The 144,179-nt window shown below is 48.6% G+C and overlaps 2 protein-coding genes across 3 annotated transcripts; one reads left to right on the top strand and one right to left on the bottom strand.

Annotated features, from left to right (window-relative positions):
- Nucleotides 1-36,255: 36,255 nt before the first annotated feature.
- On the bottom strand, nt 36,256-37,574 carry CAPZA3 (capping actin protein of muscle Z-line subunit alpha 3). Its single transcript, XM_029047398.2, has one exon. The coding sequence runs from the start codon at nt 37,247-37,249 to the stop codon at nt 36,296-36,298; it is 954 nt and encodes a 317-aa protein (XP_028903231.1). The 5' UTR covers nt 37,250-37,574; the 3' UTR covers nt 36,256-36,295.
- Nucleotides 37,365-125,840, top strand: PLCZ1 (phospholipase C zeta 1). 2 transcript variants are annotated; one of them, XM_029048663.2, is made up of 14 exons: nt 37,365-37,444; nt 39,284-39,460; nt 43,084-43,207; nt 47,909-48,140; nt 57,546-57,747; nt 67,702-67,846; nt 72,996-73,145; nt 76,927-77,193; nt 87,914-88,070; nt 89,483-89,599; nt 93,421-93,593; nt 115,282-115,414; nt 118,579-118,728; nt 125,666-125,840. In XM_029048663.2, exons 2-14 carry the CDS (start codon nt 39,450-39,452, stop codon nt 125,746-125,748), a joined length of 1,944 nt encoding a protein of 647 aa, XP_028904496.1. In that variant the 5' UTR covers nt 37,365-37,444; nt 39,284-39,449; the 3' UTR covers nt 125,749-125,840. The 2 variants fall into 2 exon arrangements, with proteins under 2 accessions (XP_028904496.1, XP_028904504.1); XM_029048671.2 differs by lacking the exons at nt 37,365-37,444; nt 39,284-39,460 and having other exon boundaries at nt 43,119-43,207; nt 47,906-48,140.
- The last annotated feature ends 18,339 nt before the right edge of the window (nt 125,841-144,179 follow it).

Genomic DNA, 144,179 nt, shown 5'->3' with positions numbered 1-144,179 from the left:
ACATAGGAAACGTGCCCGGAGGGGCTTTAATGACCCTGGCACTGGGTGGCTTTAGTCCACAGGCATAAGTGCTGTGGATGAAAGAGAGGGAGGTGACCCGAACCTGCAAATCAAACAAATACCTCTCCATCTCGCAGATGTTCCCTTTTTGACGGCCACCGTTTTGGCTTGCAATTAGCTTTAATTGGCACCAAATCCGAGATGAATTTCAAATATCCGGGGTCAGCCTGGTACCAACCAGCTGGGGCCCGAGGCTTCGGAAACAGCAGCGATCCACCAAACATCGCGGAGCTGGGGAGACACATCTCTTCTGAGTCCTGAGTTCCTAAAGTAAGGTCTCAAGGTGGCGGAGAAATGACCAGTGTATCAGCGGCGATGGGAAAAATGAGTTCACCCTTCAACACAGGAGTTTTTCCGTTTTTTGTCTTGCACGTGCTCACACTTGAACACAGGACATTTTCATTTTTGTTTTGCACATACCCTTCAACACAGGACTTTTTCATTTTTAATCTGGCATATACTCGCTCTTCAACATAGGACTTCTTCCTTTTTCACCTCACATGGGCTCATTCTTTAATAGTAATTGATAATAATTATGGCATTGGTTAAGTGCTTACTATGTGCCGGACGCTGGATTAAGCACTGGGATGGATACGAGAAAATCGGGTTGGACACAGTCCCTGTCCCATGTGGGGCTCACAATCTCAACCCCCATTTTCCAGATGAGGGAACTGAGGCCCAGAGTAGTGAAGCGACTTGCCCAGGATCACACATCAGACAGGTGGCGGAGCCGGGATTAGAAGTCATGACCTTCTGACCCCTAGGCATGTGCTATATCCACTAAGCCATACTGCAGCGTGGCTAGCAGAGAAGCAGCGTTGCTCAGTGGAAAGAGCACGGACTTGGGAGTCAGAGGTCATGGGTTCAAATCCCTACTCAGCCGCTTGTCAGCTGTGTGACTTCGGGCAAATCATTTAACCTCTCTGTGCCTCAGTTACCTCAACTATAAAATGGGGATTAAGACTGTGAGCCCCACATGGGACAAGTTGATCACCTTGTATCCTCTCCAGTGCTTAGAACAGTGCTCTGCACATAGTAAGCGCTTAACAAATGCCATCATTATTATAAGGATAATTCTTTATAGGCTTCCACACGCTCACTCTTCGACAGGGGATATTCCTTTGGAGTCTTGCACGTGCTAACTCCTGAACAAGGGCTATTCCTTCCTTAGCAGGGGACATTCCTATGGGATCTTGCACAGGTTCACTCTTCAACCCGGAAGGCTCCTTTAGCCTTTCAGGAAGTTGGACCGAGAAAACCCAAGAAAACAACAAACCTGATTAGTGAGGGATGAAAGGCCTCAGTGTTTTTAAGCTTTTACTATGTGGCAGGCACTGTACTGAGCACTGGGGTAGATGCAAACTAATCAGGTTGGACACAGTCCCCGTCCCACATGGGGCTCACAGTCTTCATCCCCATTTTACAGATGAGGGAACTGAGGACCAGAGAAGCTAAGCGTCTTGCCAAAGGTCGCACAATAGACAAGTGGGGGAAGCGGAATTAGAACCCAGGTCCTTCTTACTTCCAGGCCTCTGCTCTATCCACTAGACCTCACTGCTTCCCTGTGATAGGGTTGTCTATCAGGAGCCCATTTTTCCACTCTGGTACCTTGCGGCAGACTGGATCCAGCGTGGCTGAGTGGAAAGAGCCCAGGCTTGGGAGTCAGAGGTTGTGGGTTCTAATTCCGACTCTGCCACTTGTCAGCTGTGTGACCTTGGGCAAGTCACTTCACCTCTCTGGGATTCAGTGACCTTATCTGTAAAATGGGGATGAAGCCTGGGAGCCCGACGTGGGACAACCTGATGAGCTTGTATCTACCCCTGTGCTTAGAACAGTGCTTGGCATATAGTAAGCACTTAACAAATACCATCATTTGCTTTGTTTTGCTCTGTTGTTTGTCTCCTCCCTTCTATGCTGTGAGCCCGTAATGGAAGGATTGTCTCTGTTGCCGAATTGTAAATAATAATAATAATATTGGTATTTGTTAAGCGCTTACTATGTGCAGAGCACTGTTCTAAGCGCTGGGGTAGATACAGCGTAATCAGGTTGTCCCACGTGAGGCTCACAGTTAATCCCCATTTTACAGATGAGGTAACTGAGGCTCAGAGAAGTCAAGTGACTTGCCCACGGTCACACAACTGACAAGTGGCAGAGCTGGGAGTCGAACCCATGACCCCTGACTCCGAAGCCCGGACTCTTTCCACTGAGCCACGCTGCTTCCCCAATTGGAACTGTACTTTCCAAACGCTTAGAACAGTGCTCTGCATGCAGTAAGTGCTCAATAAATACACGATTGAATGAATGAATGAAAAATTCCAGTTGATCACAATCTTGTCCTCATGTACTGTACTAAGCACTAGGATAGATAGAAGCTAATCAGGCTGGACACAGTCCCCATGACACCCGGGCCCAGGCTTTTTCCACTAGGCCAATAAACATGGACCCTGGCTCAAAGTCTAAATGGACGGGAGAAGCAGATATCTTATTCCCGTTATCTTCCCCTTTCCTGACCCATAATCAGAGTTCACAGTTTGAATCCCCATTTTTACAGATGAGGAAACTGAGGCACAGAAAAATTAGATGACTGCCCAAGGTCACATAGCAGGCAAGAAGAATGCAGGTTCTTCTGACTCCCAGGGCTCTGTCACTATGCCACGTTATTTCTCTGATTATGGGTCAGGAAAGGGGAAGATAACGGGAATAAGATACCCGCTTCTCCCGTCCTTTTAGACTTTGAGCCAGGGTCCATGTTTATTGGCCTAGTGGAAAAAGCCTGGGCCCGGGTGTCATGGGGCCTGGGTTCTAATCCCAGGTTCTCCACCTGTCTGCTGGGTGACCTTGGGCATGCTGCTTAGCTTCTCTGTGCTTTAGTGTCCTTAGCTACAAAATGGGGATTAAATTCTTGTTCCCCTTCCTATTTAGGCTGTGAGCTAAAATGGGTCTCGGGGACCCTGCTCAAACTGATGATCTTCTACCTACTCCGGAGCTTAGTTCAGTGCTTGGCACAAAGTAAGCACTTAACGAATGCTATCAAAAATGATCTTGTATCAATTCCAGTGCTTTCACTCACTAAAATTGGAGAAGCAGTGTGGCTCAGTGAAAAGAGCGTGGGCTTCGGAATCAGAGGTCATGGGTTCGACTCCCAGCTCTGCCGTCAGCTGTGTGACTGTGGGCAAGTCACTTAACTTCTCTGTGCCCCAGTTACCTCATCTGTAAAATGGGAATTATCTGTGAGCCTCACGTGGGACAAACTGATTCCCCTGTATCTGCCCCAGCGCTTAGAACAGTGCTCTGCACATAGTAAGCGCTTAACAAACACCAACATTATTAAAATCTTCCCTTTTAGAATGTTGGAAAGGCTGAGGCTGGGGATCTAATTGTAGCTGAGGCCGGGACTGAGGTTGTATTTGAAACTGAGGCTGAGGCTGTGGTTGAGGCTGAGCTAGAGGCTGAAGCTGTGGTGGAAGTCGTGGTTGAGAATGAGGCTGCGGTTGAGGCTGAACTAGAAGCTGAGGCTGTGATAATAATAATAAAAATGTTGGTATTTTTTAAGTGCTTACTATGTACAGAGCACTGTTCTGAGCACTGGGGTAGATACAGGGTAATCAGGTTGTCCCACATGAGGCTCATAGCCTTCATCCCCATTTTCCAGATGAGGGAACTGAAGCACAGATAAGTGAAGTGACTTGCCAACGGTCACACAGCTGCCAAGTGGCAGAGCGGGGATTCGAACCCATGACCTCTGACTCCCAAGCCCGGGCTCTTTCCACTGAGCCAGGCTGAGAATGAGGCTGTGGTTGAGGCTGAGGCAGAGGTCGAGGCAGAAACTGAGGTTGAGGCAGAGGATGAGGTTGGGGCTGAGGCTGAAGCTGTGAATATTTCGACTGTTTTCCTCTGAGCCATGACATGTCTGAATCTTGGCTCCTTTAGCCACATACCCCGCAGCTAACATATTCATCAGTCTCCTCATTTTCCGTGTTCTTTTAGCTTTTTTCCTGTTTAAGCTTTCCGCATAGGCCTATCCTCAACTCTTCCCAATACCCTCATTCGCCGGGGCTAAAGACCGTGTCGAACTCTTACCCAGCTCCACCACCTATGATAATAATAATAGTGGTATCTGTTAAGCTTTAATAATAATAATAATAATAAAAATAATTGTGGTATTTGTTAAGGGCTTACTATGATGTGCCAGGCAATGCGCTAAGCAGTGGGGTGGACAGAGTCCCTGTCCCACATGGGGCTCGCAATCTCTATCCCCATTTTACAGATGAGGTCGCTGAGGCCCAGAGAAATGAAGTCACTTGCCCAAGGTCACACAGCAGAAAAACGTGGAGCCGGGCTTAGAACCCATGACCTTCTGATTCCCAGGCCCGTGCTCTATCCATTATTCCTGCTGCTCCTCTACCGGTCTGCTGTGTGACCCTGGTCAAGTCACTTCATTCTCTGTGCCTCAATTACCTCATCTGCAAAATGGGGATTAAGACTATGAGCCCAATGTGGGACAGGGACTGTGTCCAACACGATTTGTTTGTATTCCCCTCAGCGCTTAATACAGTCCCCGGCACATAGTACGTGCCTAACAAATATCATCATTATTATTATTACCCCTGTTTTTTCCCCAGGGCTCAGTGCATTGTTTTGCACTTAGTACAGTCTCAATAACACTCTAACTACTCTTAAATGAATGCCCTAGCTAGTTCGGCTCTAGAGAAAGGGGAAATTGAAGAGTTTAATTTCTTTTTAAAGTTACGGAGCACATAATGGCTTTCCAAGCCCCTGTAGCGCTGAGATGCTCAGAAATCCACCTGTCCATTATTCCGTGCTCAAAACCGTAAAAAGTCAATTAAAGGTTTAGCATCTCGCTGGATACTCACTCAGCCCTACAGATTTCTTTAATCCCTGGTGCATAAATGAGTGCTTCCTCCTTCCAGCAAACTAGAGCACTCAGGCACTTTTTCACACTCTCCTCAGTACTCATGAATATGTGTCCGCTCAACTGATTTATTCTGACCATTCTCGTTGTAAATGTTTTATGCTTCCCTCCCCCTTCAGAGTTCAAGCTTCCTTCTCGTGGTCAGGGAACGGGGTTCTGGTTTATTCTGTACACTCTGAGCTTCTGTGGTATTTATTAAATGCTTACAATGAGCCAGGCACTATTCTAAGTGCCCTGGTAGTTATGAGCTAATCAGGTTGGACACAGTCCACGTCCCAGATGAGGCTCACGATCTCAATCCCCATTTTACAGATGAGGGAACTGAGGGACAGGGAAGTGAAGGGACTTGGCCAAAGTCACACAGCAAAGTGGCGGAGCTGGAATTAGACCCAGGTCCTTCTAACTCCCAGGGCCGTGCTCTATACTGTTTCTTGTTGAGGGGGAAAGATGCCTGCCAATTATGTTGTACTGTAATAATAATAATAATAATAATGATGGCATTTGTTAAATTCTTAGTATGTGTCAAGCACTGTTCTAAGCACTGGGGCAGATGCAATTGAATCAGGCTGGACACAGTTCCTTGTACCACATGGGGCTCACATTTTTAATACATTCATTCATTCAATTGCATTTATTGAGTGCTTACTGTGTGCAGAGCACTGTACTAAGCCCTTAGAAAGTACAATTCAGCACTAAAAAGAGACTATCCCTGTCCACAATGGACTTACACTCTAGACTACTAAGGTGGATACGAGCAACTCGAGTTGGACATAGTCCCTTTCCCATGTAGGGTTCACAGTCTCCATCCCCATTTTACAGATGAGGTCACTGAGCCCCAGAAAAGTGAAGTGATTTGCCCAATGCCACACAGCAGGCAAGTGGCAGAGCCGGGATTAGAAACCGTGGCCTTATGCCTCCCAGGCCGGTGCTCTAGTCACTGTGCCTGGAAAATAGTAAGTGCTTAAGAAATACCACAGTTCTTCTAATTATCATCACGACTATTATTAGCCGAGAGTTCACGGTACAGTGCTCTGCACACAGTAAGCACTCCATAAAGAACTATAGCTGGATTCAGCCTTCTCTTCCTCCCCAGAGTCGCTACCGCGGCCCTTGGGGGATGAGAAGATCGGTGAAGAAGATTCTCCCATTGAGAACAGGTATTGGACAGATACCATGCTTGGAGGGGCTGGTTCTAATCTGGCTGCAACCCGAGGAGTAGATTTCAATGGATTTTTCCGTTTTCGTCTGTCTCTGATATTACTGCCCAGCAAAATCTCTCCATATTTGGGCAGCCCAAATCAGCATCCCCGGAATTCTTCCAACGATGGTCTCTGGCCTTCTGTCAAAAACACCGCACCAAGGATGCTCTCCGACATCAGAGAGAACCGTCCTTTTCTTCATCTTCCCCAGTGTGGCATTATTACATTTTTAATGCTCTGTTGAAGGTCTCTCCTACTGGCTTCTCTTCTCCTGAAAACCTACTGTGAAACTCTCCTCTCCCTGAAATTTCTATTGCTCTGAAGAAAATGCGAAGGAATCGCTCGACATGAGAACGAACCCCGCTGTTCTAGAAAATGGCTTTTTCTCTAAAGAGACGGGCCTCTGGGTTCTAATGTGGCACGCACCCGGCTAGAAGTGTCCAAGGGGTTAAAATGGTCTGCCGGCATGAATGTACTAAATGATTTAAAACCCTGGGCCTTGGTGCAGCTCTCTTTGCTAAGTTCTCCCCTTAATGTTGGGTGATTCCTTTAAAAGCAAGTTGAGTCAATCTATGAATCGCTGAGTCCCTTTCCTCAAGGATCCCCCGAGGGCTAGGCCTCGGAAGAATCGCCCCGAAGCAAAAGCCTCCAAGGACTTTACAGACAACAGGAATACTGAGGAATCAACGGTATTTATCGAGCTCTTCCGGTGTTCAGAGCACTGTATTAAACGTTCGGGAGAGTGAAATGCGAGACTTGGTAGACATGATCCACTCCATAGGGGAGACAGAACAGACCAAACTTAACAAACAATGGGAGAAGGAACAATCAATCAGTGGCATTTTTTGAGTGTCTACTGGGTTCTGAGCCCTGTACTAAGCACCTGGGGGAGTTCAATACAAAAGTGTTGGTTTGAATATTCCCTGGCTACAAGATAGAACAGGAAATAATACAAATTCCTTAGGCTGAGAAAGGTGAATGAACAATGGAATGATTCAAGGCCTGTAAATACAGATATTCAAATACAGAGGAGAGAGAACAAAAATTGAATAGAGGATTTAGTCATAACTAGGAGGGATTTCACATGAGCTTAGATGAGGGATCACATTAGGGATGAAGAGAATATTATCATCACCATCAGTGGCATTGATTTACTTATTTATTGTGCTATTTATTATTATTATTATTATTTATGTTAAGCAGTTACTATGTGTCAAGCACTGTTCTAAGCACTGGGGTAGATACAAGTTAATCAGGTTGATTAACTTGGTTGGTTGGTTGGTTGGTTGGGGCTCACAGTCTTAGAGGAGGGTGTACGATTTAATCCCCTTTTTAACAGATGGAGTAACTGAGGCACAGAAAAGCAAAGTGACTTGCCCAAGGTCACACAACGGACACTTGGCGGAGGCAGAATTAGAACCCAAGCCCTCGGATTCCCAGGCTCATGCATCTTTCCACTAGGCCCTTCTGTAGTTTAAAAGTGACTCAGGTAATAATAATGACTTGTTTAGCCCTTACTGTGTGTCATACACTCTGCTGAGCGCTGGGATACAAACAATCAGATCAAACACAGTCCCTGTCCCACATGGGGCTCACTGCACAGGAGGGTGGAAGAATGGATATTTAATCCCCTTTATACAGATCAGGAAACTGAGGAGGAACAGAGAAGTTAGGAAACTTGCCCAAAGTCAACCAACAGGCCAGTGACGGCATCAGAATTTATTCTCATTATTCATCTGCTGCTTTATCTGGGTTCGATGGTGCCACCCTATCAGTGAATCAATCTATGGTATTTATTGAGCACTTACTATGTGCATAGCACTGTACTGAGCATTTTGTTTTGTTACCAGTCTTCCCCTTCTAGATTGTGAGCCTGTTAGTGGATAAGGATTGCCTCTATCTATTGCCGAATTGTACTCTCCAAGCGTTTAGTACAGTGCTCAGCACAGAGTAAACACTCAATAAATACGACTGAATGAATGAATGAACGAATGAACGTATTGAGCGTTTGGGGCAGAGAATAGGTAAACATATCAGTGAAGTTGTCTTTTGTACTTGAGGAAGACACCATTAAAGGGAAATCATCACCATCATCATCATCATTGGTATTTATTGAGAATTTACTGGGGGCAGAGCAGTGTACTGAATGCTCTGAAGAGAACAGTACAACAGAAGAGACATTCCCTGCCCTCAACAAGCTTGTAGAGGGGAAATCAAGACGAGGTGAAAGAGCAAATAAGATGGGGCATTTCAAACATTGGAAAGAACTTGGTTGGGAGTCATAGGAACTGGGTTCTAATTCTGGCTCTGCCACTTGCCTCTGTGGGACCTGGGGCAAATCCAATCATTCATTCATTTATTCAATTGTGTTTATTGAGGACCTGCTGTGTGCAGAGCACTGTACTAAGCTCTTGTGAGAGGACAACATAACCACATACAGACACATTCCCTGTCCACAGTGAACTTACAGTCCAGAGGAGGGGAGACAGTCAACGATACAGATAAATAAATTACAGATATGGGCATAAGTAGTGTGGGGCTGGGAGGGGACAAGAGAAAAGCTCTGTATATAGTAAGCGCTCAATAAATACTATTGAACGAATGAATGAAAAGGGAGCAAGTCAGGGTAATGCAGAAGGGAGTGGGAGATGAGGAAAGGTTTAGTCTGGGAAGGCTTCTTGGAGGAGATGGGCCTTCAATAAGGCTTCAAAGCAGAGGAGAGTCATTTCCTGTTGGATTTTAGGAGGGAGGGTGTTCCAGGCCAGAGGTAAGGATGTGGGCCAGGGCTCGACGGCGAGCCAGGTGAGATGGAGGCCCAGGGAGAAGGTTAACACTAGAAGAGTGAAGTTTGTGTGCTGCGTTTAAAGCCAATGGGGAGGAATTGCTGTTTGAAGCGGAAGTGGATGGGCAACCACTGGAGTTCTCTGAGGAGCAGGGTGACATGTCCTAAACATTTGTTTAAGTGCTTACCATATTAACCAGCCCTGTTCTCTCTCCCTCTCTGCAGTCTCGCGGATCCTCCTGCCTTCAAGACATCACTACTTGGATGTCCTCTCATCACCTCAAGCTTAACGTGTTCAAAATAGAGCTCCTCATCTTCCCACCCAAACCCTGTCCTCTGTACTGTAGACGGGGTCACCATCCTTCCCACCTCACAAGCCCGTATCCTTAGCATTACCCTTGACTTCTCTCTCTCATTCAACCCACATATTCAGTCAGTCACCAAATCCTGTCAGTCCCACCTTCACAACATCGCTAAAATCCACCCTTTCCCTTCCATCTAAACTGTTACCATGTTAATACACTCTCTCATCTTATCTCACCTGGTTGACTTCACCGGTCTCCTTGCTCACCTCCCAGCCTCCTCTCTCCCCCCACCCCAGTCCACACTTTACTTTGCTGACCCGATCATTTTTTCTACAAAAAACTTTCAGGACATGTCACCCCGCTTCTCAAAAGCTCCAGTGGTTGCCCACCCACCTTTGTGTCCAAAAAAACCACCTCTCCATTGGCTTTAAATGATGTCACCACCTTGCCCCCTCCTACCTAACCTCACTTTTCTCCTACCACCCAGCTGGCACACTTCACTCCTGTAGCACTAATAATAATGTTGGTATTTGTTAAGCGCTTACTATGTGCAGAGCACTGTTCTACGCGCTGGGGTAAACACAGGGGAATCAGGTTGTCCCACGTGGGGCTCACAGTCTTAATCCCCATTTTACAGATGAGGGAACTGAGGCACAGAGAAGTTAAGTGACTTGCCCACAGTCACACAGCTGACAAGTGGCAGAGCTGGGAAACCTCCTCACTGGGCCTCATTCTTGCCCATCCCGCCGCCGACCCTTTGCCCACGTCCTGCCTCTGGCCTAGAACACCTTCCCTCTTCATATCCCACAGACAGCAACTCTCCTCACTTTCAAAGCCTCACTGAAGGCCCATCTCCTCCAAGAGGCCTTCCCAGACTAAGCCCCACCTTTCCTCATCTCCCACTTCCTTCTGTGTTTCCCTGATTTGCTCCCTTTACTCTTCCCCCCTCCCAGCCCCAAAGCACTTTCATTCATTCATTCAATCATATTTACTGAGTGCTTACTGTGTGCAGAACACTGTACTAAGCACTTGTTATGTACATATCCTTCGTTTCATTTATTTGTACTGATGTCTGTCTCTCCCTCCCAGACTGTGAGCTTGTTGTGGGCAGGGAATGTCACTGTTTATTATTGAGTTGTACTTTCCCGGCACTCAGTACAGTTCGCTACAGATAGTAAGTGCTCAATAAATATGACTGAACGAGTGAACGAATGCCACAATTGTTATTATCGTCATTATTACCTGACTCATTTTCCAAATGCTGTTTCCAGCTCGTTTCTTTCGAGGTTGCCTTTTTCTGTTCATTCCCACCTTCAGGATGGCAAACAGGAATCAATTTTATGATGAAGCCCGCGACTGGACATGTCACAACCGTGCAGTTGTAACCCCAGGGGGCAATGGAAGAATCCAGGCCCCACAGGAGAGAGAGGGAGGGAGGGAGGGACGAGGACTTGCCAGCCGCTTTGAGGAGACTCAGTTGGTGGTGCCGATTATGCCAAGAAAACAATCCTTGTTTCAGCAGGGCATGCTGACACAATAGACGGCAGTAACTACAAATGAGGCCTATTCAACCTCTCTTACAAAACCCAGGGTTTACAAGGCACGTGAATCAGTATATGCATTTTGTGGAAGTAAAGTATATTTTAAGAAGCAGTATGGCCTAGTGGAAAGAACCCAGACTTGAGAGAGAGGGTACCTGGGTTCTAATCCCGGCTCCTCATACAATAACTACTGTGGTATTTTATTAAGTGCTTACTATGTGCCAGGAGCTTTCCTAAGCGCTGGTGTGGACCCAAGTAAAAGGGGTTGGATCCAGTCCCTGAGCCACCTGGGGCTCACAGTTTCAACTCCCATTTTCCAGATGAGGGAACTGAGGTCCAGAGAAGTGAAGTGACTTGCCCAAGGTCACACAGCAGGCAAGTGGCAGAGCCAGAATTACAGCCCATGACCTTCTGACTCCCAGGCCTCTACTCTAGTCATTACCCCATCTGCTCCTCTATTATACCATATATCATAGTATATTTGATATATGATGCTGCTCTATCATATCAGACAATTGCTCTCCCCTACCTTAAAGTCTTATTGAAGTCCCATCTCCTCCAAGAAGCCTTCCCTGATTAAGCCCTCCTCTTTTTCTCCCACTCCCTTCTGTGTCCCTCTGACTTGCTCCCTTCATTCAACCTCCCTCCCATCCCCTCATCACATATGTATACATCTGTCATTTATTTATTTAGTTATGTCAATGTCTGTCTCCCCCATTAGACTGTGAACTCACTTTGGGTAGGTAATATGTCAGTTTGTTGTTATATTTTCCTCTCCCAAGCACATAGTAAAGTGTTCTGCACATAGTAAGTGCTCAATAAATATTACTGAATGAATGAATGAATGGCTCCACTTGTCACGTGAGCTTGAGTGAGCCACTTTCCTTCTCAATACCTCAGTTCCCTCACTGTAAAATAGGGATTAAGACCGGGAATCCCACATGGGACAGGGACTGTATCCAACCTGATTAACTTTCATCTACCCCCCGGCACAGAGTAAGCATTTAAAAATGCCATTTGAAAATGGGAAAAGGCCCTGAGGTGCCAAGATAAAACCTCAGCAAGCTCTGGAACGCCCCTGATTCCCCGTGTCCCACAAAACAGTGGAAAAAGGAAGCGGAGGAGGCAGGGGAAGAAAGAGGGGCTCCTTTCCGCTGCTTTAGTCAAGGAATCCCACTGCACACAGAGCACACGCAGGAGTTGGGAAGCCAGTGCGGGTGGGGCACCCGGGGGTAGTCGAGAAGCCAGTGGTGGTGGGGAATCCGGTGGAGGTCAAGAAGCCAGTGGTGCCAGGACTGATGGGGAAGCTAGTGGAGGTCGAGAAGCCAGGGGTGGAGGTGGGAGGGATCAACAAGTGATGGGGAAACCCCTGATATCAGAGCTCAACGTCCTCCACAGCAACAATAATGGACCTTGGGTCTCTCACAGACTTGATGGATCTGGCAGCATGGCCTAGTGGCAAGAGCCCGGGCTTGGGAGTCAGAGGATGTGGGTTCTAATCTCGGCTCCGCCACTTGTCCGCTGTGTGACCTTGGGCAAGCCACTTCACTTCTCTGGGCCTCAGTGACCTCATCTGGAAAATGGGGATGAAGACTGTGAGCCCCACTTGGGACAAGCTGAGTACCTTGTATCTACCCCAGCACTTTACAAACACCATTATTATAATTACTATTATTCTCTGGCCCTCAGTTACCTCATCTGTAAAACAGAGATGAAGATTGTGAGCCCCACATGGGACAACCTGATTACCTTGAATGTCCCCCAGCGCTTAGAACAGTGCTTGGCACGTAGTAAGCACTTAACAAATACCAGAACTAATTAATTGTTTAAGTGCTCGGTACAATGCTTTGCACACTGAAAGCGCTCAGTAAATACTACTGAATGAATGGATCCATCGACCAAGTATCCAGAGGGCTTTAGTATATAAAGAACACTGTACTAAGCACTGGGGGGGGCTCAATAGAATGCGTAGACATGGTCTGTGCCTTCAAGGAGCCTGCAGTCTACCCTGTGCAGAGCACTGGACTAAGCACTTGGGAGAGGACATTAGATAGTAGACATAATGCCTGCCCTCTACTATGTGCAGAGCACTGTGATGAGCACTTAGGAACAACCAATAGAGTTAGTAGGCATGTTCCCTACCCTCAAAGAGTTTATAGTGTACTGTACTTTAGAGTGCTGTGCTAAGCCCTGGGGAGAGTACAATAGAGTTAGTAGACCCCCTCCCTGCCCACAAACAGCTTACAGTTTGCTGTGCTAAGCCCTGGGGAGAGGCTAATAGATTTAGCAGCGTGGCTCAGTGGAAAGAGCACGGGCTTGGGAGTCGGAGGTCATGAGTTCGAATCCCGGCTCGGCCACTTGTCAGCTGTGTGACTGTGGGCAAGTCACTTAACTTCTCTGTGCCTCAGTGCTTCATCTGTAAAATGGGGATTAACTGTGAGCCTCACGTGGGACAACCTGACTACCCCGTATCCACCCCAGTGCTTAGAACAGTGCTCTGCACATAGTAAGCGCTTAACAAATACCAACATTATTATTATGATCATTTCTGCCCTCAAGGCTCTTACAATCCAGCAAGAAAGACACCAACAAAATGTGTTTCAGAGAGGAGGAAGTCATAATAGCAGCAGTTTAAAAAAATTGCACTTATTAAGCACTTATTGTGGACAAAGCTCTCTCCTAAATGCTGAGAATAAATAGACAAATTATAAATAGATACAGTTCCCCCTGTAAAATTGTAATTTTTACAATTTAAATAGCAGAATGGGGGAAGGTTGGCCACACACAAGAAAGGTGAGAAAATAAAAAACTGAAAAACAACACAGACCAAGAGAAGCAGCATGAATTGGAGGACAGAGCACAGGCCTGGGAGTCAGAAGGAGCTGGGTTCGAATAACGGCTGCACCACTTCTCCACTGTGTGACCATGGGCAGGTCCCTATGTACTCTGTGCCTCAGTTACCTCATCTATAAAATGGGGATGGAGACTAACAGCCCTACCTGATTACCTTGTATCTACCCCAGCACTTAAAACAGTGCCTGGTACAGAGTAAGCGCTTAACAAGAAACATTATTTTACTAATAAAGACGAGCATTAATACCCCACCAGACCACCCCGACAGGGCTCATCGGAATCCAGAAGTCATCAGACCCAAAAGAACCTCAGTCGATCAATCAATCAATCAACTCTACTTATAAGGCACTTGCTTAGAACGGAGCACTGTTTACCGAGCGCTTGGGAGAGTACGATGCAACAGAACTGGTATATTAGTTCCCTGCTCAGAGAGAGATTACGGTCTAGTCAGAAGTCACTGAACCTCTCCACGCCTCAGTTTCCTTATCTGTAAAATGGGGATCTACCTATTTCCGCTTCTCTCTAAGTCTGAGAGTGGGTAGATACTTTCCCTGTCCGTGAACTTACAGTCTAGAGGGGGAGATAGATGTTAATATAAATAAATATAGAGAAGTAGTGTTGCTCAGTAGAAAGAGTATGGGCTTCGGAGTCAGAGATAATGGGTTCGAATGCCGACTCTGCCACTTGTCAGCTGTGTGACTGTGGGCAAGTCACTTAACTTCCCTGTGCCTCAGTTCCCTCATTTGTAAAATGGGGATGAAGACTGTGAGCCTCATGTGGGACAAGCTGATTACCCTGTATCTCCCCCAGCGCTTAGAACAGTGCTCTGCACATAGTAAGTGCTTAACAAATACCAACATTATTATTATTATTATAAATGAATTATGGCTGGGTATTGAAGTGATGTGGGTCTAGGGGCTAAGGGAAGGGTGAATAAAGAGTTCAAATCCAAGGGGAAGGAGGGCTTAGTCTGGGAAGGCCTCTTGGAGGAGATGGGCCCTTAATAAGGCTTTGAAGGAGGGGAAAGTCATCATCTGTTGGAGATAAAGAGAGAGAGGGCGTTTCAGGCCAGAGGCAAGATGCAGGTGAGAGGTTGGAGACGAGACGGAAGCTCAGGGAGTAGTTTGGCATTAGAGGAGTGGATTGTGCGGGCTGGGTTGGAGTAAGAGAGCAGGGAGGTGAGGTAGGGGGCCAGAGGGCATTGAGGGCTTCAAAGCCGATGGTGAGGAGGCACCTCCTGGAGAATCTTAAGGAGCCGAGAAACAGGGACTGAATGGTTTTCATTCATTCGATTTCATTCAATCGTATTTATTGAGGACTTGCTGTGTGCAATCACTGTACTAAGCACTTGGGAGAGTACAATTCTTCCCCCCTCCCAGCCCCACAGCATTTTAATACAAATAATTGATTTGTATTGATGCAAGTCTCCCCCACCAGACTGTAAATCACTGTGGGTAGGGGATATCACTGTTTATTGTTGTATTATACTTTCCCAAGTGCTTAGCTCACAGAAAGTGCTCAATAAATAGGACTGAATGAATGAATACAATAGAACAATGAATGGAAACGTTCCCTGAAAAGCTTAGAGTCTAGAAGGGGAGACAGACATTCTCTCAGCCCATTCTCTTTTCGCAGGGCCACACTGTCTCGCATCGGTCAATGTCTAACTTGGGAACATAAAAATAATGATGAAGGTACTTATTAAGCACTTACTATGTGCCAAGCACTATTCTAAGCGCTAGGGTATTGCAAGTTAATCAGGTTGGACACAGTCCCCGTCCCACATGAGGCTCATAGTCTTAATCCCCATTTTTTACTTTTGAGGTAACTGAGGCATAGAGAAGTAAAGTGACTTGCCCAAGGTCACACAGCTGGCAAGTGGCGGAGCCGAGATTAGAACCCATGACCTCTGACTCCCAGGCCCGTGCGCAATCCACTACGCCACTCTGCTTCAGCCCCAATGCTCATATGCCGTGAGCACAGATTCCTTGATCCAGTTCTGAATCTGCTCATCCTGCATCACTAAGAAGCAGTGTGGTTTAGTGGAAAGAGCCCGGGCTTGGGAGTCAGAGGTCGTGGGTTCAAATTCCGGCTCCACCACTTATCAGCCGTGTGTCCTTGGGCAAGTCACTTCTCTGTGCCTCAGTTCCCTCATCTGTAAAATGGGGATGAAGACTGTGAGCCCTATGAGGGACATCCTGATTACCTTCTATCTACCCCAGCACTTAGAACAGTGCTTGGCACATAGTAAGCGCTTAACAAATACCATCATCATTATTATTATTATCCTGTCTCCCAGATGCTGGTGCTCAGAGAGATTCCTAGGGTTTCTCACCATTTGTCCTTAGGGATTTAAAAGCAATTACATTTAAGGGCTCACTCAAGCAAGAATGATCTTTTAAAGAAATTAAACAAAGGCCCTAATTACGAACTCTCCCAATTTCCAGAACGGGGGGATTAACCTTTGTTTTTCAGGGGGTGTCACGGTAATCTTCATTTTAATAATACGAACAAAGTGTTTCTCCCAAGGGCCAGGTTGGATGGCTGAGTGATTCGTTCATTTCTCTTTGCCATTTGCTCCATGTCCAGCAGTGTTCTAGATACAAGATAATCCGAAAGGGCAAGGTCCCGGGCCAAAGCCTATTCTTAGAGGGAGAGAGGACGGGTTTTTTATTTCCATTATTTTACTTCCATTTTACGATGAGGAAATGGAGGCTCAGAGAGGTTAAGTGACTTAACCAAGATCACGCAGCAAGAAAGGTCTGGGGGTAGGATCGAGGTCTCTGACCCATTATTAGATGCTCTTTCTGGGAGACCATGCCATGTCCTAGTGAGTGCTAGGTATCAATTTTAGGCAAGTCACTTGACTTCTCTGTGCTTTGGTTACCTCATCTGTAAAATGGGGATGAAGACTGGAACCCCATGTGGGACAGCGACTGCATTCAACCTGATTAGCTTGTATCTCCCCAGCACTTAGTACAGTGCTTGGCACATAGTAAGTGCTAACAAATACCGCTATATTTTCACTATTATTATTCTTATCAATAATTGTCCTTTTGCCTTATGAATAAAGCCCAGGCTTGGGAGTCAGAAGGACCTGGATTCTAATCCTGGCTCTGCCATTTTTCTGCTGTGTGAGCTTGGGCAAATCACTTCACTTCTCTGGGCCTCAGTTACCTGATCTGTAAAATGGGGATGAAGACTGTGAGCCCCATGTAGGACAGGGACTGTGTCCAATCTGATTAGCTTGTATCAACCCCAGTGCTTAGTACAGTGCCTGGCACCTAGTAAACGCTTCACAAATGCCACTGAAACAAACAATGAATACCATAGATCGATTGAAGCTGTATCGAAGAGTGGGAATATCTTGCACAGGGAATCATTAGCACCCTGAGCACATGACTTGCCCGCGGTGAAGTTTAAATTGTCCTTGGCCAGTTGGATGAGCATTGCAATTAATGCAACGGGCCAAGCTTGTCTTTGTCTTCAATGGTTGGAAGCCCAAGAATTTGGAGCAGCTTCTGACTGAGAATAGACTGAAAGGGGAGAAATGTATGTGAAGAAATGGGATGGGGGGTGAGGGGGGAGGGCTGATCCTCTACCTAAATTCTGAGAAGCAGCATGGTCTAGTGGCTAGAGCCCAGGCCTGGAAGTCAGAAGATCATGGGTTCTAATCCCGGCCCTGCCACTTGTCTGCTGTGTGACCCAGGGCAAGTCACTTCACTTCTCTGGGCTTCTTTACCTCATCTGGAAAATGGAGATTGAGACTGTGAGCCCCACGTGGGACAGGGACTGTGTCCAACCCGATTTGCTTGTATCCACCCCAATGCTTAGTACAGTGCCTGGCACATAGTAAGCACTTAATAAATACCATCATTATTATCATTATTATTGATTGGGGTTCCTTACTCAAGCTCACCAAGGATGCAGTAAAGAGGGAATACAGTCCAATGTGATTAACTTGTATCTATCCTAGTGCTTAGAACAGGGCTTGACACATAGTAGGTGCTTAACAAGTACCATTCTTATTATTATTATTATTATGGTGGAAGTAGAATTAGACTGTGAAATCCCGGTCAATCAATCATTTGTATTCAATTATGATGAAGAAAAACCCAGGTGTGAATGGTTGTTGGGTGGCACCGAGGGATAGATGGAGTGGAGAGATGGAGACGCTAATCAGGAAAGGTATCTTGCAAGAGAAGATTTCCCTTCCCTTCCTTCCCTTCCTTCCCTTCCTTCCCTTCCTTCCCTTCCTTTCCTTCCTTTCTTTCATATTTATTTAGCTCTTACTGGGTGCACTGTACTAAGAACTTGGAAAGCACAATTCAGCAACAAATAGAGACAATCCCTACCCAACAATGGGCTACAATTCTCTACAGTTCCCCTGCCTGCCCTGTTTGAAAGGACGGCACCCTCATTTTCTCTTCTCCCTCTCTCTTCTGCGTCAGTCCTGCATTTGAATTTGCATCCTTTATTCCCCCCTCCCTCAGCCCCACAGCACTTACGTCCACCTCCTTCATTTATTTATATTAATGTCTGTCTCCCCCTCTAGATTGTAAGCTCATTTTGGGCAGGGAATGTGTACACTTATTGTATTGTGCTCTCCCAAGCCCTTAGTTCAGTTCTCTGCACACAGTGACAATAATAATAATGATAGTATTTGTTAAGTGCTTACTATGTGTCAAGCACTGTTCTAAGCCCTGGGGTAGTTACAACCTAGTCGGGTTGGACACAGTCCCTGTCCCACCTGGGGCTCACAATATTCATCCCCATTTTACAGATGAGGGAACTGAGGCCCAGAGGAGTGAAGTGACTTGCTCAAGGTCACAGAGCAGATAAGTGCGGAACCGGAATTAGAAGCCATGACCTTCTGACTCCCAGGCCCGGGCTCTATCGGCTATTCCATGCTGGTGCTCAATAAATACAATTGATTGATTGACCGGGATTTCACAGTCTAATTCTACTTCCACGAGGCCTGATGATGATAAAGAAAAACCCAGGTGTGAATGGTTGTTGGGTGGCACCGAGGGAGAGAGAAATATAACGACGTTGCTTATGCAACCTGATTGGGATCCAGTCATAGGGAGTTAAAGATTCTCCCTCCCTTATTTGAACTTTCTCTGCTCAATGTTGGAGCCGCCACCATGGAGCTGGCTTCCAACAATAATAATAATAATGATGATGATGATGGTATCTGTTAAGCGCTTAACTATGTGCCAGGCACTGGGTTTGATACGAGTAAATCCGGTTGGACACGGTCCCTGTCCCATGTGGGGCTCACAGTCTCAATCCCCATTTTACAGATGAAGGAACTGAGGCCCAGGGAAGTAAAGTGACTTGCCCAAGGTCACACAGCAGACAACTGGCCAAGCCGGGACTAGAACCCAGGATCTTCTGACTCCCAGGCCCGGGCTCTAAATGTTTCTGAGCAACGGTGGGCTGCGAAAACTTCCAGAACAGGTGGAAGAATATGCTTCTTTTCTGAAAAAAACTCCTCTCTGCACTTGAGAAAGAGTCAACCGTCAGTCAGTCGGTTGTATTTATTGAGCGCTTACTATAAGCAGAGCACTGTACTAAGCGCTTTGGAGAGTGCAATATAAAAATAAACAGACACATTTCCTGCCCACAGTGAGTTTATAGCTTAGAGGGGTAGATGGTATTTCCCCAAGATGATAATTACATTAAAGTCAGTCAGTCAGTCAATCTTATTTATTAAGCGCTTACTGTGGGCAGAACATTGTATTAAGCGCCTGGGAGAGCACAATCCAACAATGTAATAGACACATTCCCTTCCCACAATGAGTTTACAGTCTAAAGGTGGAGAAAGACATTAAAATAAATAAATAAAAATAGAGACAAGTCTGCAAGTGCTGTGGAGCTGGGAGGGAGGGATGAATAAAGGGAGCAAGTCAATAATAATAATAGTAATAACAATTATGACTTTTTTAAGTGTTTACTGTGTGTCATGCACTGTATTAAGCGCTGAGGTGGATACAAGCAAATAGGGTTGGTCAAGGTGATGCAGAAGGGAGTGGGAGAAGAGGAAAGGAGGGCACAGACAGGGAAAGCCTCTTGTCAAGTGCTGTACTAAGTGCTAAGGTCGATACAGTATAAGCTGATCTATTGCAGTTCTTATCCCCCGTGGGCCTCACAGTACTGGGAGGAAGAAAAAGTATTGAGTGAATCCCCATTTTACCGATGCGGAAACTGAGCCACAGAAAAGTTAAATGACTAGCCCAAGGTCTCACAGCAGGTATGTGGCAGAGCCACAATTAGAACCCATGTCCTCTGACTTCCAGGCCTGTGTTGTTTCCACTAGGCCACACTGTTTCTTGCTGTGGAACGGGAATGTGTCTGTTAGATTGTTACATGGCTCTCTCCCAAGCACTTACTACAGTGCTCTGCACAAAGTAAGCACTCAAAAAATTCGACCTATTGATTGATGAAGCGGAAGCCCTTAAGCCTATGGTGAATAGGGGACAGAGACAGAATGATGTCTTTTTTATTAACACCGTGTTTACTCTGAAATCCATCACTCCTAAGATTTTGGAACGTTTTGCAAAAATTAGTTCTCCGCCCAACACGCCTGCTAATTTACCATTGTGTAAACTGCCGCTCTCCAAACTCTTTGGCTCAATTTAGTTCGTCTCCGGCAATTTCGGCGTAAAGCCGAAGGACCGACACCAGGCCCCACAAAGATACTAAGCGCTTGGGAGAGTGCAATACAACAGCAAACGGATACGTTTCTTGCCCACGACGAGCTCACAGTCTAGAGGAATATACAAGCTTGCTGAAGGGTCAAGGAAACCTATTTATGTCTGTAGACTGTAGACTGTAAACTCGCTGTGGGCAGGGAAGATGTCTGTTATATTGTTGTATTGTTCTCTCCCAAGCGCTTCATCAGTGCTCTGCTCATAGTAAGCGCCCTATACATACGATTGAATGAATGAATTGTACTCTCCCAAGTGCTTAGTACTGTGCTCTGCACATAGAGAGCGTTCGATAAATACAGTTGTCTGACTGACGGGCTGGGGTAAAGTTTAAGAAAGGACTCCTTAAAAACTCCCAGGGATTACCCATCCATCCTCACATCTAACAGAAACCCCAGAAAATGCCGCGTGGCCTAGTGGAAAGAGCCGGGCCTGGGAGTCAGAGGTCGTGATTCTAATCCTGGCTCTGCCACTGATCAGCTGTGTGATTTTGGGCAAATCAATTCACTTCTCTGTGCCTCAGTTCCCTCTTCTGTAAAATGGGGATTAAGACCATGAGCCCCACGTGGGACAACCTGATTATCTTGTATCTCCCCCAGCGCTTAGAACTGTGCTTGGTGCATAGTAAGCGCTTAACAAATACCATTATTGTTATTGTTGTTATTACTTAGAGAAGCATGACAAAATGGATAGAGCATGGGTTCATTCATTCATTCATTCATTCATTCATTCATTCATTCATTCATTCATTCATTCATTCATTCATTCATTCAATCCTATTCATTGAGCGCTAACTGTGTGCAGAGCACTGTACTAAGCGCTTGCAAAGTACAATTTGTCAACAGATAGAGACAAGATCATGAGTTCTAATCCAGACTCTACTGCTTGTCTGCGGTGTGGCCTTGGGCAAGTCATTTTACTTATCTACGCTGAAGTTACTTCATCTGTAAAATGGGGATGAAGACTGTGAGCTCCATGCAGGACAGGGACTGTGTCAAACTCTATTTGCTTTTATCCACCCCAGTGCTTAGTACAGTGCCTGGCACATAGTAATTGCTTAACAAATATCATAATTACTATGACTATTATTTTTATTCTCTGAGCTTCACTTCTCTCATCTGTAAAATGGGGATGGAGACCGTGAGCCCCATGTGGGACAGGGACTGTATCCAACCCAATTTGCTTGTATCCACTCCAGTGCTTAGAATAGTGCCTGGAACCTAGTTAGTGCTTAACAAATACCACTGTTATTATTATTTACTTATTCTGTAAGTCCCAAGTGGGACCTGTGTGTCTTGTATCTTCCCGAAACTTAGTAAAATGCTTGGCATATAGTAAGAGCTAAAGACATACCACAATTATTATCAATACTGCATGCTTCCAAGGGCTTTGGTATAGTGTTCTGGACACAGTCAGCATCCAGTCTGTGCAACGGACAGAGTAGTCGTGGAACTCACAAGCAGGATGGAAAGACCTTGTTTTAGCCAAGACGTCGTAAGGGCAGTTGAACCGTAGAAAGGTGATGGTGGTTATTGCCGTCATTAATAATCGTGCCACTTTAAATCCAATTTAAAACTTCAATTAATCTAACCCAGCCACCTGGAAAGCTTGCACTGCTCTAATTGTCAATTGGCATTTTACGGTTTTATTCACAATATGTAGAACTGTGAAAAATCCATTAGGCAAACTAATTGGTTTCCCTGACACTGTCCCCTCCTGGTTCTCCTCCTATCTCTCTGGCCGCTCATTCTCACTCTCCTTCGCGGACTCCTCCTCTGATTCCCACCCCCTAACCGTGGGGGTCCCTCAAGGGTCAGTTCTGGGTCCCCTTCTCTTCTCCATCTCCACCCACTCCCTCGGAGAGCTCATTCGCTCCCATGGCTTCAACTCCCACCTCTATGCGGATGATTCCCAAATCTCCATCTCCAGCCCTGATTTCTCTCCTCAGCAGTTTCACGTTTCCTCCTGCCTTTGGGGTATCGCTACTTGGATGTTCCACCAACACCTTAAATTTAACATGTCCAAAACAGAGCTCTTTATCTTTCTACCAAAAGCTCGCCCTCCCTCTGACTTTTCCATTGCCGTGGACGGCACTACCATCCTCTCTGTCTCACAAGTCCCTAACCTTGATGTTATCCTCAATTTATTCAAACCACATATTCAATCCGTCGCCCAATCCTTTTGGTTGAACCTCCACAACCGCTAAAACCCACCTTCTTCTCTCCATTCAGACTGCTACTGCGTTAATCCAATCACTCCTCCTGTCCCACCTGGATTACTAATCTCCTCGCTGACCTCCCAGCCTCCCGTCTTTCCCCACTCCAGTCCATACTTCACTCTGCTGCCCGGATAATTTCTCTACAAAAACATTCAAGTCACATTTCCCCACTCCTCAAGAACCTCCAAGGGTTGCCCAACCAGAGTCACCCTCTGCCGGGACTATGGATCCCACATCAGCCTTTCCACCCCCATACACACTCTTAAATGAACCTCAATATCAGTGATATCATTTGCAAACAGAAATCATCTTCAAATGCAATCAATCCATCAATCAGTGGTATTGACTGAGCACTTTCTATGTTAAGAGCAGTATATTAAGCCCTTGGGAGAGTACAAGGAAAAGTACACCTACATAGAAGGGGAGATGCAGGTGGGCAGGGGGATGCGAGAGATTACGCGGGGAAGTCCTGGAGGAGATGTGACTTTAGAAGAGCCTTGAAGACGGGGAGAGGGGTGGCTTGCTGGATGTGAAGGGGAAAGAATTTAAGTCACGAAGGTGACTTCCCCATCTGGCTCTGCACATAAGGCCACACCGCTTCCCACGTTATGTACCCAAATCCAGGTACGAAGGCGATAGATTCCAGAAAAGGAATCGATGTTCAGCTCCTGCATCCCCTTTAAAAGTGCTTTGTTTGCCAATTTGTTTTCATTACTCCTCAAGAATGCCACTTCTGTGAGGTTTACAGATGAAACATTTCTGCTGTCACACATCCAATCTGGGGCTGGAAGGAATAAAGTGTCAGGAAGAAGCCTCTTAGTTCCCAGGGAGTATATTCCCTGAAAATCTAGCTCCAGTGACAGCGTCTACCATCTTGGGCAAGAGCCATAAATATGAACTGTTATTTATATTCATAACTTCCTCACTGCTTGACTAGAACAAATAATTTCAATGAGTCTTCAGACTGAATTTCATTATAAAAGATGACACTTTTATCCTGATAAGAACAGTTATGAAATTATGCTTCATATTTGAAATGAAAATAAATTTTTAAATGTAACAAAATTATCAAACGGGTTAGTACGGCGAATCTGGAGGAGGGGAACATCAATCGGATTTTCCCAGTTCCTGAGGTATTTGGGACGAGGCTGGGGACCTGATTTTCATTTTTCTTTTTGGTGGCCTCTGACCTCAAGGGTTGGATATCGAGCAACTGGGATGAAGAAATGACTCAAATCAGCTGGGGTTGATTTTGATAGTTTGGGGTTTGTTTAAGTCCATCACATTTTTTGGAAACTAAAGTCAAATTTGGTGAGGAGATGGGAGGCTCACAGACTAAATGAGTCGGTCAGTCAGTCAATCGTAATTATGGAGCACTTACTGTATGCAGAGCACTGTAGTAAGCACTCGGGAGAGTACAATATAACAATGTGAGACATGTTCACACCGTCTCGTGAATCCTCCCTTTCCTCTCCATCCAAACTGCCGAATCATAGATTGTGAGGTCCTCAGGCTCCATGTCTATCGCCCACTCACTGACTCGGTCACAGCCCCGATCTCGTCATCTCCTACTGCTGCACTATCTCCTCCCTCACTGACTCTGAAATCCCTCTCTCAGACCATAACCTTCTCACCTGCCTCCTCTCTCACACTCTCTCCCCCTGCAAATCTGTATTACTCTCCCACAGAGACCTCCACTCTCTTGCTCCCATCCATCTCTCCAAAAGCATCTCTCCCCACCTTGTCCCCCTTTCCTCTCTTCCCACTCTCGGTGGTCAGGTCACCGCTCTCAACTCCACCCTCTCTACTCATCTCAACTCTCTTGCCCCCCCCCCCCCCCGCCGCTCTCGCTCCTCTAACCTACAGCCCAGGGTCACTGCCTCTGTCCGTTTCCTCCGCTCCTATGCTCGAGCTGTCGAGCGCTGCTGGCGAAGGTCCAAGCACCAAGCCGACCTTATCCATTTTAATTTATCCTTTCCTGCCTTAACTCTGCCCTCTCCTCCGCCAGGCAAAACTTCTTTTCCTCCCTCATTGACACCCATGCCCGTCACCCCCGCCGATTGTTCTGGACCTTTGACTCTCTCCTCAGGCCCCCTGTTTCTCCCCCTCTCCCCTCCCTCACCCCCAACGATCTGGCTACTTACTTCATCACAAAAATTAACACAATCAGGCCTGAGATCCCCAAAGTCACCCCTCCCCCTCTTGCCTCCCCCCCCAATCCTCTCCCCTACTTTCCTATCCTTCCCTGCAATATCCTCAGAGGAGATCTCCTCCCTCCTCGCAAGTGCCACCCTATCCACCTGTGCCTTGGACCCCATTCCCACTCACCTTATATAAACCATGGTCCCTTCCCTCCTCCCCTCTTTAACTTCTATCTTTAACCGCTCACTCTCTAATGGCTTCTTCCCCTCTGCCTTCAAACACGCCCACGTCTCCCCCATCCTAAAAAAACCCTCTCTCGACCCCACTTCCCCTTCCAGCTATCGCCCTATCTCCCTACTACCCTTCCTTTCCAAGCTCCTAGAATGAGTCATCTACACTCGCTGCCTAGAATTCCTTAACTCCCATTCTCTCCCGGACCCCCTCCGATCTGGCTTCTGTCCCCTCCACTCTACCGAGACTGCTCTCTCTAAGGTCACCCACGACCTCCTTCTTGCCAAATCCAATGGCTCCTACTCTGTCCTAATCCTCCTCGACCTCTCAGCTGCCTTTGACACTGTCGACCATCCCCTTCTCCTCCACACCTTATCTCACCTTGGCTTCGCGGACTCCGTCCTCTCCTGGTTCACCTCTAATCTCTCTGGCCGTTCATTCTCGGTCTCCTTCGCAGGGTCCTCCTCCCCCTCCCATCCTCTAACTGTTGGGGTTCCTCAAGGGTCAGTTCTTGGCCCTTTTCTCTTCTCCATCTACACTCACTCCCTTGGTGAACTCATTCGCTCTCACGGCTTCAACTATCATCTCTATACAGATGACACACAGATCTACATCTCTGCCCCTGTCCTCTCCCCCTCCCTTCAGGTTCGTATCTCCTCCTGCCTCCAAGACGTCTCTACCTGGATGTCTGCCCGCCACCTAAAACTCACATGGCCAAAAGTGAGCTCCTCATCTTGCCTCCCAAGCCCTGTCCTCTTCCTGACTTCCCTATCTCCGTGGATGGCACGACCATTCTTCCTGTCTCTCTTGCCTGCAAGCTCGGTGTCATCTTTGACTCACCCTCTCATTCACCCCACACATCCAGTCGGTCACCAAAACCTGCCGGTCTCACCTTTATAATATCACCAAGATCCGCCCTTTCCTCTCCACCCAAACGGCTATCTTACTGTTACAGGCTCTCGTAATATCCCGGCTGGATTATCGTGTCAGCCTTCTCTCTGATCTCCCTTCCTCCTGTCTCTCCCCACTCCAGTCTATTCTTCATTTCGCTGCCTGGCTCATCTTCCTGCAGAAAAGCTCTGGGCCTGTCACTGTCCTTCTTAAAAACCTCCAGTGGTTGCCTATAGACCTTCGCACGAAACAAAAACTTCTCACTCTGGGCTTTGAGGCTCTCCATCCCCTTGCCCCTTCCTACCTCTCCTCCCTTCTCTCTTTCTACTGCCCACCCTGCACTCTCCGCTCCTCTGCCGCCCACCTCCTCACTGTCCCCCGTTCTCGCCTATCCCACCGTCGACCTCTGAGCCACATCCTCCCGCAGTCCCGGAACGTTCTCCCTCCTCACCTCCGCCAGACTAATTCTCTTCCCCTCTTCAAAACCCTGCTGAGAGCTCACCTCCTCCAAGAGACCTTCCCAGACTGAGCTTCCCCTTTTCCCTCTGCTTCTTCTGCTCCCCCTCTCTCCCCGCTTCACCTCCCCTCAGCTAAGCCCCCTTTCCCCTCCTTTCCCTCTGCTCCTTCCCCTCTCCCTTCCCCACCCCTCAGCACTGAGCTCGTTCGCTCAATTGTATATATTTTCATTACCCTATTAATTTTTTTAATGAGATGTACATCACCTTGATTCTATTTATTGCTATTGTTTTTGTCTGTCTGTCTGTCTCCCCCGATTAGACTGTAAGCCCGTCAATGGGCAGGGACTATGTCTATCTGTTGCCGATTTGTACATTCCAAGCGCTTAGTACAGTGCTCTGTACATAGTAAGCGCTCAATAAATACTATTGAATGAATGAATGAATGAATGTCTAAAACCTCCCCTTGGAATCTATCCCAGTTCTTAGTACAGTGCTCCACAGAGTTAGTGCTTAATAAAAGCTATTAATATTATTACTACCTCACTGGTTCCCAACTTGACTACTGCATCAGCCTCCACGCTGACCTCCCTGCCTTCTGTCCTTCTCTAACAGTCCATACTTCACTCTGATACCCAGATCATTTTTCTACAAAAATGTTCAGTCCACACCTCCCCACTCTTCAAGAACCTCCAGTCGTTGCCCATCCACCTCCACATCGGATGCCTTCCCATCAGCTTTAAACCACTAAATTAACTTCTCCTCTACTTTCTCTTCCTAAAGAAGCAGCCTGGTCTAGTGGAAAGAGCATTAGAACAGTGCTTGGCACATAGTAAGAGCTTAACAAACACCACAGTTATTTTTGGAGATAACCTGTAAATAATTATGGCTATGTTATTTGTTAAGCACATACTATGTGCCAGGCACTGTACTAAGCACTGGGATGTATACAAGCACATCGGGTTGGATGCAGGCCCTTGTCCCATGTGGGGTTCACGGTCTCGATCCTCATTTTACAGATGAGGGAACTGAGGCACAGAGAAGTGACTTGCTCAAGGTCACACGGAAGGTAAATTGTGGAGCCGGGATTAGAATCCATGACCTTCTGACTCCCAGGCCCATGCTCCGTCCGTTATGCCATGTTACTGCTCTGTAAAGGTCTTGGAAATAGCTGCTCTCCCCTCTGCAAAAAAGCAAACAAAACATTTTAATTCTGTAAATATGTTTATGGGTGTGGTGATCCCACAATAAGCTGCTTATGAATGACTGTTTGTGATCCCGTGAACAAAAAGAAAGAGATGGCAAAAGCACTGATAGGCTCATTCATTCATTCAATTGTATTTATTGGGTGCTTACTGTGTGCAGAGCACTGTGGCAACAGATAGAGACAATCCCTACCCCACAACAGGCTGAGACAGGTGATGGCTTTCTCTCCCTGCTGTAGTGGGCAACGGGCCTGGACCCATCAATATCTGCCACGGAGAGCTCCAGCTGTCGCATCTAAGGCGGATAAAAGGCGGTTGCTTTGAGGCCCGCAAAAGGGCACCTGGATGCAGCAGAGAGGAACAGAAGCACGCAGAGAAGCAAGAAGGAAGCCCGCTGAGAGCAGGACTGGAAAGCAGCAGAAGACGGTAGCACTTGGAAGCAGAAAGAAGAAGCATTGGCAGAATGGGCTCCATTGACCACAGACTGGTATTCATTCAATAGTATTTATTGAGAGCTTACTATGTGCAGAGCACTGTACTAAGCGCTTGGGATGAACAAGTCGGCAACAGATAGAGACAGTCCCTGCCGTTTGACGGGCTTACGGTCTAATTGGGGGAGACGGACAGACGAGAACAATGGCACTAAACAGCGTCAAGGGGAAGAACATCTCGTAAAAACAATGGCAACTAAATATTGAACCCTTGGTGGAGAAGAGTGAGTGAGTGTGTGTGTCTCTCCCTTGTAAACTGGTAAAACTAAGTAAAAAATCTTTCCACAGTAACCTTGGTGATCAGAGGTGTGGTTTGACTTCTACTCCGTGTCACCGAGGCTGCCCCGGTCCAGGAAGGTCCCGGTTGGTACCAACCGGGGACTCGCGACAATGGGTAGGAAGGAGAGTTGAACAAAAGGCGTCTGAGATTGTGGGATCTAGATCAATTTTATGGGATTATTAAGTTCGAGGGTGAGCTGAGACCCTGGGGTTTGCTTTGGAAGAACCTCATAATAACAATAATAATGGTATTTGTTAAGTGCTTACTATAGGCCAAGCACCATTCTAAGTGCTGGATTGAAAAAGAAACCAGTGACTCAGTGGGCATGAACAGATTCCAGGGAAGACTGTAGATGATGATGGTGTTTGTTAAGCGCTTACTATGTGCCAGGCACTGTACTAAGCACCGGGGTGGATACAAGCAAATCGGGTTGGACACAGTCCCTGTACTATGTGATGCTCACACTCTCGATCCCCATTTTACAGATGAGACAACTGAGGAGCAAAGAAGTGAAATGGTTTGCCCAAGGTCACACAGCAGACAAGTGGCGGAGCCGGAATTAGAACCCATGACCTTCTGACTCCCAGGCCACTAGACCACACTGCCCCTCCGGCCTCCTCCAGAAGCTTGATGACTGGAGATGGAGTGGGGTCTCCTCACTCGACAAACCAGGCTCCCTAATCAGGGCCAGAACCAGTGAAGGATGAAAGACAGCGAGTTAGTCATTCATTCATTCAATCGTATTTAATCGCATTTATTGAGCGCTTACGGTGTGCAGAGCACTGTACTAAACATTGCACTGTCCTAAGCACTTCCCTCCTGAGACACAAACCACTTTAATGGCAGGGCGGTTTAGTTTTTCCAGAAGTTTTCTCCCTGATGTAACAGCATCTCAGCTGGGTGGCTTTCTCTGTTTTTACTGCTTTTGCCCCTTTGAAGGGCGCATCGTCATGTCCGCATATAAATGTAATTTATTCATTTATTTAACCTATTTATTTATTTATTTTAATGTCTGTCTCCCCCTCTAGACCGTCAGCTCACTGCGGGCAGGAATGTGTCTCTTTGTCATTCTATTTGTTCATTCGTTCATTCAGTTGTGTTTATCAGGCACTTACTGTATGAAGAACACTGTCCTAAGCGCTTAGGAAAGTACAACAATAAAGAGTACTCACCCAAGTGCTTAGTACAGTGGTCTGCACACAGTAAGTGCTCAATAAATAATGACTGAATGAATGAATGAATTCAAACCTTGCGTATTCAAGCTCCTTAGGGGCAGGGAACTTTTCTGCTAATTCTGTGGTATCGTCCTCTCCCAAACGCTTAGTACAATGTTCTGCACATAGTAACCGCTCGATAAATAACATTGATTGATGGTGTCATTTGTTTCCTCCATTGCAGAAGAGGCCACCATGGGATTGAACTGTTTCTTGATGTTCGTTGATAATAGTCTTTATTAAGCTTTTCCTGTGTGCTAAACCCTGGAGTAGATACAAGGCCAGCTTGGTCATAGTCCCTGTACCACACAAGTTTTCCTGCCTAAGTAAACTGCCTAATTAATAATAATAATACTGATTGTATTTCTTAAGCATTTACTAGGTGCCAAGCACTGTTCTAAGTGCTGGGGGAGATACAAGGTTATCAGGTTGTCCCCGGTGGGGCTCATAGCCTTAATCCCCATTTTATTTCCCCATTTTATTCATTCAATAGAATTTATTGAGCGCTTACTATGTGCCGAGCACTATCCTACGTGCTTGGAATGTACAATTCGGGAACAGATAGAGACAATCCCTGCCCACTGATGGGCTTACAGTCTAATCAGGGGAGACAGACAGACAAAAACAATAACAATAAATAGAATCAAGGGGATGTACATCTCATTAACAAAATAAATAGGGTAATAAAAATATATACAAATGAGCATTTTACAGATGAGGTAACTGAGGCACAGAGAAGTGAAGTGACTTGACACTTGTCAGCTGTGTGACTGTGGGCAAGTCACTTCACTTCTCGGTGCCTCAGTTACCTCATCTGTCAAATGGGGATTAACTGTGAGCCTCACGTGGGACAACCTGATTACCCTGTATCTACCCCAGCGCTTAGAACAGTGCTCGGCACATAGTAAGCGCTTAATAAATACCAACATTATTATTAAAGTCACACAGTTGACAAGTGGCAGATCTGGAATTAGAACCCACGACCTATGACTCCCAAGCCCGAGCTCTTCCCACTGAGCCACGCTGCTTCCCCAGCTCTTAACAAATACCCCAATTATGATTGTAAATAGAAAACAGAAAGAATTAAAAATTGGTGAATGGGACTTGAGGCTATTAATTTTGTTTTACAAGCATGCACCCAATAAACAGTTTACAAAGACTTCAATATCCTGTAATCAGATTAGTCACAGTATCTAAATCAGTTTCTATAATGGAGAATTAATAAATCAATCCGACAGGGTGGGAAGAATATTTGATTATTACTGAGGCATTAATTGTCTATCAAAAGACAAGTTTGATTATGCAGAAGTCTTCACCAGGGGTTTACCTTAAATTACACTCTGCTGCTTAATACTTAGATATTTACTTTCAAATTATCCTTAAAACATCATTTTGCTGTAATTTAAGAGGATCATTTCTCCTAAATTTAAAGCAGCACGATCTAAATCTCCAGTCACAGAGGATTAGTTTCTGAAAATCTGCATTTGGCATTATCATCAGTGGTACTTTTGAAGAACTCACTCTGTACAGAACTCTGCACTTAGCAGTTGGGAGAATACAGTGCAGCTGATCTGTTAGTCATGTTTCCTGTCCACAGTGAAATTACAGTCTAGAGAGGGAGACGGACATTAATATACATAAATAATTGATGTATAATTGGGGCTGAGGATGGGTGAATATCAAATGCTCAGAGGACACAAATGGAAGCATGTAGAAGACACAGAAGGGAGAGGGAGATGGGGAAGAGAGGATCTAATTGCTGAAGGCCTCTTGGAGGAGACGTGACTTTAGTGATGCTTTGAAGGTGGAGAGTGCTGTGGTCTGGTTTCTTTAGAGGGGAAGGGAGTTCCAGGTCTGAGGGAGGAGTCTGAAGTAAAACCTGAGCAGGTTTGGGCTGATTCCAATTAATCTGATAAATTTCCTGTTGCAGGTTAGTTCCAATATTTCATTCGTTCGATGGGATTTATCGAGCGCTTACTGTGTGTGGACTAAGCATACTAAGTGCTTGGAAGAGTACGATACAGCAATAAGCAGACAGAAAGTCATAGTAGCCATATGAGAACATCTTGAGCGTCTACCTATGACCATGCCCAGGAAGTACAGAGTATAGTGGGGACAGATTTTCAGCCCACATGGAGCTTACTCTCAACGAGAGAGCCAGATGGATACATATTTATGACTAGAGTCATCAGAGCATTAAATGTACAATAGTAAAAACTTTTCAATCCATTCTCTGGGCCTCAGTTTCCTCATATGAGGAAAGATGGGCATGTATGAAAGTCATGGGGAAGAAGCCACTGGAGAGAGAACAGTTGAAGATGGAGTTTGAGGAGGGAAGAACAACCCAAACTTAATATGGCTAAAACTGAATTTTTTATCTTCCTACCCAAATGAGGTCCTCCTGCTCACTTTCCCATCACTGTTGACAACGCCAACATCCTTTCCGTCTCACAAACCCATAAGCTGTGTATTATCTTCGATTCCTCTCTCTCCCTCGTTCCACCAACATATTCAAGCGATCAGTAAATCCTTTCAGTTCTACTTTCACATGGCCCAAATCCCCTACTTCCTCTCCATCCAAACTGTGACCACATTAATAATAATGAATAATTATGGTATTTGTTAAGCACTATGTACCAAGCACTGTTCTAAGCACTGGAATAATGTTGGTTATGTGTTAAGCATTTACTATGTGCCAAACACTGTTCTAAGTGCTGGAGTAGATACAAGGTAATCAGGTTGTCCCGTGTAGGGCTCACAGTCTTCAACCCCATTTTACAGATGAGGCACAGAGAAGTTGAGTGACTTAGTTCCTCAGTTCTCTCATCTGTAAAATGGGGATGAAGACTGTGAGCCCCACATGGGACAAACTGATCATACTGTATCCCCGCAGCACTTAGAACAGTGCTTTGCACATAGTAAGCGCTTAACAAATACCATTATAATAATTATTATTATTTAAAGCACTTAACCACTTTGCCCCCTCCCACCTCACCTCGCTGCTCTCCTACTCCAACCTAAATCACACACTTGGTTCCTCTGGTGGTAACCTTCTCAGTGTACCTAGATCTCATCTATCTCACCCCGACCCCTCGCCCACGTCTTGCTTCTTGCCTGGGACGCCCTCCCGCCTCATATCAGACAGATAATTGCTCTCCCCTACTTCAAAGCCTTATTGAAGGTCCATCTTCTCCAGGCAAACTTCCCTAACTGAGTCCTCCTCTCCTCTTCTCCCACTCCCTTCTGCACTGCTCATACTTGCCCTTTCATTCATCCTCCCTCCCTTCCCCACAGCACATATGCATATATCTGTATATAGCTGTAAATTATTTACTTATTTATCTATTAATATTAATGTCCGTCTCCCCGTATAGACTGTAAGCTCACTGTGGGCAGGGAATGTGTTTGATCTCGTATTGTACTCTCCCAAGCATTTTGCACACAGTAAGTGCTCAATAAATGCAATTGAATGAAGAATTGTAACAATAATAATACTCATAATCATTATGGTGTTTGTTAAGCGCTTACTTTGTGTCAGACACTGTACTAACAATATACAGACACATTCCCTGCCCACAGGTGAAGACATTAATAGAAAAAAATAAATTACAGAAATGTAGGTAAGTACCGTGGGGCTGGGAGGGGGATGTGGAAGGGAGGGGGAGAGGAGGAAAAGAGGTCTTAGTCATCTCCTCTTGGAGGAGATGGGCCTTCAATAAGGCTTTGAAGGTTGGGGGAAGAGTAGTTATCTGTGGGATTTGAGGAGGGAGGGCGTTCCAGGCCAGAGGTAGGATGTGGGCCGGGGTGGGCAGCAAGACAGGAGAGATGGAGGCCCTGTGAGAAGGTTAGTGGCATCACAGGAGCAGAGTGTGCGGGCTGGGTTGGAGTACGAGGGTAGCGAGGTGAGGTAGGAGAGGGTAAGGGGATTGAGTGTTTTAAAGCCAATGAAGAAGAGTTTTTGTTTGAGGCAGAGGTGGATGGTCAATTACTGGAGTTTTTTGAAGAGTGGGGAAACATGGTCTGAAAGATTTTGTAGAAAAATGACCCATGCAGCAGAGTGAAATATGGACTGGGGTGGGAGTTGAGAGATCGAGGAAGATTAGGATGGAGTAGAGACCCTTGGTTTTGGCAAAGAGGAGATCACTGGTGACCTCTGAGAGGGCGGTTTTTGTGGAGTGAAGGGGACAGAAGCCAGATTGGAGGGGGTTGAGGAGAAAATTGGAGGAGAGGAATTTGAGACAGAGTGTGTAGACAACTCGCTCAAGAAGTTTGGAGAGGAATGATAGAAGGGAGATGGGGAGATAACTAGAGGAAGCAGTGAGGTCAAGGGAGGGTTTTTTTTAGGACAGGGGAGACATGGGCATGTTTGAAAGCAGTGAGGATGAAGCCACTGGAGAGCAAACAATTGAAGATGGCTTTTAGGGAGGGAATAAAGGAGGGGGCTAGTATTTTGTTAAGGTGCAAAGGAATGGGGTCCCAAGTGAAGCAGCATTGCGTAGTGGAAAGAGCACTGGTTTAGGGAATCAGAGGTCGTGGATTCTAATTCCAACTCTGCCACTTGGCAGTCACTTAACTCATCTGTGCCTCAGTTCTCTCATCTGTAAAAGGGGGATTAAGACTGTGAGCCCCACCTGGGACAACCTGATAGCCTTGTATCTCCCCAGTGCTTAGAACAGTGCTTGGCACATAGTAAGTGCTTAACAAATACCATCATTATTGTATGTGCAGGTGGAGGGGGTGGATTTTGAAAGAAAGCAGGAGATCTCTAAAGATACTGCTGGGAAAGGTGGGGGAATGGAAGAAATGCCAGGAGTGGGGAGGGATTAGGGAGTGACAGGGGAGATTTTATGGAGCTCACACCTGATAATGTCATTTTTCTAAATAAAGTAGATGGCCAGGTCTTTGGGGCAAGGGTTAAGGGAGGAGGGTGGACAGGGATTTGAGGAAAGAGTTAAATGTCAAACAACTGGTGAGGGTGATGGGCATGGGTGTCAGTAAGGGCAAAGAAATAATTTTGCTGAGCAAAGGAGAGAACAGGATAAAAGCACACAAGGATAAACTTGAAGTGGACAACGTCGGTATGATATTTTCATTTCCGCCAACAGCGCTCTGTAGCTCATGCACAAAAGCAAAGAAGGAGGACTGTGGAGTTGATCCAAGGCTGTGGGTTAGTGGTATGAGATCAACAAATAGGTTAGGGGAGATAGTGAGTTGACTTCAGTAAAGAGGGTAGTATTGAGAACATCAGTTTGGTCATCAAGGGAAGGTAGTTTAGCTATAGAGGCTAAGTGGGGCATGATGAGTTGAGAAAATTGGATGGGATCAAAAGATCGTAGGTCTCTGTGGGGGAACAGGACAGATTTACAGAGAGGAGGTGTGTGGGAGAGAAGACAAGTGAGGAGGCTGTGGTCAGTTGGAAGGATTTCAGAGTCGGTGAGGGTAGAGATGTGCAGTGGTTAGAGATGATGAGCTCGAGTCCGTGTCCAGGTTGTGAGTGGGGAAGATGTGGTGGAGCGGGAGGTCATTGGAGTTGAGAAGTGATAGTATGGGGGCAGCAGAGGGGTCATCAGGAACATCTATGTGGATATTCAAGTCCCCAAGTATCAAAGTGGACACGGAGAAAGAGAAAAGGAATGTGAGAAAGGGATCAAAATGGTTAAAATTGGAGTTGGGACCTGGGGGGCGGTAGATGAACTTTTTCAGAATCTGGAGGGGGTGATAGAGAAGGATTATAAGAGCTTCATAGGAAGGGAAGAAAAAGGGTGTGGGAAGTGGGATGGTGAGAGAAAGAAGCCAACACCTCTTCCTTTCCCAGTGAGTCTGAGGGAGTGGGAGAAGATGAGGCTCCCTCAGGAGAGAGCAGTAAGGAAGACTGTGTCATCTGGGGAGAGCCACGTTCCTTTGAAGGTGAGGAGGAGGAGAGAGCGGGACAGGAACAGGTCAAGGATGAAAGGAAACTTATCCACGATGGAGTCGGCGTCCACAGCTCTCAGTGGGGGGAAGCTGTGTCGGGGGTTCGGGAGGAGGGGATGGCATGAGGGTTGGGGTGGGGAGGGGTTGGATGGGAGTGAGTTGACGGGGGCCAAGGCGGAGGGAGGCAGATGAGGGGTGGTGCTGGAACAGGATGACAGGGATGGGAAGGGGAGTTGGGATGGTCTGACTGGAGAGCGGGGATTGAAGGGCCATGGTGCGGTCGGTGAAGTTTAAGCCTTGTAGCTGAGGTAAAAGTCAGCAATAACTACTTAATCTGGTGATACCCTGAGGAGATGGTTGAATTGCCCTTGGTTCCTCGAGGTTGAAGAGGCCAGTGTTTAGGAGAAACCTGAAACGATGGTTGAATTGTCCTTGGGTCCCTGAGAGTGAAGAGGCCCGCGATTAGGAGAAAACAGGCTGAGTTGGACTAAGCCCGGGCCCCGCTGAAGGACGTGGTGAGCGGGGCCACGGCCGATGTTGGACCACATTTACCTGACATTTTTCTGGATTCCTCTGGACCCGTTCAACTCGAGGGATGCCCCCGAGCGCTTCCTCCCTCAGAGACCTTCCCCGTCGATGGCCCTGGCCCTGCGGCCCCAGCTGGGCCCAGAACCCAGAACTCCCACTTTCTACAGCAGGACTCAGTCCATGCTACCGCCGTGGAGTTCCTCACCTCCCCCTCTTCAGCTCCCGGGACCATCGAACAGCAAGATAGCACTGCCCCCCGCCCATGGGCCCAACCTGTTGAGTGGGAAACAGACACCGTCCCTTCATAACATCTGGGAGGGCCCGCTCCAGGCAGGCCTCCTTTATTCCACGGCCATGGACCTCCAAACCTTCAGGGTCTTGGGTGGGGCGGGGGCGGGAGGGAGGAAGTCCCGGGGGGGCCGGAGGCGGGGGCCGGTGCTCCTCAGCCCGGCCACGAACCTGGGCCAGTCGAGGGTGGTGCGCGTGATCGGGAGTGCCCTCCGCAGTTCCTTCCGCAGCAACGTCTCTGCCAGGGCCCGCAGCTGGTCCAGCAGGGCCTCCTGGAACTCGCCCTCTTCCTCCTCCAACACCCTCATCACCTGGCTCACCAGCTGGCAGCAGTCCACCGCCCCCACAGTCCGGCCCACTTCCTTGTGGACCCCGAGGTGGACGTTGGCGTCCCGGAAGGCGTGGGCCCGGATGCGGAGGGTGCCCGTCAGCTGGGCCGCCAGGGGAGCCGGGGTCACCATCCACGTGGACGTCCAGGCGGCGTTCCAGGGCCCGGTCGACCGGTGGCTGTGGTTCTCCACGCAGGCCACCAGGACCGGGCGGCCCCCCACGGACTTCCGGAACACGGCCCAGCAACCGGAGGGGAAGTGGGCCCGGACGTAGGCGCCCAGGGCCTCGGAGAGGGCCGCCCTCAGCGCCTCTCCTTCGTCCTGCAGGAGGCCGTGGCCGTAGACCGCCCGCGTGCCGAGGCCCACCGGGTCCAGCACGAAGGACAGCCGGCTCTGGGGGTCCAGGAAGCCGTGGGGGCCGAGGTCATTGAAGCGGGTCAGCAGCAGCTGGTGGCCCTCGACCTGGACCGGCGTCAGGTGATCTTTGAGGTGGCGGGCCGCCAGCCGGGACCCCAGGGCCCGCAGCAGCTGCTCGTCCCGGAGCAGGACGCGGAGGTCGGCCAGGATGGCCAGGAATTCTCCCGGAGGGGCCTGCCCCAGCAGACGCTCGGCCGCCCGCTCTCTGGCCTCGGGGCTCAGCCCTTCGTCTCCCCCACCTTCGGGCATTTCGGGGCTCATGGCCCAGCTCGAGATGCCGGGCGAGAGGGGAGGGGAGGCCCGGCCCAGAGAGGCTCTGCCGTCTGTCCCTCTGCTGAGGTCACAGAGAGAAGTGGGCTGGTGGGGGGGGCACTGGAACTCCGGGAGATGTCACAATATACACTCCGCCAACTCTCAGTCCGACCATCGACCCCAGGCTCACGGGAGGGATCGGAGGTAGGTGTGTGGGGACAAGGTGTGAGAGTGGGTGGGAGGGAGCCGAGCATGCTGGGTGCCAACTTTTGTCCCGACAGGGTTCGGGACGAAGAGGGTGAAGGTCTTAGGGGGAGTCAGGGCCCTCTTTGCGTCAGACCCTCGGAGTCATGGGTAACTGATGGGGGCTACCATCAGTTAACTGGCAGTTAACTGACAATGATAACAGATTCATTCAATCATATTAATTGAGCGGTGACTGTGTGCAGGGCACTGTACTAAGCTCTTGGGTGGATGTTATGGGGGTAAACAGTAGCGGTAACCAATGGGGGTATAATGGGGGAACTAATGGGGGTAAAATGACTTTAACTATGAGAGTATAACAGGGGGATCAACGGAGTATAATGGAGGTACGAAATAGAGAATACTGGGGATACCAGTCGGGGTAAAATGGGGGTAAGAAATAGAGGTATGATAGGGTAACTAATGGGAAGCATAATGGAGATAACCAATGTGGGTATCGATAGGGGTAACTAATGGAGGTATAATGGAGGTCCGGAGGGGAAACGGGCCCAGACGTAAGCGCCCAGGGCCTCGGAGAGCAACCAATAAATAATGGAGGTGTAGTGGGTTCTGATCCCGGCTCTGCCACTTATCAGCTGTGTGACTTTGGGCAAGTCACTTAACTGCTCTGTGCCTCAGTGAGCTCATCTGTAAAATGGGGATTAAGACTGTGAGCCCCACGTGGGACAACCTATCTTGTATCTACCCCAGCGCTTAGAGTAGTGCTTGGCACACAGTAAATGCTTAACAAATATCATTATTATTCTTTTAGACTGTGAGCCCGTTGTTGGGATCGTCTCTATCTTTTGCCGAATTGTACTTTCCAAGCTCTTAGTACAGTGCTCCGCACACGATAAGTGCTCAATAAATACGACTGAACGAATGAATTAATAATGGAAGTAACCTAATGGGGCGGTCATAACTAATGAGCCATGGGGGGAAAAAGGGGGGGCTATTAGGGGTGAGGAGAATAAGAGATGGTGGTATTTAGGGTAGGGGCAGTGGTCACTGAGACACTCACCCCTGGATTGTCCTTCTAAGCTATCACCTTGGATGATAGTTTGACTGTCAAGGGGCTTGGAGATTGGGGGTCCAAAGGAGAGAAAGAGAGAGAGAAAGAGGTATAGAGGGAGAGTGAGATACAGGAGGAGAGAGCAAGAGACATGAAGAGAGGGAGAGCTAGAGACACAGCAAGAGAGTGCAAAGACAGGAAGAGGGAGGGTGAGAGAGTGACAGAGAGAGACAGCAAGAGACATAGAGAGAGGGTGAGTGAGAGAGAGCATGAGGCATAGAGGGAGAGCAAGAGACTGCAAGAGATCAAGAGATAGAGAGAGGCAAAGAGAGAGAGGCAGTGAGAGGGAGCAAGAGACACAGAGAAAGGGAGAGCGAGAGAGACAGCAAGAGAGGGCAAGAGACATGGTGATGCTGATGATGGTATTAAACCTTTACTATGTGCCAGGCACTATTTTAAGCACTGAGATAGGTACAAGCCAACAGGATTGGACACAGTTCCCGCCCCACATAGGGCTCGTAGTCTCAATCCCCATTTTACAGATGAGGGAACTGAGTCCCAGAGACAAGGTCACACAGCAGACAAATGGCAGAGCTGGGATTAGAACCCTAGGTCCTTCAGGTTCCTAGCCCATGCTGCTCCTGACGGAGAGCGAGAGAGACAGCGAGAGAGTGAAAGAGACAGAGAGAGAAGGGGGCCCGGCGTGGTTGGCGGTGGACGGGACGGGGTGGGGGAGGCCGGAGGGGAAGAGCCAACACCGATGATGTCATCTTCTCCCTTCCATCCAGCCCCGCCGGACACCTGAGGCGCCCGTGAGCGGAAGACCACCGGACGGACCATGAGCAGCAAGGAGAAGGACTGACCTCTCCCACCCCCCCCCACCCCCAAGCCCCATCCTCTCCACACACAGAGGAGGACGAAGAAGAGCAGAGCAACACAGCTGGGCTGGGAGAAATGGAAGCCAAATATCCACCCTGAAGCCTCTTTGCTCACCATGTCCCTCGCTTAGCCTTCCTCTCTGGGCTCCTCTCTTCCCCCGCCAACCCCCCAACCTTCCCCATTGTAGTGACTCGTCTCTTCCTCCTTTTTCCTCTTCTATTTTTTCCTCTCATCCTCCTTTTTCCTTTCCCTCCTCCTTTTTCCTCCTCCTCTTCCTCTTCTTTGTCCCAAGTCAGACCTGGAATACCCAAGGCCTATCTATAGTAATAATAATTGTGATATTTATTAAGCACTTACGGTCCACCAGGCACCGTACTATATTCTGGGGTGGATACAAGTAAATTGGGTTGGACACAGCCCCTGTCCCATATGGGGCTCACCGTTTCAATCTCAATTTTACAGAGGAGGTAACTCTTGTAAATTCTGTAAGCTCTGTAACTCTGAAGAGAAGTGAAGCAACTTGCCCAAGGAAATGGCGCAGCCGGGATTAGAACCCATGACCTTCTGACTTCCAGGCCTGTGTTCTATCCACTGCACCATGCAGCTTCTCTCTAGTAACAGGACTGGAACGTACTGAACACCCACTAGGAGCTATGGGCTGTACTGAGCCTTTGGGAAAGTACGATAGAAGCCGGAGATATATTGCTCACCCACAAGAAGCTTCCACTCTAACAGGGAAGGCAGATATTAAAAGATTTACAGATGCAAATTTTATGACCAGGATTGGGTTTTGGGGCCCTTCTAGAGATGGAGGGAGGGGCAGCTTGAGAAGTCAAGCAATAGGCAGTTCTTGGAGGAGGTGGGCCTTCAATAAGGCTTTGAAGGAAGGGAGAGTCAGTGTCTGTCGGATTTGAGGAGGGAGGGCGTTCCAGGTCAGAGGCAGGACGTGGGCGGGGGGGTCAGTGGAGAGACGGGAGAGATGGAGGCCCAGGGAGGAGGTTAGCGGCAGCAGAGGAGCGGAGTGTGCGGGCTGGGATGGAGAAGGAGAGAAGGGAGGTGAGGTAGGAGGGGGCGAGGGGATGGACAGCTTTGAAGCCAATACTGAGGAGTTTTTGCTTGATATGGGGGTTGATAGGCAACCACTGGAGATTTTTGAGGAGGGGGTGACGTACCCAGAACGATTCTGTAGAAAGATGACCCAGACAGCGGAGTGAAGTATGGACCAGAGTGGGGAAATACAGGAGGTTGGGAGGTCAGCTAAGAGGCTGATGCAGTCATCCAGATGGGATAGGATGAGTGATTGGATTAATATGGTAGCAATTTGGATGGAGAGGAAAGGGCAGATATTTTAGTGATGCTGTGAATGTGGGACCGACAGAATCTGGTGATAAGGTGAATGTGTGGGTTGAATGAGAGAGGAATCGAGCATGATGCCAAGATATTACGAACTTGTGAGACAGGAAGGATGGTGTTGCCGTCTACAGCGATGGGAAAGTCAGGGAGAGGAGAGGGTTTGGGTGGGAAGATACGGAACTCTGTTTAGGACACGTTAAGTTTGAGGTGACGGGAGGACAGCCAAGCAGAGGTGTCTTGATGGCGGGAAGAAATGCGAGACTGCAGAGAGGGAGGGCCATGTAGATTTGGGTATCATCTGCATAGGGATGATACCGTGCCTACCAACTCTATCGTCCTCTCCCAGCTGCTTAGTTCAGTGCTCTGCATACAGTTGACTCTTAGTTCCTTGCAGGCAAGGATCACGTCTGTTAACTCTATTGGACTCTCCCCAACACTCACTACACTGCAAATGGCAGAACGTCAGCTTCTTGGGGGCAGGGATCATGTCTACCAACTCTGTCATCTCCTCCCAAGCCCTTAGAGCGGTGTTCTGCAGGGACTGTGTCAACTATCGTCCTCTCCCAAATGCTTAGTGCTCTGCCAACAGTGGATGCTCAGTACAGTGTTCTGCACACTGTAGGCTCTCAGGTATTGATGTCTGACTTCCCCAGAGGCTCCTTTGCTCTGAATTGGCTTCCTCGCTCCTGTTTCTCCTGATGCTCATTCTACCAATCCTTTGCATCCCCATATGCTGAGCGCGGAGTCTGGGAGTCGGACGGTCATGGGTTCTAATCTTGGCTCCGACAGGTTCTAATCCCAGTTCCGACAGGTTCTAATCCCGGCTCCGAAACATAATAATAATAATAGTAATTATTATTCGTTCATTCAATAGTATTTATTGAGCGCTTACTATGTGCAGAGCACTGTACTAAGCGCTTGGAATGTATAATTAGGCAACAGATAGAGACAATCCCTGCCCAGCAACAGGCTCACAGATAAGCGCTTACTATGTGCAAAGCACTGTTCTAATCACTGGGGTTGATACAAGGTAATCAGGTTGTCCCATTTGGGACTCACAGTCTTCATTCCCATTTTACAGATGAGGTCACTGAGGGCCAGAGAAGTGAAGTGATGGGCCCAAAGTCACACAGCTGACAAGTGGCAGAGCCAGGATTAGAACCCTTGACCTCTGACTCCCAAGCCTGTGCTCTTTCCACTAAGCCACGCTATCTGAGAGACCTTGAGCAAGTCACCTCCCTTCTCTGGGTCTCACCTCACTTCTTTGGGTCTCAGTGACCGCATCTGTAAAATGGGGATTGAGACTGTGAGCCCCACATGGGACAAGGGACTGTGTCCAACGCCATTTGCTTGTATCCATCCCAGCACTTAGTACAATGCCTGGCACATAGTAAGCACTTAACAAATTCTATTATTATTATTATTATTGTTAGGCCAGAGCATTGGGACACAGTGGGTGATACTTTATGCCACCACTGCAGTCTTGGCACCGGGGCAGACGATGACTCTCGCCCCCTTCAAAGCCTCACTGAATCCTTGTCTCCTCCAGGAAGGCTTCCCCGACTAAACCCCCCCTTTCCCTTCTGTCTCTCCCTTCTGCGTTGCCCTGACTTGCTCCCTTTAATAATAATAATAATAATGTTGGTATTTGTTAAGCGCTTACTATGTGCCGAGCACTGTTCTAAGCGCTGGGGTAGACACAGGGGAATCAGGTTGTCCCACGTGGGGCTCACAGTCTTAATCCCCATTTTACAGATGAGGGAATTGAGGCACCGAGAAGTTAAGTGACTTGCCCAAAGACACACAGCTGGCAAATGGCAGAGCCGGGGTTCGAACCCATGACCTCTGACTCCAAAGCCCGTGCTCTTTCCAGTGAGCCACGCTGCTTCTCACAGCAGCGTCTCACCCTCTCAGCCCTTTCTGTCCATATCTGCAATTTTTTGTTTCTATTACTATCCGTCTCCCTCTCTAGACTCTAAGCTCATTGTGAGCAGAGAATGTGTCTATGTTGTACCCTCCCTAGCTCAAAATACGGTGTTCTGCCCTCAGTAAGCTCTCAAGAAATACAACTGATCCATAAATACGATTGATTTTGGCTGAGAGGGACTGAACTGAGCTAGGAGCAAGAATAAAGATCCCCAAACTTTCAGCTCTTCAAAGTCTGCCAGGCACCTCCAAGCCTCTCCTGATCTACCCTCTCCTGGAAACCCCTTCCCTTCTCTGCCCCCAAACTCCAAATCTAAAGTTGTCTTCCCAGGACCTGACTGCCACCCCCTTTGATTTCATTCTCTTCTTGCACGATTAGAATCCTTCTTTATCCCCGAATTTCTCATCTTCCTTAGCCGTCTCTCCTTACGTGGTTTTTATCCATCATTCAGGATGATTTTAGATCAGGCAGAATTAACCTCGACAGGACCATGAAACTGCTGGAGAAACTGAAAATCCCGTGTGACTATGCTCACGTGAAACACATCTTTAAGGTGAGAAAATACATTTTTTAAAACGAGCTTTTGAAGGGCTTATTCTGGTGGCTCTAGGCACTTGGCCTGCCCTGGGCTGAACTCAAGCAGAGTGAGAAGCAGCGTGGCCTAATGGAAAGTGTCCGGGCCTGGGATTGGGAGGACCTGGGTTCTAATCCCGGGGCCTCCACTTGTCTGCTGTGCAACCTTGCCCAAGTCACTTCGCTTCTCTGGGCCTCAGTTTCCTCATCTGCGATCTGGGTATTCAGTCCCTGTTCTCCCTCCTATTTAGATTCTAAGCCCCATGTGAGACCTAATAACCTTCTAACCTACCCCAGTGCTTAGTACAGTGCATAGCGCATAGTATTTAACAAATATCACAATTATCATTGTCACAATTATTAATAATAACCTGGAGATGAGCAAATGGGCGAGTGAGGCCGACGGAGTGACAAAGTCCATGGCCATGTTGACGGGTCTACCAACTGTCGTACTGTTCCAAGCGCTCAGTACAGAGCCCTGCGTAAGGTAAGCGCTCAATACGTAAGACTGATTGATTGACTGATGGTTGACATGGGGGCCTCTGATACCAGACCAATTCCAAAGAGGAAGTCAGGAGACACAGCGGCACTTAGGAAACTGGCTTCGGACAAAAGACCGAAACCTTTTATTTTTCTGAACAAGGCTGAAAATATTCATTTCCTCTTCTCCTCATAAAACACAAAAGAGTAGGAGTGCATCTCAATTAATATCATTTAATAATAAAAAAACCTCTTCTCCACCCATTCATTCAATGGTATTAGGCCATGCGCATCAGTGCTCCTTGCTGTTTGGGGAAGTTGACTTTTCTTCTCTACTGATTCTTTTTTCCCCATTTATCCTCCAGGGCATTATTCCAGTCAGCATCCACAGTGAAGGATTAGGACTCAGAAATGACTTATGCATCTTTCATAAGCTCTTTAATTCCACAGGAAGTTCTTATCTGATCTATTTTGGGAACACTAGAGCGTCTCGGCGCACTAATGCAAAACGCAGCTGATATTGGAGGCCGTAGAGCTAAAGGAACCCATTGGGTAGTTGGAATTGTTTTCTCTAGAGAAGAATGGATGCTTTATGAGCACTTGGTCCACCAACGGTATTTTGAAGAAAATTGTGTTTCGGTAAATAATGAGACAGCAAATGTTCAGAGTGATGGAAGACCCCTTCAGAAGCAATCCTTCATATCCTTGCCCGTTGAAAGATGTCAATCGGTTGTATTTATTGAGCGCTACGTGCAGAGAACAGTACTAAGCACTTGGGAGAGTACAATACAACAGAATTAGGGGTTACGTTCCCCGCCCACGACCGCTTACAGTTTAGAGGGGGAGAGAGACATCAATATGAACAAATCAGTGATTTACAACCTATAAAGACATGTACATAAGTGCTGTGGGGTTGGGGGTGGGGCGAATATCAAATGTCCAAAAGTCACGGATCCAAGTGCGTAGAAAACACGGAAGGGAGAAGGAGCCGGGAAAAAGAGGGCTTCATCTGGGAAGGCCTCTTGGAGGAGATGTGACCTTAGTAATGTTTTGAAAGTGGAGAGAGTGGTCGACTGGCCGATATGGAGGGGGAGGAATTTCCAGGCTTTGGGGAGGATGTAGATTTTAAACCCCCACTCTACAGATCGAAAAGTTTTCTCTGATTCGTTTGTAACACTTCAGTTGCCTCAACCCAATGCCCACTCCCTAGTCCTTATGGGTATTTTTTCCTGCCTTGGCTTGTATGAACATATATCTATTTTTATGTGTATATTTAAATGTTTATTCAGCTCGATGATCCTGCCATCTCCGCTACCTATTACAACCTTGCTCTTCTTTCATTCGATTGCATTTATTGAGCGCTTACTGTGTGCAGAGCACTGTACTAAGAGCTTGGAAAGTAATAATAATAATAATAATAATGTTGGTATTTGTTAAGCACTTACTATGTGCAGAGCACTGTTCTAAGCGCTGGGGTAGACATAGGGGAATCAGGTTGTCCCACGTGGGACTCACAGTTAATCCCCATTTTACAGATGAGGTAACTGAGGCACAGAGAAGTGAAGTGACTTGCCCACAGTCACACAGCTGACAAGTGGCAGAGCCTGGAGTCGAACTCATGACCTCTGACTCCCAAGCCTAGGCTCTTTTCCACTGAGCCACGCTGCTTCCCAGCCACGCTGCTTCAATTTGGAAACAGAGACAATCCCTGCCTACAGTGAGCTCACAATCTAAAAGGGGAGACAGACCATCAAAAAAAAATAAACAGGCATCAATAGCATAAGTATAAATACATAGGATTAATATACATATTAATATAAATGAATAGAATAAATACGTACAAATATACACAAGTGCTATGGGGGGGAGGGGGTAGAACAGAGGGAGGGAGTTGGGGCGATGGAGAGTGGAGGAGGAGCAGAGGAAAAGCGGGGCTTAGCCTGGGAAGGCCTCCTGGAGGAGGTGAGCCTTTAGTAGGGCTTTGAAGGGGGGAACGTGTGATTGTTTGGCGGATGTGAGGAGGGAGGGCGTTCCAGGCCGGAGGTAGGACGTGGTCCGGGGGCTGATGGCGGGACAGGAGAGAACGAGGCCCAGTGAGGAGGTCAGCGGCAGCAGAGGAGCGGAGTGTGCGGGCTGGGAGGGAGAAGGAGAGAAGGGAGGTGAGGTAGGAGGGGGCAAAGGGATGGATGGCTTTGAGGCCAATAGTGACAGGGTATTCCTTCTTTCTGTTCCTACCTGTGTTCATCTCTTCTATTAGAAATACAGGTCCTCTAAGGCAGAGGACAAGTGTCTTTTTCCTACTGCGCTCTCCCAAGTGCTTAATACAGTCACCGCTTTTGCAGGCGGCAGGGGATGCCTCTTTACTTGTTTTAATGTCTGTCTCCCCCCTTCTAGACTATAAGCCCATTGTGGGCAGCGTGGCTCAGTGGAAAGAGCCCGGGCTTGGGAGGCAGAGGTCATGGGTTCGAATCCCGGCTCGGCCACTTGTCAGCTGTGTGACTGTGGGCAAGTCACTTCACTTCTCTGGGGCTCAGTTACCTCATCTGTCAAATGGGGATTAACTGTGAGCCTCACGTGGGACAACCCGATTACCCTGTATCTACCCCAATGCTTAGAACAGTGCTATGCACATAGTAAGTGCTTAACAAATACCAACGTTATCATTATTATTGTTGTCAAATTGTACTTTCCAAGCGCACAATACAGTGCTCTGCACACGGTAAGTGCTCAATAAATATGACTGAAAGAATGAATGGATGAAATACCTCGGACAGAGTGACCCCGGAGAAGAGGCTCTATTGCTTGTCAAAGATCGTCGGGATCATCGCAGGCCCTGATTTAGTTCTTATATTGCTCGAAGCTTTGAGAAGAAGTGTGGTCTAGTGGATATTCAATCAGTCCGTGGTATTTATTAAGTGCAAAGCACTGTACTAAGTGCTTGGGAGTGTACGGTACATGCAGACACAATGCTGCCCATAACGAGCGCTCAATAAATATGATCTAATGAATGAATGAATACGATCGCTCGATTGATCAGTTGAACCCAAACGGGGCAGAAAGAGTAACTGACAGAGTTGGAGAAGGTCAATCAAGCCAAAAAAGGCAACTCCTGATGGATTTTGAGTCTGTCTACCAATCAATGAATAAATCAGTGGTGTTTTTTGAGCTCTTACTATTTGTAGAGCCCTGTACTTAGCACTTGGGATGACATAAGTCAGTCAGTCAGTTGTATTTATTGAGCACTCACTGTGTGCAGAGCACTACACAAATCACTTGGCAGAATACAATATAACAATCAGCTCCCTGCCCATAATGAGCTTTCAGTCTAGAGCTCCATGGCAAGAAGATCCTTTAATTTCAAATGTCCTTCATTTATCTGCATCTCACTTCTATGCATTATTATTTATGACTTTTCTACAGACGCTAAAACTCTGAGAAGCAGTGTGGCCTAGTGGATACAGCACAGGGCTCGGAGTCAGAAGGACATGGGTTCTAATCTCCGCCACTTGTCTGCTTTGCGACCCTGGACAAGTCGCTTCACTTCTCTGTGCCTCAGTTCCCTCATCTGTGAAATGGAGATTAAGACTGTGAGCCCCATGTGGGACATGGACTGTGTCCAACCTGATTACCTCAGTGATTAGGACAGTGCCTGACAGATAGTAAGCGCTCAAGTGTCTGAGAAGCAACGTTGCTCAGTGGAAGGAGCCCAGGATTGGGTGTCAGAGGTCATGGGTTCTAATCCTGCCTCTTTGGGCAAGTCGCTTAACTTCTCTGTGCTTCAGTTACCTCATCTGTAATATGGGGATTATTTAAGACTGTGAGCCCCACTTGGGACAACCTCATCACCTTGTATCCCCCCTCAGTGCTTAGAACAGTGCTTTGCACATAGTAAGCGCTAACAAATACCATAATTATTATTATTATTAACAGTGGTATTGGTTGAGCGCTTACTAGGTGCCAAGCATTGTATTAAGTGCTGGAGACGACATCAAAATTTCTGTGTGCAGAGATTGTGTCTACAAACTCTCTTGTATTCTAGTGTCCCAATTGTGTAGTTCAGTGCTCTGCACACCATCAGGTCGTTTGTACTCAATCGATGGTATTTATTGAGTACTTACTGTGTGCAGAGCACTTTACCAAGTGTTTAGGAGAGTAAAATATCACAGAATTGGCAGATTGCATCCGCCTCTCTTTTCAGTAGGCAAACGACAGGGAGAAGACTGGAAAAATCACCATTGAGGAATTTAGAGCCATTTACCGCACTCTCGCCCACAAAGAAGAAATCCTGGAGATTTTCAACGCTTACTCGGCAAACCGCAAAATCCTTCCGAAACCAAAGCTGATGGAGTTTCTCCAAAGGGAACAGTTCATCATGGACATGGTTTCTCAAGTGGCCTGCGCCATCATTGACCAATATGAACCCATCGAAGAAGGTACCCTGCCCTTCTCCCCCATGCTGTATTATCCTCCCCTAAGCTCTTAGTACAGTGCTCAGTACACAGTAGACTCCCAATAAATACCATTTAAAGCCTGAAAGCTCATTGTGGGCAGGAAATGTGTCTATCAATAAAACAAAAGAGTAGACGGGCACTGTCAAGTGCTTACTATGTGCCAAGCACTGTTCTAAGTACTGGGGTAGATACAAGGTAATCAGGTCATCCCACGTGAGGCTCCCAGGCTTAATCCCCGTTTTACTGATGAGGGAACTGAGGCACAGAGAAGGTAAGCGACTTGCGCAGAGTCACACAGCTGGTAAGTAGCGGAGCTGGTATTCGATCGAACAACGTCTGACTCCCAAGCCTGTGCTCTTTCCACTAAGCCACGCTGCTTCTCCACTTTCCTAAGCGCTTAGTACAGTGCTTAGGACATCGTCGGTGCTCAATATAGACCATTGACTGTCTCCCCCTCTAGACTGTAGATTGCACCTACCAACTTTCTTTTTATTTATTTGTAAGTATTTATTTACATTAATGTCGGTCTCCCCCTCTAGACTGTGAGCTCCTTGTGGGCAGGGAATGTGTCTGTTCTATTGTTCTAGTGTATTCTCTAAAACACTTAGTCCAGTGCTCAGCACACAGTAGGTGCTCAATAAATACGACTGATTGATTGGTTATTATTCTGTACTATCCTAAGTACTTACTACAGTACTCAGCACACAGCAGGCTCTCGTTAGATACCACTGACTGTCTCCGTCTCTAGAATGGAAGCTCCTTGTGCGTAAGGAATGCACGTATCGTACTCTCATAGGCACTGAGTACAGTGCTCTTCCCAGACTGAGCCCCCTTTTCCCTCTGCTCCTCCTCCCCTCCCCTCCCTCCACCCTCTGCTCTTCCCCCTTCCCCTCCCCTCAGCACTGTGCTCATTTGTATATATTATTTATTACCCTATTTATTTTGTTAATAAGGTGTACGTCTCCTTGATTCTATTTATCTTGATGATGTTGTCTTTTGTTTTGTTTTGGTCTGTTTTGCTCTGCCGTCTGTCTCCGCCGTTTAGACTGTGAGCCGATCATTAGGTAGGGATTGTCTCTATCTGTTGCCGAATTGTACCTTCCAAGCGCTTAGTACAGTGCCCTGCACATAATAAATGCTCAATAAATACTATTGAATGAATGAAAGTGTGCTCAATATGTACTTCATTCATTCATTCACAAGTATTGAGAGCTTACTGTGTGCTGAGCACTGTACTAAGCACTTGGAAAGTACAATTCGGAAACAAAGAGAGACAATCCCTGCCTACAATGAGCTCACAGACTAGAAGGGGGATTGATGGAGTGATCTTCAATAAGGGCTTGATTTAAGCTTCTCCTGGGAAAGCGGCAAATAACAGTAATAATAATGATGGGAGTAAGAGAAGCAGCGTGGCTCAGTGGACCCTGCCCAAGGTCACACAGCAAACAAGTGGCAGAGCCGGGATTAGAACCCACATCCCCTGACTCTCAAGCCCGGGGTCTTTCCACCAAGCCATGCTACAGGGAGGAACCATCTAAAAGAGACCGGTTGACAGAGTGGTAAAGAAGATGGAGTGGGAGGGGTTGGACACAAGTGCATGAGAAACAGCGTTGCCTAGTGCAAAGAGCCCGGGCCTAGGAGTCAGAGGACCTGGGTTCTAATCCTTAATCTGCCACTCACCTGCTGTGTAGCCTTGGGCAAGTCACTTAACTTCTCTTTGCTGCTCATTAAGGTTGTGAGACGTGAACTCTACACAGCCTGATTATCTTGTATCTACCTTAGAACAGTGCCTGGCGCACCCTGATTTCCCACCTCCAAAGTCTCATCGAAGGCCCATCTCGGAAAGAGCCTGGGCTTCGGAGTCAGAGGTCATGGGTTCGACTCCCGGCTCTGCCACTTGTCAGCTGTGTGACCGTGGGCAAGTCACTTCACTTCTCTGTGCCTCAGTTACCTCATCTGGAAAATGGGGATTAACTGTGAGCCCCATGTGGGACAACCTGATTACCCTGTATCTCCCCCAGCTCTTAGAACAGTGCTCTGCACATAGTAAGCGCTTAACAAATGCCAATATTATTATTCAGAGACCTTCCCTGACTGCACCCTCCTTTCCTCTTCTCCCACGCCTTTCTGCATCACCCTGACTTGTTCCCGTTAGTTACCCCTCGGCACATAGTAGGCGCTTAACAAATACCACCATTATTATTACCCCTCCTCATCCTTCCACTTATGTACATATCCATAATTTATTTATTCATATTACCACCTGTCTTCCCCTCTAGACTGTAAGCCTGTCGTGGGCAGGGACTGTGTCTGTTATATTGTTATTGTGTACTCTCTCAAGTGCTTAGTACAGTTCTCTGTACAGTGAGCGTTCAAAAAACACCTTCGATGGATTGACATAGTAAGTGCTTAGCAAGTACCGTTAGAAATAAAAAGGATAAATGAGAGGCAATGGGGTCAGAGATGCAGATGGAGAGGGGAGAGGCAGAGAGCAGCAACGATAATAAGAATTGTGAAATTTGTAAAGTGCTTACTATGGGCCAGACACTGTACTAAGCGCTGGATTGGATACAAGTAAATCAGATTAAGATGTAGTCCCTGTCCCAGGTGGGGTTCGCAATCTCAACCCCCCTTTTACAGAGGAGGTAACTGATGCCTAGAGAATAGAGGCGACTTGCCCAAGGTCACCCAGCAGACAAGTGGCAGAGCCGGGAATAGAATCCATGACCTTCCGATTCGCGGGCCCGGGCTCTAGCCACTAAGCCATGCTGCAGGGAGGAGGGCTTCTCTTCAGAGCAGCTGGGAAGAGGGAGAAAAGGGAAGAGTGAGGAAAACCGGAAGAGAGGAGGAGGATTGGTGAGAAGAGCTCGTCTCCTCCGGGAGGCCTTCCCAGACCGAGCCCCCCTTTCCCTTTGCTCCCCCACACCCTCTACTCTTCCCCCTTCCCCTCCCCTCAGCACTGTGCTCATTTGTACATATTTATTACCCTATTTATTTGGTTAATAAGGTGCACGTCCCCTTGATTCTATTTATCTTGATAATATCTGGTTTTTGTTTTGTTCTGATTTGCTTTGCTGTCTGTCTCCCCCGTTTAGACTGTGAGCCCCTCTTTGAACAGGGATTGTCTCTATCTGTTGCCCAACTGTATATTCCAAGTGCTTAGTACAGTGTCCTGCACATAGTAAGCGCTCAATAAATACTATTGAATGAATGAATGAAGAAGAGGAAGGGGGATTCTGTGAGAAATTCTTGCTCCATGGTTGCGGTTTAACCTAGACGGATGTTGGTAGGGTTGTCGGGGGTTAGGGGAGGGGATGGTAGCAATGAGGCCTAGAGGAAAAGCAGGAATTGTGACAATAATGGGAGCCAGTGGAGTAAGAGCAGTAGCAGTGGGAGGAGGAGGAGGAAAAGGAGGAGGAGGAGTAACAGAAGCAGTAATAATAATAATGATGGTATTTGTTAACCGCTAACTATGTGCCAAGCGCTGTTCTAAATGCTGGGGTAGATACAAGGTCATCAGGTTGCACCACGTGGGGCTCACAGTCTTCATCCCTATTTTGCAGATGAGGGGCAAAATAGGGTAGTTAAGTGACTTGCCCAAGGTCACCCAGCAGAGAAGTGGCAGAGCAGCGATTCGAACCCACGTCCTCTGACTCCCAAGGCCCGGCTCTTGCCACGAGGCCGAGTTGGAGTAGTAGCAATAAAAGTAGTGGAGTAGTGGTAGCGGAATAGTATCAGTAGTAGTAATAATAATAATAATAATGGTGGTATTTGTTAAGTGCTTACTTTGTGAAGCGCAATGTTCTAAGCGCTGGGGGGGGGATACAAGGTGATCAGGTTGTTCCACGGGCGGCTCACAGTTTTAATCCCCATTTGACAGATGAGGTAACTGAGGCACAGAGAAGTGAAGTGACTTGCCGAATAATAACATCACTAAAATCTGCCCTTTCCTCTCCATCCAAACTGCCGCCAAGTTAGTTCAGTGACTCATCCTATCGCACCTGATGAGTGCATCGGTCTCTTTTCTGATCTCCCTGCTTCGTGCCTCTCCCCACTCCAGTCCATACTTCACTCCGCTGCCCGGATTATCTCTCTAGCAAAACATTCAGGCCACGTCACCCCATTCTTCAAAAATATCCAGCGGCTGCCCAACCACCTCCGTATCAAACAAAAACTCGTCATCACCGGCTTTAAAACCGTCCATCCCCTCGCCCCCTCCTACCCCACCTCCCTTCTCTCCTTCCCCATCCCAGCCCGCACGCTCCGCTCCTCTGCTGCCGCTGACCTTCTCCTTGGGCCTCCATCTCGCCCGTCTCGCCGCCGACCCCTGACCCACACCCTACCTCTGGCCTGGATCCCCCTCCCTCCTCAAATCCCACAGACAGTGACCTTCTCCCCTGTCTTCAAAGCCTAATTCAAGGCCCATCTCCTCCAAGAGGCCTTCCCAGACTAAGCTCCGCTTTTCCTCATCTCCCACTCCCTTGAGCATCACCCTGACTCGCTCCCTTTGCTCTTCCCTCCACTTCCCATCCCACAGCATTTATGTATGTATCTGTCATTTTATTTATTTATATTGATGTCTGTCTCCCCTCCCCGGTGTGGGCAGAGAATGTCTCTCTTTATTCCCGTACTGTACTTTCCCAAGCGCTTAGTACAGTGCTCTGCACACGGGAAGTGCTCGATAAATACAACTGAATTGAATTAATGAAAATAATTCCAATAATAACAGTATTTGTTAAGCGCTCATATGTACCACGAGGAAGCAGCATGGCTCAGTGGAAAGAGCCTGGGCTTCGGAGTCAGAGGTCATGAGTTCGACTCCCGGCTCTGCCACTTGTCAGCTGTGTGACTGTGGGCGAGTCACTTCACTTCTCTGTGCCTCAGTTACCTCATCTGGAAAATGGGGATTAAGATTGTGAGCCTCACGTGGGACAACCTGATGACCCTGTATCTACCCCAGCGCTTAGAACAGTGCTCTGCACCTAGTAAGCGCTTAACAAATACCAACATTATTATTATTATTACCAGACAATACGCTTCGCACTGGATACAAGCCAATCGAGTCGGATGCAGTCCCTGTCCCATGTGGGGCTCGCTGTCTCACTCCCCATTTTACAGATAAGGCCACTGAGGCTCAGGGAAATGAAGTGAGTTGTCCGAGGTCACACAGCAAACAAGTGGCGGAGCCGGGTTTAGAACACAAGACCTTCTGACTCCCAGGCCTGGGCTCTAACCATTACGCCGTGCTGCTTCGTGGTGTAGAGGAGAGAGCAGCGGCTGAGGACGGGTAGCCGCAGAAGTCGTGATAATAGCAGTAGTAGGAAGAGAGAACGGCGGTAGTAATCATCTAGTGGTAGAGTAAGCAGCGTGGCCTAGTGGCTAGAGCCCGGACCTGGGAGTCAGAAGGTCCTGGGTTCTAATTCCCGCTCCATCACTTGTCTGCTGCATGACCTTGGATGAGTCATTTCACTTCTCTATGCCTCAGTTCCCTCATCTGGAAAATGGGGGCTGAGACTGTGAGCCCCACCTGGGACAGGGACTGCGTCCAACCCGGTTACCGTGTATCTACCCCAGTGCTTAAACAGTGCCTGACACATAGTAAGCGCTTAACCAGTACCATAATTATTATTATTAATTATAACTAGTAATAGGATCTATTAAGCATTTATGGTGTATAGTCTGAATCTCCCCACTTCTCCAGAATCTCCTGGGGTTGCCCGTCCACTTCTGCATGGAGGTTCAGTGGACAGGAGGGAAGTGAGAGTGGAAAGCCTAGAAAACCATGTCTAGAATTCGCTCCTGAGTGGGAAACACGAGACCTGGGTTCTAGTCCCTGCTCTGCCACTGACCTTGGGCAAGTCACTTAACCTCTCTGGGCCTCAGTTTCCTCATCTGTACAGTGGGGATAAGATCTGCGCTCTTCTTCGTTCTTAGGCCCAGGGTCCCGTACAGGACAGGGACAAGTGTCCAAACAGTTCATTTTCTATTTATCCCAATGCTTAGCACATTGCTCTGGCAACTAGTAAGCTTTTAATAAACACTGTTGTTGATATGAGATATCTCTTGTTGGTGAAGCAGTATGGCTCAGTGGAAAGAGCACGGGCTTGGGAGTCAGAGGTTGTGGGTTCTAATTATGGCTCTGCCTCTTGTCTGCTGTGTGACCTTGGGCAAGCCTATTAACTTCTCTGTGCCTCAGTTACCTCATCTGTAAAATGAGGATTAAGACTGTGAGCCCCAAGTGGGGCAACCTGATTACCTTGCATCTAACCTAGTGCTTAAAACAGTGCTTGGCACATAGTAAGAGCTTAACAAATATCATCATCATCATATGAAAACAAACTCTTTCACAGAACAGTGTTTAGTCAGAGACTGTCTCCTTCTGTGTCTCCATAGCATTTCCCTGCAATAGAAACTATTTCTATATCTACATAGTCTTCTGTAAGATCCCTGCCCTCAACTTGAGAAGTTCCTTTGCTTCACAAACACGGAAGATTTAGCACTTTCCCATACAGAGTAAAACATTTTAAAATGCCATTTACATCCAACTCCAGCTTTAATCATTTAGGTTTGAATTATTTTCAGGAAAACAAAGAATATAAAAGCCATAAATCAGATTATAGGTTGGAGTAAGATGATTAAAGGCTTATTAACTGACTTTAGGGCACTCGCTCTAATAGTAATTGTTTTTTTGGTCAATTTCCGTGACCAATTTCATCCACTGCAGTCTGACAAAGACATCCTTTTCAAAAAGAGTTAGATTCCAAAGTTCTTTAATGTTCTTGAACGTTGTTGCAACAATCATGCCAAAGGAAATTTGGTGTTTTACGTTCAAATCAGGAGTACTTATTTTACTGAATATAAGTTCAATTAAATAACGATCCCCTGATTTTCCATTTAAACATGAATCACACATTTCTTTCACTTTAAGGACAACATTTTGTAAACAATCAAAGTATACATCATTATGATCCTTTCAGGACTGACAAATAGTGATGGAGAAAACTCAGTTTTGCGCTTGTCCGTGGTGGGGGTTGGGAGGTATTTTTAGTAGTAGAAGAAACGGTATTTATTGAGCTCCTTCTTGATGTGGAGCACTGTTGATAGGTGGCTGATAAATCCCATGTAAAGGAAAAGAAGATATAGTCCACAACATTTGACCCATTCTTCCAGCATGATTCCAACATAGTGTGTTCTATCTGGCTAGACACTTTGTTAAATCAAGTTTCCCAATTCCCCAGTGACGATATTCTGTCCCCAAGCACATCCTAAAAACACACATTTTGGAAATGGTCTGTTTCTCCCCAAGCTGTAAAGATCTGAAATAGGACATGGCATAGGAGTGACAAACTCTTGGTCTTTAGACTATAAACTCATCGAGGGCAGGGAATGTGTCAGTTCTATCGTTATAGGATCCTCTCCCAAGTGCCTAGTACCATGCTCTGCGCACAGTAAATGCTCAATAAATATGATTGACTTAGCCATGATTACCGATGGTATTTGTTAAATGCTTACTATGTGCCAAGCACTGTTCTAAGCTCTGAGTAGATACAAAGTAAGCAGGTTGTCCCACGTGGGCCTCACAGTCTTAATCCCCATTTTACAGATGAGGGAACTGAGGCCCAGAGAAGTTAAGTGGCTTGCCCAAGGTCACACAGCAGACAAGTGGCAGACCCGGGATTAGAACTCATGACCTCTTACTCCCAAGCCTGTGTGAGAAGCAGCTGGATAGAGCCGGGGCCTGGAAATCAGAAGGACCTGGGTTCTAATCATAATTCCTCCCCTTGTCTGCTGTGTGACCTTGAGCCTATCACTTCACTTCTCTTTGCCTCAGTGACCTCATCTATGAAATGGGGATGAAGACTGTGAGGCCCATGTGGGACAGGGACTGTGTTCAACCTGATTATAGAGTACGTACCCCATTGCTTATTTAGTACCTGGCACATAGTTTGCCCTGAACCATTAAAAAGAATCAACCAATGGTATTTATTAAACACTTTACTGTCTACAGAGCACTGTAATAAGTGCTTGGGAGAGGACAAGACAACAGAGTGGGAAAACATCTGCCCTGCCCATAAGAAGCTTATAGTCTAGGGTTGATCTTATCCATCTTCTCCTGCTGTCCCCCTTATTCACAAATCATTGTGATCACTCCTATGAGACTGTAAAATTCTTGTGGACAGGTTAAATGTGAACCCAGTTCTGTCACACCCTCCCATCAGTCAATCAGAAAAATGTACTATTAATTAGAAGTAGAAGCAGCATGGCCTAGTGGAAAGAGCCCAGGGTCTGGGAGTCAGAAGGACCTGGGTTCTAATTCCGCCTCCGCCACTTGTCTGCTGGATGATCCCGGGGGAGTCACTTCAATCTCTGGGCCTCAATTCCCTCATCTGGAAAATGGAGATTAAGACTCTGAGCCCCGTCAGGGACAGGGCCTGTGTCCAACTCGATTAGTTTGTGTCTACCCCAGTGCTTAGTACAGTGAGTGGCACACAGTAAGAGCTTAACAAGTACCACAGTTAATATTGTTATTATTAGTAGTAGTAATAGGAGCAGCATTTATTCAAGTCATTCAATCGTATTTTATTGACTGCTTACTGTGTGCAGAGCACTGTACTGAGTGCTTGGGAGAGTACAATACAATAAACAGACACATTCCCTGCCCATAGTGAGCTGACCATCTAGAGGTGGAAGGAGACAGACATTAATATAAAAATAAATGACACGTATGTACATAAGTGCTGTGGGGCTGGGAGGGGGGAAGAACAGAGGGAGCAAGTCAAGGAGACGCAGAGGGGAGTGGGAGAAGAGGAAAGAGGGGCTTAGTCAGGGAGGGCCTCTTGGAGGAGATATGTTTTCAATAAGGTTTTGAAGGTGGGGAGAGTAACTGTCCGAATTGAGGAGGGAGGACATTCCAGGCCAGAGGCTGGACGTAGGCGAGCTGCTGAGCACCGTACTAGGTATTCGTGAACACGGAATAAAGAAGCGATCTGGCCGCTGCCCAGAAAACAGGCACACAGCACATAGTAACCGCTTAAGAAATGCTACAATTATTTTGACCACTTAGAAGACTTACAATCTGATTGGTGTCCCAGCCTACATTATTTCTTCAAAGCTTAGCTATTCGGTGTACCATACGAATTAGGTCACCGGGTTTAATTGATTAGGATGGTTTCCTCATCTCAATGCCATAGTGGAAGAATGTCTAAATAGCAGAACACAATTTGATTTTTATAGGTTGGTTTTTAAACTTGAAATCCTTCATCTGCATCTAACTGCATGTGGATGTTTTAGTGATGCTTTCTACTCCTGAAAAAATTAACAGATAAGATTCTGACTCTTTTTCACATGTGAGATGCGATTTCTGCTTCTTTGTCATTTTTTTTCCAGTCAGGGGTAAAAAAGAAATGACATTTGAAGGGTTCTCAAGATTCATGGACTCCCAAGATTGCTTGCTGTTTAAAAAGGACTATAGAAAAGTCTACCAAGATATGACTCGCCCATTACGGGACTACTTCATTTCAAGTTCACATAATACCTACTTGGTATCTGATCAACTAATAGGACGGAGTGACCTCTGGGGTTATATAAGGTATTTTCTTATGATTTTTACTTTAAATCGATAATTTTTGGAGAGGGAGCCTCTCAGCTACCGTTGACATTGTCGACCATCCCCTCCTCCTCAACACATTATCCAACCTTGGCTTCACAGACTCTGTCCTAGTTCTCCTCTTATCTATCTGGCCGTTCATTCTCGGTCTCCTTCGCGGGCTCCTCCTCCCCCTCCCATCCATTAACTGTAGGGGTTCCTCAATGCTCAGTTCTTGGTTCCCTTCTGTTCTCCATCTATACTCACTCCCTCGGTGAACTCATTCACTCCCAAGGCTTCAACTATCATATCTACACAGATGACACACAAATCTCCATCTCCTCTCCTGTTCTCTCTCCCTCCCTCCAGGCTCATATCTCCTCCTGCCTACAGGATGTCTCCACCTGAAAGTCCTCCCACCACCTAAAACTCAACATGTCCAAGACTGAGCTCCTTATCTGCCCTCCCAAACCCTGTCTTCTCCCTGACTTTCCTGTCACTGCGGACTGCACTACCATCCTTCCCGTCTCTCAGGCCCGCAACCTTGGTGTCATCCTCGACTCCGCTCTCTCATTCACCCCATACATCCAATCCGTCACCAAGGCCTGCCGGCCTCACCTTTACAATATCGCCAAGATCCGCCTTTTCCTCTCTGTCTAAATGGCTATCGTGCTGGTACAAGCTCTCATAATATTCCGACTGGATTATTGTGTCCGCCTTCTCTCCGATCTCCCTTCCTCCTGTCTCTCCCCACTCCAGTCTATTCTTCATTCCGCTACCCGGCTCATCTTCCTATAGAAACGCTCTGGGCATGTCACTCCCCTCCTCAAAAACCTCCAGTGGTTGCCTATCAACCTTCGCATGAAGCAAAAACTCCTCACTATTGCCTTTCAAGCCATCCAAACCATTACCCCCTCCTACCTCACCTCCCTTCTCTCCTCCTACAGCCCAGCCTGCACACTCCACTCTTCGGCTTCTATCATACTCACTGTGCCTCATTCCTGCCTGTTCCAACGTCGACCTCTGGTCCACATCCTACCACAGGCCTGGAATGCCCTCCCCCCTCACCTCCGCCAGTCACACTTCCCACCTTCAAAGCCCTCCTGACAGCTCACCTCCTCCAGGAGACCTACCCAGACTGAGGTCTCCCTTTCCCTCTGCTCCTCTTTCCCTCCCCATTGCCTCTACTCCCTCCCTCTGCTCTACCCCCTTCCCTTCCCCACAGCACTTGTTTATATTTGTACATATTTATTGCTCTATTTATTTTATTAATGATGTGCATTTATCTATGGTTCTATTTATCTATTTTGATGGTATTGATGCCTTTCTACTTGCTTTGTTTTGTTGTCTGTCTCCCCCTCCTAGACTGTGAGCCCATTGTTGGGTAGGGACTGTCTCTATCTGTTGCCAAATTGTATTTTCCAAGTGCACAGTACTGTGCTCTGCACACAGTACATGCTCAATAAATACTACTGAATGAATGAATGAATGTATGTTATTCACGCTAAGGAATGGCTTTATCAAATGGAAGGTAAAATTATTTTTGCATCAATCAATGGATTGTATTTTTGAGCCCTTTCTGTGGGGATTGCACAACTAAGTGCTTGGAAGAGTACAGTATAACAGAGTTGGTAGACACTTTCCCTGCCCGCAATGGGATTTCAGACGAGAGGGGGAGACAGGCATTGATATGAATAAATAAATGATGAATATGGACATAAATGCTATAGGGCTGAGGGAGGAGTGAATTAAGGGTGCAAATCCAGAGCAAGGGTGATGCAGAAGGGAGTGGGAGAAGAGGAAATGAGGGCTTATTTGGGTAAGGTCTCTTTGAAAGTGGGGAGAGTGATCATCTGTTGGATATAATGATAATAGTAACAATAATAATAATGATATTTGTTAGGCACTTTCTATGTGTCAGACACTGTACTAAGCCCTGGGGTGGATACAAGCAAATCGAGAGGAGGGAGGGTGTTCCGGGCCAGAGGCAGGATATAGGCGAGATAGACGAGAAGGAAGGACAGTGAGAAGGTTGACATTAGACGAGCAAAGTGTGGGGGCTGGGTTGTGGTAGGATAGGAGCAAGGTGAGGTAGGAGGGGGCAAGGGGATTGACTGCTTTAAAGCTAATGGTGAGGAGTTTCCATTTTATGAGGAGGTGGATGGTCAACCACTGGAGGGTCTTGAGGAGTGGGGAAATGTGGCCAGAATGTTTTTGTAGAAAAATGATCTTAGCAGAGTGAAGTATGGGCTAGAGTGGGGAGAGACAGGAGGCGGGGATGTCAGCAAGGAGGCTGATGTAATAATCAAGGCGGGACAGGAGAAGTGCTTCGATAAACACAGTAGCAGTTTGGAGAGGAAAGGGTGGATTTTTAACAATGTTGTGAAGGTTGAACGGCTAGGATTGGGTCACAGACTGAATGGGGGTTGAATTGAGGAAGATGAGTCAAGGTTAATAATTTTGGTATTCACTAAGGGCTTACTATGTGTCAGGCACTATTCTAAGCACTGGGTTGGATCCAAGCAATCAGGTTGGACACAGTCCCTGTCCCACATAGGGCTCACATTCTCAATCCATATTTTACAGATGAGGCAACAGAGAAGTGAAGCGACTTACCTAAGGTCACTCAGCAGACAAGTGGTGGATCCAGAATTAGTACCCATGGCCTTTTGACTCCCAGGCCTGGGCTCTATCTACTAATGCCATGGGTTTGAAGATAGGGAGGATGGTGGTGCCATCAACAGTGATGGGAAAGTCAGGGGGAGGACAGAGTTTGGATGGGAAGATAAGGAGCTCTGATTTGGACATGCTAAACTTGAGGAGCTGGGAAGACATCTGAGTAGAGATATCTTGAAGGCAGGAGAAAATGCAAGCTTGAAGAGAAGGAGAGAGATCAGGGCTGGAGATGTAGATTTGGCATTCAGTTGCAAAGAGATGGTAGTTGAAGCTATGAGAGCGAATGAGTTCTCCAAGGGAGTAGGTGTAGATGGAGAAAGAAGGGGACCCAGAACTGAACCTTGAGGGATCCCCACAGTGAGGAGGTGGGAGGCAGAGGAGGAGCCTGCGAAGGAGACTGAGAATGAGCAGCCAGAGAGAGAAGAGGAGAACCAGGAGAGGACTGAGTCAGCGAAGATGAGGTTGGATGTTTCCAGGAGAAAGGGGTTGTCAAAAGTGTCAAAGGCAGCTGAGAGGTCAAGGAGAACTGGGATGGAGTAGAGGTTGTTGCATTTGGCGAGAAGGAGATCATCGTTGCCCTTTGAGAGGGCAGTTTCTGTGAAGTGAAGGGGACGGAAGCCAGATTGGAGGGGGTCAGGGAGAGAATTGAAGGGGAGGAACTGGAGACGGCGCGCGTAGACGACTCGCTCAGGGAGTTTGGAGAGGAATGGTAGGAGAGAGACGGGACGATTACCGGAAGAATCTATGGGGTCAAAGGGGTGGTTTTTTAAGATAGAGAAGACGTGAGTATGTTTGAGAGCTGCGGGGAAAAAGTCACTGGAGAGTGAACTGTTAAAGATGGTGGTCGGGGAGAGAAGCAGGGGGAGGGCAAATACTTTGATAAGGTGTGAAGGAATGTGGTTGAAGCATAGGTTTGAGTGGGTGTTGAGAAGGCAGGAGATCTCTTGAGATACTGCTAGGAAAGATAGGAGAGTTGAAGAAGGGACAGGAAAAGAAAGGAACTGGAGAAGAGCAGAGGAGATTTAAGGGTGATCACACCTAATAGTATCAATTTATTTAATAATGATAATAGTATTTGTTAAGTACTTACTATGTGCCAAGCACTGTTCTAAAATCTGGGGTAGATAAAAGGTAATCAGGTTCTCCCACGTGGGGCACACGGTCTTAATACCCATTTTACAGATGAAGGAACTGAGGCCCAGAGAAGTGAAGTGACTTTGCCCAAAGTCACACAGCAGACGAGGGGCGGAACCGGCATTAGAACCCACGACCTCTGATTCCCAAGCCCGGGCTCTTGCCACTAAGCCACGTGGCCAGGTCATTAGGGGAAAGAGATGGGGGAGGCAGGGGACAGGGGGTTTAAGGAAGGAATTCAACATCTGAAACAACTGGTGAGAGCAATGGGCATAGGAATCGATAAGGATGGAGAAATAATGTCCTCAGGCAGAAGGGTAGGCAGAGCAAAAGCAGGTGAGGATGAACTTGAAGTGGATGAGGTCAGCCTGATATCTGGATTTCTACCAGCAGCCTTCTGCCGCTCGTGCATAAGAGTGAAGAAAGTGGACTGTGGAGGTGATTTGGGTCTGGGGTTCAGCGGTATAAAATCCACAGAGCAATAGTAGAGTGTGTGAGTTGAGTTGAGCGGAGAGGGTGGTGCTGAGAGCGTCAATTTGGTCGTCAAGGGAAGGTGGTTTGGGTTTGGAGACTAAATGGGGCATGATGGCTAGAGAAAATGGGATGAGTGTGAGTTTGTTGTGGGCAGAGATCATCTCTATTGCTGTACTGTACTTTCCCAAGCGCTTAGGACAGTGTTCTGCACACAGAAATCGCTCAACGAATACGACTGAATTAATGTGACAGGAGGTGTATTTCGGGGAACGGGACAGCTTTGTGAGGAGGGTGGGGGTGGAAGAGAGGGCGGGGTGGGACGGAGGGATTGCAGAGTTGGCGAGGGTAGATTACGGTGTACAGTGGCTAGGGGCGACCGAGTACGTGTTGGTGAATGTGCGAACCTGGGGGTGGGGAGACAGCAGGAGGTCGGTGGAGTTGAGGAATGATAGAAAGCGGGCAGCGAAAGGGTCAATGGGAACATCTCTAGGGATATTGAAGTCCTCAAGGATCAACGCAGGGATGGAGAAAGAGGGAAGGAATGTGAGAAAGGGATCAAAATGGCTCAAAAAGTTGGATGTGGCACCTGAGGGATGGCAGATGACCTCCACAAGAATCTGGAGAGGATGAAAGAGACGGATGATGTGGGGCTTCCAACTCGTTTTGTTTTACCCTGTATCTCCCCAGCGCTTTGAACAGTGTTCCGCACGTAGTAAGCGTTTAACAAATACCAACATTATTATTATTATTTTGTTGTCTGTCTCTCCACTTTTAGACTGTGAGCCCATTGTTGGGAAGGTATTGTCTCTCTCTGTTGCCAAACTGTACTTTCCAAGCGCTTAGTACTGTGCTCTGCACACATGAAATGCTCAATAAATATGATTGAATGATTAGGTGAATAAATGAAAGGGATGAGGGAGGCAGGATGGTGTGAAAGTGGCCCTGGGGAGAGGAGAATCGAGTGATGTAATGCTGAACAATATTAACTGAACGAGGCGACTGAGCTGCATCGTGGGAATGTCAAAAAATGTGGAAATCGATACTTGATAGAGTCTCTGGGTTTTGAATAGAATTGCTGGTAGCGTAAGCATCGGTAGTATTTACTGAGGGTCTAAATTGGCCAAAACACTGCTCAGTGCTTGAGTTTGTGCAGTAGAATGGATAGGCATGATCCCTACCCTCAGAGTTTATGATCTAGAGAGGAAGACAGTAAACCCGTCGATTAGACCGTAAGCCCGTCAAAGGGCAGGCACCGTCTCTATCTGTTACCGATTTGTACATTCCAAGTGCTTAGCACAGTGCTCTGCACAGAGTAAGCACTCAATAAATACTATTGAATGAATGAATGAAGACAGGTATTATGAGATAAAGGGCAGGGAACGGATTGTATTCTCCCGAACGCTTAGTACAGTGCGCTGTACATAATAAGTGCCCAATAAATGTCACTGATTGGGAGTCGCCAGACTACTTGTTTTGTTTCGTTGTCTGTCTCCCCCGTTTAGACCGTGAGCCCGTTGTTGGGCAGGGATTGTCTCCGTTGCCGAATTGTACATTCCAAGTGCTTAGCGCAGTGCTCTGCACATAGTAAGCGCTCAATAAATATGATCAAATGAATGAATGAGTCAGAAAGACCCGGGTTTCGATCCTTGCTCGGCCGCTTCTTTGGTACGTGACATTGGACATTCATTCATTCATTCAGTCGTTTTTATTGAACACTTACTCTGTGCAGAGCACTGTACTAAGTGCTAGGGAAAGTACAGCAAAAAACAAGACACATTCCCTGCCCACCACGAGCTTACAGTCTAGAGGAAATCACTTAACTTATCCCGGCTCTGCCACTTGCCTGCTGGGTGACCTTGGGCAAGTCACTTAACTTCTCTGTGCCTCAGTTCCCTCATCTGTAAAATGAGGATGGAGGCCGTGAGCTCCACGTGGGACAGGGACTGTGTCCAACCTGATTAGGTGGCATCCACCACAGCGCTTAGTACAGTGCCTGATACACAGTAAGTGCTTAAGAAATACCCTATTTATTATTAATTATTATTCTCCGTGCCTCAGTTCCTTCATCTGTAAAATGGGAATTAAGACTTAGCCCCATGTGGGACATGGACTGTGTCCCACTAGATTAGCTTGTATCTGTCCCAGCGCTTAGTTCAGTGCTTGGCACATAGGAAGTGAGTAACAAAACAGCGTGGCTTGGTGGAAAGAGCCCGGGCTTGGGAGTCGGAGGTCGTGGATTCTAATTTCGTCTCCGCCACTTGTCTGCTGTGTGTCTTTGGGCAAGCCACTTCTCTGTGCCTCACTTACCACGTCTGTAAAATGGGGATGAAGACTGTGAGCCCCACGTGAGACAACCTGATCACCTTATATCTACCCCAATGTTTAGAACAGTGCTCGGCACACAGTAAGTTTCTAACAGATATCATACTATTAACAAATACCACAGTTACTATTATCATTATTAGTAGGGAAGATAACGATGATAATAAAATAAAGAAATACACATAAAATAATGAAATGCACTATCTGTGCCATTTGTTAAGCATTTACTATGTGCTGACTACTGTACTAAGCGCTGAAGTTAACTAGTAAAAATCTTTGTTTTCAAGGAGGTTACAGTTCACTGCCTGCAGAGCACTGACCTCGAAGGTGGGAAGAGTAGGGAAGCAGCGTGGCTCAGTGGAAAGAACCCGGGCTTGGGAGTCAGAGGTCATGAGTTCGAATCCCCACTCTGCCTCTTGTCAGCTGTGTTACTGTGGGCAAGTCACTTCACTTCTCTGCGCCTCAGTTACCTCATCTGTAAAATGGGGATTAAGACCGTGAGCCTCACGTGGGGGGACAACCTGATTACCCTGTATCTACCCCAGCTCTGCATATAGTAAGCGCCTAACGAATACCAACATTATTATTATTACAATAGGGCGAGAAGACGGGAACTCAGCCCTCGAGGAGCTTATAGCATTCGTTATTTGTGTTGTGCTCTCCCAAGCACCCAGCACAGTGCTCTGCCCATAGTAAGCGCTCAGTAAATAGCACTGACCGATTGATTATTGAGGATTTAACTATTTTCAAGAGAAACCTTTCCATTCTCTGTTCTGCCGCTTCTATTAGGTCTCTTTAGACTTTCTGCTTCCCTCTGGAACAATTCCTCTCTTCATGGGAAACTAACCCAATAAAGCACAAAAGGATTAGGCCACCTTGGAATGGGGCAGACCCGAGTTAACTTGATTATCTCAATTTTGAACGTTGAGCTCGAGAGCAGATTGTTGGCAAAACGACGTTTGGGTAATGCAATTTCCCAGCTCTGCTGAGAGAGAGTATTTTCTGACACCCGTTGAACCGAGAATTTTCAGTTTAGGGAAAATGGCTGATCTAAGTGACAAGGAGGGTGATTGGGTAATGGGATATGCTTGGGCTAATTAAAAACGAATGAAGAAAATGGCCAAAGAATAATAACCTTTCACATCCATCTCATCAGGTGGAAATGGAATTTGCCTCTGATGATTTGGATGAAATATTATCCAGGTGGCAGAACTAGGTAGCCCTGTCAGTTCTTCCGAGTGGGGGCTTTCCCAAAGTGCCTGCCAAGGCCCGGGAGTCCCGGCTCTGCCGTTTATCTGCTGTGTGACCTTGGGCAAGTCGCTTCACTTCTCTGGGCCTCAGTGACCTCATCTGTAAAATAGGGATTGAGAGCGTGAGCTCCAAGTGGGACAAGGACGGTGTCCGACCTGATTACCTTGATTCTACCCCAGCGTTTAGTACGCATAGTAAGCACTTAACAAATACATTAAAAAAAAATGAAAATCATTGGCCGGCACCTGCAAGTTTACCTTAATACAGTGCAAGGAAGTGATAAAAAACCACCCTTGTAGGACGTTTGGATTTCCACCCTTCTTTCACCGCCCCTTGCCCTCCAACCCCCCAACACTCATATCCATCGGCTCTGCCACATGTCTGCTGGGTGACCTTGGGCAAGTCACTTAACTTCTCTGTGCCTCAGTTACCTCATCTCCACAAAATGGGGGTAAGGATTGCGAGCCCCGTGTGGGTCAGGGACTGGGTCTGACCTGATTAACTTGCATCTACCCCAGCGCTTAGGACAGTGCTGCCGACTTGTTCATCCCAAGCACTTAGTACAGTGCTCTGCACATAGTAAGCGCTCAATAAATACTATTGAATGAACATAGTAAGCACTTAACAACTATCATAATAGAAGTAGCATGGCTCAGTGGAAAGAGCCCGGGCTTGAGAGTCGGAGGTCATGGGTTCTAATCCCAGCTCCGCCACTTGTCTGCTGTGTGACTTTGGGCAGGTCACTTCGTGTCTCTGTGCCTCATTTGTAAAATGGGGATGAAGACTGTGAGCGCCACGTGGGACAACCTGATTACCTTGTATCTCCCTCGGTGCTCAGAACAGTGCTTGGCACACATTAAGCGCTTAATAAATACCATCATTGTTATTATTATTTATTATCTATTTAATGTCTGCCTCCCCCTTTAGACTGTCAGCTCCTTGTGGGCAGGGAATGTGTCTACTAACTCTGTTGTGCTGTCCTTTCCCAAGTGCTTAGTACAGTGCTCTTCACTTAGTAAGCACTCAATTAATACGACTGATTGATTCGCTGTGCTTCAGTGACTTCATCTGAAAATGGGGATGAAGACTCTGAGCCCCGTGTGGGGCAGGGACTGTGTCCAACCTGATTAGCTTGCATCTCCCCAGTGCTTAGTACAGTGCCTGGTACATAGTAAGCACATAGATACCATTATAAAAAAAATTAGGATAATGTTTCTACAAGGTGACTTGCAGTCTGAGAATACGGCATGTGTCTCCTTGAACAATCTCGGGTCTTCCGGAACATGGGATTCGTCGACAAGCAGCGTGGCTCAGTGTAAAGATCACGGGCTTTGGAGTCAGAGGTCATGGGTGGTGTGGCACAGTGGGAAGAGCACGGGCTTTGGAGTCAGAGGTCATGAGTTCAAATCCCAGCTCTGCCCCTTGTCAGCTGTGTGACCGTGGGCGAGTCACTTCACTTCTCTGTGCCCCAGTTACCTCATCTGTAAAATGGGGATGAAGAGTGTGAGCCCCACGGGGGACAACCTGATTCCCCTGTGCCTACCCCAGCGCCTAGAACGGTGCTCGGCACATAGTAAGCGCTTAACAAATACCAACATTATTAAATCCCGGCTCGGCCACTTGTCAGCTGTGTGACTTTGAGCAAGTCACTTCACTTCTCGGTGCCTCAATTCCCTCATCTGTAAAATGGGGATTAAGACTGTGAGCCTCACGTGGGACAACCTGATTTCCCCTGTGTCTACCCCAGCGCTTAGAACGGTGCTCGGCACGTAGTGAGCGCTTAACAGATACCAACATTATTATTATTATTATTAAAGGTGACCCTGGGTTATCGGCTCCGCCACTAGTCTGCTGTGTGGCCTTGGGCTAGTCACTTCACTGTGCCTCAGCTCCCTCGTCTGTAAAATGAGGATTGAGATTGTGAGCCCCACATGGGACAGGGACCGTGTCCAACCCGATTAGCTTGTATTCACCCCAGTGCTTAGTACAGTGTCTGGCATATTGTAAGCGCTTAACAGATACCTTAATTATTATTCTTATTCTTATCGGGGAATGCTTGGGTCCTTGTGTCGATGGCTGACGCTGTCTCCTTTGGTTCAGTGCCCTGCTCAAGGGATGTCGCTGTCTGGAAATTGACTGCTGGGACGGCTACCAGAATCAGCCGGTCGTCTACCACGGACACACCTTGACCAGCAAGATCATGTTCAAAACCGTCATCCAGGTCATCAACATGTACGCGTTTATGGTAAGGGAGCCCTGTCGTTGCCGATGAACTTTAGGATGGGTATCTAGGCTTCAAGGCCGTCCATCACCTCGCCCCTTCCTACCTCTCCTCCCTTCTCTCTTTCCACCGCCCGCCCCGCACGCTCCGCTCCTCCGCCGCCCACCTCCTCGCCGTCCCTCGGTCTCGCCCGTCCCGCCGTCGACCCCCGGGTCGCGTCCCCCCGCGGTCCCGGAACGCCCTCCCTCCTCACCTCCGACAAACTGATTCCCTTCACCTCTTCAAAACCCTACTTAAAGCTCACCTCCTCCGAGAGGCCTTCCCAGACCGAGCTCCCCCCTTTTCCCTCTGCTCCCTCTACCCCCTCCTTCACCTCTCCGCAGCTAAACCCTCTTCTCCCCCCTCTCCCTCCGCTCCTCCCCCCTCCCGTCCCACCCCCTCAGCGCTGTCCTCGTCCGCTCGACTGTCTATATCTTCATCACCCTATTTATTTTGTTTAACGAGATGTACATCACCCTGATTCTATTTATTCGCTATTGTTTTAATGAGATGTTCTTCCCCTCGATTCTATTTATTGCCATCGTTCTTGTCTGTCCGTCTCCCCGGATTAGGCCGTAAGCCCGTCAAACGGCAGGGACTGTCTCTGTTGCCTATTTGTCCGTTCCTAGCGCTTAGTACAGTGCTCTGCACATAGTAAGCACTCAATAAATACTATTGGATGAATGAATACACCGAGTGCTCGCTGTGTACAGAGCACCACGCTGAAAGCCTTATGAATCTGTCACCTGTGCCCTCTTCTTTCTTTTAATAATAATTATAATAATTGATTATATCTGTTAAGTGCTTACTATTTGCCATGTACTGTACTAAGCGTTGGGGTTAGATACAAGCAAATTGGGTTGGACAGAGTCCCTATCCTTGCTCTGCACACAGTAAGCGCTCAATAAATACGATTGAATGAATGGATATCTCAGTTTCAATCCCCATTTTCCAGATGAGGTCACTGAGGCCCAGAGAAGTGAAGCGATTTGCTCAAGGTCATAGAGGTGACAAGCGGTGGAGCCGGGGTTGGAATCCATGATCTTCTGACTCCCAGGCCCGTGCTCTAACCACTACTCCATGCTGCTTCTCATACTCCTTTTATTTTTAAATTGAGTCCCCCGAGACAAGAAGGATGGTGGTGCTGTCTACAGTGACAGGAAAGTCAGGGGAGGGCAAGGTTTGGGTGCTAAGACAAGGACTTCTGTTTTGGACCTGTTAAGTCTGAGTCGTCGGCGGGACGTCCAAATGGAGACATCCCGAAGGCAGGAAGAAATGCAGCATGGAAGCGGTGTGGTCTAGTGGATAAAGCCCGGGTTAGAACGACCTGGGTTCTAATCCCGGCTCTGTCATCCGTCTGCTGGGTGTCCTTGGGCAAGTCGCTTCACTTCTCTGCTTCTCAGTTCCCTCATCTGCAAAATGGGGATGAAGACTGTGAGCCTTACAGGGGACGAGGACTTTGTAGTTACCTCAACGCTTAGTACAGTGCCTGGCACATAGTAGGGGCTTAACAAATGCCACAATGATTATCATTATTACTGAGCAGTGGGGAGAGCACAATACATTGTGTAGACATGAATCCTGCTCACAAGGCACTTACAATCTAGGGGCTGACCCGGCACAGTGAGTTCAAACTCATTCATTCAGTCGGAGTTATTGAGAGCTTTCCGTGTGCAAAGCACTGTGCTAATCACTTGGGAGCGTACGATATAACGATGAACAGACATATTCCCTGCCCACAACGAGCTGAAAGAAGAGAATAGAATAGAAATGAAGAAATGTCAGATATGGACGTAAGCGCTGTGGGGCTGAGAGGGAGGATGAAGAAAGGGAGCAAGTCAGGACCCTGCAGGAGAGAGGGGGAGAAGAGGATTCCTATTGTTTTTGTCCGTCCGTCTCCTCCGATTAGACTGTAAGCCCGTCAGTGGGCAGGGATCGTCTCTATCTGTTGCCGAATTGTACATTCCAAGCGCTTAGTACAGTGCTCTGCACATAGTAAGCGCTCAAAAAATACTATTGAATGAATGAATGAGAGCTTAGTCAGGGAATAATAATAATAACAATAACGATGGTATTTGTTAAGTGCTTACTATGTGCCAAGCACTTTCTAAACCCCGGGGTAGAAACAAGCTAAGCTGGTTGGACATAGCCCCTGTCATTCATTCATTCATTCATTCATTCATTCATTCATTCATTCATTCATTCATATTTACTGAGCGCTTCCTCTGTGCAGAGCACTGTACTAAGTGCTTGAAAAGTACAATTCAGCAACAAAGAGAGACAATCCCTGCCCTCAACAGGCTCACAGTCTAGAAGGGGGGAGACGGATAGCAAAACAAGAAAAGAGGCATCAATAGCATCATTATAAATAGAATTAGAGATATATATGCACATGAGAAAAGTGTGGGGCTTCCCAGTCTCAGTCCCCATTTTACATAGGCGGTAACTGAGGCCCAGAGAAGTGAAATGACTTCCCAGGGTCACACAGCAGACAAGTGGAAGAGCCGGGATTAGAACTCATGCCCTTCTGACTCCCAAGCCCTGACTCTCGCCGCTAGGCCACGCTGCTTCTGCCCGCTGTACGGGGAGGGTCGGTGCTTAGGCAGGAAATAATAATAATAATAATGTTGGTATTTGTTAAGCGCTTACTATGTGCTGAGCACTGTTCTAAGCGCTGGGGTAGATACAGGGTGATCAGGTCGTCCTACGTGAGGCTCACAGTTAATCCCCATTTTACAGATGAGGTAACTGAGGCGCAGAGAAGTGAAGTGACTTGCTCACAGTCACACAGCCGACAAGCGGCAGAGCTGGGATTTGAACTCAGGACCTCTGAATCCCAAGCCCGTGCTCTTTCCACTAAGCCATGCTGCTTCTCTGCTCACTCTGCTCTGCCCTGCTCCCAGAGTGCTTTCCATCATGGCCACAGAACGAGAGCGTGAAGCAGAAGAAGAATAAGTCAATTCTCCTTTCCTAAAGAAATTGACCTTAGCGTAGCCTTCCCTCCCAAGATCCCCAAACCTGCCCCAAACAATAGAAGTATATTAAAAATCAGTGATGAAAGGAAACATTAGATGTAGCTTCAGGGTCAAAGAGCAACACAGAACACGAACCCATAATGCAAGATTTTCAATTGGATGTTTGAGGGGATCCATGCGTAAATGTTTAATAACTGAAGTGTGATCTATCATTTTTATTTTTTTAAATGGTATTTGTTAAGCTCTTACTTCATGTCAGTAAGTGTGTGAGCCCCACGTGGGACAACCTGATGACCCTGTATCTACCCCAGTGCTTAGAACAGTGCTCAGCACCTAGTAAGTGCTTAACAAATACCAACATTAACTATCGTGACCTCCTCACCTTGGGCCAATCAATCAATTAATTAATCAGTGATATTTATTAAGTGCTTACTATGGGCAGAGTACTGTACTAAGCACTTGGGAGAGTACAAAAGAGGAAGCAGGATAGCTTAGTGGATAGTGCGTGGCTTAGCAGAAAGAGCCCGGGCTTGGGAGTCAGAGGTCATGGGTTCCAATCCCGGCCCTGCCACTTTATCAGCTGTGTGACTTTGGGCAAGTCACTTCACTTCTCTGTGCCTCAGTGACCTCATCTGTAGAATGGGGATTAAGACTGTGAGCCCCACGTGGGACAACCTGGTTACCTTGTATCCCCTCCAGCGCTTAGGATAGTGCTTTGCACATAGTAAGCGCTTAGCAAATACCATAATTATTATTATTATTAGAGCAGGGGTCTGGGAGTCAGAAGTACCTGGGTTCTTATTCCTGCCCCGCCACAAGTCTGCTTTGTGACCTTGGGCAAGTCACTTCATTTCTCTGGGCCTCAGTTGCCTCATCAGTAAAATGGGGATGAAGGCAGTGGGCCCCAACTGGGGCAGGAACTGTGTCCAACCTGCTTAACTTACATGTACCTCAGCACTTAGAACTGTTTAGGCACATAGTAAGCGCTTAACAAATGCTATAATTTTTTGGTTTTACGCTCCCTGACCATAAGGCTATTACAGTCTGGGGTGGGAGACAGACATTCAAGGAAATTACAGAATGGGTTGACACAAAATAATCAGATCAGACACAGTCCATGTCCCACCTGAGGCTCCTCGTCCGAGGGAAAGAGGGTGTGTATTATTCTTATTTTATAGGTGAGGAAACGGAGGCCCAGAGAGGTCAAGAGACTTCCCCAAAATCACAAAACCGGTCAGTGACAGTGCCGGAAATTAATGATAATGTTAATAATGTTGGTATTTGTTAAGCCTTACTATGTGCAGAGCACTGTTCTAAGCGCTGGGGTAGATACAGCGTACGTGAGGCTCACAGCTGATCCCCATTTTATAGATGAGGTAAATGAGGCACAGAGAGGTGAAGTGACTTGCCCACAGTCACAAAGCTGACAAGTGGCAGAGCAGGGATTCGAACCCATGACCTCCGACTCCCAAGCCCGGGCTCTTTCCACCGAGCCACGCTGCTGACTCCCAGGACTTCCACGTCCTGTTCACTAAACCCGATGCCTCCCCATTCATTGTCATGTCTCGACTCTGAATCCGTGTTAAAAAGATGCTCCTATTCATAATTATAATTACTGTACTTGTCTGGCACTTACTAGCCACCACACACAGCGTGGCTCGGTGGAAAGAGTACGGGCTTGGGAGTCAGAGGTCATGGGTTCGAATCCCGCCTCCCCCACCTGCAGCAGTGTGACTGTGGGCAAGTCACTTAAGTTCTCTGTGCCTCAGTTCCCTCACCTGTAAAATGGGGATTAAGACCGTGAGCCTCACGTTGGACAACCTGATGACCCCGTATCTCCCCCAGCGCTTAGAACAGTGCTCTGCACATAGTAAGCGCTTAACAAATACCAACACTATTAAGCTCTGTGGCGGACACAAGAAAGTCAACTTGGACACAGTCCCTGTCCCACATGGGGCTCGCAATCTACATAGGAGGAGGTAGGTCTCAGCTCCCATTTCAAAGATGAACCTAAGGCACCAAGGAGTGACTTGCCCAAGGTCACTCTGCAGGCGGGTGGCGGAGCCAGGATTAGAACCCATGACCCGTTCCCTGCCCATAGCGAGCTTACAGTCTAATCAAGGTTGTATTTTTGTTCTGATGGTGACCTTTATCCGCAGGCCTCAGAATACCCAGTGGTTCTTTCCCTGGAGAACCACTGCTCGCCGAAGCAGCAGGAGGTCATGGCGGACGACCTCGAAAGCATCCTGGGAGAGAAACTGCTGTCGGAGACCCTCTGTGACTTTCCCGATGAACTGCCCTCCCCGGAGGTAACCCCGGGGGCGGGGGTGGGAGACAACCATAAGTCACCCACCTTTCCAAGCCGGGCACTTCCATCCATTTCTTTTTTTTTTAATAATAGTATCTCAATCAGTCAATGGTAATACTAATGATAACAACGATGGCATTTTTTAAGCGCTTACTATGTGCAAAGCACTGTTCTAAGCGCTGGGGAAGATACAAGGTGAGCAGGTTGTCCCACGTGGGGCTCACAGTCTTCATCCCCATTTTACAGTTGAGGGAACTGAGACCCAGAGAAGTGAAGCGACTCGCCCACGGTCACACAGCTGACAAGTGGCAGAGCCGGGATTCGAACCCGTGACCTCTGGCTCCCAAGCCCGTGCCCTTTCCACTGAGCCACGCAATGGCATTGACTGAGCGCTCTCTTTTTTGTGGTATTTGTTTAGCTAGGTGGCATGTCCTGTACAAAGGGATGTGTCTGTTTATTGAGCGCTTATTGCATGCAGAGCACTGTGATAATAATAATGATGGCATTTAAGCGCTTTCTACGTGCCAAGCACTGTTCTAAACGATGGGGTAGATACAAGGTCATCAGGTTGTCCCATGTGGGACTCACAGTCTTAAACCCCATCTTATAGATGAGGTCACTGAGGCACAGAGAAATCAAGTGACTTGCCCAAAGTCACACAGCCGATCAGTAGCGGAGCTGGGATTTGAACCCATGACCTCTGACTCCCAAGCCCGGGCTCTTTCCACTAAGCCACGCTGTACTACGCGTTTGGGAAAGGACAGTAGAAGAATAAAGAGAATAAATACGATTGAATGAATGAATAAGCGTTCAATAAATACGACTGAATGAATGAACTTCGGAGAGTACGATATAACAGAATTGGTTCAGCGCTTACTGTGTGCCAGGTATCGAACTATTCGTTCTTTCATATTTATTAAACACTTACGGTGTGCAGAGCACTGTGCTAAGTGCTGGGGAAAGTACTAGTACTGTACAGTCTCGAGAGCGTAAGCTCGTCGTGGGCAGGGATTTTCTTGCTTTATTGCTGTATTGTATTCTCCCAAGCGCTTAGTACAGTTCTTTGCACACAGTAAGCGCTCAATAAATAAGATTGAATGAATGAATGAATGAAAATACTTGGGAGCGTATGATCCAACAGAATTTTTTAGGCTTTTACTGTGTGCCAGGCACTGTACTAAGCACTGGGGTAAGACACAAATTAATCAGGTTGGACGCAGTCCCTGTCCCCCATGGAGCTCACAGTCTTAATCCCCGTTTTACACATGAGAGAACTGAGGCACAGAGAAGTGAAGTGATTTGCCCAAGGTCCCACAGCTGGCGAGTGGCCGAACTGGGATTAGAACCCAGGTCCTCTGACTCCCAGACAAGTGTTCTTTTTTTTTATGGTATTTGTTAAGCCCTTACTATGTGCCAGACGCCGTACTAAGCCCTGGGGTAGATACGAGCTAATCAGGTTGCACAGTCCCTGTCCCAGAAAGAGCGCCAATCTTAATCCCCATTTTCCAGATGTGGGACCTGAGGCCCAGAGAAGTGAAGTGACTTGTCCAAGGTCCCACGGCAGACAAGTGGTGGAGCTGCAGTTAGAACTCAGGTTCTCTGATTCCCAGGTCCAGGCTATTGCCCATGAGGCCACTCTGCTTCTCTCCAGACCAGACTGCTTTTCATTTTTTTTTAACCTCTGCTGCTTGTATCCAACCTGATTTGCTTCTGTCCACCAGTGTTTAGTACAGTGCTCGGCACATAGTAAGTGCTTAACAACTATCATTATTATTGTTATTAATAATTAATAATAATAATGTCATTTCTTAAACGCTGTCCATCTCCCCCAGGTAGACTGTGCGCCCGTCAAAGGGCAGGGACCGTCTCTGTTACCGATTTGTACATTCCAAGCGCTTAGTCCAGTGCTCTGCACAGAGTAAACGCTCAGTAAATACTATTGAATGAATGAATACCAATCACTGTTCTAAGCACTGGGGTAGATACAAGGTTATCAGGTTGTCCCATATGGGGTTCACAGTCTTAATCCCCGTTTTACAGATGAGGTAACTGAGGCCCAGTGAAGTGACTTGGCCCAAGTCACCCAGCTGACAAGCGGCCAGAGCGGGGATCAGAACCCACCACCTCTGATGCTCAAGCCCAGACTCTTGCCACTAAGCCACGCTGCTCCATCCTTCAAGATGGCTTCTAATACTAATAACGACATTTGTTAAGCGCTTATTACATGCGAAGCACTGTTCTAAGCACTGGGGAGGAGACAAGGTGGTCAGGTTGTCCCACGTGGGGCTCACAGTCTTCAACCCCATTTTCCAGATGAGGGAACTGAGGCCCAGGGAAGTGAAGTGACTTGCCCAAAGTCACACAGCTGACAAGCGGCGGAGCCGGGATTAGAACCCATGACTTCTGACCCCCAAGCCCGGCTCTTTCCACTGAGCCACCCTGCTTCTCTCAGCTCTCTTTGCCTTTTCTCCCACTCCCTTCTGCACCATCTTGATTCGGCCCCTTTATTCATCCCACCCTACTTTTGTCCATATCTGTCATTTTATTTATTTATATTCCTCCCATCTAGACTACGCTCACTGTGGGCAGGGACTGTGTCTGTTACAGTGAACTCCCCCAAACGCTTAGTACAGTGCTCTGCACACAGTAACGGCTCAATAAATACAATTGACTGCCCCTTTGACCCCCTCCCGTCCCACCCCTCCATACTTCCTTTATAATGGGGCAGTGTGGCCTAGTGAGCCGTCATTGGGCAGGGATTGTCTCTATCTGTGCCGAATTGTACATTCCAAGCGCTTAGTACAGTGTTCCGCACATAGTAAGTGCTCAATAAATACTATTAATGAATGAATGGTGGCAAGAGATGCGTGTATACGTAGAGCAGCGTGGCTCAGTGGAAAGAGCCTGGGTTTTGGAGTCAGAGGTCATGAGTTCGAATCCCAGCTCTGCCACCTGTCAGCTGGGTGACTGGGGGGCGAGTCACTTCACTTCTCTGTGCCTCAGTTACCTCATCTGGAAAATGAGGATGAAGACTGTGAGCCCCACGTGGGACAACCTGATTCCCCTGTGTCTACCCCAGCGCTTAGAACAGTGCTCTGCACATAGTAAGCGCTTAACAAACACCAACATTATTATTATCAATTTTTATCGATGCTATTGATGCCCGTTTACTTGTTTTGATGTCCGTCCCCCGCCCTTCTAGACTGTGAGCCTGCTGTGGGCAGGGATTGTCTCTCTCTGGTGCCGAATTGTACTTTCCGAGCGCTTAGTCCAGTGCTCTGCACACAGTAAGTGCTCAATAAATACTCTTGAATGAATGAACGAATAGTGGCAAGAGATGTGTATATACCTAGAATTTCATTAATTTATATCGATGCTATTGATGCCCGTTTACTTGTTTTGATGTCCGTCCCCCGCCCTTCTAGACTGTGAGTCCGCTGTGGGCAGGGATTGTCTCTCTCTGGTGCCGAACTGTACTTTCCGAGCGCTTAGTACAGTGCTCTGAACCCGCTAAGCCCTCGGTAAATTCGATCGAATGAGCGAATGAAAGAGCGCGGGCCTGGGAGGCAGGAGACCCAGCCTGCTGAGTGACCCCGTGCCAGTCGCTTCACTTCTCCGGGCCTCGGTTTCCACCCTGGCCAAGCGTCCCCTCTCCCGGGGCTACTGTGAGGACGGAGCGGGGGGCCCTTGAGGCGAAAGGGCCTGGGGGAGGTGGAGGAGGAGGCCTTCGGGCGACGGGAGCGGGAAGCCCAGACCCTAGTTCTCCCGCTTCGGCCCCGCAGGCCTTGAAGTTCAAAATCCTGGTGAAGAACAAGAAGATCGGCACGTTGCGGGAGACGGTGCTGAGGAGAGGCACCGACAGGCACGGGCAGGTCGGGGAGTGCGAGGAAGTGGAGGACGACGAGGAGGACGGAGAGGAGGAGGAGGAGGAGGCGGCGGCGGAGAAGAAGGAGAGCCAAACCTTGCTGAGGGACAGAGCGTCCAAGAAGTTAACAGAAGACCGGAAAATCTGGGGAAGGAGGAAGTTCTCCTCCACCAAAGGAGACAAGGTGAGCAACTCTCTCCCGTCCTAAGCTTTTATTTATTCTATTTGATTTCACTCACCAATTTCCTGCCTCTCGCCCGGAACGCCCTCCCTCCTCAAATCCCACAATGATTTGCTCTCTTTGTCCTCCCCCGTCCCAGTCCCACGGCGCTTTTGTAAATACCTGTAATTTTACTTATTTGTATTAATAATGTTGGTATTTGTTAAGCGCTTACTATGTGCAGAGCAGTGTTCTAAGCGCTGGGGTAGATACAGGGGTCAGGTCGTCCCACGTGAGGCTCACAGTTAATCCCCATTTTACAGATGAGGGGACTGAGAGCGCTTACTATGTGCAGAGCACCGTTCTAAGCGCTGGGGTAGATACAGGGTCATCAGGTCATCCCACGTGAGGCTCACAGTTAATCCCCATTTTACAGATGAGGCTCAGAGAAGTCAAGTGACTCGCCCACAGTCCCACAGCTGACAGGTGGCGGAGCCGGGAGTCGAACCCATGACCTCTGACTCCAAAGCCCAGGCTCTTTCCACTGAGCCACACTGCTTCCCCTATTATTAATAGTTAATTATTAAAGTATTAATGTCTGTCTCCCCCACTCTAGACTGTAAGCTTGTGGGCAGGAAACGTGTCCGTTTATTGTTATATTGTCCTCTCCCAAGCGCTTAGTACAGTGTTCTGCACAAAGGAAGGGCTCAATAAATATGACTGAATTGAATGAATGAATTTTTTGAGCTCTTACTGCTCGCAGAGCACTGTACTAAGCACTTGGGAGACTACTGTGCGTAGCGGATAGAGCACGGGCCCGGGAGTCAGAAGGTCATGGGTTCTAATCCTGACTCCACCACTTGTCTGCTGTGCGACCTTGGGAAGCAACATGGCTCAGTGGAAAGAGCGTGGGCTAAGGAGCCAAAGGTCATAGGTTCAAATTCCAGGTTCAGCAGCTTGTCAGCTGTGTGACTTTGGGCAAGTCACTTCACTTCTCTGTGCCTCAGTTCCCTCATCTGGAAAATGGGGATCAAGACTGTGAGTCCCACGTGGGACAACCTGATCATCATGTCTCCTCCCCAGCGCTTAGGACAGTGCTCTGCACATAGTAAGCGCTCTCAGTTCCCTCATCTGTAAAATGGGGATTAACCGTGAGCCTCACGTGGGACGACCTGATGACCCTGTATCTACCCCAGCGCTTAGAACGGTGCTTTGCACATAGTAAGTGCTTTACAAACACCATAATTACTATTATTAAATCCCTTCACTTCTCTGTGCCTCAGTTTCCTCAAATGTAAAAGGGGGATTGAAACTATGAGCCTCATGAGGGACAGGGACTGTGTCCAATCTGATTTGCTTGTATTCACCCCAGTGCTTAAAATAGTGCCTAATACAGAGTAAGCCCTTAATAAATATCACTGTAAATAAATACCAAGGCGCTCAATTAGCTTCCCTTCTCAACTCCCTTCTCGCACATCGGCCCAACACACAGTCTCTGTTCCTGTGAGGCTAACCTACGCACTACAGCTTATACTTTTCTAGCGTGGCTCAGTGGAAAGAGCACGGGCTTGGGAGTCAGAGGTCATGAGTTCGAATCCCGGCTCTGCCACTTGTCGGCTGTGTGACTGTGGGCAAGTCACTTCACTTCTCTGTGCCTCGGTTCCCTCATCTGCAAAATGGGGATTAAGACCGTGAGCCTCACGTGGGACGACCTGATTACCCTGTATCTACCCCAGCGCTTAGAACAGTGCTCGGCACATAGTGAGCGCTTAACAAATACCAACATTATTATTCCGTCTCCAACTTCTTGCTCATTCCTTTCCCCGTGCCAAAAATTCACTCACCCTTCACGTGGGGCAGATCACTACACTCTCCTTCTTCAAAGCTCTTCTGAAATCACACTTCCTCCAAAAGGCCTTCCCCTTTCTCCCTCAGATTCCATCTCCCAGCTTGGCGTAGTAGAGGGAACCTGGGCCTGGGAGTCAGAAGGTCATGGGTTCTAATCCAGGCTCTATCACTTGCTTGCTGTGTGACCTTGGGGAAGTCACCTCACTTCTCTGTGCCTCAGTTCCCTCGTCTGTAAAATGGGGGTAGAGACCGTGAGGCCCATGTGGTACAGGGACTGTATCCAACCTGATTTGCTAGTATCCATCCCAACACTTAGCACAGTACCTGGAACATAGTAAGTGCTTAACAAATGCCATTATCATTAATATGAATCTAATAATCTCATCATATCCCGGAGACAATCATTCTCCCCACCACTTCAAAGTCTTTCTGAAGGTTTATCTCCTCCAAGAGGCCTTCCCTCACTAAGCCCTCATTTCCTCTTCTCTCCCTCCCTTCTGCGTCACCCTGATTTGCTCGCTTTATTCATCCCCCACCCGTCCCCAGGCCCACACCATTTATGTCAATATCTATCATTTCTTTCTTTCTATTACTATCCAGCTCCTCCTCTAGACCGTAAGCTCCTGAGCACCAGTGCTCAGAACAGTGCTTGGCACCTAGTAAGCGCTTAATAAATACCATTCGAAAAAATCAAAAAAAGTAGGAACATCTGCTCTGCCACGCTGGAACCAAGAGCTGTAATTGATGACCAGGGAAGAAAAGGAGAAGTAGTGTGGCCTAGTTGATAGAGTCCAGGCCTGGGAATCGGGTGGTCATGGGTTCTTGTCCTGGCTGCGCCACTTAATAACGATGGCATTTGTTAAGGGCTTACTATGTGCCACTCTGTGTCTCACTAGGCCAGACTGCTTTTCATTTCTTTAACCTCTGCTGTTTGTGTCCAACCTGATTTGCTTCCATCCACAGTGCTTGGCACATAGTAAGTGCTTAACAACTATCATTATTGTTATTCATTATAAATAATAATAATAATGTCATTTCTTAAACACTTACTATGTACCGATCACCGTTCTAAGCGCTGGGGGGGATACAAGGTAATCCGGTTGTCCCATGTGGGGCTCACACTCTTAATCCCCATTTTACAGATCAGGTAAATGAAGCCCAGAGAGTTGAATGACTTGCCCGAAGTCACACAGATGACAAGTGGCAGAGCGGGATTAGAACCCATGACCTCTGACTCCCAAGCCCGGGCTCTTTCCACTGAGCCACACTGCTTCTCATTGTCTACTTGCCACTTGTCTACTGTGTGACCTTGAGCAAGTCACTTCTCTTTTCATTGCCTGTTCCCTCATCTATAAAATGGGGTTTGAGACTGTGAGCTCCATGTGGGACCGGGACTGTGTCCAATCAAATTACCTTGTATCTAGCCCCGTGTTTAGAACAATGCTTGACACATAGTAAGCACTTAAATGCCATCATTATTAATATCATTCTTACTATCTACGCCAGTTCATTCATTCAACTGTATTTATTGAGCGCTTACTATGTGCAGAGCACTGTACTAAGTGCTTGGAATGGACAAATCGGTAACAGATACGCCAGTGTCAAGCTTCACACGGGGTTGGGTTCGAGCATCAGTCATCCATTCAATAGTATTTATTGAGCCCTTACTATGTGTAGAGCACTGTACTAAGCGCTTGGAAGGTACAATTTAGCAACAGATAGAGACAATCCCTGCCCAGTAACGGGCTCACAGTCTAAACAGCATGGCGAGAGTGAGAGACCGGCGTCAGAAAGGTGAAGTTTATACAAAATTTATTCCATATGGCCAAACGAACTTGGCTTTCGAGAGGACTACATTTATTTAGTTACTCCCATGGAGCGAAGTGCCTAGCTCCCACCAACTGCTTCCACTCTGGAGGAATACAATTACGTGGCCAGCAAGGTCGTCCCCGTCCCCTTCTTCCTATAGGCAGTGAACTCTTCCACCAAGCCAGCGGAGTCGCTCCAATTTCAGCTGACCCAGCTGGTGCCCCAACTACGAGAGTCCCATCCCCGGTCCTTCAGGAAAAGGGGGCAGGGAATCCATTCCAGTTGCCTCCAATCCCACTTCTGACACCAAATTCATGTCACCGGGCGGAACCAGCCTCCTCCGGATAACTCGTGACATCACGGATCGGAGGGTTAGAAACGGATTCACAGACTCGAGGGTTACGGTTAATAGAATCAGGCTTACGAAGGTGAGGCCACAAAGAATCCTCGATAGGTAACTCTCTGAGAAAAGCTATTCCTGGGCTAATTAGCAATGGGCACACATAATAATAATAATAATAATAATAATAATGATGGTATTTGTTAAGCGCTTACTCAGTTCCAAGAACGGTTCTCAGTGCTAGGGTAGATACAAGACTATCAGTTAGGTTGTCCCATGTGGGGCTCACAGTCTCAATCCCCATTTTGCAGATGAGGTAACTGAGGCACAGAGAAGTTAAGTAGCTTGCCCAAGGTCACACAGTAGACAAGTGGTGGAGCCGGGATTAGAACTCAAGTCTTCTGACTTCCAAGCCCGAGCTCTCTCCACTAAGTCATGCTGCTTCCCTAGTCGGGCTGATACTCAGCTTCTTGCAGCTGAAAAAAAGGGAAGGAGGCACCGGTTCATGCAATAGTATTTACTGTGTGCTTACTGATTACAGAGCACTGTACTAAGCGCTTAAGAGAGTATAGTACAACAATCAGACACATTCCCTGCCCACAGTCTAGAGGACTATAAAGTTGTCTCTTTGAGCTAACTTTCCAAGTCACTCAAAAGAGGCTACCTTCCACAGTCACCCGGGGCTACCTTCAAACCACCCCCAAATGGGCTATTTTAATAATAATATTAATAATGATAATAACTATGGTATTTGTTAAGCGCTTACTATGCTCCAAAGATTCATTCAATTGTATTTACTGAGCATTTACTGTGTGCAAAGCACTGTACTAAATGCCAGAAAAGTACAATATAATAGCACTGTTTTAAATGCTGGGATAGATAAAAGAAGGAACATGATCTAGTGGATAGAACCCAGGCCTGGGAGACAGAAGGACCTGGATTCTAATCCTGCCTCAGCCACTTGTCTGTTGGGAGACCTTGGGCACATCATTTCATTTCCCTCATCTGTAAAATGGGAATTGAGACTGTGAGCCCCTTGTGGGACAGGGACTGTGCCCAACCAGATTTGCTTGTAACCACGCCAATGTTAAGTACAGTTCCTGGCGCATACTAAGTAAGTATACAAGGTAATCAGGTGGGACACAGTCCCTGCCCCACATGGGGCTCACAGTCTTAATCCCCATTTTACAGTTGAGTTCACTGAGGAGCTGGGGTTCCCTTCCAACCACCCCAACAAGGGTTACCTTTCATAATCACTTATCCTTATCCTCCCTCCCAAGCCCTGTCCTTTTCCTGACTTTCCTGTCACTGTGGACGGTACGACCATCCTTCCCATCTCTCAAGCCCGCAACCTTGGTGTCATCCTTGACTCGGATCTCTCGTTCACCCCACACAGCCAAGCTGTCACCATCGCCTGCCGGTCTCACCTTTATAATATCGCCAAGATCCGCCCTTTCCTCTCCAGCCAAACGGCGATCTTACTGGTATAGGCTCTCATAATATCCCGACTGGATTACTGTCAGCCTTGTCTCGGATCACCCTTCCTCCTTTCTCTCCACACTCCAGTCTATTCTTCATTCCGCTGCCCGGATCATCTTCCTGTAGAAACGCTCTGGGCCTGTCACTCTCCTCCTTAAAAACCTCCAGGGGTTGCCTATCGACCTCCGCACGAAACAAAAACTTCTCACTCTGGGCTTTGAGGGCCTCCATCCCCTGGCCCCCTCCTACCTCTCCTCCCTTCTCTCTACCGCCCACCCCGCACGCTCCGCCCCTCTGCCGCCCACCTCCTCACCGTCCCCCGTTCTCACCTAACCCGCCTTCGACCCCCGGCCCACGTCCTCCCGCTGTCCCGGAATACCCTCCCTCCTCACCTCCGCCGAACTAACTCTCTTCCCCTCTTCAAAGCCCTACTGAGAGCTCACCTCCTCCAAGAAGCCTTCCCAGACTGAGCTGCCCCTTTTCCCTCTGCTCCCCCTTCACCTCCCCTCAGCTAAGCCCCTTTTCCCCCTTTCCCTCTGCTCCTGCCCCTCTCTCTTCCCCTCCCCTCAGCACTGGGCTCATTTGTATATATTTTTATTACCCTATTTATTTCGTTAATGAGGTGTACATCCCCTCGATTCTATTTATCGTGATTGAGTTGTCTTGTTTTTTGTCCATCCGTCTCCCCCGATTAGACCGTGAGCCCGTCAATGGGCAGGGACTGTCTCTATCAGTTGCCGAATTGTCCATTCCAAGCATTTAGTACAGTGCTCTGCATATAGTGAGTGCTCAATAAATACTACCGAATGAATGAATCGCTTGGGGTCAAGTTCCCAAGGGGGTATACTCGCTTCTCCTAGCTCCAGCGAAGATGTCCGATAAGTCACTCGACTCAACACGGGCGTCCCCGACTCTGGGGAGTGACAACTCGCCACATCGGTTGATGGAGCTCCAACCTACTACCGAGACCCCCTCCGCATATATACCTTGCTACCTCCCCATCTTCTTCCCTTCTGTTGACCACATTTGAGGTGGAAAAAAGATGGCGTGACAAGATCCGAGGCGATTTTCTTACTGTGGTTCTAATGTGAAGGCCTAATCAGTTGTTCTGCCCTCTGGAATTGGTAGCTCCGGGGAAGAATAATGTTGGTATTTGTTAAGTGTTTACTAGGTGCAGAGCACTGTTCTATGCACTGGCGTAGATAATCAGGTTGTCTCACGTGAGGCTCACAGACTTAATCCCCATTTTACAGATGAGGTAACTGAGGCACAGGGAAGTTAAGGGACTCGCCCACAGCCACACAGCTGACAAGTGGCGGAGCCAGGATTCGAACCCATGACCTCTGACTCCCAAGCCCGTGCTCTTTCCACTGAACCACGCTGCTTGTCTTAAACTATGGGAAATGTTAACACTGCCTATCTCTCTCTTCCTGGGCTAACGAGCTAAATTCTTTAGCCTCACCAGATTGGGATCAGTCACACCCCACGATTAGTATGAGAAACAACATGGCCTAGTGGATAGTGCGCGGGCCTGGGAGTCGGAAGATCATGGGTTCTAATCCTAACTCCACCATTCATCTCTTGAGTGACCTTGGGCAAGTCACTTTATTCATTTATTCATACTTATTGAGCACTTACTGTGTGCAGAGCACTGCACTAAGGGCTTGGAAAGTAAATTTAGAGAGGCAGCGTGGCTCAGTGGAAAGAGCATGGGCTTTGGAGTCAGAGGTCATGAGTTTGAATCCCAGCTCTGCCACTTGTCAGCTGGGTGACCTTGGGCAAGTCACTTCACTTCTCCGTGCCTCAGTTCCCTCATCTGTAAAATGGGGATTAAGACTGTGAGCCCCACGTGGGACAACCTGATTCCCCTGTGTCTACCCCGGCGCTTAGAACAGTGCTCGGCACATAGTAAGCGCTTAACAAATACCAACATTATTATTATTAAAATTTGGCTACAGAGAGAAACAATCCTTGCCCAACAATGGGCTCACAGTGCTGCAGTTCCCTCATCTGTAAAATGGGGATTGAGATGTGAGCCCCACGTGGGACAGGGACTGTGTCCAACCCATTTGGCTTGTATTCATCCCAGTGCTTAGTACAGGGTCTGCCACATATTAAGGCTTAACAAATACCATCATTAGTAGTAGCACAGCACCTCCCACATAGTAAATGTTTAACAAATACCATAATTATCATTAGTAGGAATAGTATCAGGCACCTAATAAATCCTTAACAAATACGATAAAAAAAATTAAAGGGCTCACGGCTCCTTGGATCCCAAGTCATAACTACTCAGATTTCTCTCCACTCTCCCATTGTTTCCCCTTCTCTCTCACCCACCTTCTCTCACTGTGTACTTAGCATATAATAAGCACTTAACAAATACCATAATTATTATTATTCTCTTTCTTCACCTCCCAACACTCAAACCTCCTGTCTTCTCTAGGCGGCAAGCTCACTGTGGGCAAGGAATGCGCCTCCTTACATTTATACTGTCTTCTCCCTACCGCTTAATACAGTGCTCTGCACACAGTATACATTCAATAAATGCCACTGACTGACAGATTTTCAAGAAATCACATCCCCCGACAGCCCCTTTTAAGTTCTGTTTCAAAACAAGAGACCCTTTTCACTTCCTCCCTGCTGGTGAAGCAAATTCCTCCTGAATCCTCTCTCTGATTGACTTGGTTCAGGTGAGTTTCTCCTTAATGAGTGGTACAGCAAGATAATTGATTCCTCTAATTGGGAAGGGGCTACCCCCCTGGAGAACAACAAGACAAACAAGCCCCTTCCTCTCTTCATTGTATTTTAATCAGGTTGGGGTAGGATGGTTCCTTGAGTAATAATAATAATGATGATGATGGTATTTATTAATCGCTTAGTATGGGCCAGGCACTGTTCTAAGCTCTGGGGGAGATACAAGGTAATCAGGTTGCCCCACGTGGGGCTCACAGTCTTAATCCCCCTTTTAAAGATGAGGGAACTGAGGCACAGAGGAAGTGAAGTGACTTACCCAAAGTCACACAGCTGACAATCGGCAGAGCTGGGATTTGAACTCATGACCTCTGATTCCCAAGCCCAGGCTCTTTCCACTAAGCCACGCTGCTAGCAACCCTCTCCAAACGTTTCCCTTCTCTGTTATATTCTCTATTTACACTAGTGTATTAAGTGGTACAAGTACTGCCCGCCTGCTTGAGTGGATATCAAAAACAACTAAACTTATTCCTCTAACAATCCCTTAGCTTCCTTTATCAGATGGGCTGATATCTATGAAACCAATCTTGGTCTACAAACAATGAGAATTAGAGCGGTTAATAGATGCTTACTATGTGCTAAACACTTGGGTCGGTCCAAAATCATCTGATCAAACCCAGACCCTGTGCCACATGGGGCTCTTAGAGATTAAACCAGCAGATATTTTATCCCCATTATACAGATGAGAAGCGACATCGCCTAGTGGCCAGACCACCGGCCTGGGAGTCAAAGGACATGGGTTCTAATTCTAACTCTGTCACTGGTCTGCTGTGTGACCTCGGGCAAATCACTTCACTTCTCTGGGCCTCAGTTACCGCATCTATAAAATGGGGATAGAGATTGGGAGCCCCACGTGGGACGGGGACCGTGTCCAACCTGATTTGCTTGTATCTACTCCAGCTTGTATCCACTTAGTACAGTGCCTGGCACAGAGTAAGCGCTTAACAAATTCCACTGAGATGCAGAGAAGTCAACGTAATAAGGAATAATAATGATGGCACTGTTAAGTGCTAACTATATGTCAAGCACTGTACTAAGCCCTGGGGCAGATACAAGCTAATCAGGTGGGATATAGTCACAGTTTACATAAGAGAGAGAACAGATGTTTAAGATCACACAGTGGGCCAGAAGCAAAATGCAATTAGAAGTCAGGTTTCTGACTTTCAGTTCCTGGCTCCTTCCACTAGACCTCCCTAAATCCCACGAAATCAATCGATCAGTGGTATTCTGTGAGTCCGTCATCGGGCGGGGATTGTCTCTGTTGCCGAATTGTACATTCCAAGTGCTAAGTACAGTGTTCTGCACATAATAAGTGCTCAATAAATACTATTAAATGAATTCATTTAATAATAATAATAGCAATTATTATTATTATGGTATCTGTTGAGTGCTTACTATATTTGCCAAGTCCTATACTCAGCACTGGAGTAGATATCAAGTGTTTACTGTGTGCAGAGTATTGTTCTAAGCACTAGGGAAACGTCATGGCTTAGTGGGTAGAACACGGAGCTGGGAGTCAGAAGGACCTGGTTTCTAATCCTGCCTCTGGCACTTGTCTGCTCTGGGACCTTGGGCAAGTCATTTAATTTCTCTGTGCCTCAAAAAAAAAAATTGCGGTATTTGTTAAGCGCTTATTATTTTCCAGGCACTGTACTAAGCACCGGGATGGATAGTAGCAAATCGGGTTGGACACAGTCCCTATCCCACATGGAGCTCACAATCTAAATCCCCATTTAATGCATGAGGTCACTGAGGCACAGAGAAGTGAAGTGACTTGCCCAGGGTCACACAGCAGACAAGTGGCAGAGTCAGGATTAGAACCCAGGTCCTTCTGGCTCCCAAGCCTGTGCTCTACCCACCAGGAAACACTGCTCCTCAGTTACCTCTTCCATAAAATGGCACCTAAGACTGTGAGCCCCATGGGGGACAGGGACCGTGTCCAAGCAGCGTGGCTCAGTGGAAAGAGCCCGGGCTTGGGAGTCAGAGGTCATGGGTTCGAATCCCGGCTCTGCCACTTGTCAGCCGTGTGACTGTGGGCAAGTCACTTCACTTCTCTGTGCCTGTTACCTCATCTGTAAAATGGGAATTAACTGTGAGCCTCACGTGGGACAACGTGATGACTTTGGATCTCCTCCAGCGCTTAGAACAGTGCTCTGCACATAGTAAGCGCTTAACAAATAACATTATTATTATTATTAGCTGCTTAGCTTGTATCTACCCAAGGACTTAGAATAGTGCTTGACACATAGTAAGTACATAACAAAAAACATTATTATTATTATTGTTGTGGTTGTCATTATTATTATTAGGAAGAGTATAGTCCAACAGAGTTGGCAGACATGTTCCCCATCCACAGAAAGCTGCCAATCTCGAAGGGGTAGCCAGACATTAATCTAAATAAATAAATAATTTAAACCGTACTCAAAGGTTACCATCCCGATTTCCTCAGTGGGAAGAGAGAGACTTTCCCAGAGGATGAATGCCGAGTTCTGAATCGGTTCCGCTCAATTTTAGATCCGGAAGATTAAAATAGCCATGGAGTTATCCGATCTCGTCATCTATACCAAATCACAGAAGTTCAGGAGCTTCGAACACTCAAGAGCCACTCAGAAATTCTACGAGAATAATTCCATCGGGGAAACGCGCGCAAGAAAACTGGCTAAGATGGCAGGTGATTGTTTTTGGTCTCCTCGGCTAAATTCCTCTTCTAGCCGCAGTTCACCTTTCTCTGCCCGCGAGGTCCACGGGTTTTAATATTAATGATGGTATTTGGTAAGCGCTTACTATGTTCCAGGCACTGTACTAAGCATTGCCAGGCACTGTACTAAGCACTGGGGTGGTTACAAGCAAATCGAGTTAGACATACTCCCTGTCCCACGTCGGGCTCACAGTCTCAATCCCCATTTTATAGATGAAGTCACTGAGGCCCAGAGAAGTGAAGTGATTTGCCCAAGATCACACAGCAGACTTATGGTGGAGCCAGGATTAGAACCCATGACCTTCTGACTCCCAGGCCCGGGCTCTATCCACTATGCCATGCTGCTTCTACATACCATAGATATGGTACCATAGAGAGAGCACGGACTTGAGAGTCAGGAGGATCTGGGTGCTAATCCTAACTCTGTCACGTGTCTGCTGTGTGACCTTGGGCAAATAATAATTATGACATTTGTTAAGCGCTTACTATGTCCCAGGCACTGTACTAAGCTCTGGGGTGGATACAGGCAAATCAGGTTGGACACAGTTCCTGTCCCATGTGGGGCTCACTGTCTCAATCCCCAGTTTACAGATGAGGTCGCTGAGGCCCAGAGAAGTGAAGTGACTTGCCCCAGATAATAATAATAATGTTGGTATTTGTTAAGCGCTTACTATGTGCAGAGCACCGTTCTAAGCGCTGGGGTAGATACAGGGGAATCAGGTTGTCCCACGTGAGGCTCACAGTTAATCCCCATTTTCCAGATGAGGTAACTGAGGCACAGAGAAGTGAAGTGACTTGCCCACAGTCACACAGCTGACAAGTGGCAGAGATTGGATACGAACCCATGACCTCTGACTCCCAAGCCCGGACTCTTTCCACTGAGCCACGTTGCTACTCATTTGCTTGTGTCCACCCCAGCGCTCAGTACAGTGCCTGGCACACAGTAGACCCCCGCTCTAGTCTGTGAGCTCATTGTGGACGGAAAATGTCACTGTTTATTGTACTGTCCTTTCCCGAGTGCTGAGTCCAGTGCTCTGCACACAGTAAGCGCTCAATAAATACGATTGATTGAATGAATGACAGTCCAGTTGAGTTAGTAAACATGAGCCCCGCTCTCAAGGAGTTTCTATTTTAATGGGGGCGATGGATGTGAAAGTCTTTATGGGGAACGAAAAGAGCTATGATTTAAATTTCTGTACTTAAATTCCATGTAAAACGATGGATAGAATTTGAGTTTCGCTCCGTGAATTTTTCTGTCATTAATAAGAACAGCTGTACCACTGTCAAATATATCCTGCTCGTAAAATCGCTCAGGAAATCTTTTATTTTCATAGCACAGTTTATGCCACTGATTTGTTTTCAATAACGATCTCTATCGTATTCAGCCCGAGAATTTATTTCTCACACCGGCAAGTTCATCACCAGGATTTATCCCAAAGGAACCCGAACAGACTCTTCCAATTACAATCCTCAAGAATTTTGGAACCTGGGGTGTCAGATGGGTAGGTGAGAAGCTGCCAAGCCTTATCTCCGTCTTGTAAGCTATAGTCCCGCATCCGTCTTGCTCCAGTGTCCTTTTCTAGAAATATTTTCCCGGCGATCAAGTTTCCTTTGGTAGAATTGGAAATATTTTCTTGGCTATCGAGTTTCCTTTAGTAGAATTGGAAATATTTTTCCGGCGATTGAAAGGCGTCAAGATCCATCCTGGGTCCAGGGGAGATTTCTGTCCATTGAGGACCTACTGCCCCTGACTGCTACAGGAGGAGGGAGATGTGTTTTGGGGTCAGAGAGGTGAGTCTTTGGGCCTCCCTTTGAGAGCAGGTGTGGGAGCTTGTGTGCACCGATGATGATGATGATGTTGGTATTTATTAAGCGCTTACCATGTGCAGAGCACTGTTCTAAGCGCTGGGGTAGACACAGGAGAATCAGGTTGTCCCACGTGGGGCTCAAAGTCTTAATCCCCATTTTCCAGATGAGGGAACTGAGGCACAGAGAAGTGAAGTGATTTGCCCACAGTCACACAGCTGACAACTTCATTCAATCTACATCTCCGCCCCGTCCTCTCCCCCTCCCTTCGGGCTCGCATCTCCTCCCGCCTCCGGGACGTCTCCGCCTGGATGTCGGCCCGCCACCTAAAACTCGACATGAGCGAGACTGAACTCCTCATCTTCCCTCCCAGACCCGCTCCTCTCCCCGACTTCTCTATCACCGTGGATGGCACGACCGTCCTTCCCGTCTCTCGGGCCCGCGATCTCGGTGTCGTCCTTGACTCGTCTCTCTCGTTCACCCCACACATCCTATCCGTTACGAGACCTGCCGGTTTCACCTCTACGATATCGCCGAGATCCGCCCTTTCCTCTCCACCCAGACGGCTACCTTACTGTTACGGGCTCTCGTTATATCCCGGCTAGACTACCGTGTCGGCCTTCTCTCCGACCTCCCTTCCTCCTCTCTCGCCCCGCTCCGGTCTATTCTTCACTCCGCCGCCCGGCTCATCTCCCTGCAGAGACGATCTGGGCCTGTCACTCCCCTTCTTAAACAACTCCAGTGGTTGCCTATCGACCTCCGCTCCAAACAAAAACTCCTCACTCTAGGCTTCGAGGCTCTCCGTCACCTCGCCCCTTCCTACCTCTCCTCCCTTCTCTCTTTCTCCCGCCCACCCCGCACGCTCCGCTCCCCCGCCGCCCACCTCCTCGCCGTCCCTCGGTCTCGCCCGTCCCGCCGTCGACCCCCGGGTCGCGTCCTCCCGCGGTCCCGGAACGCCCTCCCTCCTCACCTCCGCCAAACTGATTCTCTTTCCCTCTTCAAAACCCTACTTAAAACTCACCTCCTCCGAGAGGCGTTCCCAGACTGAGCTCCTCTTCTCCCTCTACTCCCTCTGCCATCCCCCCTTTACCTCTCCGCAACTAAACCCTCTTTTTCCCCTTTTCCCTCTGCTCCTCCACCTCTCCCTTCCCATCCCCACGGCACCGTACTCGTCCGCTCGACTGTATATATTTTCGTTACCCTATTTATTTTGTTAATGAATTGTACATCGCCTCGATTCTATTTAGTCGCCATCGGTTTTTACGAGACGTTCTTCCCCTCGACTCTATTTATCGCCATCGTTCTCGTCTGTCCGTCTCCCCCGATCAGACCGTGAGCCCGTCAGACGGCAGGGACCGTCTCCATCTGTTGCCGACTTGTTCATCCCAAGCGCTTAGTACAGTGCTCTGCACACGGTAAGCGCTCAATAAATACTATTGAATGAATGAATGAATCGTATTTATTGAGCGCTTACCGTGTGCAGAGCACTGTACTAAGCGCTTGGAATGAACAAGTCGGCAAGTCGACAAGTGGCAGAACGGGGATTTGAACTCATGACCTCTGACGCCAAAGCCCGTGCTCTTTCCTCTGAGCCACGCTGCTTCTATCTGAGTGCTTGGGAGAGTTCAAAAAAGTATTCTAGATTCTTGCCCTCAAGGAGCTTGCGGTCTGTGTTGGGAAAACTGCACTGACCACTTGGGAGAGGACAATGAAGAACACTTGAGTGAAGCAGTGTGGTCTAGTGGCTAGAGCTCCGGCCTGAGAGTCTGAAGGGCCTGGTTTCTCATCCCGGCTCTGCCGCTTGTCTGCCTTGTGACCTTGGGAAAGTCACTTCACTTCTCTGGGCCTCAGTTCCTTCATTTAGAAAGTCCATTCTTTCATTCACCTAACTGTATTTTTTGAGTCGTTACTGTGTGCACTCAGGAGAGCACAATACGACAATAAAGAGTGACAATCCCTGCCCACAGTGAGTTCACATTCTAGGGCGGGGAGACAGACATTGATAGAAATAAATAAATGAAAGATGTGGACTTAAGTGGTGTGGGGCTGGGAGCTGGGATGAATAAAGGGAGTAAGTGAGGGTGAAGCAGAAGGAAGTGGGAGAAGAGGAAAAGAGGGCTTAGTCTGGGAAGGCCACTTGGAGGAGATGGGGCTTCGTTAAAGCTTTGAAAGGGGGGAGAGTCATCGTCCGTGGGATCTGAGGAGGGAGGGCGCTGTAGGCCAGAAGCGGGACGTGGGCCAGGGTCGGCAGCGAGACGGGTAAGATAGAGGCCGAGTGTGAAGTTTAGTAGCAGAGGAGTGGAGTGTGTGGGCTGGGTTGGAGAAGGAGAGAAACAAGGTGAGGTAATAATAATAATCATGGTATTTGTTAAGCGCTTATTATGTGCCGAGCACTGTTCTAAATGCTGGGGTAGATACAGGGTAATCAGATTGTCCCACGTGGGGCTCACATTTTTTAATCCCCATTTTTTCAGATGAGGTAACTGAGGCACAGAGAAGTGAAGTGACTTGCCTAAAGTCACACAGCAGACAAGGGGTGGAGCCGGGATTAGAACCCATGACCTCTGCCTCCCAAGCCCGGGATCTTTCCATTAAGCCACGCTGCTTCTCCGTTAGGTGGGAGGGGGCAAGGTGGTGCAGTCCTTTAAAGCCAATGGAGAGGAATTTTTCTTTGACACAGAGCTGGATGGGCAACCACTGGAGTCTTCTGAGGCATGAGGAGACACGTCCTGAATGTTTTTGTAGAAGGATGATCTGGGCAGCAGAGTGAAGTATGGGCTGGAGTGGAGAGAGACAGGAGGCTGGGAGGTCAGTGAGGAGGCTGACGCCAGGCAGGATAGGATGAGTGATCGTATTAACGTGGTAGCAATTTGGATGGAGAGGAAAAGGCAGATTTTAGCCGCGTTGTGAAGGTGGGACCGACACGATTTAGTGATGGATTGAATATAATGATGTTGGTATTTGTTAAGCGCTTACTAGGTGCAGAGCACTGTTCTAAGCGCTGGGTAGATACAGAGTAATCAGGTTGTCCCACGTGAGGCTCACAGTCTTAATCCCCCTTTAACAGATGAGGGAACCGAGGCACAGAGCAGGTTGAATGGGAGAGAGGGGTCAAGGATAACACCAAGGTCAGGGGCTTGTGAGACGGGAAGGATGGTGGTGCCGTCTACAGTGGTGGGAAAGTCAGGGGGAGGATGGGGATTAAGACGATGAGCCCCAAGTGGGACAAGGACTGTGTCCAACCTGATTGTATCTTGTATCTACCCCAGTGCTTAGTACAATGCCTGGCACACGGTAAGCGCTTAACAAATACTTTAGTAATAATAATAATAATTTTTAGACTTAGACGGGGGCTCGCAGTGTTAATTCTTTGGTGTCATTCTCATGGTGGGCCAATAGCCAGACATTTTTAGAAAAGGATACGATATGATGAGTTCTCAAATGAATCAGGTTCACTCTAGGTTATCAAACCTCACCTACCTATCCTGAAAATGTCCAAACCTCATTTTCCACACAGTGGCCTTAAATTTCCAGACTCCGGGGTTACCCATGGACCTCCAGAATGGGAGATTTCTGGACAACGGGGGATGCGGCTATATCCTGAAACCAGAAATCCTAAGAAACTCTAAGCTGTCCTTCAATCCCACGGGCCCTTCAACAAATGACAGCCCGGTGACCTTTTCAATACGGGTAAGTTTATGGACTCAATCAATCAATGATAATAAGAATAATTATGGTATTTGTTAAGTACCTAGGGTGGATACAAGCAAATCGGGTGGGACGCAGTCCCTGTCCCCTGTGGGGCTCGCAGTCTCAAACTCTATTTTACAGATGAGGTAACTGAGGCACAGAGAAATGAAGTGACTTGGCCAAGATCATACAGAAGAAAAGAGGCAGAGGCAGGATTAGAACCCATGTCCTTCTGACTCCCAGGCCCGGGCTCTATCCACTACGCTACTGAGCGCTTTCTAAATAGAGAGCACAGTATTAAACACTTGGGAGAGTACAAGGCAACAGAATTAGCAGATTCATTCCCTGCCCACAACGAGCTTACGGTCTAGAGGGGAAGACGCAGGTTAATGTGAATGAATAACTAATTCGTAATATATGGCATCTCATTTAAAGATATGTACATAAGTGGGGTTGGGGTAAAGATCATATATCCAGAGGTCACAGATCCACGTGTATAGATGACAAAGACGGGAGGGAAATACTCCTCTCTCTCGAGGTTCCCTGGAGTAACACTGGCACTTATGAACCATGGACATCGGAAGGAACAGGTAGGATGGTGGGTGGCCCTGGGAGTCCGAGGATCTGGGTTCTAATCCCGGCTCGTCCGCGTGTCTGTTGTGTGGACCTGGGCAAATCACTTCACTTCTCTGGGCCTCAGTTCCTTCATCTGGAAAATGGGGATTGAATATCTGTTCTCCCTCCTACTTAGACTGTAAGCCCCAAGTGGGACCTGATTTTCTTCTATCTACCCTAGTGCTTAGTACAGGGCTTGAAACATAGTAAAAACTTAATTATATCTATAATTTTATTTATTATATCTATAATTCTATTCATTTATATTGATGCTATTGATGCCTCTTTACTCGTTTTGATGTCTGTCTCTCCTTTCTAGACTTTGTGCCTGGTGTGGGCAGGGATCGTCTCTCTTTGTTGCTTTATTGTACTTTCCAAGCATTTAGTACAGTGCTCCGCACACAGTAAGCTCTCAATAAATACGATTGTATGAATGAATGAAATGCTCCAACTATTATTAGTACTAGTAATAATAATAAATAATGTTGGTATTTGTTAAGCACTTACTATGTGCCAAGCACTGTTCTAAGTACTGGGGTAGATATAGGGTTATCAGGTTGTCCCACGTGAGGCTCACAGTCTTCATCCCCATTTTACAGATGAGGTAATTGAGGCACAGAGAAGTTAAGTGACTTGCCCAAAGTCACACAGCTGACAGGTGGCAGAGCCGGGATTAGAACCCGTGACCTCTGACTTCTAAGCCCGTGCTCTTTCCACTGAGCCACGCCGCTTCCCCAGTAGAGATAGTACCTCCAGCTTCACATTCACATTCATGGCTGCTTTGTTCATCTTTAAAGCCCTAATAAAAGTCACACCTCCTCCAGGAAGCCTTAATGATAATGATTGCAGTTTTGTTAAGCGCTTACTCTGTGCTAAACACTATTCTATGTGCTGGGGTGGTAGATACCAGATAATCAGGTCCCGTGTGGGGCTCATAGTTGGAGTGGGAGGGAGCACAGGTGTTGAATCCCCATTTTGCAGATGAGGGAACTGAGGCACAGAGAGATTGGGTTGCTTTCTCTGGATTGCACAGCAGACGGGTGGCAGAGCTGGAATTGGAACCCGGGTCTTTTGGCTCCCAGGCCCTAACTTTTCAACTCAATCCCCTTCCAGTAGTACTTTTAGACTGGGGCAGGAAGGGATTGTCTCTCTTTATTGCTGAATTGTAATTTCCGGAGCGCTTAGTGCAGTGCTCTGCAGGCAGTAAGTGCTCAATAGATACAATTGAATGAAGTACTATCTATGAAATCTATGAAGTATTGTAGTTGCATCTATGAAAAATCTGTGAAGTACTGTACTAAACTTTGGGAAACAAATACATTTCCTACTCCCAAGGGTTTATTCATTCATTCATTCATTCATTCATTCATTCATTCATTCATTCATTCAATCATTCACTCAATCATAATTATTGAGCACTTACTGTGTGCGGAACACTGTCCTAAACACTTGGGAGAGTACAATACGACAATGAACAGACACATTCCCTGCCCACAATGAGCTTACAGTCTAGACAGAGAAGCAGTGAGGCTCAGTGGAAAGAGCCTGGGCTTGGGAGTCAGAGGTCATGGGTTCAAATCCCGGCTCTGCCACTTGTCGGCTGTGTGACTGAGGACAAGTCACTAAACTTCTCTGTGCCTCAGTTACTTCATCTGGAAAATGGGGATTAACTGTGAGCCTCACGTGGGACAACCTGATGACCCTGTATCTACCCCAGCGCTTAGAACAGTGGTCTGCATATAGTAAGAGCTTAACAAATACCAACATTATTATTATGTTAATAAATAGATGACAGATATGGACACAGTGCTGAGGGGCTGGGAAGGAAGGTGATGAACAAAGGGGGGAAGTCAGGGTGATGCGGAAGGAAGGGGGATTTAGGGAAGGCTTCTTGGAGGAGATGGGCCCTCAATAAGGCTCTGAAGCGGGGGAGAGTCACTGTCTGTAGGATATGAGGAGGGAGGGCGTTCCAGGCCAGAGGCAGGACGTGAGTGATAGGCCTTTGATGAGATAGAGGACATGGAGGCCCAGGGAGAAGGTTGGTATTAGAGGACCAAAATGTGTGGGCTGGGTTGGAGCAGGAGAGGAGTGAGGTGAGGTACGAGGGGGCAAGATGGTGGACTGCTTTAAAGTCAATGGCCAGAAGTTTTTGACCGATGTGGGGTTGGACAACACTTCCCCCTCTGCAACGATCAACGCTACACATCACATCGCGGCAGACACATCAGCAGAGATGAAACAAAAATACAAAAGCCAAGGACGACCCCAAGAACATTCTTTTATTCAGTTGTATTTATCGGACTCTGTGTGAAAAGCACTGTACTAAGGGCTTGGGAGAGGACGTTATAACAACAAACAGACACATTCCTGTCCACGGGGAGATCGAGGTCTAAATCACATGGCATATGGGTGTCAGAGCTGGGATTCGGAACTGAATCCCTTGCCTTCTATTTACTTGTATTCCCTCTCCAGCCCCCACAGATCCCTGCCTCAGTTTCACCCCGCCGAGTACAACAAAGAGTCAGTCTTGCGTGGGCAGGGATTGCTATATCGTACTCTCCCAGGGCTTTAGTACAGTGCTCTGCACCCGGTAAGCTCTCAGTAAATACGATTGACTTCCTGACAGGTGGGGACCACATGCTATGGCAGAATCGAGCGTAATTTGTGCCGCAAGGTGATTATAATAATAATGATAATTATGATACTTGTTAAGCGCTTACTATGTGCCAAGTACTGTCCTAAGCTCTGGGGGAAGAGACAAATTAATCATCTTGGACACAACATTATTTTGGTCAACCATGATTACTACTTTATGCTACCTCTAACTGTCTTGTCTTATGCTTTCGAGTCGCCCCCGACCCATAGCGACACCACGGACCCCTCTCTCCCAGAAGGCCCCGCTCTCCATCTGCCATCGTTTCGGTAGTGGATCCGCAGAGTTTTCGTGATCAAAATCCGGAAGTGGTTGACCATCCCCTCCTTCTAGACGGTCAACTTGAGTCTCCGCCCTCGACTTTCCCCTGCCGCCGCTGCCCGGCACGGGGGACTTTTGAGCTGTAGCCGACGGCCTGCCCCTCGCTAGCCACTGGCCAAGCCAGGAATGGAATGGACAGGCCTCGGCTTCACTCTCCCTCCCGTAGCCGAGACCGGTAGAGGACTGGAAACTCTCCAGCTGCCACCCTGAGAGGGTATTACCCCTACTAAAACAATAATAATGATAATGATGATTGTTATATTGTTGACAGTTGTAGTTAACGACTCTCCCCCTCTTTTGAGGTCTTATTGAAGGCGCATCTCTTCCAAGAAGCCTTACTTGACTAAAGCTCTTTTCTTCAACTCCCTTCTGTGTCGCCCTGACTTGCTCCCTTTCTTCATCTCCCCTCCCAGCCCCATACCACTTAGGTCCTCCTCTGTCATTTATTTATTCATTTTAATTTCTGTCTCCCCTCTAGACTTTAAGCTTGTTGTGGGCAGGTAATGTGTCTATGGCATGTTTATGGGGTGTCTGTTATATTGTTGTATTGTACTCTCCCAAGCGTTCAGTACAGTGCCTTGCATACGATAAGTACTCAGTAAATCTGACTGATGATTTTTTAAGCACTTATTCTGTTCTAAGCGCTGTCTCCTCCCCTCGCTCGCTCCCCTTTCCCTCCGCCACTCTCGGTCCACTAATCCACAGCCTTGGATCTCTGCCTCTGTCTGCCTCATTCGCTCCTATGCTCGAACTGCTGAGAGCTGCTGGCGAAAGTCTAAGCACCAAGCCAAACTTATTCACTTCAAAATTATCTTTTCCTGCCTTAACTCTGCCCTTTCCTCTGCCAGGAAAAACGATTTTTCCTTCCTCATTGACGTGCATGCCCATCAGCCCCGCCAATTGTTCCGGACTTTTATATCTCTCCTCTGGCCCCCTGTTTCTCCCCCTTCCCCATCCCTCACCCACAACGATCTGGCCACCTACTTCCTTATGAAAATGAACACCATCAGGTCTGAGCTCCCCCAAGTCACCCTTCCCCCTTCTCCATCCCCCCTGCTCCCAAGCCTCTCCCCTACTTTCCCATCCTTCCCGGCAGTATCCTTAGAGGAGATCTTCAATGCTTCGGACCCCAGTCCCGCTCACCTTATAAAAGCTATCGTCCCTTCCATCCTCCCCTCCCCTTCTATCTTTAACCACTCACTCTCCAATGGCTTTTTCCCCTCCGCCTTCAAACATGCCCTCGTCTCCCCATCCTAAAAAAACCCTCTCTCGACCCCACTCCCCCTTCCAGTTATTGTCCTATCTCCCTTCTACTCTTCCATTCCAAACTCTTAGAATGAGTCGTCTACACTCGCTGCCTTGAGTTCCTCAACTTCAACTCTCTCCTGGACCCCCTCCGATCTGGCTTCCGTCCCTTCCACTCTACCGAAACTGCCCTCTCAAAGGTCACCCATGACCTCCTTCTTGCCAGATCCAATGGCTCCTACTCTATCCTAATCCTCCTCGACCTCTCAGCTGCCTTTGACACTGTCGACCATCCCCTTCTCCTCCACACCTTATCTCACCTTGGCTTCATGGACTCCGTCCTCTCCCGGTTCTCCTCTTATTTCTCTGGCCGCTCATTCTCTGTTTCCTTCGTGGGCTCCTCCTCCCCCTCCCCCATCCACTAACTCATTCGCTCTCACGGCTTCAACTTTCATCTCTATGCAGATGACACACAAATCTACATCTCTGCCCCTGTCCTCTCCCTCTCCCTTCGGGCTCGTATCTCCTCCTGCGTCCAGGATGTCTCTACCTGGATGTCTGCCCGCCAACTAAAACTCAACATGTCCAAAACTGAGCTCCTTATCTTCCCTCCCAAGCCCTGTCCTCTTCCTGACTTCCCTATCACTGTGGATGGTACGACCATCTTTCCCGTCTCTCAAGACCACATCCTCGGAAGCAGCGTGGCTCAGTGGAAAGAGCACGGGCTTTGGAGTCAGGGCTCATGAGTTCGAATCCCAGATCTGCCACTTGTCGGCTGTGTGACTGTGGGCGAGTCACTTAACTTCTCCGTGCCTCAGTTCCCTCATCTGTAAAATGGGGATTAAGACTGTGAGCCCCACGTGGGACAACCTGATTCCCCTATGTCTACCCCAGCGCTTAGAACAGTGCTCGGCACATAGTAAGCGCTTAACAAATACAAATACCTTTGACTCGGCTCTCTCGTTCACCCCACACATACAATCCGTCACCGAGACCTGCCGGTCTCACCTTTATAATATCACCAAGATCCGCCCTTTCCTCTCCATCCAAATGGCTATCTTACCGGTACAGGCTCTCATAATATCCCGGCTGGATTATCGTGTCAGCCTTCTCTCTGATCTCCCTTCCTCCTGTGTCTCCCCACTCCAGTCTATTCTTCATTCCGCTGCCCGGATCATCTTCCTGCAGAAACGCTCTGGGCCTGTCACTCTCCTTCTTAAAAACCTCCAGTGTTTGCCTATCGACCTCCGCAAGAAACAAAAACTTCTCACTCTGGGCTACAAGGCTCTCCATCCCCTCGCCCCCTCCTACTTCTCCTCCCTTCTCTCTTTCCACTGCCCACCCCGCACGGTCCGCTCCTCTGCCGCCCACCTCCTCACCGTCCCCCGTTCTCGCCTATCCCGCCGTCGACCCCCGGCCCACGTCCTCCCGCTGTCCTGGAACGCCCTCCCTCCTCACCTCCGCCAAACTAACTCTCTTCCCCTCTTCAAAGCCCTACTGAGAGCTCATCTCCTCCGAGAGGCCTTCCCCTACTGAGCTCCCCTTTTTCCTCTGCTCCCTCTACCCCTCCCTTCACCTCTCCGCAGCTAAACCCTCTTCTCCCCCCTTTCCCTCTGCTCTTCCCCCTCTCCCATCCCATCCCCTCAGCACTGTACTGGTCCGCTCAACTGTATATGTCTTCATTACCCTGTTTATTTTGTTAATGAGATGTACATCACCCTGATTCTATTTATTTGCTATTGTTTTAATGAGATGTTCTTCCCCTCGATGCTATTTATTGCCATTGTTCTTGTCTGTCCGTCTCCCCCTATTAGACTGTAAGCCCATCAGTGGGCAGGGACTCTCTCTATCTGTGGCCAATTTGTACATTCCAAGCGCTTAGTACAGTGCTCTGCACATAGTAAGCGCTCAATAAATACTACTGAATGAATGAACTGTAGAGGTTCCTCAAGCGTCAGTTCTTGGCCCTCTTCTGTTCTCCATCTATACTCACTCCCTCGGTGAACTCATTCACTCCCATGGCTTCAACTATCATCTCTACGCAGATGACACCCAAATCTTCATCTTCTCACCTGTTCTCTCCCCCTCCTTCCAGGCTCGTACCTCCGGCCTCCAGGACGTCTCCACCTGGATGTCTGCCCGCCACCTAAAACTCAACATGTCTAAATCTGAGCTCCTTCCCTCCCAAACCCTGTCTTCTCCCTGACTTCCCCGTCACTGTGGATGGCACCATCATCCTTCCCACCTCAAAGGTCCGCAACCTTGGTGTTGTCCTCAACTCTGCCCTCTCATTCACCCCCCGCATCCAATCCGTCACCAACACCTGCCGCTCTCACCTTCACCATATCGCCAAGATCCACCCATTTCCCTCCATCCGAACGGCTATCGGGCTGGTACAATCTCTCATAATATCCCAACTGGATTATTGTGTCAGCCTCCTCTCTGATCTCCCTTCCTCCCGTCTCTCACCACTCCAGTCTATTCTTCATTCCGCTGCCTGGATCGTCTTCCTTACGCTCTGGGCATGTCACTTCCCTTCTTAAAAACCTCCAGTGGTTGCATCAACCTCTGCACGAAACAAAAACTCCTCACTCTTGGCTTCAAAGCTCTCCATCCCCTTTCCCGCTCCTACTCACCACCCTTCTCTCTTTCTACTGTCCACTCCAAACACTCCACTCCTTTGCCATTCACCTCCTCACTGTCCCCCGTTTACACCTGTCCCGCTGTCAACCCCTGGGCCACGTCATCCCACTGTCCTGGAACGCCCTCCCTCCTCACCTCTGCCAAACTAACTTTCTTCCCCTCTTCGAAGCCCGACTGAGCGCTCACCTCCTCCAAGAGGCCTTCTCAGACTGAGCCCCCATTTTGCCTCTGCTCCTCCTCCCCTCCCCATTTCCCTTCCCCCGGCCTCTGCTCTTCCCCCTTCCCCTCCCCTCAGCACTGTGCTATATTTGCATGTATTATTTATTACCCTATTTATTTTGTTAATGATGTGTATATCCCTATGATTCTATTTATCTTGATGAAGTTGTTTTATTTTGTTTTGTTCTGTTTTGTTGTCTGTCTCCCCTGTTTAGACTGTGAGCCCATCATTGGGCAGGGATTGTCTCCATCTATTGCTGAATTGTACGTTCCAAGTGCTTAGTACCGTACCCTGCACAGAGTAAGTGCTCAATAAATACTACTGAATGAATGAGTGGGCAGGGAACGCGTGTACCAATCTGTTATACTTTATTCTCCCAAGTCCTTAGTACAGTGCTCTGCACACAGGAAGTGGCCAATAAATGCGATTGATGGATTTATTAATTTTTTATGATATTGTTTAAGCACTTACTGTGTGTCAAACACTGTTCTAAGAGCTGGGATAGATCCAAGATGATCAGGTCAGACACAGTGTCTGTTCCACCTATAGCTCACAGGCTAAGTCAGAGGGTGAAGGATTTAATTCCCATTTTACAGATGAGGTAACTGAGGCACGGAAGAATGATAATAATGATGATTGTATTTGTTTGTTAAGCGCTTACTACATGCCAAGCACTGTTCTAAGCGCTGGGGTAGAAACAAGGTAATCAGGTTGTTCCATGTGGGACTCACAGTCTTAATCCCTGTTTTACAGATGAGGTAACTAAGGCCCAGAGAAGTTAAGTGAATTGCCCAAGGTCACACAGAAGACAAGTGGCAGAGCTGGGATTAGAACCCATGACCTTCTGACTCCCAGGCCCTTTTGATTCTCCTTTTTATGTAATAATGTGAGTTGCATGTGAGACAGATCTGTCAGATCTGATATATCTTGTAACTGTCCCAACACTTAGTAGAGCGCTTGGCACATAGTAAACACTAAACAAGTACTAAAATTAATTAGCTACGTCAGGACCTTTCGACAGCTAAGAATTCATCTCTTTAATCCTCAGAATGTACTTTTCAAATGGTGGACTGCCATTGCTCCTTAGAATATCAGCCTACTCTCCAAAAGTTCCCTTAATTAATTCCTAGCACCTTTAAGCTGCATAAAAGCAGCAAGGCACAGTGGATAGACTCCAAGTCTGGGAGTCAGAAGGACCTGGGTTTTAATTCCATCTCTGCCACTTGTCTGCTGTGTGACTTCGGGCAAGTCACTTAACTTCCCTGTTCTTCAGTTACCTCATCTATAAAATCATTCAATCATATTTATTGAGTGCTAACAAGGTGCGGAGCAATTTACTAAACACTTGGATGGGCGCAATACAACAATAAACACATTCCTTACCCACGATGAGCTCAGTCTAGTCTAGAGCACCTACTAAGTGCCAGGCACTGTATTAAACGCTGGGGTAGATAGAAGCTAATCAGGTTGGACACAGTCCCTGTCCCATATTGCGTTCACAGTCTCAATTCCCAGTTTACAAATGAGGTCACTGAGACCCAGAGAAGTTAATAAACTTGCCCACGGTCACACAGTAGATAAGTAGCGGACTGGGATTTGAACTCACGTGCTTCTGACTCCCAGGCCCGGGCCCTACCCACTAGACCATGCAGCTTCTCACGCTGATTATTACTATAGGAGTCACAAAAGAAACATCTCCCCCATCCTAAAAAAAACCCTCCCTTGACCCCACAGTCCCCTCCAGTTATCAACCCATCTCTCCCCTACCTTTTCTTTCCACACTCCTGGAGTGAGTCGTCTAAATTCGCTGCCTTGAATTCCTCTCCTCCAACTTTCTCCTGGACCCCCTCCAGTCTGGTTTCCGTCCCCTCCACTCCACCTAAACGGCCCTCTCGAAGGTCACCCGTGACCTCCTTCTTGCCAATTCCAATGGCTTCTACTCTAACCTAATCCTCTTCTACCTCTCAGCTGCCTTTGACTGTTGACCAACCCCTTCTCCTCAGCACACTATCCAACCTCGGCTTCACAGACTCCATCCTCTCCTGGTTCTCCTTTGATCTCTCTGGCCGTTCCTTTTCTGTCTCCTTCATGGGCTCATCCTCTGCCGCCCACCCCCTAAATGTCGGGGTTCCTCAAGGGTCCGCTCTTGGTCCCCTTCTGTTCTCCATCTATACTCACTCCCTTGGTGAACTCATTTGCTCCCACGGCTTCCACTACCATCTCTACGTGGATCATACCCAAATCTACATCTCCTTCCCTGTTCTCTCTTCTTCAGGCTCGCATTTCCTCCTGCCTACAGGGCATCTCTGCTTGGATGTCCTCCCACCACCTCGAACTCAACGTATCCCAAAGAGAGCTCCTTATCTTCCCTCCCAAACCCTGTCCCCTTCCTGAACTTCCCTTCACTGTGGACGGCACAACCATCCTTCCAGACTCACAAGACTCAGAGAAGCAGCGTGGCTCAGTGGAAAGAGCACGGGCTTTGGAGTCAGAGGTCATGGGTTCAAATCCCGGCTCGGCCGTTTGTCAGCTGTGTGACTTTGGGCAAGTCACTTAACTTCTCGGTGCCTCATCTGTGAAATGGGGATTAAGACTGTGAGCCCCACATGGGACAACCTGATTCCCTTGCGTCCACCCCAGCACTTAGAACAGTGCTCGGCACATAGTAAGCGTTTAACAAATACCAACACTATTACAAGCCCTCAACCTTGGTGTCATCCTTGACTCCGCTCTCTCATTCATCCTACAAATCCAATCCGTCACCAAATCCTGTCGGTCTCACCTTCACAACATCGCCCTTTCCTCCCCATCGAAACCGCTACCAGGTTAGTACAATCACTCATCCTATCCTGCCTAGATGACTGTATCAGCCTCCTTGCTGACCTCCCAACTTCCTGCCTTTCCCTTCTCCAGTCTATACTTCATTTTGCTGCCCGGATTATCTTTCTACAGAAACACTCTGGGCATATCACTCCCCTCCTCAGAAACCTCCAGTGGTTGCCTATCAACCTTCGCATGAAGCAAAAACTCCTCACTATTGACTTTCAAGTTGTCTGTCCCCTTGTCCCCTCCTACCTCACCTCCCTTCTCTCCTTCTTCATCCCAGCCCGCACACTCCGCTCCTCTGCTGCTGCTAATCTTCTCACTGGGCCTCCAGCTCGCCTGTCTCGCACCCGACTCCTGGCCCACATCCGATCTTTGGCCTGGAACGCCCTCCCTCCTCACATCCCACAGGCAATGACTCTCCCCCTGTCAAAGCCCTACTGAAGGCACACCTCCTCCAAGATTCCTTCCCAAGATGCCGCCAGCCTGCTATCCCTCCTCGACTCTGCTGACCTCCTCCTCCACCATACCGTGCCCACTCACCGACTCGGTCACACCCTCGATCTCGTCATCTCCTACCGCTGCACTATCTCCTCCTTCACCGACTCTGAAATCCCTCTCTCTGACCATAACCTTCTCACCTGCCTCATCTCTCACACTCTCTCCCCCTGCAAATCTTCGCTACTGCCCCACAGAGACCTCCGCTCTCTCGATCCCATCCATCTTTCCATAAGCATCTCTCCTCACCTCGCCGCCCTGTCCTCACTTCCCACTCTCAACGATCAGGTCTCCGCTCTCAACTCCACCCTCTCTACTCGTCTCAACTCTCTCGCCCCCCCCTCTCTCCGCCGTTCTTGCTCCACTAACCCGCGGCCCCGGATCACCTCCTCCGTCCACCTCCTACGCTCCTATGCTCGAGCCGCCGAGCGCTCCTGGCAAAAGTCCCAGCACCGAGCCGACCTCACACACTTCAAATTTATCCTTTCCTGCCTTAACTCTGCCCTCTCCTCCGCCAGGCAAAACTTCTTCTCCTCCCTCATCGACACCCATGCCCGTCACCCCCGCCGACTGTTCCGGACCTTTAATCTCTCCTTAGTCCCCCTGTTCCTCCCCCTCTCCCATCTCCCATCTCCCATCCCTTCAAACATGCCCACGTCTCCCCCATTCTAAAAAAACCCGCTCTTGACCCCACTTCCCCCTCCAGTTATCGCTCTATCTCCCTACTACCCTTCCTTTCCAAAATCCTAGAACGAGTCGTCTACGATCGATGCTTAGAATTCCTTAACTCCCATTCTCTCCTAGACCCCCTCCGATCTGGCTTCCGTCCCCTCCGCTCTACCGAGACCGCTCTCTCTAAGGTCACCCGTGACCTCCTTCTTGCCAGATCCGATGGCTCCTACTCCATTCTGATCCTCCTCGACCTCTCTGCTGCCTTTGACACCGTCGACCATCCCCTCCTCCTCCATACCTTATCTCACCTTGGCTTCACGGACTCTGTCCTCTCCCGGTTCTCCTCTCACCTCTCTGGCCGATCATTCTCGGTCTCCTACGCCGGAGCCTCCTCCCCCTCCCATCCTTTAACCGTCGGAGTTCCTCAAGGGTCAGTTCTCGGCCCTTTTCCGTTCTCCATTTACACTCACTCTCTCAGTGAACTCATCCGCTCTCACGGCTTCGACTACCATCTCTACGCAGATGACACGCGGATCTAGATCTCCGCCCCTGTCCTCTCCCCCTCCCTTCGGGCTCGCATCTCCTCCCGCCTCCGGGACGTCTCCACCTGGATGTCGGCCCGCCACCTAAAACTCAACATGAGCGAGACTGAGCTCCTCATCTTCCCTCCCAGACCCGGTCCTCTCCCAGACTTCTCTATCACCGTGGATGGCACGACCATCCTTCCCGTCTCTCGGGCCCGCGATCTCGGTGTTGTCCTTGACTTGTCTCTCTCGTTCACCCCGCACATCCTATCCGTTACCGAGACCTGCCGGTTTCACCTCTACGATATCGCCAAGATCCGCCCTCTCCTCTCCACCCAGACGACTACCTTACCGCTACGGGCTCTCGTTATATCCCGGCTAGACTACCGTGTCAGCCTTCTCTCTGACCTCCCTTCCTCCTCTCTCGCCCCGCTCCGGTCTATTCTTCACTCCGCCGCCAGGCTCATCTTCCTGCAGAAACGATCTGGGGCTGTCACTCCCCTTCTTAAACAACTCCAGTGGTTGCCTATCGACCTCCGCTCCAAACAAAAACTCCTCACTCTAGGCTTCAAGGCTCTCCATCCCCTTGCCCCTTCCTACCTCTCCTCCCTTCTCTCTTTCTACCACCCACCCCGCACTCTCCGCTCCTCTGCCGCCCACCTCCTCACCGTCCCTCGGTCTCGCCTATCCCGCCGTTGACCCCCAGGTCGCGTCCTCCCGCGGTCCCGGAACGCCCTCCCTCCTCACCTCCGCCAAACTGATTCTCTTTCCCTCTTCAAAACCCTACTTAAAACTCACCTCCTCCGAGAGGCCTTCCCAGACTGAGCTCCTCTTCTCCCTCTACTCCCTCGTCCACCCCCCCTTTACCTCTCCGCAGCTAAACCCTCTTTTCCCCCTTTCCCTCTGCTCCTCCACCTCTCCCTTCCCATCCCTACTCGTCCACTCGACTGTCTATATTTCCATTACCCTATTTATTTTGTTAATGAATTGTACATCGCCTCGATTCTATTTAGTCGCCATCGGTTTTTACGTGATGTTCTTCCCCTCGACTCTATTTATCGCCATCGTTCTCGTCTGTCCATCTCCCCCGATTAGACCGTAAGCCCGTCAAACGGCAGGGACCGTCTCTATCTGTTGCTGACTTGTTCATCCCAAGTGCTTAGTACAGTGCTCTGCACATAGTAAGCGCTCAATAAATACTATTGAATGAATGAATCTCTCACCCCCAATGATCTGGCCACCTATTTCCTCACGAAAATCAACACGATCAGGTCTGAGCTCCCCAAAGTCACCCCTCCGCCTCTCCCCTCCCCCCACCACCCCTCTCCCCTACTTTTCCATCCTTCCCTGCAGTATCCTCAGAGGAGATCTCTTCCCTCCTCGCAAGTGCCACCCCCTCCACCTGCGCCTCGGACCCCATTCCCTCTCACCTTATTAAAACCGTCACCCCTGCCCTCCTCCCTTCCTTAACTTCTATTTTTAACCACTCCATCTCCGATGGCTCCTTCCCCGCTGCCTTCAAACATGCCCACATCTCCCCCATCCTAAAAAAACCCGCTCTTGACCCCACTTCCCCCTCCAGTTATCGCCCTATCTCCCTACTACCCTTCCTTTCCAAAATCCTAGAACGAGTCATCTACAATCGCTGCTCAGAATTCCTTAACTCCCATTCTCTCCCGGACCCCCTCCGATCTGGCTTCCGTCCCCTCCGCTCTACCGAGACCGCTCTCTCTAAGGTCACCCGTGACCTCCTTCTTGCCAGATCCGATGGCTCCTACTCCATTCTGATCCTCCTTGATCTCTCCGCTGCCTTTGACACAGTCGACCATCCCCTCCTCCTCCATACCTCATCTCACCTCGGCTTCACGGACTCCATCCTCTCCCGGTTCTCCTCTCATCTCTCTGGCCGGTCATTCTCGGTCTCCTTCCCTGATGCCTCCTCCCCCTCCCATCCTTTAACCATCGGAGTTCCTCAAGGGTCAGTTCTCGGCCCTCTTCCGTTCTCCATTTACACTCACTCCCTCGGTGAACTCATCCGCTCTCACGGCTTCGACTACCATCTCTACGCAGATGACACGCAGATCTAGATCTCCGCCCCTGTCCTCTCCCCCTCCCTTCGGGCTCGCATCTCCTCCCGCCTCCGGGACGTCTCCACCTGGATGTCGGCCCGCCACCTAAAACTCAACATGAGCGAGACTGAACTCCTCATCTTCCCTCCCGAACCCGGTCCTCTCCCCGACTTCTCTATCACCGTCGATGGCACGACCATCCTTCCCGTCTCTCGGGCCCGCGATCTCGGTGTCATCCTTGACTCGTCTCTCTCGTTCACCCCACGCATCCTATCCGTTACCGAGACCTGCCGGTTTCACCTCTACGATATCGCCGAGATCCGCCCTCTCCTCTCCACCCAGACGGCTACCTTACTGCTACGGGCTCTCGTTATATCCCGGCTAGACTACCGTGTCGGCCTTCTCTCTGACCTCCCTTCCTCCTCTCTCGCCCCTCTCCGGTCTATTCTTCACTCCGCTGCCCGGCTCATCTTCCTGCAGAAACGACCTGGGCCTGTCACTCCCCTTCTTAAACACCTCCAGTGGTTGCCTATCGACCTCCGCTCCAAACAAAAACTCCTCACTCTAGGCTTCGAGGCTCTCCGTCACCTCGCCCCTTCCTACCTCTCCTCCCTTCTCTCTTTCCACCACCCACCCCGCACGCTCCGCTCCCCCGCCGCCCACGTCCTCACCGTCCCTCGGTCTCGCCTGTCCCGCCTTCGACCCCTGGGCCACGTCCTCCCACGGTCCCGGAACGCCCTCCCTCCTCACCTCCACCAAACTGATTCTCTTCCCCTCTTCAAAACCCTACTTAAAACTCACCTCCTCCATGAGGCCTTCCCAGACTGAGCTCCTCTTCTCCCTCTACTCCCTCTACCCCCCACCCCACCTCTCCGCAGCTTAACCCTCTTCTCCCCCCATCTCCCTCTGCTCCTCCCCCTCTCCCTTCCCCTCCCCTCGGCACTGTACTCGTCCGCTCAATTGTATATATTTTCATTACCCTATTTATTTTGTTAATGAATTGTACATCGCCTCGATTCTATTTAGTCGCCATCGGTTTTTACGAGATGTTCTTCCCCTCGACTCTATTTATTGCCATCATTCTCGTCTGTCCGTCTCCCCCGATCAGACCTTGAGCCCGTCAAATGGCAGGGACTGTCTCTATCTGTTGCCGACTTGTTCATTCCAAGCGCTTAGTACAGTGCTCTGCACATAGTAAGCGCTCAATAAATACTATTGAATGAATGAATGAATGAATTCCCAGACTAAGCCCCATTTTTCCTCAGCACCCACTCCATTCCGCGTCATTCTGACTCAGTCACTCTGCTTCCCTCCCCACCACAGCATTTATATATATATATGAATATACATATAATTTTATTTATTTATATTGATGCCTATTTACTTATAATGATGTCTGCCTCCCCACCCACCCAGCCGGCTCGACTATGAGCCCCTTGTGGGCAGCGATTCTCTCTCTATTGCTATACTGTACTTTCCATCCGCTTTGTACAGTGCTCCGCGCAGAGTCAGCGTTCAATAAATGTAATTGAATGAATGAATAAATGGGCAGAATTTCCTCCACTCGACAAGGACAGCTCACATTCTACAGCACTTCCATATATAAATGGTTGGAGCAGCCTTCATACATAATAATAATAATAATAATTCTTGTTAAGCATTGTAACTTTATCTTATGTTATATGCCAAGCACTGTTCTAAGCACTGGGGCAGATACAAGTTAATGAGGTAAACCTGGGCATTAGCCTTGACTCTTCACTTTCATTCAGCCCACATATTGACAGAGAAGCAGCCTGGCCTAGGGGCAAGAGCCCAGGCTTGGGAGTCAGAGGTCATGGGTTCTAATCCCTGCTCTGCCACTTGTCAGCTGTGTGACTCTGGACAAGTCACTTCACTTCTCTGTGCCTCAGTTCCCTCATCTGTAAAAAAATGGGGATTAAGACTGTTAGCCCCATGTGGGACAACCTGATCACCTTGTAATTCCCCCCAGCGCTTAGAACAGGGCTTTGCACATAGTAAGCGCTTAACAAATACCATCATTATTATTATATTCAATCTGTCTCCAAATTCTGCCAGTCCCACCTTCACCATATGGCTAAAATCTGCCCTTTCCTCTCTGATCATTCATTCAATAGTATTTATTGAGCACTTACTATGTGCAGAGCACTGTACTAAGTGCTTGGAATGTACAAATCGGTAACAGAGACAGTCCCTGCCCTTTGACGGGCGCACAGTCTAATCCGACCATATGCTATCACGTTAATACAATCGCTCATTCTATCCCACCTGGATTACTGTATCAGCCTCCTCGCTGACCTCCCAGCCTCCTCTCTATTCCCACTCCAGTCCATATTTCACTCTGTTGCCCGGATCATTTTATCTACCAAAATTTTCAGGACATGTCCCCTCAGGCCTCAAAAAATTCCAGTGGTTGCTCATCCACCTCTGTATCAAACAAAAACTCCTCTCCACTGGCTTTAAAGGATTCCATCCCCTTGCCTCCTCCTATCTCACCTCCCTTCTTTCCTTCTCCATCCCAGCCCGTACACTCTGATCCTCTGGTGCTGCTAACCTCCTAACTGGGCCTCCATCTTGCCTGTTTTGCAGCTGACTCCTGGCCCACATCCTGCCTCTGCCCTGGAACAACCCTCCTTCCTCAAATGCAACAGGCAACTGCTCTCCCCTCCTTCAAAGCCTTATTGAAGGCCCATCTCCTCCAAGAGGCCTTCCCTGATTCAGTTCCCATGTCCTAGTCCCTCATTCCCTTCTGGGTCGCCCTGATTCGCTCTTTTTGCTCTTCCCTCCTCCCAACCCCAAAGCACTTATGTTCATATCTGTCATTTTATTAACTTGTACTGATGTTTGTCTCCCTCCATTGATATCTGTCTCCCTCCACACCCCAGACAGTGAGCTCAATGTGGGCAGAGAATGTCACTGTTTATTGTCATATTGTACTTTCCCAAGCTTAGTAAAGGTGCACACAGAAAGAGCTCAATAAATCTGACTGACTGAATGAATGAAGACAGGTAGAAATAATTCCAACTGAACAGTTTCCCATGCAGGGCCTGCTTTGTTCTCCAGGTGTTCAAATACCATCCATAAACAAGGCCAGGGGTCCTGATCTTGCTAAGAAAGGAACAGCTTCCTTTTGTTTGAATTGCTATGCTAATCTCTCTCAGATAAGACCTGCAAAATGGACAAAGGAGAAGAGGTGTTTGATATGCTTGCCTTGAATCACCCTCTCTGAGAGAATCAAGTGGGTTTAGAGGCAAAATAATAATAATAATGATGATGGTATTTGTTAATCGCTGTTCTAAGCACTGGGGGTGGGTACGAGGTAATCAGGTTGTCCCACTTGGGGCTCACGGTCTTGATCCCCATTTTGCAGGTGATGTAACTGGGGCAAAGAGAAGTTAAGTGACTTGCCCAAGGTCACGCAGCAGAAAAGTGGCTGAGCTAGGATTAGAACCCACATCCTCTGACTCCCAAGCCTGGGCTCTTTCCACTAAGCCACGCTGCTTCTCTGAAAACAGCTCAGAGGGGAGGGTCGGAAGAGAAGGGGGCAAACTCAAGGCCCTGGCCACTCTGTTTCACATCTTCGTCTTTCACAGAAAGCTGCACGGTTTAGTAGATGGAGCACGGGCTTGCGAGTCAGAAGGACCTGGGTTCTAATCCTGACTCGGCCATAGGTCTGCTGTGTGACCTTGGGCAAGTCACTCCACTTCTCTGGGCCTCAGTTACCTTGTCTGTAAAATGGGGGTTAGGACAGTGAGCCCCATGTGGGACAGTGTCTGCATCCCACCTGACAACCTTGTATTCATTCATTCATTCATTCATTCATTCAATCAATCATATTTATTGAGCACTTACTCTGTGCAGAGCACTGTACTAAGCGGTTGGGATGTACAATTCAGCAACAGACAGAGACAATCCCTGCCCAACAACGGGCTCACAGTCTAAAAGGGGGCTCACAGAATCTACCCCAGCACTTGAAACAGTTCTTGGCACATGTCCTAGTGGGCTTGGGAGTAAGAGGATGTGGGTTCTAATCCCAGCTTTGCCACTTGTTTGTTGTGTGACCTTGGGTGAACCACTTCACTTCTCTGTGCCTGTTACCTCATCTGTAAAATGGGGATTAATACTGTGAGCCCCACGTTGGACAACCTAATGACCTTGTAACTCTCCCCGCATTTAGAACAGTGTTTGGCACATAGTAAGCATTTAACAAATACCATCGTAAAAATGATAATAATAATTATGGTATTTTTTAAGCACTTATTATGCGCCAGGCATAAGCGCTTCAATATCATTATAATTATTACTGTTGTTATGGTTATGGTCCTCTAACTGTTGGAGTTCCTCAAGGGTCAGTTGTTGGCCCTCTTCTGTTTTCCATCTACACTCACTCCCTCGTTGAACTCATCCGCTCTCACGGCTTCAACTATCATCTCTATGCAGATGACACCGAAATCTACATCTCTGCCCCTGTCCTCTCCCCCTCCCTTCGGGCTCGTATCTCCTCTCGCCTCCAAGACGTCTCTACCTGGATGTCTGCCCGCCACCTAAAACTCAACATGACCGAGACTGAGCTCCTCATCTTCCCTCCCGAGCCCGGTCCTCCCCCTGACTTCCCTATCACCGTGGATGGTACGACCGTCTTTCCCGTCTCTCGGGCCCGTGACCTCGGTATCATCTTTGACTCGGTTCTCTCGTTCACCCCACACATCCGATCCGTCACATAGACCTGCCGGTCTCACCTTTATAATATCGCCAAGATCCGCCCGTTCCTCTCCACCCAGACGGCTACCTTACCGCTACGGGCTCTCGTAATATCCCGGCTAGACTACTGTGTCGGCCTTCTCTCGATCTCCCTTCCTCTCGTCTCTCCCCGCTCCGGTCTATTCTTCACTCCGCCGCCCGGCTCATCTTCCCGCAGAAACGCTGTGGGCCTGTCACTCCCCTTCTTAAAAACCTCCAGTGGTTGCCTATCGACCTCCGCAAGAAACAAAAACTTCTCACTCTAGGCTTTAAGGCTGTCCGTCACCTCGCCCCTTCCTACCTCTCTTCCCTTCTCTCTTTCTACCGTCCACCCCCCACGCTCCGCTCCTCTGCCGCCCACCTCCTCACCGTCCCCCGTTCTCGCCTATCCCGTCGTCGACCCCCGGCCCACGTCCTCCCGCGGTCCCGGAATGCCCTCCCTCCTCACCTCTGCCAAACTGATTCTCTCCCCCTCTTCAAAACCTTCCTTAAAGCTCACCTCCTCCAAGAGGCCTTCCCACACTGAGCTCCCCTTTACCCTCTGCTCCCTCTACCCCGCCTTCACCTCTCCGAAGCTAAGCCCTCTTCTCCCCCCTTTCCCTCTGCTCCTCCCCCTCTCCCATCCCTTCCCCTCAGCACTGTACTCGTCCGCTCGACTGTATATATCTTCATTACCCTATTCATTTTGTTAATGAGATGTACATCACCTCGATTCTATTAATTTGCTATTGTTTTAATGAGATGTTCTTCCCCTCGATTCTATTTATTGCCATCGTTCTCATCTGTCCGTCTCCCCGGATCAGGCCGTAAGCCCGTCAAAGGGCAGGGACTGTCTCTATCTGTTGCCGATTTGTACATTCCAAGCGCTTAGTACAGTGTTCTGCACATAGTATGCAATCAATAAATACTATTGGATGAATGAATGGTTCTTTACAGTTCCTTCTAGTTACATTTTCAAAACAATAATAATAGTTGAGTATGTGCCAAGCACTATTCTAAACACCGAGGTAGATACATCTTAATCGATTTGGACACAGTCGCTGTCCCACATCGGGCTCACACTCTTAATCCCCATTTTACAGACGAGGTTATTGAGACCCAGAGAAGTGAAGTGACTATCCCAAGATGACAAAGAAGACATGTGGTGGAGCCAGGATTAGAAGCCAGGTCCTTCAGACTCCCAGGCCCAGGCTCTACCTACTAGGCCAAGCTACTTCTATCCTTTTTGTTGTCTTTGGTATTTCCTGTATTTCCTCTCCCTGAAGAGTTTACCTCACAGGGGAAGACAAATATATATGCAGTGTTGCCTAATGGAAAGAGCTCGGGCCTAAGAGTCAGAGGACTTGGGTTCTGATCCGAGGACTTGGGTTCTAATCCTGGCTCCGCCACAAGCCTCCTGTGTGCCCTTGGTCAAATCACTACTTCTCTGTGCCTGTTACCTCAACTGTGAAATGGGCATAAAGACTTTGAGCCCTATGTGGGACAGGGACTGGGTCCAACCTGCTAATAATAATGATTATAGTACTTGTTACTTGCTTACTCTATGCAAAGCACTCTTCAAAGCACTGGGGTAGGTACAGGTTAATCAGGTTGGACACTCTCCCTGTCCTACATTGAGCTCTGTCTTAATCCCCATTTTACAGATGAGGGAACTGAGGCCCAGAGAAGTAAAATGAGTTGCCCAAGGTCACATAGCAGACACGTGGTGGAGTCGGGATTAGACCCCCAGGTCCTTCTGACTCCCAGGCTTGGGCTCTAACCACTACGCCATGCTGCTTCTCTATAAAATGGGGATTAAGACTGTGAGCCCAGATGAGACTATGTCCTTGTGCCTACCCCAGTGTTTAGTTCAGAGCCCGGCACATAGTGAGCGCTGAACAGATGCCATTCTTAAAAGAAAAATCAATCAGGGCTTGCCTCCTGGAGAAGAAAGCTTTTCTGGGTTCTTGGAAGCTGTGAAGCTCTCCCCTTCTAGACTGTTCTGCCCCTCTAGACTTCAAGCACGTTGTGGGCAGGGAACATTTCATTCATTCATTCATTCATTCATTCATTCATTCATTCAATAGTATTTATTGAGAGCTTACTATGTGCAGAGCACTGTCCTAAGCGCTTGGAATGTACAAATCGGTAGCAGATAGAGGCAGTCCCTGCCCTTTGACGGGCGCACAGTCGAATCGGGGGAGACGGACAGACAAAAAAAAATTCGGTTTATTGTTATGTTGGACTCACCTGAGTGCTTAGTACAGTGCTCTGCACCCACTGAGCACTTAATAAATGCGATTGACTGACTGAAGGTGGATATGGTTTGCTCTCAAACTGAGGGAAGTAATCATAATGATAATGATGGTATTTGTTAAGCGCTTAGTATGTGCCAAGCACTGTTTAAGCACTGGGGTAATACAAGGTAACCAGGTTGTCCCACCACATTTTAATCCCCATTTCCCCGATGAGGCAACTGAGACGCAGAGAAGCGAAGTGACTTGCCCGAAGTCACACAGCTGACCAACGGCGGAGACGGGATTAGAACCCGCGACCTCTGCCTCCCAAGCCCGGGCTCTTGCCAGTAGGCCAGGCTGCTTCTCTGTGTGGTCCATCTATTTTTTCTTCCATTGTAACTGTGCCTTGGTTTCCCTTTCTGTCTCTCCAGCTCATCAGTGGCTTTCAGTTACCGCCGAGTAATTTCTCAGCCTCTAATAAAGCCGACCCCAGAGTGATAATAGAAATCCACGGTGTCCCCGAAGATCAGTGCAAACAGCAGACGCGGGTCATTAAAAAGAATGGTAAGAGTAATAATAGCAATAATAATTATAATATATTATTATATAATAATAATATAATAACAATCATTGTAGCAATGGTATTGCTGCAATGATTAAGCAACGAAGCAACGTGGCTCAGTGGAAAGAGCCCGGGCTTGGGAGTCAGAGGTCATGGGTTTGAATCCTGCCTCTGCCACTTGTCAGCTGCGTGACTGTGGGCAAGTCACTTCACTTCTCTGTGCCTCAGTTCCCTCATCTGCAAAATGGGGATTCAGACTGTGAGCCTCACGTGGGACGACCTGATTACCCTGGATCAACCCCAGTGCTTAGAACAGTGCTCTGCATATAGTAAGCGCTTAACAAATCCCAACATTATTAAATTAGGCGCTTCCTATTACCTGGCACTGTACTAAGCGGTGGAGTATGTAACCTAGTGCTTGGGAGATAGTCAGTGCTTAACAAGAACCAGAATTATTCATTTCTGCATGACCTTGGGCAAGGCACTTCACTTTTCTGGGCCTCACTTCCCTCATCTGCAAAATGGGGATGAAGACTGTGAGCCCCACGTGGGACAGCCCGATTGCCTTGTATCTACTCCAGTGCTCAGAGCAGTGCTTGGTATATAGTAAGCGCTTGACGAACATCATTATTATCATTAATTATTCCACACACATATGCATACAGTCATAAACACTTACACAACCAGGCCCACATGCATATCCTCCTTCCCCTCCCCCCCACACGTGTTCTTGTGCTGGACCCACCCATCTGGGGAGGGGGGGAGGGAAGATGAGGGGTCCTGTTGGCCAGCTGCAAGCTGGACAGTGCAGTATAGAACTGGACCAGCATCCATCTGAGTCCTAGGCCAGATGAAGGTGGACAGGAGGCGTCAGAGGAGCGGAAAATGGACGCAGAAACCTGCCTCCCAGCCCACTTGGACAATCTCCACTGAGTCTGGAGTTGGCCTGACCTCTGACCTCGGGATGACCTAGAAATGGAAGCAGAGACCCGCCTACCAGCCCCACTTAGACAACCTCCACTGAGCCTGGACTTGACCTGACCTCTGACTTGGGGACGACCGGGAAGTCGAAGCAGAGACCTGCCAACCGGCACCATGTAGGCAACCTCCACTGAGCCTGGAGTTGACCTGACCTCTGACCTCGGGATGACCCAGAAGTCGATTCCCCTCAACACTGACAGCACAGCCCCGGAGGCTCCCAGAGGCCTAAGAGTTGTAACAAGTTGAGAGGCTGGGTGGGCTTATTTCCTTCTTCTCCACGGGGATGCGTTCAGTCCCTCGATCAATCCATCAGTGCTATTTTTTGAGTGCTTACTGTATGCAGAACACTGTACTAAGTGGTTGGGAGAATGCAACCCAGAGGAGTTCATAATAATAGCAGTGGTATTGGTTAAGTGCTTACTATGGTAATAATAATAATGCTGGTATTTGTTAAGCGCGTACCATAATGATAACGTTGGCATTTGTTAAGCGCTTACTATGTGCAGAGCACTGTTCTAAGCGCTGGGGTAGACACAGGAGAATCAGGTTGTCCCACGTGGGGCTCACAGTCTTAATCCCCATTTTACAGATGAGGGAACTGAAGCACAGAGAAGTGAAGTGACTTGCCCACAGTCACACAGCTGGGATTCGAACTCATGAGCCCTGACTCCAAAGCCCGTGCTCTTTCCACTATGCGTCCAGCACTCTTGTAAGCACTGGGGTAGATACAAGTTAATAAGGTTGCATACATGGGGCTCACACTCTTCATCCTCATTTGAGAGATGCAGTAACTGAGGCACAGAGAAGGGACGTGACTCGCCCATAGTCACACAGCTGACAAATGGGGGAGGCGGGATTAGAACCCAGGTCCTTCTAAGTCCCAGGCCCGGGCTCTGTGCACTAGGCCACGCTGCAGGGTTGGTAAACACGATCCTCGTCTACAAGGAGTCCACGGTCTACGCGGGAGACGCACATGAAAATATGGGCTCAATGCCTGCTGGGATGTGTGATGTTTCTTGAGGACAAGAAAGGGGCTACTTAAGAAAGCGCTTACCAAATATGATAATAATAATTGTAACGATGATGATAATAATTATAATCATCATTAGCATCATTATCACCCTCTCTACCCTCCAAGGACTGTGCAGTACCCTGTACCAACTGAATAAATACCACCGGTAGATTGAGAGCCAGGAGGTAACCAAGGATGCTGTGAAGGGAGGAAATACTTCACTTCAGTTGATTAACTGAGTAGATCTATTTCCTCACTTCTCTGGAGAGATAAGTTCAATTAGAGGAGTGATAACAATAATAATAATAATAATGGTGGTATTTGTTAAGCGCTGTTGGTATCTGTTAAGCATTTGGTACGTGCCAGGCACTGTTCTAAGTGCTGGAGTATTCATTCAATAGTATTTATTGGGCGCTTACTATGTGCAAAGCACTGTACTAAGCGCTTGGAATGAACAAGTCGGCAACAGATAGAGACAGTCCCTGCCCTTTGACGGGCTCACGGTCTAATCGGGGGAGACGGACGGACGAGAACGATGGCGATAAATAGAGTCGAGGGGAAGAACATTTCGTAAAAACAATAGCAACTAAATAGAATCAAGGCGATGTACGTACAAGGTAATCAGGTTGTCCCGCAGGGGGCTCAGAGATTTAATCTCCATTTTTCAGGTGAGGTAACCGAGGCACGGAGAAGTTAACTGACTTGCCCACGGTCACACAGCTGATAAGTGGCGGAGCCGGGATTAGAACCTCTGCCTCCTGAGCCCCGGCTCTTTCCACTAAGCCACGCTGCTTAACATTTCTATCACGTCTTCTGGACTGTGAGCCCGTTGTTGGGTAGGGATTGTCTCTCTCTCTTGCTGAATTGTATGTTCCAAGCGCTTAGTACAGTGTTCTGCACCCAGAAAGCACTCAATAAATACGATTGAATGAATGAATTCAGTGCTCTTCACATAGTAGACTGTAAACCTCTTGAGGACAGGGATTGTGTCTACTAAATGTTCATTCAGTCGTATTTATTGAGCGCTTACTGTGTGTAAGACGTTGCATCAAGCACTTGGGAGAGGACATTATGACAATAAACAGACATATTCCCTGCCCACAATGAGCTTACAGTAAGCCCTTAACAAATACCACAGTTATTATTATTATTATTATTATTATTTTTCCACAGCTCTGTGTCCTAGGTGGAACGAAACCTTCACGTTTACGATTCAGGTTCCCGACCTGGCCTTGGTTCGCTTTGTTGTTGAAGATCAAGTCTCTCTGGCTTCCAATGAATTTCTTGGCCAATACACACTGCCATTTTATTGCATGGATAAAGGTAATTCTTTTCCAAGGATTCCCATTAGGGACCGGAATTGAGTCCCACTCCTGTGGTAATTGGTGGAATGGTGGTATTTGTTAAGCACTTGCTGTGTGCCAGGCACTGTACTAAGCGCTGGGGTAGATAAGAGAAGCAACGTGGCTCAGTGGAAAGAACCCGGGCTTGGGAGTCAGAGGTCATGGGTTCTAATTCCGGCTCTGCCGCTTGTCAGCTGTGTGACCTTGGGCAAGTCGCTTCACCTCTCTGGGCCTCAGTTACCTCATCTGTAAAATGGGCATGAGGACTGTGAGCCCCTCGTGGGACAATCTGATAACCTTGTATCTCCTCCAGCGCTTAGAACAGTGCTTAGCACCTAGTAAGTGCTGAAAAATGCTATTGTTATTATTACGAGATAATCTGATTGGATGCAGTCCCTGTCCCACATGGGGCTCACGGTCTTAATGCCCCTTTTGCAGATGAGGGAACCGAGGCACAGAGCATGGCTCAGTGGAAAGAGCGCGGGCTTGGGAGTCAGAGATCACGGGTTCTAATCCCTGCTCCGCCACTAGTCAGCTGTGTGACCTTGGGCAGGGCACTTAACTTCTCTGTGCCTCAGGTACCTCATCTGTCAAATGGGGATTAAAACTGTGAGGCCCACGTGGGACAAACTGTTCACCTTGTATCCCCCAGCGCTTAGAACAGTGCTTTGCACATAGTAAGCGCCTAACAAATACCACAGTTTATTTATTTATTTACAGAGAAGTCAAGTGGCCGACATCACCCATCAGACATGGGACAGAGCAGAATTAGAACCCACGTCCTCTTTCCCTCCGACCTGGGCTCTCTCCATCAGGCCATGCAGCTTCTCTGTTAATTGCCTTGAATTCTTAGGATATTGGCCCTTTGAGAGTAGGGATTCATACAATCTTGTTTATCGAGTGCTGACTGTGTGCAGAGCACTGTACTAAGCACTTGGGAGAGGACAATAAAAGCATAAACAGACACATTCCCTGCTCACAACGAGCTTACAGACCAGAGGGAGACTTTATGTCGCTGATTGTCAAAGATAGTCATTGAAACTCACTGACTTTGGGAGCCCTACTTCATTTTTGCAGCCTAGCCTAGTGGTAAGAGCCTGGGCTTGGGAATCAGAGGACGTGGGTTCTAATCCTGGCTCCGCCGCTTGTCTGCCCCGCAGACTCAGTCAAGTCACTTCACTGTACCTTAATTTCCCTCATCTGTAAAATGGGGATTTAATACTACGAGCCCCTTGCGGGACAGAGACGTGGTCCAACCAGATTAGCTTGTATCTCCCCCAGTGCTTAGACCAGTGGTTTGCACATAACAAGCCCTTAAAAAATACTATTGTTATTACGATTGTTTTTGCTAAGTGTCCTGGATTTCTTCCTCGGGTAAGGATTCCCACAGGTTCGCTGAATGCCACGGACGGGTTCCCAGGAACCCTCGCTCACTCTACCGATTGCCCTCTCCAGGAAGGCCGAGTTCCAGTTTCCTATTTTCTTTTACCGACCATCTTATCGCACCATTCTGCTTGATGGTTCGGTGGGAGCTTCTGTTGCTATGGAATATTTGGGGTCTAGTACAGGGACCCCTCTCGGGACCGCACCGGGAGAGTTTCCAGGCCTCTCCCAGTCTCGGCTACGGGAGGGAGAGCGAAGCCGAGGCCCGTCCGTTCCTTCCTAGCATGGCCAGCGGCAGGCGAGGGGCAGGCCGTCGGCTACAAGCCAAAACTCCCCCGTGCCGGGCAGCGGCGGCCCGGGAGAGAGTCCGGGGCGGAGGCTTGAGTTTACTGCGCGGAAGGAGGTGACGGTCAACCGCTTCCGGGTCTTTCCCAAGAAAACTCCTTGGATCCGCTACCGGAACGATGGCAGATGGAGAGCGGGACGTTCTGGGAGAGACGTGTCCGTGGTGTCGCTATGGGTCCGAAAGGACTCGAAGGCATAAGACAAGTATAGGGAACTGAGCTGCTTGGGAAGGAAGGGATGGAATTCAGCGGAGAAGAAGGCAGGGCTGGGGAGAAGGTCGGTGAGTCAGTCACTCATTTTTATTGAGCGCTTACCGAGTGCAGAGCACTGTACTAAGCACTTGGGAGAACACAGCGCAGCAGAATTAGCACTTTCCCTGTCCACGGTGAGCTTACAGTCTAGAACGGGAGACAGACATTAATAGAAATAATATAAAGTAAGTCCACATTCCTCAGTCAGTGTCTGGGAGCTTGGTAGGTGATAGAAGTGAGGAGGAGAGGTTGCTGAATAATAAAAACAATAATCATAATAATAATGTTGCTATTTGTTAAGCGCTTACTATGTGCCGAGCACTGTTCTAAGCGCTGGGGTAGACATAGGGGAATCAGGTTGTCCCCCGTGGGGCTCACAGTCTTCATCCCCATTTTACAGATGAGGGAACGGAGGCACAGAGAAGTTAAGTGACTCGCCCACAGTCACACAGCCGACAAGTGGCAGAGCTGGGATTCGAACTCATGATGATGGTGATATAAACTCAGCCTGTAAGCTCACTGTGGGCAGGGGTTGTGTCTTTTATACTGTTACGTTGTACAAGCGCTCGGTACAGTGCTCCGCACACAGTAAGCGTGTACTCTGTGCCAAACACTGTACTAAGCACTGGGGTTCATAGAGGATAATCAGGTTAGACTCAGTCCCTGTTCCACGGGTTGTCCCACGTGGGGCTCACGGTCTTAATCCCCATTTTACAGATGAGGGAACCGAGGCCCAGAGAAGTGAAGTGACTTGCCCACAGTCACACAGCTGACAAGTGGCGGAGCTGGGATTCGAACTCATGACCTCTGACTCCAAAGCCCATGCTCTTTCCACTGAGCCACGCTGCTTCTCATAGCATAGGGCTCTGCGCAGTCAGCGCTCGATAAATGCCACCGATCGATAAGTGGCCGAGCCGGGATTAGAACTCGGATCCTAGGACTCCCAGGCCCAGAGGCACTAGAACACACTCCTCCTCTGTTCCATCTCTTGGCTTTCCTCTCGCCTGCTCACTCTTTTAACTAGCATGGTTTAGTGGGAAGAGCCCGGACATGGGAGTCAGAGGATGTGGGTTCTAATCCCGGCTCGGCCACTTGTCTGCTGTGAGACCTTGAGTAAACTACTTAGCTCCTCTGGGCCTCAGTGACCTCATCTGTAAAACGGGGGTGAAGACTGTGAGCCCCGAGTGGAACAACCCGATTACTTTGTATCTACCGCAGCGCTTAGAACAGTGCTTGGCACATAGTAAGCACTTAACGGATACCATCGTCATCCACCAGAACTGGCTTTGGGCCAGTGAGTCCGGCCTCGTGGAACTCTTTCTTAAAAATAATAATGATAATGACTGTGGTATTTGTTAAGCACTAACTATGTCAGTCTGGAGCTATCGGGTTGGATACAGTCCCCGTACCACACGAGGCTCACACTCTTAATTCCTATTTTACAGATGAGGGAACTGAGGCACAGAGAAGTGAAGTGACTTGCTCAAGGTCACACAGCAACCAAGGGGCAGAGCCAGGATTAGAACCCATGACCTTCTGACTCCCAGGTTCAGGTCTTTAGAGCAGCAGCATGGCTTAGTGGAAAGAGCCTGGGTTTGGGAGTCAGAGAACTTGGGTTCTAATCCCGGCACCGCCGCTTGTCAGCTGCGTGACTTTGGGCAAGTCGCTTCCCTTCTCTGGGCCTCAGGGACCTCATCTGGAAAATGGGGATGAAGACTGGGAGCCCCACGCAGGACGACCTGATTACCTTGTCTCTACCTTAGGTCTTAGAACAGGGCTTGGTACGTAGTGAGCGCTTAACAAATACCATCATAATAATAACTATTATGTGGCGGAGGGGGGATTAGAACCAACAACCTCTGACTCCCAAGCTGGTGCTTTTTCCACTGAGCCACGCTGCATCATTATTATTATCCTCTAATCCGTGCTACTTCCTTTTCTTTATCCTTTTCGAGAAGCGGCGTGGCTCAGTGGCAAGAGCCCGGGCTTGGGAGTCAGAGGTCGTGGGTTCTAATCCCGGCTCCACCGCTTGCCAGCTGTGTGACTTTGGGCAAGTCGCTTCACTTCTCTGGGCCTCAGTTCCCTCATCTGTAAAACGGGATTAAAACTGTGAGCCCCACGCGGGGCAACGTGATCACCTTGTATCCCCCAGCGCTTAGGACAGTGCTTTGCACATAGTAAGCGCTTAACAAATACCACCATTTTTATCTGCTGCAAGAAAGAAGGTCCCGGGCATGAAAACTAGTCAGGTCCCATTTTCTGAGAACAAAATCTTGAACCCAGAAAGGGAAATGACAACAAAATCCAACCTGGACTAAATGCTCTTTCCCCGTCAGCATCTCTAGTAGCCAAGCCGAAGGGCGTTGATGATGACGAGATCGTACTACTCTCTACTACTTTTTGATCACCTCCTACTAGCGTGGCTCAGTGGAAAGAGCCCGGGCTTGGGAGTCAGAGGTCATGGGTTCGAATCCCGGCTCTGCCACTTGGCAGCTGTGTGACTTTGGGCGAGTCACTTCACTTCTCGGTGCCTCAGTTACCTCATCTGTAGAATGGGGATGAAGACTGGGAGCCCCATGTGGGACGACCTGATTCCCCTGCGTCTCCCCAGCGCTTAGAACAGTGCTCGGCACATAGTAAGCGCTTAACGGATACCAACATTATTATTATAGTCCCTTTCCAGCCTGCCGTTCATTTTTGGAAAATGAGCACTCATTCTGTCGACGTCTCTGCTTTAGTGATCTCTCATTGTTTAATCTGGGTGCCTCCCCTGTGTTGATCACTCATTCATTCAGTAGTATTTATTGAGCGCTTACTATGTGCAGAGCACTGTACTAAGCGCTTGGAATGTACAAGTCGGCAACAGATAGAGACAGTCGATCTCGGTGGATCAAAGGCATTTACTGAGCGCTTCCTGTGTGCAGCGCACTGTACTAAGCACTTGGGAGAGTACAGTGCAACAGAGTTTGTAGGCACGATCTCCGACCTCTCTGTGCAGTCCAGTGGGGAGCCAGAGGCCCCAGGTTCTAATCCTGGCTCCACCACATACCTGCTGCTTGTCCTCGGGCAGGTCATTTAACTTCTCGGGGCCTCACTTCATCCACAGAATGGGGATTCCTTCGATCATTCATTCAGTTGTATTTAGAGCTCAGACCAGTGCTTGGCACATAGTAAGCGCTTAACAAATACTGTTAATATCTATTGAGCGCTTACTGTGTGCAGAGCACTGTCCTAAGCACTTGAGAGAGTGCAATATAACAAGCAACGGACACATTCCCAGATTCAACCCCTGTTGTCCCTCCTGCTTGACTGTGAGTCCCATGTGGGACCTGATTATCTTGTATCTAGCCCGGTGCTTAGTACAGTGCTTGCCGCATAGCAAGCACTTAATAATAATAATAATAATAATAATGTTGGTATTTGTTAGGCGCTTACTATGTGCAGAGCACTGTACTAAGCGCTTGGAATGGACAATTCGGCAACAGATAGAGACGATCCCTGCCCATTGACGGGCTTATGATACAGAGGTGGATGGACGACCACTGGAGGTTCATTCAGTCATTCATTCGATCGTATTTACTGAGCGCTTACGGTGTGCAGAGCACTGTGCTGAGCGCTTGGGAAGTACAGTACCATAACGAACTTGCACGGTTAATTCCCAGACTGAGCTACCTCCTTTTCCTTCTGCTTCACCTCCGCCTTCTGCTCCTTCCCCTTCCCCCTTCACCTCCCCTCAGCTGAGCCCCCTTTCCCTCCGCTCCTTCCCCTCCCCTCAGCACTGTGCTCATTTGTCTATATTTTTTATTACCCTATTTATTTTGTTAATGAGGTGTACATCCCCTTCATTCTATTTATCGTGATAATGTTGTCTTGTTTTTGTTTCGTTCTGTTTCGCTCTGCCGTCCGTCTCCCCCGATTAATAATAATAACAATAATAACAAAAATGAAACAGCGTGGCTCAGTGGAAAGAGCCTGGGCTTGGGAGTCAGAGATCATGAGTTCAAATCCCAGCTCTACCACTTGTCGGCTGTGTGACTGTGGGCAAGTCACTTCACTTCTCTGTGCCTCGGTTCCCTCATCTGTAAAATGGGGATTAAGACTGGGAGCCTCACGTGGGACAGCCTGATTGCCCTGTGTCTCCCCCAGCGCTTAGAACAGTGCTCTGCACATAGTAAGGGCTTAACAAATGCCAACATTATTATTATTATTATTATTCGACTGTGAGCCCGTCATTGGGCAGGGATTGTCTCTATCTGTCGCTGAATTGTACGTTCCAAGTGCTGGATCCAAGTGCTCGGCACATAGTAAGCGCTCAATAAATACGATTGAATGATTGAATGAATAATGAACAGTGACGTTCCCTGCTCACAGTGAGCTAGAGGGTCTTGAGGAGTGGGGAAATACGGATCATATTTTTGTAGAAAAATGATCTGAGCAGCAGGGAGAAATGGAGCGGGAAGAGACGGGGGGCTGGGAGGTCATCAAGGAGGGAGAGGACGAGGGCCTGGATTAATGCGGTAGCGGTCTCGATGGAGAGGGAAGGGCGGATTTTAGCGATGTTGTGAAGGTGGAGCTGACACGATGCGGTGACAGACTGAATATGTGGGTTGTGTGAGAGAGATGAGCCCAGGAGAACGCCAACGTTGCGGGCCTGCGACAGAGGAAGGATGGCGGTCCCGTCCACAGTGATGGGAAAATCAGCGGGAGGACAGGGTTTGGTTGGGAAGATGAGAAGTTCTGTTTTAGGCTAAATTTGAGGTGTGGCAGGACATCCGGCTTGAGAAATCCCGACGGAGGGGGAGACACGAGACTGGAGAGAAGGACAGCCATCGGGGCGGAGAGGGAGATTTGGGAATCACCCGCGTAGAGAGGGCGTTTGAAGTCGTGGGAGCCGATGAGTTCAATGAGGGAGTTAATCGGATGCGATTCCTTTGGCAGGTTACCGGCGAGTCCCTCTGTTTTCCAAACTGGGTGACAGCCTTGATCCGGCTTCTCTGTTCGTCTATATCTGGTACTACTGAGAGCGTTGATTCTGGGCTCACGAAAACCCTCCGCTGTCGACATGGTCGCTGGCCGCCGCCCACCGTACTCCTCAATAAAGCGAGGTCCTGCACCCACGGGTCCTGTCTTCCCTTGGCAGGACTGGGCTAGGGAAGCGGCACGGAATAGGGGACAGAGCTCAGGCCCCGGAGTCAGAAGGTCATAATAATGTTGGTATTTGTTAAGCGCTTACTCTGGGCAGAGCACTGTTCTAAGCGCCGGGGGGAGATACAGGGTCATCAGGTCGTCCCACGTGACGCTCACAGTTAATCCCCATTTTACAGATGAGGGAACTGAGGCACAGAGAAGTGACCTGCCCACGGTCACACAGCTGACAAGTGGCAGAGTCAGGATTCGAACCCATGACAATGGGTCATGGGGTGCTTGGCACATAGTAAGCGCTTAACCAGTACCATTGTGATTTATTATTATTATTATTATTATTAATCACGGCTCCGCCACTCGTCTGCTGTGAGCCCGTTGTTGGGTAGGGACTGTCTCTATTTGTTGGCAAATTGTACTTTCCAAGCGCTGAGTACAGTGCTCTGCACACAGTAAGCGCTCAATAAATACCATGGAATGAATGAACGCTATGTGACTTAGGGCAAGTCACTTTGCTTCTCTGTGCCTCAGTGACCTCATCTGTAAAATGGGGATTGAGACTGAGATCCCCATTTGGCACAGGGATGGAGTCAACCCGCTTTGCTCGTATCCACCCCAGTGCTTAGTACAGTGCTTGGCATATAATAATGACGTTGGTATTCGTTAAACGCTTACTATGTGCAGAGCACTGTTCTAAGCGCTGGGGTAGATACAGGGTCATCGGGTCGTCCCACGTGAGGCTCACAGTTAATCCCCATTTTACAGATGAGCGAACTGAGGCACAGAGAAGCGAAGTGACTCGCCCACAGTCACACAGCTGACATGTCGCAGAGCGGGGAATCGAACCCATAACCTCTGACTCCGAAGCCCAGGCTCTTTCCACTGAGCCACGCTGCTTCCCCTAGTAATCACTTAAAAAAAATCCCAATTATTATTGTCACGGGGGAGGATTTTGGAATTGTGGGGCTTCGGAATTGGGAGGCCAACCACTCTGTAAATCCTATGGTAGAGGAGCGTGACCCTGATTAGACTGTGAGCCCGTCATCGGGCAGGGACCGTCTCTATCTGTTGCCGAATTGTCCATTCCAAGCACTTAGTACAGTGCTCTGCACAGAGCAAGCGCTCAATAAATACTATTGAACGAATGAATGAAAGTTACGATAATATACGATGATATTTGTGAAGTGCTTACTATACGCCGGGCACTATCGTCTTTTTGCCAATTACTTAATCAATCTAGCAATCAACCCACGGTATTTCTTGAGCGCTTTCCCAATGCAGAGCACTGTACTAAGTGCTTTGGAGAGTACAATGCAATGAAGCCTGTAGACATGATTCCCTGCTCACCTGGGAAATGACGTGGATTGGTGGAATGAGCCCGGGCCTGAGAATCAGAAGTCCTGGGTTCTATTGAGTACTGTGAGTCCAACATGGGACGGAGACTGTGTCCAACCCATTCGTTCATTCATTCAATAGTATTTATTGAGCGCTTACTATGTGCAGAGCACTGGCCGCTCGACTTTGAGTCTGATCGGGTAGGGTCGGCTCGTCCCCCGACCCTGGTCATCGCCTGCTTATTAACACTATTGTAGTGTGCCTTACTGTAGCATGTTGCTATATTAGCGATCTCGCTCGTTATTGTCTATTGTCGTCAGACTTTGAATCTGATCAGGTCTCCCCTTAATCGAGTCTACCCCCGACCCTGATCGTCGCCTCTTTTATTAACACGACTATGTTGTATCATACTGTATCATGTTGCTATATTAGCACTACTGTATTGTATCATACTGTATCATGTTGCTATATTACCGATTTCGTTTATTACTGTTTATTGTTGTCAGTGCTGCCACCCACCTCTCTGGCCTCGCCATGTCCCTCCTCCCCCCCTCCCCCCTCCCGCCCCTTCCTATCCTCCCCTTCCCGTTCCCCTCTCTCGCTCAGCTCTTTCCCGCTCTCTCCTCTGTCTCCCCCCCCCCCCCGCCCTAGAACCCCACTTTACCAGCACTACCCCTCTTCCCCCTCCCCCTACTCTTCCCCCCACCAAACCCCCTCTTCACCCCCTCCCCCCTTCTCTCTTCCCCACCCACGCCCCATCCCAGTCCTCTTGTCCCACCGCCACCCCTCATCCCCCTCTCCCCGTCCAGGGCCCCGCCACCTCCTTCCCATCCAAACCCTCCCCTCCCCCCGCCCTTCCCCCCTCCCGCCCTTGCACCCACAGCTACTTTCAAGTGTGGCCTCTGGAACCCCCGCTCTATCACAGGCAAGCTACCTTTCGTCCATGACCTTTTCCTCTCCCGCTCTCTCCTCCTCCTCGCCCTTTCGGAAACGTGGCTCTCTCCCGAAGACACGGTCTCCGCCGCCGCTCTCTCCGGCGGAGGCCTCTCCTTCTCCCACTCCCCCAGACTCACCGGTAAGGGAGGAGGCGTCGGCTTCCTCCTCTCGCCCCGTTGCCGCTTCCGCACTATCCCTCCTCCCCCCTCCCTCTCCTTCCCCTCCTTCGAAGCCCATATCGTTCGCCTCTACCACCCGCTCCGGTTACTTGTCGCCGTCATCTACCGCCCTCCCGGTCCCACCTCCGACTTCTTCGACCACCTTGACCCCTTTCTCACCTTCCTTCTCTCCTTCTCTCTGCCCACTCTGATCCTCGGAGACTTCGACATCCATACGGATGTACCCGACGACTCCTCTGCCGCCCGCCCGCTATCCCTCCTCGTCTCTGCCGACCTCCTGCTCCACCGTACCGCGCCCACTGACCGACTCGATCACACCCTCGATCTCGTCATCTCCTACCGCTGCACTATCTCCTCCCTCGCCGACTCTGAAATCCCTCTCTCTGACCGTAACCTTCTCACCTGCCTCATCTCTCACACTCCCTCCCCCTGCAGATCTTCGCTACTGCCCCGCAGAGACCTCCGCTCTCTCGATCCCATCCGTCTTTCCAATAGCATCTCTCCTCACCTCGCTGCCCTGTCCTCTCTTCCCACTCTCGACGATCGGGTCTCCGCTCTCAACTCCACCCTCTCTACTCGTCTCGACTCTCTCGCCCCCCTTTCCCTCCGCCGCCCTCGCTCCACAAACCCACAGCCCCGGATCACCTCCTCCGTCCGCCTCCTACGCTCCTATGCTCGAGCCGCCGAGCGCTGCTGGCGAAAGTCCAAGCACCGAGCCGACCTCACACACTTCAAATTTATCCTTTCCTGCCTTAACTCTGCCCTCTCCTCCGCCAGGCAAAGCTTCTTCTCCTCCCTCATCGACACCCATGCCCGTCACGCCCGCCGATTGTTCCGGACCTTTAACTCTCTCCTCGGGCCCCCTGTTCCTCCCCCTCCCCCATCTCTCACCCACAATGATCTGGCCACCTATTTCCTCACGAAAATCAACACGATCAGGTCTGAGCTCCCCAAAGTCACCCCTCCTCCTCTCCCCTCCCCCCCACCGACCCCCTCCCCTACTTTCCCATCCTTCCCTGCAGTATCCTCAGAGGAGATCTCCTCCCTCCTCGCAAGTGCCACCCCCTCCACCTGTGCCTCGGACCCCATTCCCTCTCATCTTCTTAAAACCGTCACCCCTGCCCTCCTACCTTCCTTAACTTCTATTTTTAACCACTCAATCTCAAAGGGCTCCTTCCCCTCTGCCTTCAAACATGCCCACGTCTCCCCCATCCTAAAAAAACCCGCTCTTGACCCCACTTCCCCCTCCAGTTATCGTCCTATCTCCCTACTACCCTTCCTTTCCAAAATCCTAGAACGAGTCGTCTACAGTCGATGCCTAGAATTCCTTAACTCCCATTCTCTCCCGGACCCCCTCCGATCTGGCTTCCGTCCCCTCCGCTCTACCGAGACCGCTCTCTCTAAGGTCACCCGTGACCTCCTTCTTGCCAGATCCGATGGCTCCTACTCCATTCTGATCCTCCTTGACCTCTCTGCTGCCTTTGACACCGTCGACCATCCCCTCCTCCTCCATACCTTATCTCACCTGGGCTTCACGGACTCTGTCCTCTCCTGGTTCTCCTCTCACCTCTCTGGCCGGTCATTCTCGGTCTCCTTCGCTGGAGCCTCCTCCCCCTCCCATCCTTTAACTGTCGGAGTTCCTCAAGGGTCAGTTCTCGGCCCTCTTCTGTTCTCCATTTACACTCACTCCCTCGGTGAACTCATCCGCTCTCACGGCTTCGACGACCATCTCTACGCAGATGACACGCAGGTCTACATCTCCGCCCCTGTCCTCTCCCCCTCCCTTCGGGCTCGCGTCTCCTCCCGCCTCCGGGACGTCTCCACCTGGATGTCGGCCCGCCACCTAAAACTCAACATGAGCGAGACTGAGCTCCTCATCTTCCCTCCCAGACCCGGTCCTCTCCCAGACTTCTCTATCACCGTGGATGGCACGACCATCCTTCCCGTCTCTCGGGCCCGCGATCTCGGTGTCGTCCTTGACTCGTCCCTCTCGTTCACCCCACACATCCTATCCGTTACCGAGACCTGCCGGTTTCACCTCTACGATATCGCCGAGATCCGCCCTTTCCTCTCCACCCAGACGGCTACCTTACTGTTACGGGCTCTCGTTATATCCCGGCTAGACTACTGTGTCGGCCTTCTCTCTGACCTCCCTTCCTCCTCTCTCGCCCCGCTCCGGTCTATTCTTCACTCCGCCGCCCGGCTCATCTTCCCGCAGAAACGCTCTGGGCCTGTCACTCCCCTTCTTAAACAACTCCAGTGGTTGCCCATCGACCTCCGCTCCAAACAAAAACTCCTCACTCTAGGCTTCGAGGCTCTCCATCCCCTTGCCCCTTCCTACCTCTCCTCCCTTCTCTCTTTCTCCCGCCCACCCTGCACGCTCCGCTCCTCCGCCGCCCACCTCCTCACTGTCCCTCGGTCTCGCCCGTCCCGCCGTCGACCCCCGGGTCGCGTCCTCCCGCGGTCCCGGAACGCCCTCCCTCCTCACCTCCGCCAAACTGATTCTCTTTCCCTCTTCAAAACCCTACTTAAAAATCACCTCCTCCGAGAGGCGTTCCCAGACTGAGCTCCTCTTCCCCCTCTACTCCCTCTGCCATCCCCCCTTTACCTCTCCGCAGCTAAAGCCTCATTTTCCCCTTTTCCCTCTGCTCCTCCACCTCTCCCTTCCCATCCCTACGGCACCGTACTCGTCCGCTCGACTGTATATATTTTCGTTACCCTATTTATTTTGTTAATGAATTGTACATCGCCTCGATTCTATTTAGTCGCCATCGGTTTTTACGAGACGTTCTTCCCCTCGACGCTGTTTATCGCCATCGTTCTCGTCTGTCCGTCTCCCCCGATTAGACCGTAAGCCCGTCAAACGGCAGGGACCGTCTCTATCTGTTGCCGACTTGTTCATCCCAAGCGCTTAGTACAGTGCTCTGCACATAGTAAGCGCTCAATAAATACTATTGAATGAATGAATGAATGACTAAGCGCTTGGAATGAACAAGTCGGCAACAGATACAGTCCCTGCCGTTTGACGGGCTTACGGTCTAATCGGGGGAGACGGACAGACGAGAACGATGGCTTGCATCCACCCCAGCGTTTAGAGCAGGGCCTGGCACATTAAGTGCTTAACAGATACCATCATTTTTAATCCCGGCTTTACCACGCATCTGTTGTTGACCTTGGGTAAGTCACTTCACTTCTCTCTGCCTCAGTTCCCTCAGACTGTAAGCCCGTCAAAGGGCAGAGACTGTCTCTGTTATCCATTTGTACATTCCAAGCGCTTAGTACAGTGCTCTGCACATAGTAAGCGTTCAGTAAATACTATTGAATGAATCTGCCAAAAAGGGGATTCGGCCCTTCTACTTCGACAGTGAGGCCCAGGTGGGACCTGAATTTTTTTTATGGTATTTATTAAGCACTTACTACGTGCCAAGCACTGTACTAAGCACTGGAGTGGATCTAAGATAATCAGGTAGTACACAGTCCCTCCCCCACATGGGACTCACAGTCTCTATGCCCATTTTATAGATGAGGTGACTGAGGCTCAGAGAAGTGAAGTAACTTTCTCAAGGTCACACAGCAGACAAGTGGCAGAGCTGAAATTAAAACTCAGGACCTTCTGACTCTTAGGCTCATGTCCTATCCACTAAGCCACACTGCTTCTCTTCCCTTCCCCTTCCCCTTCCCCCTTCCCCCTCTTCTTCCCTCTCCTCTCCTCTTCCCTCTCAGTCTCCTCTTCCCTTCCCTCAGCCCCAGGGCTTAGTACACTGTCCCCAAATGGGCTCCTGCCTTTATGGGATCTTTGCTATGTGTTCAATCGTATTTACTGAGCGCTTACTATGTGCACAGCAATGTACTAAGTGCTTGGAAAGTACAATTCAGCAACGGATAGAGACAATCCCTGCCCACAACGGGCTCACAGTCTAGAAGTTATTCTATCGCCCTTCTCCGTGGGCCTCCGTCTCACTTATCGTGTTGCTGACCCCTGGTTCGCGTCCTGCTTCTTTCCTGGAACGCCCTCCCGCCTCAAATCCCACAGACGATGACTCTCCCCTCCACTTCCAAGCCTTATTGAAAGCCCATCTCCTCCAGGAGGCCTTCCCAGTAAGCCCCGCTTTTCCTCATCTCCCATTCTCTTCCGCATCACCCCGACTCGCTCCCTTTTTTCTTCCCCCCTCACCCCACCCCACAGCATTTATGTTTATATCTCTCATTTATTTACTTACATTAATGTCTGTCTCCCCCCTCAAGACCGTAAGCTCCGGGTGGTGAGGGAATGTGTTTGCTTATTGATCATTCAGTCACTCGATCATATTAGAGAAGCGGCGTGGCTCAGTGGAGAGAGCCCGGGCTTGGAAGTCAGAGGTCATGGGTTCGAATAATGGCTCCGCCACTGGTCAGCTGTGTGAGTGTGGGCGAGTTACTTCACTTCTCTGTGGCTCAGTGACCTCATCTGTAAAATGGGGATGAAGACTGTGAGCCTCACGTGGGACAACCTGATTACCCTGTATCTCCCCCAGCGCTTAGAACAGTGCTCTGCACATAGTAAGCGCTTAACAAATACCAACATTATTATTATTATTGAGCATTTACTGTGTGCAGAGTACTGTACTAAGCACTTGGGAGAGTACACTACAACGCAACAATTCATTCATTCAATAGTATTTATTGAGCGCTTACTATGTGCAGAGCACTGGACTAAGCTCTTGGAATGGACAAATCGGTAACAGATACAGCCCCTGCCCTTTGACGGGCTTACAGTCTAATCAAAATAATGGTGGTATTTGTTAAGCGCTTACTACGTGCAAAGCACTGTTCTAAGCGCTGGGGGGATACGGGGTGATCAGATTGTCCCACGTGGGGTTCACAGTTTTCATCCCGATTTTACAGATGAGGTATCTGAGGCACAGAGAAGTTAAGTGACCCGCCCCCAAGTCACACGGCTGGCAAGCGGCAGAGCCGGGATTAGAACCCACGACCTCTGACTCCCAAGCCCGGGCTCTTTCCACTGAGCCACGCTGCTTCTCAATAAACAGTCACGTTCTCCGCCCACAACGAGTTGACTCTCCCAAGCACTCACTACAGTGCCCTGCACACGATAAGTCGGATTGAGTGAATGAATGAATCCTGTCTGCATGGGATCTCGCCTGCCTGGGATTTTGCGCGCACCGAGAACACGGCTTCCGCTCGGCAGAAGCCGTCGATCGGGTCTATTCTTCGAGCACCCGCTGAAGCGGTAGCTTCCCACCGGAATAGTCAGATGTATCTGCTGAGTGTGATTCATTCATTCAGTAGCATTTATTAAGCACTTACTATGTGCAGAGCACTGTACTAGGTGCTTAGAGTGAATAATTCGGCCACAGAGACCATCCCTGCCCAATAACGGGCTCACATTCGAAACGGGGGAGACAGACAGCAGAACAAAACAGAACCGAACAAAACAACATCCTCAAGATAAATAGAGTCATAGAGATATACACATCGTTAACAAAATAAATAGGGTATAAATAATATATACAAATATGCACAGTGCTGAGGGGAGGGGAAGGGGGAAGAGCAGAGGGCGGGAGGAGGGCAATGGAGAGGGGAACAGGAGCAGAGGGAAAGGGGGGGTCAGGGTGGGAAGGCCTCTTGGAGGAGGTGAGCTCTTAATCGGGCTTTGAAGAGGGGAAGAGAGTTAGTTTGGCAGATGTGAGGAGGGAGGGCGTTTCGGGACAGCGGTAGGACGTGGGCCGGGGGTCGACGCGGGATAGGCGTGAACGGGGGACGGCGAGGAGGCGGGCGGCAGAGGAGCGGAGCGTGCGGGGTGGGCGGTAGAAAGAGAGAAGGGAGGAGAGGTAGGAGGGGGCGAAGGGGATGGACAGTCTTGAAGTCAAGAGTGAGGAGTTTTTGTTTCATGTGAAGGCTGATAGGCAAACACTGGAGGTTTTTGAGGAGGGGAGTGACACGCCCGGACCGTTTCTGTAGGAAGATGATCCGGGCAGCGGAATGAAGAATAGACTGGAGTGGGGAGAGACGGGAGGATGGGAGATCAGAGAGGAGGCTGACACAGTAATCCAGTTGGGATATTATGAGAGATTGCACCAGCCCGATAGCCGTTCGGATGGAGGGAAAGGGGTGGATCTTGGCGATACGGCGAAGGTGAGAGCGGCAGGTGTTGGTGACGGATTGGATGCGGGGGGTGAACGAGAGGGCAGAGTTGAGGACAACGCCAACGCTGCGGACCTTTGAGGTGGGAAGGATGGTGGTGCCGTCCACAGTGACGGGGAAGTCAGGGAGAGGACAGGGTTTGGGAGGGAAGATAAGGAGCTCAGTTGTAATAATAATAATAATAATAATAATAATGTTGGTATCTGTTAAGCGCTCACTACGTGCAGAGCACTGTTCTAAGCGCTGGGGTAGATACAGGGGAATGAGGTTGTCCCACTTGAGGCTCACAGTCTTCATCCCCATTTTACAGATGAGGGAACCGAGGCACAGAGAAGTGAAGTGACTTGCCCCCAGTCAAACAGCAGACAAGGGACAGAGGCGGGATTCGAACCCATGACATCTGACTCCCAAGCCCGGACCCTTTCCACTGAGCCACGCTGTTTCTCTACATGTTGTAGACATGTTGAGTCATCATCATGGTCATGGCCATTCATTCAGTCGTATTGACTGAGCTCTTACTGTGTGCAGCGCACTGTACTAAGCACTTGTGAGAGTACAGTGTGTCAGTGCTGATAGACACGTTCCCTGCCCACTGTAATAATAATAAAAATTATGGTGCTTGTTAAGCGTTTACTATATGCCAGACACTGTACTAGGTGCCGGGTGGACATGAGCAAATCGGGTTGAACACAATCCCTGTCCCACGTGGGGCTCACGGTCTCGATCTCCATTTCTCAGATGAGGGAACTGAGGCCCAGAGAAGCGAAGTAACTTGCCCAAGATCACACAGCAGACAAGTGGCAGAGCCAGGATTAGAACCCATCCCAGGCCCATGCTCTATGCACAACATCATATAGCTTCTCACTGTAGTAAGCGCTTGGGAGCGTACAATACAGTAAACGTACACCCTCCCTATCCACAGTGAGCTTACAGTCTAATTGGGGAGGCAGGCGTTAATATCAGTAAATTATCCTGAATAATTACCATTATTATTGAGCATTTACTGTGTGCAGAGTACTGTACTAAGCACTTGGGACTTAGTGCTGGTGGGGTGAATATCACGAAAATCGAGCACCCACTGAAGACACAGCGCCGAGAGGATTATAGATCCGCCCAGTGAGTATGCTAAATCTGTCTCCAGTCTGCGACTTCAGCCCTCTAGACTGCAAGCTTGTTGTGGGCAGGAACTGTGGCTGTTAATTGTTATACTGCTCTCTCCCAAGCGCTTAGTGCGGTGATCTGCACGCAGTAAGCGCTCAATAAATACGATCGATTGGTTGAGTTAACTGGAATCTGCTTTGAGGAAGCGGATCGTAGTGCTAGTGGTTTGTAAAGGGCCACTCACACTCAGAAATGGAAACCTGGGTGAAGGAACTGATTCTAAGTCCATCGTGGGCAGGAAAGGTGACTGTTGATTGCTCTCCCAAGCGCTCAGTACAGTGCTCTGCACACAGTAAGCGCTCAATAAATACGATTAAATGAATCAAGGAATAATAATAACGGTATTTGTTAAGTGCTTACCATGTGAAAAGCACTGTTCTAAGCGCTGGGGGGGATACAAGGCAATCAGCTTGTCCCACGTGGGACTCACAGTATTAATCCCCATTTTACAGATGAGGTAACTGAGGCACAGAGAAGTGACGTGACTTGCCCAAAGTCACACGGCTGACAAGTGGCGGAGGTGGGATTAGAACCCATGACCTCTGACTCCTGAGCCCGGGCTCTTTCCACTGAGCCACGGAATGATTTAGTGCTAGTGGTTTATGAAGGGCCACTCACACTCGGGAATGGAAAGCTGCGTGTGGGAACGGATTGTAGTGCTAGTGATTTGTGTGGAGCCACTCACACTCAGAAATGGAAACCTGGGTGAAGAAAGTGATTCTAAGTCCATTGTGGGCAGGGAAGGTGACTGGTGACTGCTGTATTGTACTCTCCCAAGCGCTTATTACAGTGCTCTGAAAACAGAAGCACTCAATAAATACGATTGAATGAATGAATGATTTAGTGCTAGTGGTTTATGAATGGCCACTCGTGCTCGGAAATGGAAACCTGGGTGAAGAAACGGATTCTAAGTCCATTGTGGACAGGGAAGGTGACTGTTGATTCCTATATTGCACTCTCCCAAGCGCTTAGTACAGTGCCCCGCACACAGTAAGCACTCAAGAAATATGATCGAATGAATGAATGAGTGATTTCGTGCTGGTGGTTTACAAATGACCCCTCGCACTCAGGAATGGAAACCCGCCTGAAGGAACTGATTCTAACTCCGTGGTGGGCAGGGAATGTGACTGTTGACTACTGTATTGTGCTCTCCCACACGCTTAGTACAGTGTTCTGCACCCAGTAAGCACTCAATAAATACGATTAAATGAATGAAGGAATGATTTAGTGCTAGTGGTTTACGAAGGGCCACTCACACTCAGGAATGGAAATCGGTGTGAAGAAAAGGATTATAGAATGGTGTTTTATGAAGAACTATGGAGAGGCAGCGTGGCCTAATGGCAAGAGCCTGGGCTTGGGAGCCAGAGGACATGGGTTCTAATCCCGGCTCTGCCACTGGTCTGCTGTGTGACCTTGGGCAAGCCGCTTTACTTCTCTGTGCCTTAGTTACCTCATCTGTTTAAGGGGGATTAAGACTGTGAGCCCCACGTGGGACAACCTGATTACCTTGTATCAACCCCAGTGCTTAGAGCAGTGCTTGGCACATAGTAAGCACTTAACAAGAACCATAATTAATCAATTAACTACTCACACTCACTCCTCTCAGCTTATGGAAGAGGTCAGCAGAATCAAAGCACCCATTCCCTGCCCTCTTGGAGCCTCTCCTTTATTCATCTTCTCCTTTATTCATTTACTCATCCGGTGGTATTTATTGAGCCCTTACTGTGTGCAGAGCACTGTACTAAGCGCTTGGGAGAGGCCAATATAACAACAGACAGACACTTTCCCTGCCCACAAAGCGCCTAGACTCTAATACTTGTATCCACCGCAGCGCTGGGTACGATGCCTAGGACGGAGCAAGCGCTTAACAAATACCATAATTATTGAAAAGCAGCATGGCGGAGTGGATAGAGCACAGTCCTGGGAGCCAGAAAGACCTGGGTTCTAATACCGGCTCTGTCCCCTGTCTGCTGTGTGGCCTTGGGCAAGCCGCTTCACTTCTCTGGGCCTCATTTCCCTCATCTGTAAAATGGGGATGAACACTGTGAGCCCCACATGGGACAGGGACCGCGAACAACTTCATAACCTCGTATCTACCCCGTGCAGTAGGCAGCATGAAGTATTGGGCAGAGCACGGGACTGGAGGTCAGAAAATTAAGAACCTCCTCACTGGGCCTCCAAATCACCCCCCGCCAACCACGTCCTACCTCTGGTTTGGAATAATAATGTTGGTATTTGTTAAGTGCTTCCTATGTGCAGAACACTGTTCTAAGCGCTGGGGTAGAAACAGGGTCATCAGGTTGTCCCCCGTGAGGCTCTTAGTTAATCTCCATTTGACAGATGAGGTAACTGAGGCCCAGAGAAGTCAAGTGACTCGCCCACAGTCACACAGCTGACAAGTGGCAGAGCCGGGAGTCGAACCCATGACCTCTGACTCCGAAGCCCGGGCTCTTTCCACTATGCCACGCTGCTTCTCCCTCCCTCCTCAAATCCCACAGACAATGATTCTCCCCTCCTTTAAAGGCTTATCGAAGTCCCGTCTCCTCCGGGAGGCCTTCCCAGACTAAGCCCCACTTTTCCTCATCTCCCACTCCCTTCTGCGTCACCCTGACTTACTCCCTTTGCTCTTCCCCCTCTCCCCGCCACACCACCTGTGTACCAATCTGTCCTTTTATTTATTTACATTAATATCTGTCTCCCCACTTAGTGAGCTCACGGTAGGCGGGGATTGTCTCTCTTTATTGCCGAATTGTACTTTCCCAAGAGTTTAGCACAGCGCTCTGCACGCAGTAAGTGCTCAATAAATACGATTGAATAAATGAATGAATGAATGAATGGGTTCTGATCCCGGCTCCACCGCTTGTCTGCTGTGTGACGTTGGGCAAGTCACTTCGTTCCTCTGGGCCTCAGTTACCTCATCTAGAAAATGGGGATTGAGACTGTGAGCCCCACATGGGGCAGAGACAGTGCCCAACCCGATTTGCTTGTATCCACCCAGCGCTTAGTATAGTGTCTGGCCCTTAGTAAGTGCTCCACAAAGACCATTATTATGATTATTATTGTTATCAATATTAATGGAGAAAACAGGTACAGATTAAGAACCAAGGAAGGGAGCAGGAAGGAAAGGAGGGATGTGGTCATTCAACCCCATCTGCTTGTATCCACCCCAGGGCTTAGTACAGTGCCTGGCACATAGTTAAGTACTTAACAAATACCATAATTGTTATTATTATTCACACGGGGACAACTGTCCAGCTCAGCTTTCCCTTAGAATTTCAATCAATCATATTTATAAAGTGCTTACTGTGTGCAGAGCACTAGGAATTTCACCTCCGCTCAGCTAAGCCCCCTTTCCCCCCTTTCCCTCTTCTCCTCCCCTCTCCCTTCCCCTCCCGTCAGCACCGTGCTGATTTGTATATATTTCTATTACGCTATTTATTTTGTTAATGAGGTGTCCATCCCCTTCATTCTATTTATCGTGATTAAGTTGTCTTGTTATTTTGTCCATCTGTCTCCTCCGATTAGACTGTAAGCCCGTCAGTGGGCAGGGACCGTCTCTATCTGTTGCCGAATTGTCCATTCCAAGCGCTTAGTACAGTGCTCTGCACATAGTAAGGGCTCAATACTATCGAATTGAATGAATGAGTTGGTAGACATGATCTCTCCCACCTGTGAGCTTACAGTCTAGAGGGGGGAGATATTAATATTAATGAATTGCATATATGGAAACAAGTGATGTGGTACTGAAGGAGCGCTGCACTGGGTCACTGTGGGCAGGAATGCATCTTTTTGTTGTTCTATTATACTGTTCCAAGCGTTTAATACAGTGCTTTGCACAAGGTAAGTGCTCAATAAATACAGTTGAATGCATGAAGCAGCATGTCCTAGTGGCTAGAACCCAGTTCTGGTAGTCAGCAGGACCTGGGTTTTAATCCCAGCTCCGCCACTTGTCTGCTGTGTGACCTTGGACAAGTCACTTCATTTCTCTAGGCCCTCAGTTCTCTCGTCTGCAAAATGGGAATAAGACTGTGAGACCCAAGAGGGACAGGGACTGTCTAAGCCGATTTGCTTGTATCCACCCCAGTGCTTTGGACAATGCGTGGCACAGAGTAAGCGCTTAACAAATATTAATGCTACTAAGAAGAATAAATCTAAGTGCAAGGGTGACCCAGAAGGGTGTGTCCTTGAAATCTTCCTTTCCCCTCGAATTCGTCCCATTGCCGCTCTCTTCTAGGTCATCCTCTAATCTATTTTTTAAACGCACAGCAAAATCCCTCCGGAGGCGAGGGCGAAATGAAAAAGGAGCAGGGATAGCCGGGAGAGTAGGGGGAAAGCTCCTCCTACCTTCTCCCAGGCCTTCCACTTTCAAGTTCCTCTTCAAAGCCCACTTCTATCAAGCCTCTCCCCATAATCTGACATCTCCGCTCTCCTCTCCCCCTCAAGGTAATAACGCAAAGCAGCTGGGTTCGGTAGGAGGGCTGGGAGAAAAAGGAAAGGAAGAAAAAAAAAATTCTTCCTAAAGTCAATTACCTCTTATTCTGAGCCCGTCCTGCTGCCTTCAGATCTGTCTTATTTGGATTATCTGCGGCCGGAAGCCGTCTTCAGCCTGGGGAGGGTTTCGTGGTCACCCCCGGGAGATCGTCCTCGGCAGAGATTGAAGGATCCTCTTCTCCTTCCCATCATCCGCAGCTGCCATCCACCCTGCAGCGAAGCAGTGTGGCCTAGTGGGAGTCGGAGAGATCTAGTGGCCTCTGGGATTCAGAGGACCTGGCTTCGTTCGTTCGGTCGTATTTATTGAGTGCCTACCGTGTGAGGAGCTCGCGGTGGGCAGGGAATTTCATTCATTCGGTAGCGGAGCACTGTACTAAGCGCTTGGAATGGACAGATCGGTAACAGATAGAGCCAGTCCCCGCCCTTTGACGGGCGCACGGTCTAATCGGGGGAGACGGACGGACGAGAGCAATAGCAACGATGGTATATGTTAAGAGCTTACTGTGCACCAAGCACTGTTCTGAGCCCTTGGGGGATACGACATAATCCGGTTGTCCCACGTGGGGCTCACAATCTTAATCCCCATTTTCCAGATGAGGGAACTGAGGCCCAGAGAAGTGAAGTGGGGGAAGCAGCGGGGCTCAGTGGAAAGAGCCCGGGCTTCGGAGTCAGGGGTCGTGGGTTCGACTCCCGGCTCTGCCACTTGTCAGCTGTGTGACTGTGGGCGAGTCACTTCACTTCTCTGGGCCTCAGTTACCTCATCTGTAAAATGGGGATTAACTGTGAGCCTCACGTGGGACGACCTGGTTACCCTGTGTCTACCCCAGTGCTTAGAACAGTGCTCGGCACATAGTAAGCGCTTAACAAATACCAACATTATTATTATTATTATGTGACTCGCCCAAAGTCACACAGCTGACAAGTGGCAGAGCGGGGATTAGAACCCATGACCTCTGACTCTCAAGCCCGGACTCTCTTCACTAAGCCACGTGTTGCCTTGTACTCTCCCAAGTGCTTAGTACAGTGCTCTGCACAGAGTGAGCGCTCAATAAATATGATTGAATGAATCCCGGCTCCGCCACTCGTCAGCTGTGTGACTGTGGGCAAGTCGCTTCACTTCTCTGTGCCTCAGTTCCCTCATCTGTAAAATGGGGATTAAGACTGTGAGCCCCACGTGGGACAACCTGATGACCCTGTATCTCCCCCAGCGCTTGAACAGTGCTGTGCGCATAGTAAGTGCTTAACAAATACCAACGTTGTTATCATTATTATTATTACTAAGCCATTAGTATTGTGTAATGCTACAATAAACAGACAATTCACATTCCCTGCCCACCATAAACTTAATGTCTACAGTCAGGAAGACAGACAATATAAAAACATAAGTTGCAGAGCGTGGCTCAGTGGAAAGAGCCCGGGCTTGAGAGTCAGAGGTCATGGGTTCGAATCCCAGCTCTGCCACTTGTCAGCTGTGTGACTGTGGGCGAGTCACTTCACTTCTCTGGGCCTCAGTTACCTCATCCGTAAAATGGGGATTAACCGTGAGCCTCACGTGGGACAACCTGATTCCCCTGTATCTCCCCCAGCGCTTAGAACAGTGCTCTGCACATAGTAAGCGCTTAACCGATGCCAACATTATTATTATAAGTGGTGTGGGGCTAGGACAGTGCTTGGCACATAGTAAGCGCTGAACAAATACCTTCATTATTATTGTTGTTATTATTAATGAGGGGAGCAAGTCACGGTAACATAGAAGAGAGTGGGAGAAAAAGGAAGGGGGGCTTAGTCAGGGAAGGCCTCTTGGAGGAGGTGGCCTTTAATCCCGTTCAAATCCGGGTTCTGCCACTTGTCTGCTGTGTGACCTGGGGAAAGTCATTGTATTTCTCTGGGCCTCACTTACTTCGTCTCTAAAATGGGGATTTAGACACTGAATCCCAGGTGAATTATGGTCTCTGTCCAACCTAATTCCTGATTAGCTTATATCTACCCCAGCGCTTAGTACAGCACCTGGCACATAGTAAGTGCTTAACAAGTACCACTGAACACCAGACCAAACCAAAATAGGAAAAAGACCCTGCAGCTCCATGGCCTAGTAGGAAAAGCCTGGGCCTGGGAGTCTGAGGACCTGGGTTCTAATTCTGCTTTGGCCACTTAGAATAATAATAATGATATAGTACTTATAATATTTGTCAAATGCTTATTATGTGTCAGGCACTGTACTGAGCACTCGTCTGCCGTGTGAGCTTGGGCAAGTCATTTAATGTTTCTGTTCCTCAGTTTCCTCAACTGTAAAATGGGGATTCAATTCTTGTTCCTTTTTTTTTCTAAAGTGGTATCTATAATAATAATAATAATGTTGGTATTTGTTAAGCGCTTACTATGTGCCAAGCACTGTTCTAATCGCTGGGGTAGACATAGGGGAATCGGGTCGTCCCACGTGGGGCTCACGGTCTTCATCCCCATTTTACAGATGAGGGAACTGAGGCACAGAGAAGTTAAGTGACTCGCCCACAGTCACACAGCCGACAAGTGGCAGAGCTGGGATTCGAACTCATGAGCCCTGACTCCAAAGCCCGTGCTCTTTCCACTGAGCCACGCTGCTTCTCCAAGCATCTGTGAAGGTATCACTGGGCACCGGGTGCTGTTCTAAGCACTGGTGCAGATATGAGCTAATCAGGTTAGACCACATTCCCTGGCCCACATAATAATGTTGGTATTTGTTAAGCGCTTACTGTGTGCAGAGCGCTGTTCTAAGCGCTGGGGTCGATACAGGGTCATCAGGTTGTCCCACGTGAGGCTCCCAGTAAATCCCCATTTTCCAGATGAGGTAACTGAGGCCCAGAGAAGTTAAGTGACTTGTCCACAGTCACAGAGCTGACAAGTGGCAGAGCGGGGATTCGAACCATGACCTCTGACCCCGAATCCCCGGCTCTTTCCATTGGGCCACGCTGCTTTTCTCCATGGGGTTCAGAGTCTCGATCCCCATCTTACAGATGAGATCACTGAGAAATGAAATGACTTGCCTAAGGTCGTACAACAGAAAAATGGCAAAACTGGAATTAGAACCCAGGTCCTTCTGATTCCCAGGCCTGGGCTCTTTACCCTAGGCCAGGCTGGTTCTTCTTCTTCCTTAGACTGTGAGTCCCATGCGGGGACAGGGAATGCATCCAATCTGATCGACTTTTATCTACCTCAGGGCTTAGAACAGTGCTTGACGCGTAGTAACTGCTTAACGAGTATCACTTTAAAAAAACTCCAACGGGTATTTACTGAGTGCCTAGTGAGGGCCGAGCGCTCTTCTTAGCACTTGGAAGGGTTTAAAAGCGATAGCCGACAGGATCCCTTTCAATCTAAAGATGATGATGGTCAAAGATGAGAAGCAGCGTGTCCTAGTGGAAAGAGTCCAAGCTTGGGAGTCAGAGGACTTGGGTTCTAATTCCGGCTCCGCCACTCGTCAGCTGTGTGACCTCGGGCAAGTCACTTCACTTCTCTGGGCCTCAGTTACCTCACCGGTAAAATGGGGATTAAGACCGTGAGCCCACGTGGGACAACCGAAATACCTCGTATCTCCCCCAGCGCTTAAAACAGTGCTTGGCCCATAGTAAGTGCTTAACAAATACCATCGTCATCGTTATTATCATTAATGGAAAGTTCCGGGGCCTGGGCATCAGAGAATCTGAATTCTCATCCCAGCTCTGCCACTCGTCTGTGGTGTGACCTTGGGCAAGTCGCTTCTCTTCCTCTGTGCCTCAGTTTCCTCATCTGAAAAATGGGGATTCAATCCTCCTCCCTTCAATTTCAACTTTGAGCCCCATGTGGGGCAGGGACTATGTACAATCTGATTATCTTCTATTTACCCCAGCGCTTAGTAATAATAATTAATAATGATTATGGTACTTGGTAAGCACTTAGTATTTGTCGGGCAATGTACTAAGCGCTGGGGTAGATACGAGAAAATCGGGTAGGACATAGTCCCTCTCCCCAGTGGGGCTCACAGTATCAATCCCCACTTTACAGATGAGGGAACTGAGGCCCAGAGAAGTAAAATGACTTGCCCAAGAACA

This window comes from Ornithorhynchus anatinus, chromosome 2 (assembly GCF_004115215.2).
Source record: "Ornithorhynchus anatinus isolate Pmale09 chromosome 2, mOrnAna1.pri.v4, whole genome shotgun sequence".
NCBI lineage: Eukaryota > Metazoa > Chordata > Mammalia > Monotremata > Ornithorhynchidae > Ornithorhynchus > Ornithorhynchus anatinus.
Note: the sequence above shows the minus strand (reverse complement) of the source record. Positions and strands in the feature narration are given on the sequence as shown.

Excerpts from the sequence above, each read along its gene's own strand:
- CAPZA3 (XM_029047398.2), bottom strand. The coding sequence starts at position 37,249 with ATGAGCCCCGAAATGCCCGAAGGTGGGGGAGACGAAGGGCTGAGCCCC.
- PLCZ1 (XM_029048663.2), top strand. Across the intron at positions 73,146-76,926 it reads ATGAACTGCCCTCCCCGGAG|GCCTTGAAGTTCAAAATCCT; the intron begins GTAACCCCGGGG and ends TCGGCCCCGCAG. Across the intron at positions 77,194-87,913 it reads CCTCCACCAAAGGAGACAAG|ATCCGGAAGATTAAAATAGC; the intron begins GTGAGCAACTCT and ends GCTCAATTTTAG.